The sequence below is a fragment of the Letharia lupina genome (genome assembly GCF_014066315.1).
Source record: "Letharia lupina isolate WasteWater1 chromosome Unknown contig_15, whole genome shotgun sequence".
NCBI lineage: Eukaryota > Fungi > Ascomycota > Lecanoromycetes > Lecanorales > Parmeliaceae > Letharia > Letharia lupina.
Window position 1 is genome coordinate 956,375 of NW_023502984.1, and position 101,341 is coordinate 1,057,715.

Below are 101,341 nucleotides of genomic sequence, written 5' to 3' on the forward strand. Positions count from 1 at the left end.
GCTTCGTCTATTCCTCCTCCGTCAAGCTCGTTCCTGCCAGATGCAGTTTGTTCGTATCCTTGTGGGGACCGTGCTTGCCTAGCCCTCGGCACCATCGCTATCTCGACCGTTCATCCCGGGCAAAAATCCTTTTCGCCAGGTCCGCGGACAGGCGGCTGATTGCTCACAGCTACGTCGCGTCGTTGGCCGCCGTCATAGTGCGAGGGTCAAACCAGATGAACGGAAGCTGTACGGAGAAGGGAAGTAATGCGTAAGAAGGATGGGCAGCATGTGGAAGGTCAGCACCGTGCTATACAAGCGCTGGCTCCATTTTTGGGAGCCCACAATTTGACCGCTGCAAGGGCACCAGGCTCACATCTCTTACGTTCATCCATAAATCAGCATCGTTCTCAAAGGCTACTTTACCATGCTCTTGCCTCTTGACTTCCAACTGCCATGGGGCCTCGAAAACCACTCGGCCTGCTCGGGAAGCAGCATCCCAAAGGACACTCCGACAGTTCCGTAGACCCAACCACCCATGTCCCTGAATACGACAGTCAACGGTTCGAGAAGGTCGACCAGCAGCGGAAGCCAACGAAACGATGCGCGAAGGACACCGAAGAGGCATTGCCCGTATGCAAGGCAAATGGAAAGAGTAAGCCTGGTCTACGACGATCCTATTCGATCTGCAAACAATATGCCGCATAGATACTGCAAGTATGTGGAGATACGCCCTAACCAGACTCTTAAAAAATGCTATAATGGGGCGATTCACCAACTTTCTCCATTAGATGTGCGAAAAGTCCACGGTCAAGAAGGTCAGCAGCGCCAAGCAAATTGGCCCAGAACTCTTCGACGTAATCGGGGTAGCGCAGGATTTCCTGCGGGCGGTCAGAGGAGAATGAGAATCGTCAGAGGAGGATTTGCCTCGTCACATCTGATGGCCAGCATTTTGAGCAGCGTACTGATCCTCATACCAACCCAAACCCCAGGTATCTTTAACAAAGCGTCGAACGCTGCGGTCAACAAATCGTTCCGTAGGAGCTGCTTGAGAGGTTTGGCTCCATGCGGAGTCAGCCACGTCCACCATCTCCGCTCGAGGGTGACGCTGCGCTCGAAGTGGTAGCGTCGTATCTTGCGGTAGATTTCGCCGTCTGTTGGTCTCTCTTCGTTGGCATACTCCTCCACCAAGGACGTCCTAAGATCCCGGCTAACATCCGCATTATATAAGCGCGCGTCTAGACTACGTGCTTCAAAGCTCGTGTCTACCTGAAAGCTAAAGGTCAACCGTCCACCATTTTTCAGTAAGAGGCAACACGTCTCTTGCGGCTTGTATCCGGTGACGTCCATGGAGGCTCTCAAGGTGGAAGTCGGCCGGAAATATTAGCTCCGGGCAATCATCTTGTAGCAACGCTTCCGTAGAAACACTCGAATCACGAAGCATAGCTTTGAGGACACGCTGATTGATGTCGGCCGGTACATGATTGAACGGGTCTAGCCGTCGATAGTGACCCTTGAGAAAACAATCTTTTAGCCTTTCTATGTTCTTTGAGTCGAGCTTACGCTCGTCAAATTGCAAGCATACCAACCTGATGCTTGCGGTGCCTTTGTATCGTATGCTCCTCTTCCCAGCGATTCTCTTTTCATTTTTGGAGTGTGCAGGCCAGATGTCTGATGCCTCTGGTTGGATTAGTGCCCCACGGCAGAAGCTCCTCGGAGCGTAGGGTATATGAGACTTATCTTTGGCGCATCCATTTTTGACGCCTGCCCTCCGTTTTGCGCCCCCCTGCTCACCCTTGCATAAGCCCCCTCCTCATTCCCATCTTCTCATTCCCTATCCTTTTTTCCAGTTTGCTTCCACTTAACTACGTGACTGTCGTTTACCACAAGCTTCTCTTGAGTCCACTACCTGAGGGAAGCCCGAAAAAGCAGCTTCAACCTACTCAATCAATATGAACAGTAAACATGTCACACAGTTCGACATGCGCACCCTCGCTGCTGGGCCCCTTCTCTACCGAGCCTTGGGGGCGTGCCTGGTAAAGTCGCTTCTGGAAGCACATCAGAGGAGCCTGCAAGATCGAAACGAAAGAGACCGGATTCCCCGACCAAGCCAGGTGCCTACAGTGTATACCCGGGCTTCGAGTACACAATTAGTCAAGAATGAAGCCGGGATCGCCCTGGGATCGATACAGGAAGATCTTCGAAGTCAAGCTCGAAATATACGTCACCGTTGCCACACGCAAGAACCGCCTTGTTTCGGTGAAGGCATTCGAAGGGTCGGATGGCCACAGCAAGCTACATATGCTGGAAAAGATCCACTACGACAGGTTTGTGACCTTGATATTTTTTAGCATCGAAAACACCGTGTAGGCAGGTTTCGAGTGAATGCGAATATCACTCGATCAGATCGTGGCCAAAATGAAGCAAGGGACTACTTTTCCAAGGGCAGTACACCAAGGGGAGTACACCCAGGGGAATATTACCAAAGATGGAGCACTCTTCGAGGGATCTGGCTGACCCGATACCGGCTCGTCCAATATTGTTACGAATCCACTTCTGGTACGAGTCCCCATGTCCAATGGTGGTATACGGGTCCAGTTCTGGCACAAGAATTTGCATCACATATTCTAATAGCTCGGGCACGTCTTCGCAGCATCCTACGTACTGTGTCCTCAGCCGCTGCCATGCTTTGATATGCTGGTATGCATTGGAGAAGATAGCTAGTGGCGATGTAAAAGTAAATGATATTTCCCAAGAAGCTGGGCCAGATTCAAGTGATTGTCTTAGAGGACTATGTCGTCCTTCGTAAGGCGTCGGAACGTCAGGCCTGATTGGCGAAGCACCTGTAGGATCATTGTCCAGCTGTGAGTTGGCAGATTTCGGCATAAGAGCTCGCTGTGCTCCATGCCTCGAACCTACCTAGCCCTCGAAAGCGGGCTAACCCCTTACAAAGGGCAGCAAGACTAACACTTCACCGTGCCACCTTTGCTTCAACCTCCTCAATCTCCAAATCGAAATCATTTTGCTGCTGATCTGGCAACATCCCTGCCAAGTTCGTCCACGAAATGAAACGGATCATCCATGAAAAAAGACGGACGATCGTCCGAAGCAGCCAAATGCCCCAAGTAGTCTGCGGGTTGAAAATGTATGGTGCATAGCCGCCAAGTGGTATGCTCTGAGCATTGTCCACATATGAGCGCAGTCTCTTCTCATACGTCTCAAATGCCACCGGATTTCGATTTCTTGACAATTCCTGAGCTAGTACCCAAGCACCTATAATCGCCAGCTGATTTCCTTCGCCAGTAAATGGAGTCGGAGCCCAAGCTGCATCACCAAGGAGCACGACCCGGTGCTGAGACCACTTCTGAAGTTTCACCTGCACAAGCTCGTCGGAATAAAAATTCTCGGCTCTCATCATCTGCTCGATGACCCGTGGTGTCTCCCAGCCTAGGCCACTGTACAATTCAGCGAAAGCTTCTTTTTGCTTCAGTCTGTCCCCAGCAGCATTTGCTCGACGTAGGGTGGGAACGTCGTCATGACCGTGAATGAGATGTACAGATGTCATCTTAGAATCCTTTCCTATTGGCCGCATCCATAGAATTCGCCGGTTTGTGAAATGGCATAGTCGGGAGTAGGGCCAGTCTTGATCTTCTTTGGGGATCGAGAAGTATGCAACAAACGCGCCGACAGACTTGAAACACTTGAGCTTCTCAGGCAAACCCATAACGAGTTGTCTCGTGCGGGATTTTACCCCGTCAGCGCCTACCACAAAATCGAATTCCTCTACCTTGATGGTTTTGTTGTTTCTGCTTTCTAGGTCGACGATGACTTTATCTTGTGTTTGTCTTAGGCTCTGAATTGTGGTCTCAAATTGGAAGGTGACATTGGCGGATTCGTCGGCAGTTTTGTAGAGAATTTCAGTCAGGTCACCTCGCATGAGTTCGAGGGTACCTGTAGGACTAATGCCACTAACCTCGAAAATGCCATATGAACGAGCTTGCTGGTCGACGAGATCGAATCCCATCTCACGAGTTTTCTTCTCATTGAGCTTATCCAGGATGCCCATCAACTTCACAACCTTCAATGCTGGTTCTTCAATTTCGAGTCCTTGTCCAGCTTTCTGTTCGGCTTTCGATCGTTCGACGACGACAACTTGGAAGTCATGTTTGGCGAGCCAAAAAGCTAATATCGAACCTGCTACTCCTGCACCACATATAAGAACTCTTTCAGACGGCATTGTGCGTGTTGGCGGCTGCGCTACAGGATTGCGAAACTTGTCCTTCGGTTGTGCGAAATTGTGTTGTGCTAAGTAAGAGGTTCGGATACCAGCTTTATGGGCACGTAGAGAAAACTGGCAAGAGCCATACGTACGTCATGACTAAACCCGGGTTACAGTTCGCCAGGGGTAAAAACAAGTTCGGCAGGGGTGAAGCTTCGATATACAGCATTTTATTTTTGTAGAACCCTTAGCGAGAGCTCCCGACTAGCAGTCTACCCCGTCAAATTTTATCTAAATCATCGTTAAAGATAAATAAAAGATAGAATTATTATATAGATATCGTAATAGCTATTTTATCTTTCTATTTAAATTAGAATTAAAATTATTTAATTAATAATTAGTATATTAGTATATATAACAGAATAAGATAGGGCTGAACTAGAAAACCTTGAATTTGTATATACAGCCAATTATTAATTCGTTAGGTCTACGCTTTTTGATTAGACACCACGGGTAAACAAATTAGCGTTCGCAATTATTATAAAAATAGGTATACATTATTAACATATAGAAAAACTTTTTTATTTTCTATTAACTTTTTAAGATTTTAAATTTTAAATTTTAGAGCGCAGTCTACGCTTTTCGAATTTTTAAGAATTCTAAAATTTGGTCTTATAATTATTAAAGCGTAAGGAATTCAAATATCGCTCACTAGAGTTCGCTCGACAGTCGGACAGCCCTGATTAAAAAAAAATAGGTACACATTATTTGATTTTAGAATAACTTTTTTATTTTCTATTAAAATCTTAAATTTTTTTATTTAAACGATAGAGTATAATATGGGCTTTCAAATAAAAAAAGAATTACTAAATTTAGTCTGATAGATATTTAAAGGTAAGGAATTCAGATATCGCTCACCAAAGATCGCTCACCAAAATTTACTCGACAGCCCCGATCAAAAAAAAAATTATAAATTTAATTCATAGGCCTTTACTCGTATAATAGAATAAGATAAAACTAAGCTTGAAAATTTTAAATTTATATATGCAGCCAATTATAAATTCGAAGTTATTACGTTTTTTAGCTAGACTATTTAAGTTAGCTCGCTAATTCTTTTACGTCTCTCTTATTAAAAAAATAGATATATATTATTTATAAATAAAATAACTTTTTTACTTTCTATTAAATTTTTAAGATTTTTTTTTAAATTATAGAGCGTAACTTACGCTTCTTATTATCGAAAAATTTCAAAATTTAATCTTATAAATATTTAAAGGCAAGGAATTTAAATTTTATCTATTAAAAGTTCGCTAATTAAATTTACTCGATAGTCGATAGCTCTAATTAAAAAATAGATATATATTATTTAATTTTAGAATAACTTTTTATTTTCTATTAAAATCTTAAGATTTTTTTTTTAAATTATAGAACGTAGATTAGACTTTTAAATAAAAAAGAAGTTTTAAATTTAATCTAATAATTATCAAAGCGTAAGAAATTCAAATATCGCTTATTAAAGTTCGCTTATTAAAGATCGCTTACTAAATTTACTCGATAGCTCTAATTAAAAAAAAAATTATGAATTTAATTTATAGATCTTTACTCGTATAATTATTATATTATATAAATAATAAGTAGACTATTACGTTCTTAGTATAGCGTGAGAAATCTAACTAGCGTAACTTGATATATTACTTTCTTTCTTCGATTTCGTTTATAGCTTTAGCTTAATCAATTAATTAATCACAATTAGAACTAAGAAATATCTTTTACTTCTTTATAAAACTTCTTTCTAGAAGTATATATATGCTTTTTATATAGTAACTCTAATAATTAATAATAATATAGACTTTTCTATATTCTTTAAATATTATTCTTATTATTTCCGTATTAGAAATACTATTCTTATATTAAGAAGTTTTTCTTCTATTATTTTCTTAAAGGAAGAATTTTTTTCTAAAAGAAAGGATCGCTATAAGAGCTACTTAATTTTCTTTATCTTTTTAAATAATTTTTCTTCTCTTAAAAAAAACTTATCTCTTATTTTTAACACTTTTCTTTCTTCTTAATAAATCTTTCTTTTTATTTTCTCTTTATATCTTTTTATAATAGAGTATAATTATTTATAATTAATAAAGTTAGAAAATCTATTCTATTAGACTTAACGATTTCACTTATTTTTTAATTTTAAGCTTTTTTAATAAAAAATCCTAAACTTTATAAGTAAATTCTTAATAAAAACTATTATTAGATTATTAAATCGATTATATAGACTTATAATTTATCTATTAACGTTCTATATAGTTAAAATTTATATATCTAACGAAGTTAATTTTAGAGTATTAATTTAATCTCTTTTTCGAAAATTATTTAATCGAAGAAACCTCTTATCTATTCTCTTTTTTAAAATTATAATTTTAAATTTATAAGTACTCTAATAAAAGTAGTTATTATTTTTATATAAGAAGTTTATTATTATATAAATAATAATTATTTTTTTATCTAATAAGCTAGAATAACTCGTCTTAAATCTAAGAATATCTCTATTTTTAAGAATTTAAACTTCGACTTAAGAGATTATATAAATATCTTTCTAAAGTTATTATCTTCTTCTTTTCTTAAAATAACTTAATCTTCTTATTTTAATAATAGAATTCTTTTTTTTAAGTTTAATAAAGATAAAGAAAGAAGATTTATTAGTCTTTTCTTATTATTACTTATAATATTTACGCGAAAAACTCGATCTCTTTATTAATCTTAATCTCTATCTTTCTTTTTATTATTTTTAAATTCTATATTAAAAATAAACTCTATTTTAAGAAAACTAAGTATATTAAATTCTTAAAATCTTTATATAACTATAAACTTAATAAATAGAATTCTCTTTTTATTAGATTAAGCTATATTTAATAAAATATTAAGAAATAATAATAAAGAATATTAAAACTTTATAAGTATAGGATTTTCTAATAATAAATTTAATAAATAAATTTTTAATTAGCTAGAAGCTTTTAATTTAGAAAATATCGCTTTAAAATTTAATTCTAGCGAAAATTAGCTTTTATAAAATTAAGAAAGCTTTTAATAAATATTATTTTTATCTATAAAAGTAAATTTAATAATATAATAGATTATATTATAAGCTATATAAGTAATTATAAGAAATTTATAATTTATATCTAATATTATAGATTTAATAAACTTATAGAGTCTTTTAAAATCTTTTAAATAAGTTACTTCGAAGAGATTTAATAGTAATTTTTATATCTTTAATCTAGAATTCTTTTATTTAAATCTTAAAGAATTATATAATATTAATAATATTATTTTTAATAGTAAAGAAATTATATATTAAGAAGTATATTCTTTTTATTAATATATAAAAGATTACGTTATAATTAAAGAAGAGGATATTATATATATAAATCTTTTAATTTATTTTCGAGAAGCTATCTTATTCTAATAATTAAATACTCTATTCTAAAATAAGAAAAATATAATAATATAACTTTAAATAGAATTAAGAAGAACGCTTATATTAGACCTAATGCTATTATAGGCCTTAACGCTACTTATATTAAGACGTCGATATCGCATATATTATATTAGAGTCCCTTTTAGAATTCAATTTTAATAATATATCTTATATACTTAGAGGCTTAACGAATATAAGTCTATTTTATATACTTTAAAGTTTTAATATTTCTTAAAAATTAGTTCTATTATTAAATATATTATTAAACTTTATAACGACTCTATATCTTTTATAGTCTATATTCGCTAGCTAATTACTAATAGACTACGCTTTTATAATTCTAATCTCTCTATCTTTTAAAGAAAAAGATTTATTATTATTACGATATCGGGTTTATCTTTAGATTATGTAATAAATAACGAAAATAATATTAATAGTCGCTATAATATCGATAATTAGTTTAAAAGTTTTTTATTAATAAAAAAACTTATTATAGAATAACGTTTTACGATTATTAGAGTCGAAAACTATTATTTAAAATAAGAATAAGAGTTAGTTATATTAAAGGCTTATAATCGCGAGCTTTATAACGCTAGCTTATCGTTTATAATTAGCGAGAATCTATTTATATTAATTACTATCGCGTTTTTAGCGAATATATTAATTAAAATAAAAATACTTCGCTTTAAAAAAATATATTTTTATAAAAGTATTAATAAGAGAGAGTATCTACGCTAATTCCGCGAAGTCGAAATTAAATTCCTTATAAGTTTTAAATATTTTATTATCGATTAAGCTAGAATTATTTATTATATATAATTTTTAAAAAGCGACTTTAATATTTAATAATATAAGTACTATTAAACTTATAGTCTAAGAGATATAATCTTTAAATTCTTTAAATAGTTTTTATTTAATTTAATTATAAATCTAATAAATCGCTATCTTCTCGTTTACGAAAAATAAGAGAAGGCTAAATATCGCTTTAATTAGAAGATATCTATTTTTAAGATTTATCTAAAGAAGCTAAAGATCTATTTATCTCTATTTTCTAAGAAATATTAAATTAATTTCTTCTTAATTAAGCTTAGATTAGAGCTTAAAAATAAGATTTTAAGTACTAATAATATATTAAGATAATAAAAAAAAATTCTTATCTAGACTGTTATATAAAAAAAGATTTTAAAATGTATACGCTTTAGCGGCGGTTCTTATTTGAAGTCTTTAAGAGAGTTTATTAAGAATAAGTTTTTAAAAAAATAAATTTTAAAGTCTAAATTAATTTCGAACGGCGATATTAAAGTAATGCGTATTTAAGAGAATAATATAAAATATAAAGTTGAATTTTTTAACTCTAACTATAAGAAGAATAATTATTTCTATTATAATAAATAGAATTATTAAATACTTAAATATTTAAATCTCGATAAATTATCTATTATTAATATCGACGCTATATTAATAAAAAAAGATTAAATCTTATAATCGTCTTAGAAGCGAGATAAGAATAACGATTAATAGAGATAATTTCTTCTATTCTTATAAAGAAGTAAATAAAGCTTTAAGACGAATAGAGATAACTCGTTACTCTACTCGATATTAAAATATATATTAATTTAATTTTATAAAAGTTTATAATTTAATAAGATTTAAAATTTTATAACGCTATTTTATTATAATTAAAAGCGTTAAGCGATTAAAGTATATATTACTATAGCGCGTATTAGCTAAACTACTAATTAGTAAATAGTTAAAATTAAAATAAAAAGTATAATATACTCTTTTATATTATTAATTAAAAAGACTTTAATATTATATTAAGTATATTCGAGTTAAATTAATTATAAGTATTATTAAATTTAGCGACGAAGTAATAATAATTTAAAGTTAATATTAATAAATTATAGATTAAAGAATTAGCTAAATTTATTCGAACTATTAAATAAAAGTTAAATATATTTATAATTATATATATTATGATAGCGTAAAGCGAATCGAAAATAAATATAATTTAAGTAGTATATATATTATATTATTATGTGCGTAAAGCGAATCGAAAAATAAATATAATTTAAAGCTTTTTTAGAAGTTATTAGAGTTTAATAATATTTTTTCTAATAAAAAAGTAGAGATCTTATTTACGCTTAAATAGAGGGATTATATTATTAAGATTAAGAGCGATAAAAAGTCGCTATATAGTCTTTTATATAATTTATCTTAAACGAAATTAGCGAAATTATAACGCTATTTAAAGAATTTTCTTTAGAAAGATTAAATTCGCTATTCGACTTCTTTAGCTAAAATATTAATTCTTTTTATTTCTAAAAAGAATAGAAAGCTCTATTTTTATATTAATTATCGAAGTTTAAATATAATAACTATTAAAAATCGATACTCGCTATTTTTAATTATTAAGACTCTAAATCGCTTATATGAGTTTAAGATCTTTACGAAGCTAAATCTTAAGAATATCTATTATTAAATTCGAATTAAAGAAGATAATAAGTAAAAAATAGCGTTTCGTAGTTACTACGATTACTTTTAATATTTAATTATATCTTTTAGATTTATTAATATATCGATAACTTTTTAAATATATATTAATAGAGTTTTTATAAATCTAGTAAATATAACGTATATAATATATTTAAATAATATTTTAATTTATAATGCTAATCTAGCGAAGTATTAATAATATATTAAATAAGTATTTAAGCGTTTACGCTAGTTCTAATTATACGTTAATCTTAAAAAATATTAATTCTATATCGAATAAGTTAAGTTCTTAAGATTTATTATATTTATCGAAGATATCGCGATAAATTAAAAATATATTACTACTATTAAAAAGTAATTAAAATTAAAAAATTATTAAGATATATAAGTCTTTTTAGGCTTTACTAATTTCTATTAATAATTTATTTATAATTATTCTAGTATAATAGTATTACTTATTAACTTATTTAAAGAAAATAAAAATAGTAAAAAATTTAAATTGCTAGAGTAAATAGATAGCGTTGAGTTAATATTTTAATAGCTCCGAAGTACTTTTATAATCGCGTTATTTCTACATTATTATAATTTAAATTTAAAGTTATATTTTAAGATTAATACTTTTAACTTCGATATAAAGACTATACTTTTATAATTAAATAAGAATAATTACTAGCGATTAATAATATTCTAATTTAAAAAAAAATTCTATAAAGTAAAATTATAAAATCTATAATTAAAAGTTATTTATTATTATAGCGTTTATAAAGTAATAACGTTATTATTTAGAAGATAGTATATTTTATATTAAAATTCTAACGAATTATAATAATTTTAAAGATTTTATAAAGTAGAAGAAATTAAATTCTAGATAAACCCGTTAAGCGTTAAAGTTAGTTACTTATAACTTTAAGATTTTTTATTAAATAGATAAATTAAATTCTATCGATCTATCGTTACGATACTTTAATTATAAGAGAACTTCGCTATTAAATATTAAACTACTATTAATATTATAGAATAAATTTATATTTTAAATTAATAACGAGTAGTTATAAAGAGATAAGAAGATTATAGCGACGATAGCGCTTATATTTTATATTATTAATATTTAGATAATTATTTCTAGAAAAGAGCTTAAGATTATATAAGAGATTATTTATAATATACTCTAAAGATTAATAAAAATATTAATTTAAGATTTATAAGTCTATAATAATTAAATAAACTTTTTTTAAATTAATATTAATAAGTTAGCGATTAAGCGTCGCGTATATAATTAAATATAAATCTTAGACTCTAAGAGATTATTAAGATATAATAATCGTCTTTATATCTCTAAAGATAAAGTCTTAAAAAAAGAGCTTATTAATAAATATTATAATAATTTATTATTTAAATACTTTAGCGCTATAAAGATATATAAATTATTTATTCGTAAATACTATTAAAATAAAAGCTTAAAGTAAATTATCGACTATATTAAGATATATAACGTTTATTAGCAAATTAAGACTTTACATTATCGCCTCTATAGCGAATTAAATTCGTTTTTTATCGCTATTAAGTTATAAAAGGAAATTTCTATAAATTTTATTATCGACTTATTAACGAGTAAATATAAGAGTATTATTTACGATGCTATTCTAATTATAATAAATCGATTTATAAAAATAATAAGATATATTTCTATATTTACTACGATTAATATTACTTAACTAGCGAAAGTATTTTATTTCGAAATAGTATATCGCTATAATATATTAAATAATATTATTAATAATAGAGGCTCTATATTTATTAATAGCTTCTAATCCGCTATTTACTTTTATTTTAAAATTAAGCGATATCTAAATATCGCCTTTTACTTATAAATCGATAAATAAATTAAGCGTTAAAATTAGATACTAAAATACTTCTTATATATATTCGCTAATAATAAGTAAAATATTTAAATAAAATAACTACTAATAGTAGAGTTCGCTTATATAAATAATTAGTATTTCTTTATCGAAATAATATTATTCTTTTTAATATATAAATATTATTCTAAAATTTATTAAGAGATTAAGAATAACTTTATCGAGGAGGAGATATTCGCTATAAATAATAGAATAAAGAAGTTATAAGTATTAAGAAATAAGATAGTAAAGCGTTTTTATAGCGCTATTACGACTTAGTCTAAATACTATAATAAAATATATTAATTTTAAAATTATAAAATAGACGATTTAATAATATTAGCGATTAAAAATTTAAAGTAAAAATATCTAAATAAGAAGTTATCTTATAAATTTATAAAATTATTTTAGATTATAAATAAGATAGAAGCGTAAGCGTACTATCTACTTTTATTCTCGATATATAAAATCTATAATATCTTTTATATATTATTATTTAAATCTTATTATAATCGCGATTATAATAATATAATAAATATCTTTATATAAACTTTTAAGTTTATTAATAATAATAAGCTTTAGAAGATTAAAGAAATTATTAATAAGATTAAATATAAGAAAGGCGTTTAATATAAAGTTAAATAAACTAATTAAGATAAAGAGTATAATTATTAATTATTAGATAATAAATTTATTAATATTAGTAAATTAATTTAAGTTTATAAATAGATAGATAATAAGTATAAGTATTAAGTAATAAATAATAATAAGTCTCTTATTATTAAAGAGCTTATTTAATTATATAAATTAATAATAAGTAAGCGAATATAATGAAATAAGATATAAATATTAATTAGATTAGATATATTTCTAGATAATACTTATACTACGCGCGTATTTCTTTATACTTATTACTATTAAAATATAGATTAATTAAATAATTATATCATTTAACTATCTACTAAACTCTATTATAAAAAAAGTATATCGCATTAGAATATATATTATTAATATAAATATATTTTTATCTAGAGTAGCTATTAAAGAACTATTTAAGGACTCTATACTAGCGCTACTACTAAAAAAAAATCGCTATTTAAATATTCTTTATTATCTTATTATTAGATTCTAAATCGAGTTTATTAATTTATTACTTTAATAAGAAAATAGTTAAAGTATAATTACCGAGTTAATATCTATTAATATTCGCTATATATCGATAAAGGCTCTTAAGCTTCTTCTTTAATAACTTATTTATTTTCTTTAACTTTACTATATGCTTATTTATTATTATAAATTAATCTTAAAAATCTATAATTATAATAGAGGTAACCGAAGCTATCGCTATTGTATACTTCTATAATTTATATTATTAAATAATCTTCTTATCGAGCTTAACTCGTTAATAAGATAGCTTTTAAAATTATTTAGCGTAGCGATAGTATTATATTAATTTTCTTATCTACGCTTAAAGATATAAAAGAATTTTAATATAGCGACTAATATCGCGCCTTTCGATCTTATAATTATTATAAAAAGAAGACTTATCTTAAATATATAATTATTACCTCGATAAAAGTAAGTTTTATATAATAAATTAGATATTAAAATTTATTAGTAGATATATATACGAAGCGATAATAATAAGAATAGTTAAGAGTTAGTAATCGCGTCTATAAGATAACTATATACTTATTATTAAAGTTATTATTATTATTAAAAAAGAATACTATAAAATTATTAGTCTACGTATTAACGCGATTAATAATAATAAGATATTTATAATAAAGAGAAGTAGACTACTAGTATAATAAGATATACTATACTTATATTAATATTAATATTAATATTATAATATTAAAATAAGTACTTATAAGAGAGATATTAGAAGTTATAAAGAATAAAAATAAATAATTCGAAAGGGGTTTTTATATTCTTTATTATAGCGCTATTATTAGCGAGTAATATTTAATAATATAAATAATAGCGATATAATAATATTTCGCTATTATCTATAGAGCCGCGTCGTCTAACTATTATTATTATTTCTACTATTATTATTAATTAATAATTAAGAGCGTTATCGCGAACGCGTCGCTCTATTAATTACTACTTTCGAATTCTTATAATAAAGATTATTATTATATTACTTTACTATAAATATAATACGCTATAAAAATAACATTACTTATTAAGAAACTCTTCTCTCTTCTTTTATCTACTAAATTTTTAAGATTTTATTATAAATTTTTAAATCTAATATTATTCGCTATAGAGGCTATTAACTAGCGCTATAAAAACGCTAATATTAAATATATCGATTTATTATAGATTACTATTAATTAATATTATAAAAGCGATATTATTCTTAAAGGTAGTATTAATATTAGTATATATAAAAGAATAAGGTAGGGCTGAGCTATAAAACCTTGAATTTGTATGTGCAGCCAATTATTAATTTAGGGTTACTACGCTCTTTAGTTAGACCGGCTAAGTTAGCCCGATAGCCCTCCCGCGTCTTCTCATCAAAAATTTGTATATAGAAGTCTTATACTTTGAGGTATTCAGCTTGCGATAGATATAGTTACTTTATAATTTCGTAAATTATAGAGCTTAGTTTGCGCTTTCTAACGATGTAAAAATTATGAAGTTTGGCCTACTTTTGGTGGATTAAATGGATATTCAAATATGGTAGTCATATCAAACGCGTCCGGGATTGGATAATAATCCTTCCACCTGTTTGTGTAACCATTATTCTTCCACCACTCTACTAATTCTATCAATTCTACCAATATGAACACAATCGTTCTCGGTACCCCTCGCGGAAACGTTACTAAACGCTTCAGGCACGTATACCCCTTTTGCCCGCCTCTTAGAGCCCCTACTAACGCCCTCAGCCAGGTTACCCCTCGGCGAATCCGCTACTACTGGTAATCGAGGCCGTAAGCGAGCCCAACAGCTACCTGCTACTGCTTATAAACGCGTTAAAAGGCTAAAAAAGCCCGAACGGATTCACAGCCATCGTCTTCCTCTACGTACTCTCAAGCCAGCGGTACTCGACTAGCCGCTCAGTCAACACTACCTACTCTATCAGCTTAGCAATCCACTCAGTCAAATCGTTAGCCAGTCACTCAGTCATCCACTCAGTTAGCTACTCAGCTAGCCACTCAGTCTAATACTCTATAAGAGGAGGAGTAAGAGGAGGAACTATAACAGGCAAATGCGGAGAACACTGCGGAGAAACCAAGCGGTAACAAGGCCACCATCGTCAAGAACACGGCTTAGCTCTCCAAGATCCCACGTTATATCAGTCATCCACTCAGTCAGCCACTCAGCTAGCCACTCAGTCTGATACTCTACAAGAGGAGGAGCAAGAGGAGAAACTACAACAGGCAAATGCGGAGAACACTGCGGAGAAACCAAGCGGCAACAAGGCCCCCAGCATCAAGAACACGGCTCAGCTCTCCAAGATCCCACGTTATATACTCTCCACGGTTTCACATCAAATTATTACTCAGCAAGCGGAGAACACCACTACAACTTAGCCTATCATCCCCACTACATTAAGGAGTAAGAGGAGGAACTACAATAGGCAAATGCGGAGAATACTGCGGAGAAACTAAGCGGCAACAAGGCCCCCAGCACTAAGAACACGGCTCAGCTCTCCAAGATCCCACGTTATATACTCTCCACGGTTCTATATCAAATTATCACTTAGTAAGCGGAGAATACCACTACAACTTGGCCTGTCATCCCTACTATATTAATATAGTATATCACTATAATAACGTTATAAGAGAAGGATCTACTGCGATGATTATAGTCAATTAGACCTCTATAGAAGAAACATCGAACGATATATATTTAAACGAATTGAAATCGTCTAATGTCTACAACTATTTTATTATTCGAAAAATTTCACTGCGGTAGAAGATATTATAGGATTCACACCACTAATTAATACATTATCTCTATTTCTTTTCGATATTTCGATACTTCTTATTATAAGAATATAGTCTTTCTCTATTTTTTATAAGTAATTATTACGAATTAATTCTTTACACTTGATATACCTTTCTAATTAGACCTTAGCGCGCCTCTCTTCGTATATATATATCTATATATTATATAGATTAAATTAATTTTATAGTAATAAAAGTAGATTAAAAACGTATAGCAAGCGATTAGAGTTCGATTTAACTTAGGGCTAGGGCTAAAATTCGATTTAACTTAGAAAAATTTAACTTTATAAATTTAATTTATAGGCCTTTACTTATTATTATATAATATATTAATAACGCGCCTACGGCGCGTAATAGTTAATTCTATCGCTTTATTAAAATAATATTATAATAGATTAACTCTTTTCTCTTATTTCCCTATTAGGATTTAAAGATTTTTTAATAAATATTCTATTTTTACTTAGACGCCTAGAAATTAAGACCTAGAAGAGAAGATAATTATTAAACTTAATACTATTATAGACCTTAACGCTACTTATACTAAGACGTCGATATCGTATATATTATATTAAAATTCCTTTTAGAGTTCAATTTTAATAATATATCTTATATATTTAGAGGCTTAGCGAATATAGATTTACTTCGTATATCTCGAAGTTTTAGTATTTCTTAGAGATTAATTCTACTATTAAATATACTATTAAATCTCATAATAATTCTACGTCTTTTATAGTCTATATCCGCTAGCTAACCGTTAGTAAACTACGCTCTCATAGCTTATCCGACTATAAAATCGTTTTAAGATATTTATATTTTTAATTTTAAATTAATTTATAAGATAAGTTTATACTCTTAATAATATTAGTAATAAATATAATCTTATAAACTATATATAGAGTATTTTTAAATATATTATATAAATAGAAATCTTTAAAAAGTATACTTAAGCTATTTAAATATAAAATTATTTAAAAGTTAAATTATAAGCTATTATATCTCTTTTAATTTTTTAAATTATACTTTATAAATTTATAAAGAAGCTTAATAATAGAAAAAAATTATAATATTATTTTAATTAGTAAAAGAAATTATAGTATAAAAATATATAAAAGAAAGTTTAAGATTAAGATTAAGAGAGAGACTAGAATTAAGATCGTAAATAACGATTTAATAAAGATTAATCTTTATTTAAAAAATAATAAGATAAATTTTAAAAAGCTTAGAAGCGATTATTTCTTTCTTCTCGCTCTTTTATAATAAATTCGCGAATATATAATACTTATTTTTATTAATTAAGACTGTTATACTTAAACTATAAATATTAATAATAATTAAATTTCTCTATATATCTCTCTTATATTTCTTAAGCTTATATATCTTATTAGTAGAATTAAGATAATTAAGTATTTTTTTATATATAGCCGCTTAAATAGCAATTTCTATAGACTTTATTCTAGACTTAAACTTAGATTTAGACTTTAACTACGACTTTAAGAAATTAAACTTTAAAAAACGTCTTATTAACTCTTAAGTAGTTACTTATAATTATAATTAAAAATATCTAATTAAATTAATTATAGTATTTAAATTAAATGAACTATTAGAATTATAGTAAATATTTATTTTATCTAATTAGATAATATAGCGATAATTAAAAATATAATAATTAAGAATTTACGAGAATATCTATATCTTAATCTTTATAGAAGATATACTTTTATAACCTTAAAAATAAGAGCTTTATTTTTAAGAGCTATTATAAAGACTATAATTTTATATACTTATTATTATAAACCAAGTTATAATATAAAAAGAAGATGAATTCTTACTATCTAGAAATCTACTTTAGTAGAGAATACTCGAAGACGCTAATATATATTTAATCTAGGCTTTTTAAGCCTCTTAGACCTAGTAGAAATAACTCTATTAAAGACTTTTATAGAAGACTTTTATAATATTATATTAGATATTAATAAAGAAAAAATAAATTAACGTTTTTATTAAGATAGTAATAGAAATAAATGCTTTATTAGTATAATAAATATATAAATTAGACGTATAATAAATAGTAAAAGTCTTTCGCTTTAGACTTTAAAAATTTCCTTTATTAATTCGAAAAATGATTTAATATAGATTATTATCTAATTAATAAAGTCTTATATAATCTTTCTTTTTCTCTTTTAAGCGTAGGCTATAGTACTTATATAAACTATAATACTTATATAGTTTTAACACTCTTATTTATCTTTTATCTAATAGATAAGATAAGTATTAACTTATATATATAATTATTTACTAGCTCTATTATATTAGATAAATTCTCGATTATATATTATATATTATATTTATAATCTTAATTCTTTTAATATAATAAGTACTTAAGCTTCTTATATATAATTCGTTTATTTATAATTATTTTAATTTTAAAGTTATCTCCTTTATTATAAATAAATAATAATTCTATATTAATTCTTCTCTTATATAAATTTAAAGCTTTAATTATAATAGTAATAGCTAACTCTAATTAAGCGATTAATATAATTAGATAAATTTATATAACTAATAATAGCTTTAATTAATATATTAAATAATTAATCTTTATTAGAATCTTAAAGAGATCGATACGTTATTATAAGAGTTTTCTATTTAAAAAATCTAAAATCGAGTATTTATAATATAGTTTAAGAAAGATATTATTTTCTTTCTTAAGATTTAATATTAAATACTTCGCATTATACTTTACTTTTATAATAATAAATAAAAATATTATAATATTATCCGCCTCTTTTCTTTTAATTAGATAAAGCTTATAAAAAACTTTTATAGATACTAAGAAATCTATAAGTAATATATCTATAGTATTATTAATCTTAAAATCGTAATATAATTTATTAGATATTAAGTCTATAATATTACTCGAAGAGTTATTAAGAATAGCTTAAATATATAATAAGATTTTATTTTATTTATATAAGGGTGAAAGTACTCGAAGCGAACTAATAAACTCGCTTACGTCGCTTATTAGACTATAAGCTACGCAGCTAGAGCGAGTATTTAATATACTTAATAAAGTCTTAAATATTTACGAGTTTTCTTTTCTCTTCTTTTTTTTTTAGTTATTAATTTATCTAATAATTAATCTATCTATTCTATTAACTATATATCTAGATCTTATAATTATATAATTACTACGTAGTTTTATTAAAAAAGATCTTATTATCTTATAATTCTAATAACTTTATTTATATAAAGCTACTTAGTTTAACTATAATAAGTAATTCGCGAGTTAATTCTATTAATTTATAAAGTAGAAACGTTTTATTATAACTAATTAACGACGTTTTTAATCTAATAAACGATTCTTATTAGAATACGTCTACTATATAACTAAGTAATTATAATACTAATTCTAATATCGATAAGAATTCTAATAATATTATTAACGAAAATAATAATTATCGAAATATTATATTTAATAACCTTCTATTTATAGATAAAGACTCTTATCTTATAAACTTAACTTAAATTTAATACTATTAACTTCTAAAGCTTAATATTAAAAAGTAATTAGTTATCGAAAAATTTAAGCTAATTAAAATATAAAATATATAAAAATATTATTATAAATATAGCGATAACTATTATTATAATTCGAGCTATAAGAAGATAAGCGTTATTAAAATATCTAATATATAATATCTTAATAACTATAGCTCGATAATTATATTTCTTTAAAACTATAACGATTTTATTATCTTAACGCCTTATATCGATTTCTATATAAATAAAGAAAAGACTTACTAATCTTTTATTCTATTAGTAAATATTAAGAAATAGATTTAAAAAAATATTAAAAATACGATATTACGCGATATCGAGAAATCTATCTAAAAGAAATATAAAGAGTAATACTTAAATTAAATTTATAATCTAATTATTAAGTCTTATAATATAAGATATTAATTAATTAAAGCGATTATAAGAGACGCGTAATCGATAATTAGCTTTAATAATTATCTTATTATACTTTAATTATAACGAGATCGCTATATAATTAATCTAGAATATATAAAAGCTTTATAAAATAGAGTAATAGAGAAAATTCCTCTAAAAACTATAAAGAAGACTATTTAATTTATTATCTATATTATACTACTATAATAATATTAGAATATAAAATAAAGATTATAAGTCTTTACTACTACTACTATTAAGAATATAAAGCTTATTATAAATAGTAACTAGTATACTTTTATTATTAATACTTTTACTTATTAAGCGATTTTAAGAATTAATTATAATTAATAATAGCGTCTAGCTCTAAAATATCTCGCTAAAATTTTATATTAAGTTTATTTTAGATAAGTAGTATATAATTCTTTATAACACTTATATTTATATTCTAAGCTACTCTTATAATCGTTTAAATATACTCTTATAGCTTTCGATAATAGACGATATCTTATATCGAATACTTTTCTTATAATAGAATTATTATATCTTAAGAATATAATAACTTTTAACGTGCTAGTAATAGACGATATTATTTATCTATATTATAAATAATTAAGTATTTATTATTCTTAGTTAGCTTAGTAGTAAATTAAGTAAATATAATTTCTCTTAGATAAATCTAGAGATTTTATTATAATAATACGTTACTCTTAGCTTATATTATATTCTTAACTTAATTAATAAAAACGTATATATCTTAAAAGAAGATACTCTTATTAATATATTCTATTACCGAGATAATATTAATAAACTTATTCTTATAGAATAAATTAAAAAAGTTAATATTATCTAAGTTAAATCGATTAACTCTATTACTATTATTATCGCTATTTTCAATTAATTCTAATTTATCTAATAACTCTAAATTTTCTAGAGATTCGAGTAGACTTAATATAATACGAAATTCTATTATTATAGCTCGTAGCTTAACGAGCTATACTTTCGTAAATTCTTATATTATAATAGTAAATAGTTAAAATTCGATTAATTAATTATAGATAGCTTTATCTACTAGTATAATAGCGAACTTTACTCGCGTAATTAACTCGATAAATAAGAAGATAAATTATAATAGTATAGATATATTATCTATTAAGAGAGGCTTATAATATTTAAAGAAGTATTAAATAGCTAGCGTAACTCTAAGATCTATTATATAATCGTTAAAGACTTTAATAAAATATCGAAGTAATAAAAAATCGATATTTTAATATATAGAAAAGAGATCTTCTAATATTTACTTAGATCTTATAATTATTAACTTCGAATATATATAGATAATTATAATATAATAGATAGTAATTACTATCTTATAAGAGATCTCTTAAGCTTAATTAATATCTTTTATAAATATTTAAATTTAATATATAATATATATAAGATTACTAATAGAATAAAGAGTAGTTAAGATATTTTCGAAAGCTAAAGTAGTAGTAACTATAATATCTAAGAAGATAATAGAAGCTAGCTTAACGTTAGCTACTAATAATAATATAATCTAAACTAATCTAAAGAAAGCCTTATTTAGAGAAAGAGATTTAAGTTAATATTAGTATTAGTATTAATATTAATAGAATATTAAATCTACTTATAAGTATAAACTATTAATACTTATAAGTAATTAGAGTATTATTATTATATTATTATAAATTAAGTTATAATATAAAAAGAAGATAAATTCTTACTATCTAGAAATTTGCTTTAGTAGAGAATACTTAAAGACGCTAATATATATTTAATCTAAGCTCTTTAAGTCTCTTAGATCTAATAGAAATAACTCTACTAGAGACTTCTATAGAAGGCTTTCATAATATCATATCACTTATAGAATTATTCGATATATTATATAAGTAATAATAATTATTTTTATAATATATATAAAAATAAGACTTTAGAAGATAAGAAATTCGATTATAAGAATAAGAAAATCGATATTAAATTTATTTTAATTATTTATTATATTATTATAAGTAAGATAAGAGATTTATTAATTTATCGAAAATATTAAAAGAAGTTTTTATTTAATAATTAGTTATATACTTATTTTAAAAAGAAATCTTATTATTAAATAGCCCCTTTAAAGAATATTAGAAAGATTTCTAGAGAGAAGAATTCTATATTTAATTTATTATTAGAAAAGTTAATATAAATCTCTAAGAAAATATTATTAGAAAAGATATTTATTTTTAAGAAACTCGAGTTAATCGAGTTCGTAGTATCCGCGAATCCGAATAATGAAATAATCTTTTAATTATAATATTATCTTATTAAGCTATTTAGTCTTTCTTTAAAAGCTCTATTAAAATTAGAATATTTAAATATTAAATACTTAATAAGTATAGAGAATCGAGTTTTCTTAAAGAGATTAATACTCTCTTTCTCTATTAAAAAGTATATAGTTTTAATTACCTTATATAAAATTAGCTTAAATTAATATTTTATTAATAAATAAATTATTCTTTTTTTTTTATAAAAAGTAAAATTTTAAAAGAAAAGTCTATTATAATTAAGTTTATCTAAAATATATATATTATAAATAATTTTAAAGTAAATTTTTTAATAAAGATAAATATATTTAATTTAGAAGAAGTAATAATTAATCTTTTATAGAAGAAAGTAATTCTTATTAAGTGTAGAAATATCGCTATATTAATATAAATTACTATTAAAAATAATATAAGAATCTAATAAATTATAAGATCGAAATAATATTAAGTTATTTCTTTAAAATCTATTAAATTTATTACTATATCTTTATAAGATAAGAACTTACTTTCTAATTAAGATTTTCTTTTCAAATCGAAAATAAACGAAGTTTATATATATTTTATAGACGTAAATTTTAATTTTATTTCTATTTAAAATAATAGCGTTACTTTACTTATAATATCTCGCTATTATAAAATTAATTTTATAATTGAATATAAAGCTAAAGAAGATTACTTAATTTAAGTAAAGAATTATTCTTTAGTAATTAAGATATTTAAAGATAAGAGATTTATACTCGAGAAATTTATTAATCTTATTATATTAAAGTTAATTATTAAGAAGATAATTATAGATCTTACTTTGAAAACGCGATTATTTAATAAAATTATTATCTATAAGAAATAGAAATATATTAATATAATATAAAGTATCTTAGAAAAAAACTCTTATATCTAAAAAGATTTTAATAATATTATTAATTTTTCTAAAGCGAAGTAATTATAAATATTAATTATTATAAACTAATAATCTTTCTTAATAAAGTTAAAGAATAAAATCTATTCTCTAATTTTAAAAGATTATAAGCTTATTAATAAAAAGTTTAATAAGATATATATATAAAATAAGATAAGCTAATCTAAGAAGTTAACTTTTTTTATTTTCTCTATTTTTATAATTTATAAAATAGTTTATATTAGATTTAAGAAAATATTTAAATAAAAGAAAAGAGTTATTATTAATATTAGAGATTTTAATAAAATTATAATTTTTAATAATTATTCTCTTTCTTTATAGAATAATATAATTATAATAATTTAAGAATATACTTTTATTAATATAATTAATTATAATAAATAGTTTTATCTTTTCTTAATAAAAAAAGATTATTAATAACGATTTATTATAATATCTTATTAAAAATTAGAGTATTTTAACGTAGTAGTAATAAATTTTAAGAACTTAATATCTTATATTTAGAGGAAAATAAATAACTTTCTTTATTTATATTATTATTTTATTAGATATTATATAAATAATATTATTATCTTTTTTTAAAATGTGAAAAATTATTTTAAGCACTTAAGAACGATCTTTTATCTCTTCGCGAAACTTAAGATTACTCTTAAATTTAAAAAATTCTATTTTAAATATTTATTAATTATACTTCTAAAATAGAAGATAAATAAATTTAATCTTATTATTATTAAGAAAAGAATTATAATAATTAAAAAAATATAATTTCTTATTACTTTAAAGATACTCGAAATCTATATAAAAATAACGAATTAATTATAAAGAATTATTAAATACTTTATATAGATTTCTAAGTTACTATAACGTTTAAAAATAAAATTTTTAAAGTAATCTTTAATTTTAGATAATTATCTTTATAGAAATTTCTCGAAAATTATAAAGATTATCTCTATTAAAGAAGAAGTAAAGACTTTTTATATTTTATAATAGATATTAATTATAAAAATTTATCTATATTATTATAATATTAATTATTAACTTTATATTAATCTCGATAAATTTAAAAAATATAATTTTAAAGTTATAATATATTACGTAATAAATAATTTTTAAGAAAATTCTTTTTTTAAGATAAATATTTAATTTATTATATTTTTATTTAAGCTTTTAAATATTATAGAATTATATTATTAGCTAATAAAATTAAAAGTAACTATCTTAATTTAAATTTTAAAGAAATTTTTTTATATACTAAGCTAAAGAATAAAAAAGAAGATTATTATTTTTATTAATTACTTTACTATTATTAATATTACTTATTAAATTATACTTTCTTCTTTATTCTCTAATTAAATAAATTTATAATTTATATATACTTTATAATATATCTTTTAATTTAATTTAGATATTTAGTAGAGACTCGATAAATAAAATATAGTCTTTAACGCTTTATCTAGATTACTTTATAAATAGAAAAAAAAATTCGATATTTAAAATTTAGAAATTCTTAATAAGATTCTTATATATAACTTAATACTTATAAAAATATTTAAGAAATTTTATATAAAATTTATACTTAACTATTAAGAGAATAAGAAATAATTAAAGATTCTCGATACTTTTATTATTTGAAAGATATAGCTTCTTAAAAAATAAGAATTTATAAAATATATTAAATTTTTAAATATATAATTTCTACTTTAAGATAAAATTATTTATTATTAAGATAAATTTAATAAGTAAGAATAATTTTATATTTTAAAGAAGACGAAGTAGAAGATTTTTAAGCTTATTTATAATAATTATAATTATACTAATTTTTATAGATTATATAAGAGAATTATAAAGATTTACTATATAAAATATTTAATTTAATATTTAAAGCGCTATATTATTTATTATTCGAAATATTAGTTAAATTAGATTATAAAATACGTTTTATATAAGAGTTTTAAGCTTATTATAACTTCTTCTTTAATTTTTTATATAATTATTATCGATTTTATTCTAATATTATTACTTTTAGAAAATAAATTTAATATAATAATAATTATTATTAATAAGTTTTCTAAAAGAAATATATCTATATCGAGAAAAGATATATAAAATATTATTAAATAAGTAGAAGTCTTATTTTTTACTTTCGTTAATTAGAAAATTTCTAAAGCTATTATTTTAAATAGAGATTTAAAATTTCTTTTAAATCTTTAAAAAGCTATCTTTAAAACCTTAGAAATAAAGCTTTTTATTTTTATTATTTATTATTTATAAATTAATAATTAATTTAAGCGAACTAATTAGATAATAGAGATTACTTTAAAATTTTATATTTCTTATATTCTTAATAATTCTTAAAATAAATTCTTTATATATCTAAGAGATAATTTTAATAACTCTATAAATATATCGATAGAAAAAACTCTTAATAAGATTATTTATAATATAAAACTTAATAATAAATCTAATATAATAGATATCTTAGTAAAAAATTAGATAGATATTATAAATAATTATATTTAATATTAATAAAAAGCTTTAAATATCTTAATTTTTATAATAGTTAATATAAAATTTAGATATAATTTAAAGTATAAAGCTTTAATTATAAAAAAAGAGAATAAAGCTTTTATTAAGCTTTATAAGAGATATTATTTTCTTAAACTTAAAAATATAAAACTTTCGAATTAGAGAATTAAATCTTTTATTATTTTTAAGCGAGTCGAAAATTTAGTCTATAAACTTAATTTCTTAATTATTTAAAAGATTTATTTCTTTATTTTAATTATAATATTTAAGTCTACGTTTAAAAGAAAAGATTCTTATTATTAATTTTATAAGAAAGAATAAGCTTTTATATTCGATTAGAAGAAGTTAATAATTAAGAATTATTACGAGATTTAGAAATTAACGAATTAATATATTAATTTATTTTTAAATCGAGAAAATAAAGATAAGAAAGATATTATAGAGTATTTAATAAAATAAAAAAATTAGAAAAAAATCTATAATATATAATATAAGATAAAAAATTTAGAGAATATAAAGAATTTAATTTACGATTACGATTTAAAATATAAGAAATACTTATAAAAAAAGTATTAAAAGAGGAAATCTTAGAATTCTACGTAAGTTTATAGCGTGAAAATTATTTTTTATACTATTAATATATTATTAAGCTAAATATTAAATAGAGTATAATTCTTAAACTTTATTAAGTCGCTAAATTATAAATATAATTTACTTTATTAATTTATATTTTCTAATATATTATTATATAGAAGCTTAAATTTAGAAATTTCGAGAATCTTAGAAATTTCGGAAATTTTAAAAGATTTTATAACTTATAATTGCGAAGTAAAGTAACTTAACTAGCCTCTTATTTCTTTTCTTTATTTTATTATATTTTCTTTTAATACTTTATAATTAAATATAACTTTATTTTTTAAAAAAAGATTTTTTATAATTTTAATAATTTAAAAGTTATTATTAAGAAAGTAAAGCGCTAATAATTTTATTCGAGATTTAAAAAAATAGAAATAGCGAATCTTAAGATTTTAAAGTTAACTCTCTAAGATTAAATTAAATATGCGTTTAAATAATTTAAATTCTTTTAATTAAGTATTATAGATTTTAATAAAATAATTAATTATATTTAACTTAAAATAAAAAAAGATTTACTCTTAAAATAATAAGATTATAATACTTTACTATAATATATTTTTAATTATTCTTCTTAAATTTATCTAGATTACTTTTATAAATTTAAAAATTCTTAAATAAATATATTTAATTAGAATTCTTATTATCTTTATATATAGCGAAGTCTTTTAATATATCTATTAAGTTTTTACTATTAAAATTTAAATAATTTTCTTAATTCTATATATTATTATTTAAAAATATTTTTCGTTTTAAGATCTAAGTTAATCTTATATTAAATAAATAAAAATTCTAAAAATAAAGATTATTACTAGAATAAAATTATTTCTATTAAAAAAGTAAGTAAGAATATTAACTCTTCTCTTCGTTATATAAATCTTTTAAATATTTAAATTATTAAGATAATAGAAATATAAAGCTTTATTAAAATTTAGCGATATTAATATTAACTCTAAATCTTCGCGAGTAAATATCTATATTAAAATTATATTATAAAAGATTAATTAGCGAAGATAAATATAAAAGATAATAATAAAATTAAGTAATATTATAAGATTATATTTAAGATTTAATAGTTATATAAAGATAAAAAAAAAGAATATAATTATTTTCGAGATATTAGCGTTTATACTAACGTTATAAAATATAATAATTATAATCTTTATTAAAAATATCTCTATTTTATTTAGAATTTTAAATATAATTTTAAGAAGATAAAGAAAGTTATTATAAAGAAGATAGATTTTTTAAAAAAGATTAAAAACACTTTAATAGAGATTAAGAAATAAATAATATCGCTATTAAATATTAATATAAAACGACTTAAGAAGAATAAAGTCTTAATCTATAAGACGAGATCTAGAATAGAAAATATTATAATTAAAGCTAAATTCTTAAGAAAGATCGTTAAAAAGCTAAAAATTAAGAATTTAAGTAATAAAATAATAATTAAGAAGAAATTAATTTACTAATTATTTATCTTTAAGAATTTAAATTTAGAGTTAAAAGTTAAAGAAGTAGATATTTATAATAATTATATATATATAAAGAAGAAGATTAATTTATTAAAAAATACTCTTTTAAGAATATAAGAAAAGCTAATAACACTTTTAACGGCGATAAAAAGAATTTATAAAATAATTATTTTACTTTTAACTTAGTATAAGAGCGTAATAAAACTTATTAAAGATATTATAAAACTTTTATCTTTTCTAAATTAAGATAATAAATAAATTAAAAATAAAAAGATTAATATTAAGAGTATTAAAAAATATTAAAATATTAATAAGTTATTATTAAATAAGATTCTCGATATCTTAAATAATATATAAGAAATCTTCGCTAAAGAATATCTAGATCTAATAATCTTTATATTCATTTATAATAATAATAGAAAACTTTCTATAGAATTCGAAGAGTAGAAGAAAGAATTTTTTATTTCTAAGGCTATAACTAAGAAGAGCGTTTAAATACGAGATTCGATAATTCGACTAGGCCTTATCGCGATACTTTTACGTCTCTTAAGAAAAGTATATACCTTTCTTTCTAGTTCGGTTTCTTTTACGTCTAAATCTTTATATCTACTCTTTTCTCTTATTTTATAAAGAGTAAAACTCGTATATCTTTTTTTCTATACTTTCACATCTAAATCTTTATAAGATATCTTAATTTCGTTTAAGAAGAAACACCTTCTTTTCTATCTTATATATCTTTATATCTAAATCTTTATAATATAAAAAAAAGCCCGAGAATAATATAGCTTTTTACGAGAAAGGGTAATTATTATATTTTTAGTATAGCGTAAGAAATCTAACTAGCGTGACTTAGCGTATCGCTTTCTTTTTTTAATTTCGTTTATAGCTTTAGCTTAATCAATTAATCAATCACAATTAAAATTAAGAAATATCTTTCGCTTCTTCGTGAAACTCCTTTCTAGAAGTATATATATACTTCTTATATAGTAACCCTAATATAGACTTTATAAATTAAATTCATAATATATTTTTTTTAATTAGAGCTATCGAGTAAGCTTTAAAAAGCGATATTTAAATTCTTTATCTTTAAATATTAATAAGACTAAATTTAAATATTCTTTTTTATTTAAAAGTCTAATTTACGTTCTATAATTAAAAAAAAATCTAAAATTTTAATAGAAAATAAAAAAGTTATTCTAAAATTAAATAATATATATCTATTTTTTACTTAGATCTATCGACTGTCGAGTAAATTTAGCGAGCGAACTTTAATAAGCGATATTTGAATTCTATGCCTTTGAAAAATTATAAGATTAAATTTTATAATTTTTTTATTATTAAAAAGCGTAAGTTACGAACTATAATTTAAAAAAAAGATTTAAAATTTTAATAGCAAATTATAAAGTTATTAAAGAATTAAAAGTAGAGTAAAAGATTTTAATAATTATAAACGCTAATTTATTTATTTATAATAACTTAGTCGATTTAATTAAAAAGCGTAATAACTTTAAATTTATAATTAACTATATATATGAATTTAAGATTTTATAATTTAATTCTATCTTATTCTATTATATATATTAATACTTTAATTCTAAAAAGCTTTTTATAAGAAAGAGATATATAAATCTTCTACTAGCTATTAATAATAAATAATCTTTAATCTCTTAAAATTGATATATATAAAAGAATAAGATAGAGCTAAGCTATAAAATCTTAAATTTATATATATAGTTAATTATAAATTCGTTAGATCTACGCTCTTTAATTAAACGAATTAAATTATCGCGAATAATTAAATTAATATCTATAATTATTAAAAAATCTCTTACTCTACTTTTAATTCCTTAATAACTTTACTATTTTCTATTAAAATCTTTATATTCTTTTTTAAATTATAGCCCGAAGCTTACGCTTTTTAATACTAAAAAAATTATAAAATTTAGTTTTATAATTTTTTAAAGATATAAGATTTAAATATCGCTTATTAAAGTTTACTCGATAGCTTTAATTAAAAAATAGATATATATTAATATATATAATAGAATAAGATAGAGCTAAATTATAAAATCTTAAATTTATATATATAATTAATTATAAATTTAAAGTTACTACGCTCTTTAATTAGATTAACTAAGTTATTATAAATAAATAAATTAGCGTTTATAATTATTAAAATCTCTTATTCTACTTTTAATTATTTAATAACTTTATTATTTTCTATTAAAATTTTAAGATTTTTTTTTAAATTATAAAGCGTAGATTACGCTTTTAAATGCTTTAAAAAATCTAAAATTTAATCTTATAATTATTAAAAGGCAAGGCACTCAAATATCGTTTATCAAAAATCGCTTATTAAAGATCGCTTATTAAAGATCGCTTATTAAATTTACTCGATAGCCCTAATTAAAAAAATGATTATAAATTTAATTTATATATCTTTACTCGCTATTTAATTAATATATATAAAAGAATAAGATAGAGTTAAGCTTAAAAATCTTAAATATATATATATAGCTAATTATAAATTTAAGATTATTACGTCTTTTAACTAGATCGACTAAATTATTATAAGTAAATAAATTAGCGTTCGTAATTATTAAAATCTCTTACTCTATTTTTAACTCTTTAATAATTTTACTATCTTCTATTAAAATTTTAAGATTATTATTTTATATTATAGAGCGAAGATTACGCTTTTTAATAACGTAAAAACTTTAAAATTTAATCTTATAATTATTAAAGAATAAGGATCTTAAATATCGCTTATTAAAGTTCGCTCGATAGCTCTAATTAAAAAATAGATATATATTATTTAATTTTAGAATAATATTTTTATTTTCTATTAGAATTTTTTAATTCTTTTTTTAAATTATAGAATATAATATAGGCTTTTAAATAAAAAAAGAATTATTAAATTTAAATCTATAAATATTTAAAGATAAAGAATTTAAATATCGCTTATTAAAGTTCGTTTATTAAATTTACTCGATAGTCTTAATTAAAAAAAATAGATTATAAATTTAATTTATAAATCTAAACTCGTTTTAGAATAATATTTTTATTTTCTATTAAATATTTTTAACTCTTTTTTTAAATTATAGAATATAATATAAATTTTTAAATAAAAAAAGAATATTTAAGTTTAGTTTTATAAATATTTAAAGATAAAGAATTTAAATATCGCTATTTAAAGTTCGCTCGATAGTCTTAATTAAAAAATAGATATATATTATTTAATTAATATATATAAAAGAATAAGATAGAGCTAAGCTTAAAAATTTTAAAATATATATATATAGTTAATTATAAATTTAAGATTATTACGTCTTTTAACTAGATCGACTAAATTATCGTAAATAAATAAATTAGCGTTTATAACTATTAAAATCTCTTACTCTACTTTTAATCCTTTAATAACTTTAGTCTTTACTATTTTCTATTAATTTTTTTTTTTTTTTAAATTATAGAGCGAAGATTACGCTTTTTAGTAAGATAAAAACTTTAAAATTTAATCTTATAATTATTAAAGGATAAGAATCTCAAATATCGTTTATTAAGGTTCGCTTATTAAAGTTCGCTCGATAGCTCTAATTAAAAAATAGATATATATTATTTAATTTTAGAATAAGTTTTTTATTTTCTATTAAATTTTTTAAATTTTTTATTAAAATTATAGAATATAATATGAGCTTTTAGATAAAAAAATAATTACTAAATTTAGTATTATAGATATTTAAAGATAAGGAATTCAGATATCGCTTACTAAAGATCGCTTACTAAAAATTTACTCAACAGCCCTAATTAAAAAAATTGGTTATGAATTTAATTCATAGACCTTTACTCGTTTTAGAATAATATTTTAATTTTCTATTAGTATTAGTATATATAAAAGAATAAGATAGAGCTAAGCTTAAAAACCTTGAATTTGTATATGCAGCCAATTATTAATTCGAATTCGCTACGCTCTTTGATTAGACCGGCTAACTTATCGCGAGTAAATAAATTAGCGTCCGCAATTATCAAAATCTCGCCCTCCTACGCCTCCCTTATCAAAAAAATAGGTGCATATTATTAACATATAGAATTACTTTTTTGTTTTCTATTAAAATTTTGAGATTTTTTTTTTAAATTTTGATACGTTATTTATGCTTTCCGAATTTTTAAGAACTTTGAAATTTAGTTTTATAATTGTTAAAGCGCAAGGAATTCAAATATTGCTCACCAAAGTTCGCTCGACAGTCAGACAGCCCTAATTAGATACACATTATTTGATTTTAGAATAACTTTTTTATTTTCTATTAAAATTTTAAAATTTCTTTATTTAAATTATAGAACGAAATATGGGCTTTTAGATAAAAAAAGAATTGTTAGATTTAGTTCTATAATTATTAAAGTGTAAGGAATTCAAATATCGCTCACCAAAGTTCGCTCATCAAAGATCGCTTACCTACTTACTCGATAGCCCTAATCAAAAAAAAAATTATGAATTTAATTCATAGGCCTTTACTCGTTAAAATATAATAAAATAGATTTAATATGGCAATAAAAAAAAAAAAGTAAAAAACGGTTGGTCATTATCGAACACCGTACCGGAGCTGTTTTGGCCCCCGTGCCCCCACGGCAGCCTCAACTGCCAAAAACCCCGCTAAATTCAGCCCTGAATATCTGCCCCGCCTGCCAATGAGCATCCCTGGAGAAAGATCTTACTCGTTCCTTCAATTCCTGTTACGCACTGCTATCAATACACATGAAATAAATCTCGTACCTCAGATCGATTACATTGCCTTACATTCTCATCAGATCAGCTAGTTCTAAAGTCCCTGCTCAACACCAGGTAATAACATGCCTGACGCATGGGACGATGACTGGATAGCCAAAGGCGATTCGTCACCTTCTAAGACTGAGCCTGCCCCAATTAGCACAAAGACATCCAAAGCAGAACGACGGGCGAAGCAGGCCGAATTCAACCGTCAGCTATGGGAAGATGCTGAAGACCCGCAAGACAACTTCTTCCTCAAGTCTCGGGACATCGTACCACTCAAATCGGAGTTCAGACCTGCTATGAAGGTGCTGAGCAGGAAGCCGGAGAAGAGCTCAGCAACTAATGTGGAGGGAATTGGTCAGCTGAATATCGATGACGACGATGAGAGCGAAGATGAAAATAAGAAGCATCATTTGACTGCTGAGGAACGGCGGGAGAAAGCTCAAAGGGAGAGGGAAGAGAAGCAGAAGAAGTATGAAGAAGTGAGGCAGAAGCTGTTTGGCAACGATCAGTCCTCGTGTGCCACTGCTGCATCTGGTCCAAGGAATAACACCTCGAAAAACAGCTCCCCCTCCCGGAACCAAAGCAGGAATAAGACTAGCAGAGACAGTCGACCTTCGTCATCTGCGAGCAACCAGACTGGGCGGTTGTATGATCCTAATGATACAGGCAAACCAGGGGTGTCCTCAGTTCTACGGAAAGAGACGAAAGCAGAGCCAAATGAGTTACAGCCTATCAGATCTCCACGAGCCCCTGATAATAGTGGCAGAGGGGGTTTTGGATTCGCTCCTCGAGGCGGCAAGCCTGCTTGAATGGCTTCTATATACGATTGGCATGTTTTGGCCGCCTTTAGATTGCCGCATACCGGCAATCCTAGGATCTACAAACACAATAACAAGGAAAATGGTCCATACGGGGGCTAATTCTTAAGAGCGAGGGAAGAAGAAGCAAGCTTCGGAACAGGTGTGGCCACTGCTGAGTAACTCGAAAATAATACAAAGTGCCTCCCAAGCAGGCCCAATGCTTGGCTCTTGCACAATTCGGTACGATGAAGTCAACCGAGACAGGTGTCACGAATCAATTATGCAAGCCATGTGTGTCAAATTTTTGGCAGGTATGCAATGCTCTTCGGGATGCACGGTCACTCGTTTCGTTCCTAGCGAAGTCATCTCACGTCAAATTAGCTGGAATGGAGGGGGCCATCACAAGCGCGACTGAGAACTTATAAAGAGCCAGATCCAATTCTGTGTGTGACCCACAGGCGAACATTCCATTTTTTCCTTTACTCTCATTGAAGGCTGCACATCGACAGACTGACATTCAGCCTACATACACAAGTGTCACCGCTATATCAATATCAAAAGCCACAATGATGCGTCTATTCACCCTCGTCTCCCTCGCTGCAACTGCTCTCACCGCCTCCGCCAACCCTGCTCTCTTCCCACCACTACTCCCTTCGTTCTTTCCTGCCGGACCTACAGTGGGCTCCATCATCTCCACTGCCCTTGCCGCGGCTCCGATCCCCTCAGCAGTCGCCCCCGTCGTCGCTTCCGCCGTTGCAGCTGTCCCAGCTACCCCCAACAATGCCAGTGCTGACTCGATCCCCGGCCTCGACATCCCGCCCACTGAGCTCTTTGACAACATCTTGGCCGCCATCGCCATCCTCGATGTTGTCTTGACTCTGCTCAACTCGTCCGGATTGGCGGATACCCAAAGTGTAAAGATTCGCGATCTTGACCTTCCGACTTCGGGATTGACGGATTTGTTGGAGGTTCAGGGGAGTCTTGGGTATACCATCACGACTGTGACGGATTTGGCCGTTCCTCTTCTTAGCACTAGCGTTGACTAGGATTGCATCTTTTCACGGAGTGGATCGGGGGAAGCATGTTCTCTGATTTGCGGGGGTCCACTCCATCTTATGGCTTTCAAAAGTTCTCCTTGTTCGCTTCTCCAGACAGAGCATATGATGGATTGCCAGGTCTGGCCGAGTCGAGGGTGGTCCTGGCGGCTGGCCTAAGTTTAGTACTGATTTGGGAGAAGGGGCAAGGGATATGTGTGGCTTATTCCATGTTTTTGTGCTGCTTGTCGACCTGTTGGTAGCCGAAACAATCATACCACTCGTTGAGTCCCACAAGTCTCCGTCTTAGTAGATTCCTTGTAGTCAATTCCTCTTCCAATGTCAGTAATTTCTCTGCAGGAACGATCCTGCAATATGCTGGCTATCTTGCGGACGTGACATCCAACCTGAGCTCCGCGCCGAAGCTACCGATGTAATTGCAGAAATGCCTCCGGAATCAGCACCGTTGTTTGACCAACTTGTAGCTGTACGAGAACAATAGTTGGTGGTAATTCTACGGATTTGGACCCGGATGTGGTGACCCAGCCCATTCACTCTCCGTAAAGACGAGGCCAAACACCGGTAATGCACGCTTGCTGAATCTCAGAGTCCTCGTGTCCAACGGTGTCATCGTCGTGCTACCAGCCTCCTCCAATCTTCCCCGCCAGTTCCACCACTCTCTCATTCTCCGCTCCTCCAACCTTCCCGACGTCACTCTCCACCTTCCGATAGCTTGTCGTAACCAGCTTCCGCAGATCAATACCGGTCGTCTGCGCCCAGTGCTCCAGCACCTCCCTGACACGCGTCGTGTCGATACCATTGATCCTGTTTTTTCCCTCCACTTTCCCCGCTTCTTCGTTGTCGTTGTCGTTGTCGTCAGTATTCATAGCGTCGTCAATCTCATTCTCGGATTCACTCTCAGACATCGAGTAGTATGCTTCGTCGACTCTAGCCAACCACTCCTTCTGGCTCATGGCTGTTTCGGGCTTGATAGGCACATCATCAACTTTGATCTGCCCGCCTCCGTTCGTGCAACCACCTGGACACGCCATCACCTCCACATATGCATAATCCATTCCTGCTCCTCCGGCAGCAGATGCAGCTCTTGCACTAACCCGTCCGCCTGGTAGTCTGCTTTTCTTCTGAGGCTTGAGCTTCCGTACCAGATTTTGTATGTTTCGGAAGCCATAGTAGCGCGCTGCCTTGAAGATGGGCTGTTCTTGATTGGGAGAGGTAATGGCGTACTCGACGACGTCGGCATTACGGCCGCGGGTGGTTTTCAGGGAGCTAGAAGGATTGAGACTGAGTTGGGCTTGGAGGATATGATGGAGATAGCCTCCTGAGGTGCCGGCTTCGGAAGCCTGCTTTCGGTGGTATTTCGGGAAGAGGAAGGACGAGAGCATGGGATCGGGGAAGGCGGGTCGGGAGATGGGGGTGCGAGGTAAAGCAGGGAAACTGATCCCACGAGTATCGGCCAGCATCAAGACTTCGCGAGCCGTAATAACGCAGTCGACGTCGCGGACTGGTTGGGCCAAAGCAGTGGTGGATGGAGGCCGCCAATAGATGTCGGTGAGCTCTTCACGAGAAGCTTCGAGCTTTTTGTCAAAACACGGCATTATTGAGACGTGCCATATCTGGTCGGGGCGTATATTGAGACATTGTGAAAGGACGGTCTTGAGGAGGGTGCCGGTGAGAGCTTGAGGGGATCTTAAACATGATAGGTGTGGGAGGACGTGTGGGTGGGTCTTTTCCGCGTAGCATATCCAGCCTGGACAGGCCGAGCTGAGTATAGGCTTCTTAGGTGTTGCCGTTGAGGCGCTGTCGTCGTTGGAAGCCGCTTGTAGGCCAGGTGTTTGCAGGGACTCCATCACCTCGTCTGCTCCCAAGACCAAACTTGCTTCTCGCATAGCATTCGTGTCAACAATCCAGGTGAAGCCATTGCCATATTTCCCCCCTGCCGCTAGTCCTTGTGGGCCACCCAACAGCTGATCGATCATCCATCCAGCTTCTGCCTCCGAGACACCGTAAGTAGCGGCCACACTCGCTCGCACCTGTGGGCTAACGCTGGCAACAAAGAGTCTCCCTTCCTGTTGATTTGGTCCATATTCACTGCCAGTTGTAGAAAAATCGATGGAGTGTTGTGAATCTAGTGCGTTGAGTACTTCTGAATGAGATTGGAGCGATACCAGCACAGCTTCTGCAGAGGTAACGCATCCCGAGCAGGCTAGACAGTCTGTTAAGGAGATTTGAGCAGGCGGAGCACTTTGCTTTTGGAGCTTGTCTTCCGTTGTTACTTCGTAAGCCTATGACCCACTCATTAACAGGAGACAATGGAAATACTGAAGGTGGGCGGGCATACATTGATCTCTTCAGGTGCTTGTTTCGGTAGTGTCTCAACAGGTTTGATACATGCTACACCTGGTGAGATGAAATCATTAAGATCGTCAGCAGACAGGATTGCAGACATGTTGCTGTCGCTTTGACAGAGAAAGAGACGATGTTAATGCAGACTTTGAGGAGCAAATATATTTGCAATCACGCGCATGATCCACACCGAAGTTCAACCGGGGGGGTGGCAAAAATTTCGTCACAGTTTTACCCGCTGTCAGAAACCCTAAGCCCTTACTCCACACAATCGTACATTCCCAGTTGCTATTCCAAGGGCAACACCCACAAATTCTGTATCTATGCTTGATTTGAAAAGCTGCGAGGTAGAAGATGTTAAGATATAGCTCCCAAAGATGGAGTTGAAAAATCGTCCCCGAGAATGCAATGCAATTTTGCGAACACACCCACCGGTAGCTGGAAATTGGAAAATGACATTACACAACCTCTAATAGCTTTCGAAGCGTGGATACAATGGTCTCCTGAACATCGAGTGAATCGTCGAACTCCTCATCTGCTGAGCTGCTGGGATTGGGCTCTGCATTTAAGCAATCCATCACGAGCTTGCTGTAAACCTTACCCATTTGGAATTCAAGATCAGCCCTAATGCTGCAGCTTCCTCGCTCTTCCAACAGTCTCTGTTTCTCTTTGACCATTGAGTAATACTCCGTGGCATCCTTAGCCGCCAGTATGGCTAAAGAAGACGCCGCAGGTGAGGTAGTGTCTTTCTCATCCGATTGACTTCTTAATTGTTGCAGCAAGATCGTCGGCAAAGGCAACCAGAATGCCAATTCAAGCAGGACGCAGCCAAGGCTGTACAAGTCGAACTTCTTGTTAAAGGAAGCCCTCCCGTGGCCCAGCGATCTAGGATGCCGATACAACTCCGAATGCGGCTGTGACGAGGGGGCCTCCATAGTTTCGAGTGGATTGTCTGCTCTTGCGTACTCGTAGCCGCCAAGATAAGCTGATGACAGGTCGTCCTTACTGTTCCATTGCTCCGTGCCAGATTTAAAGATCAGGATATTGTCTGCTCGTATGCCTTTGTGCAGCCAGCCGGCTGTGTGGAGCTGAAGGACCGTTTCCGCCAACACAATGGCAATGCCTAAGCGGCTGTTGAGGCTCGGACGTTGAGAGGCTAGGTACAGGAGTTCCTTTAACGACCACATGGAAAAGGCGGTACCCAAAGCTTTTGGAGGACTAAACAAATAAGCGTACCGGCCTGACTTGGGTGCTTTGAGGAAGCCAAAACACGTCAGAGAGTGGAAGGCGGGGTTTGTCATTTCTGTTAGAAACGCTGCGACTTTCTTGATGCGATATTTCAGTTTGGACTCGACAGCACTTGCCACATCCTTCCATTCGACGATGACGGTATTCCCATCATATTGTGCAACTTCTCGAGACACTGTCGCGGAGACGTGGCCCTGACAGAGCAGAAGCAGATCGGAGCTATGCTGCAAGTCCTTAGCCCCTTTCAGCAGCGAGCTTCTATGATGTGTGGTGGACATCATCGTTGTCGATCTAGCACGTTGAGAAATACCAGATGGCCCACAGCTCGGCAATCCAATCAACTCCAGTAGGAGTCCTTTGTGTCTTAGTCTGGCAGCCGCAGCAACAGCCCCATCAACCATGTCCAGGGGTCCGCTCATGGCATCCAGCAATGCTCTGTCTGGGCTCTGAGCCACAATCGATCGCAGCACTGTATTTCCATCATTATAATTTGATTCCTGGTCTAATGGGTGGAGCACACTTAGAAGCTGTTCGTTGAAGTAGCGAATGTCCTTCAGGAGTACCCTGAGTCTGTCCGAGTCGATCGCGCCCCACTTGACCTTTTTCCAAGCATTGTTCCGTCTTGCGTACACTTTCGCGGTGTCATTGATGAATTGGGGTTTTGTCTTCTTTAAGAAAAATCCAAAGCGACGGTTCGGAGTTTGTAACTCTCTGATCTCTTCCTCTGTGACGGTGATATCCAGCCCATAGTTCTCCTTGAGTTCCGCTGCGTTGGTCAGGAGCTGTTCAAGATTCGCAAGGGTTTTGTGAACGAGCATGGGATTGGAGACATTCAATTCCGGTGGATCTTTAAATAAACCCACGGTTCTCGCCCATTTGTGGAGGCAGTAGTGCTCCCATTCTAGCTGACATGCAAGCACATCGCCTCTACTTCCAAGCTCCTGAGCAGTAGAAAGTAGCACAAATCCTTTGATGCACCCATCGAACAATTGGAAGCTCAAGGATATGAAGCTGGCGATAGAAGCAGCTTCTCCAATGCCGGCCATATGAGTCCCGGTGTCCTAGCGCCACTAAGATCTTGTTTAGGATTCGCGTATTTCTGTCCTACTCGAGTATCTTCGTAGGCTGTTTATTAGCTTTGCAAACCATCATCAAACCGACTGGAGGTAGTCATACCACTGTATCGGCATGGGGCAGTGGAAGTCGTCAAAAGCAGACCTCGAGTTTTACTCCGCCTTGTTAAGTATCATGAGGCTGTGGGGGTTCTCCGCCCCTCTTTTCGCATGTTAATCAGGCGGCTGTCATCCACTCACATTGCACTAGTATGCAGCCCGCTATGCTCGCACATCCCGGCTCAGAAGGAATACGCGGGTGCGCTAGGCTGACAGTTGCATTTTTTCTCGCTACCCACCTCTTCATGAATTGGTCATCCTCTGCAGCTCTTTCAAAACTTTTCCCATCGTCTCATGGATTCTGCACACGCCTCGCCTATCGAGCGGGCGAAGCGCCATCAAGACCCGCAAATTTTGATTATACGTATCAGCCGAACGAGGCTACAGACGCTTCCGTCAAACCCCTACCGCAGTCAGTTTTCAACGAGATCTCAACGAGATTAGAGGCGGAAGTGCAGAAGAGAGAATGGACCAATCGGCCAAGAACCTGGTTCATTCTGAACCAAATCAAACGCCTTGATGCTATGGAAGCGTTCATCAATCAAGGTCTCAATGATACCTCTCTACCATACAAGGGTCGAAACTCACTGCCGGAAACTCTCAATTTCTTTGAAGCCAATGACTTCTTGAAATGGCAAGATTTAGTAATCAGCGACGTACTGTCTTTGGAACAAGGCAAGCACGTTTGGATTCCGAATGGAGATGTGCTTTTCGAAAGCAGCCGGCCGAGGTTAGGTGTTGGTAGCCAAGGGTGAGAGAACCTTTCCAAGACTGTCCTACTTTTGGGTTGCACCTTCCAGATTTTCATGCTTCTTGCACAGAGTGATCTGGGCAATGCTTTCCGATTTCCTCTGCTGGGTTCGATATTTTCCCTATTTTGTGGACGGCACTAACCACGGCAACAGTTCCTCAGTCGTGGACCAAGTGGTCAGCAAAGCGACCGGAAAAGTGTACGCTCGAAAACGCATCAATCGTGCGAAGCTTTTTGGTCACGACACACAAGCGCAGAAGACATATGAAAATGAAATCAAAGTTCTCTCCAAAGTTGCTGAGAATGATCATCTCATTAAAGTGAGGGGGACATATACCGACAAGAAGTATCTAGTCATGCTCTTGGAGCCTGTGGCCGATGGAAACCTAAAACAGTACATGAATAAAGGACCGTTGACTTCCACGGTAGAGCAGAGCAGGTTCCGGACGTATTTTGGTTGTCTGGCTCACACGATTCTGTTCCTGCATGATTCATCCATCCAAACACTGCACAAAGACATCAAACCGGAGAACATATTGATTAAGGATGGTCATCTCATCTTGACAGACTTTGGGACAGCTTTTGATTGGTCGAAGACAGGTCAAAGTATGACCCGGAGCAATTTGGGGATCACCGAACACCGCGATATCAGAGTCCGGAAGTTGCTACTTCAAGCGAATTTCACCGCTCATCAGACATTTGGTCATTGGGTGTCGTCTTCCTTGAGATGGTTACCGTACTTCGAGGGAAATGCATCCTTGAAATGGATACCTTCCTACAAAACAACGGACATCGGCACACCGAGATTCATCTAAATCTGGAGGCTGCAATGAGTTGGTTTGAACAACTCCAAGCATATGGAAGAGGCTCACTGATCGACAACGAACCTTTGTCATGGACCAAACGTATGCTCAACCGAACACAGTCCAGCAGGCCCACTGCTGCAGCAGTATACCAGGAAATCGCCGCGTTCCATGACGGTATGTACTGCGGACGCTGTTGTTTGGATGACGAGTCAAGTTCAAGTGCGGATGAAGACTCTTATACTGACGTCGACATGCTCTCTGATATTATGGAGCATGATGAACCCGCTTTCAGTCATCCTTGGATGGAAGGACAGGACACACCAGAAAGCCGGAACCTGCCAATGGTCAGGGACACCTCAAGTTCTCAGGCTGCTCAAGGAGATAGCTCAACAATTCCTTCCATTGGAAATGACAATGTTCATCTCATCACTGGCTCAGGAGTAGATGTGGTAGCTCCACTACCTTCCGAGAAAAAGCTTCATTCTCAAGGTAAACCTCGATCTCATTCCACTCGCCTGTTGCCTCGAAGAAAAGGATCAGAAAGCCAAGACGTCACGGGGACTTCCAATTCGACGTTGGGAGTGCCTAGCACCGCAAAGGTCACGGCAAAGACAGGATCGAAACCTTTTTTTGAAAAAGAGACTTTCGTGAGATGGCTGGCTTCGCTACCAGATAAATTTAAAGCTCCTTTGCCAGAGGATCGTCGGGCAAAGCATGCAAACCTATCTAGTCGACCTAAAACACGCCATCCAACCGTGGAATCACAACGAATTGGACATTTTTTGTCGTCTCTGCCACCAGAACTTTCAGGGTACGAAAGTGCTTCTGAAGCACATTCGGAGCGGATTATCGAGAGTTTAGATCGCTCAAAACGAAGCCAAAATTTCCCGACAATTGACCAGCAATACATTAAGCGCTCATACAGCCAAGAAGAGCTTCCCACTCCCTCCCGTCTTCTCGCGGAGGAGACTGACAACGACCAATTCTCAGGTGTCAACAGGTCAAGACTCGTCCATTATGCTAGCGACGGAGCTTTGAACATTGCTCTGGCAATGTCTGAACAAACTTTGGGAGAAGCTACTAAGGATTTGAAGGCATTCGCTGCTACGACTTCAATTCCGAAGTCCAATGGCCCCGCAAAAACCACTCTAAAGAAACCCAAAAAGTGCCCGAAAACGGATTCGAAAGGCTCCGTTGTTGACCTCAAGACCGTGCATGACCTAGGTCCTGAGCACCTCAATCGAAAAGCTGAAGCCCAAGATCTAGTTGTCGTGTCAATTGGGTCCAACTCTTCGAAACCGCCTGAGCCTCCACGTCTCGGGGCTTATCTAAAAAGTGTTCCCAAGAAACGTAGACAACATTGGGAATCTGTGACAGTCAGGATGGAGAGAATACTTGACGACAAGATCTCCGAAGCACCAACCTCGGTCATGTCAGTCAACACTCGTGCCAAAATCTCGCAAGGTCGACCTGTCCTGCGCTGGAACGATAGATACTACGGGTGGCTTCCTTCTCTCGTTGCAACCGGGAAGGTTGGTGCAGTCAAGGAGATGTTGAGCGCTGGCTGTAATCCCGGAACAGCAGAGAAGCCACGCTGGGCACCAATATACAACGCGATTAGAGGAGCAACTGATAGGCATACTAAGTGTCTTCGAGCACTTGTTTCGTACGGCGTCAATGTCAATGCTGTCAGAACAACGAATGGTAGAAGACCCCTCCACTACGCAATCGAAAAAGTGCCGTGGTCAGGCTACTCCTCCGTAATTTACATCCTGCTTGTTGCAAAGGCAGACCCAAATGCGAGGGATAATGCTAATGACGTGCCTCTCCTCATGCTACTTGCAGGCGATGGCCCACTACCACAAGAAAAGCGTGATGCGCTTTATCTCTTGCTGGCGCCAAACTTCGCCACCAATCTGAATGTGTCTATCCCTGGGACTTTAGACAATCCATTGCACTTAGCCATACGCCGCAAAGATGCCTATACCGTGGATGTGATACTAGAGAAGATGAAGCAGGTCCGTGGAGACGCTTTAAGCCTAATGCACAAGCATAACGGTAGTGGTTTCACGCCTCTCCTGTTGGCCTTCACCACCTTCACCTTGCTAGGAGAAGAAGCAGATGAGGAGTTGCAGATAGTCAGATTGCTCTTAGAGCACGGCGCCAACCCCGACGATCGGGATGTTGCTCACGGTGAGACGCCACTACATCTCATTGTCGGTGCCAGCAAGAATTCCATCGCTCTTGAAGTGCTCTGCAAACATTCTGCGAATGCTACACTGCCCAACAATGCCGGTCAGTCGGCGATAGATGTGGCTCGCAAGCTTCGAATGGAGCATCGAAATGATAAATGGTATTTATTTGCGACGCGTCGGATGGGCAACAACCTGAAGGACGAACACTATCGGCCACCAGAACTCGTGGCTTTCCTGGACGAGGAGGCGGGCCTCGATGCAAAAGACAAGGATGACAACCATAGGGTTGATGGTAAAAAGGTCGATGATAGTTTCGGTCCAAAAGGATCATCACCGAAGAGGACAACAGGCAAGAAGGCAGATGAAGTTCCGGCTCAAAAGGAGAGTGGTGCTAGAGATCTGCCAAGTATTCCCCTTCAGGGTAGATAATGGGGCGGTCTCTCGACAGAGTCCGCGTCAAGCGATAGAACGATCAAGTCCTCTTTGAATATAAGATGCCCTTAGGATCGTTTGACTTGTACTGTTGAGCCGCTGCTTGTTGGTTCTTTTCTGCTCCTCTGCGTTCATTGTATTTACCGTCCTGGCCAGACTCCCAATAGTCCGCCCCCAATTTCCGGACTACTAGTTGAACTAGTTCAGGCCTAAACCGTCTGATATTTAGACGGACTATTAAGGGACTGGTCCAGATATCTAGACGGACTAGTTCAACTATTAATCTAATTTACTTTTTTGAAGTAAAACTTTTTCTCTCTAGGCCGACGGTCTCGCGTAATTATACTTTTATATTAAAAAAATTAGATTATATCGAGTATTACGTTATACGTATACGTCGCGATATAATCGCGATATAGTTAAGTTATAATAAATCTATTCTACTATTAATAAATATTATAAAAGAATAAAATATCTATATAAAATAGAAGAGAATTTTATTAATATAAGTTAAATAATAGTATTAATAATTACCTTCGTTTTTTATATTAATAAAAATTTAAAATATAATATAAAGAAAAGAGTTATTTACGTAGCGCGAAAAAAATAAATCTTTTTTATCTATAAAAGAAATTCGCTTTTTATACTTTACGAGTAAAGGCCTATAAATTAAATTTATAATTATTTTTTTAATTAAGGCTATCGAGTAAATAGATAAGCGATCTTTAGTAAGCGAACTTTAATAAGCGATATTTGAATTCCTTACGCTTTAATGATTATAAGACTAAATTTAAGAATTCTTTTTTTATCTAAAAGCCTATATTTTATTCTATAATTTAAAAAAGAAAACTCAAAATTTTAATAGAAAATAAAAAAGTTATTCTAAAATCAAATAATGTATACCTGTGAGCGAACTTTAATAAGCGATATTTTGAATTCCTTACGCTTTAATAATTATAAGACTTAATATAAGAATTCTTTTTTTTTCTAAAAGCCCACATTTCGTTCTATAATTTAAAAAAAAATCTTAAAATTTTAATAGAAAATAAAAAAGTTATTCTGAAATTAAATAATATGTATCTATTTTTTAATTAGGGCTATTCGGCTATTCTATTTTTTTAATAATTGCGAACGCTAATTTATTTATTCGCGATAATTTAATTAGTTTAATTAAAGAGCGTAGTAACTCTAAATTTATAATTAACTATATATATAAATTTAAGATTTTTAAGCTTAGCTCTATCTTATTCTTTTATATATATTAATATAGAAAATAAAAGTTATTTATTAAGATTATCGATTTAAATCTAAGAAGAAATTATTCTTACTTAATAAATTTAGATATAAAAATATTTAAAGAATCTTCTTAATTATAGATCTATTATAAGCGTATTCTTAATATATTACTTAGCTCTATAATCTAGTATCTTAACGAAGATATCTTATATAATATTATATTTTCTTTCTATATATATAATTCGATAGTCTTATTATTCTTATTCTATCTTACTTATATTAATATTATATCTATACTAGTTTTAATATTATAATAAAACTTCTTTATATACTCGACGAAGAGAAATATAATTAAATATACTTTATTCGAATTAGCGAACGAATTTAAAGAAATACGTTAATATAGACTTTATTAAGACGTCTTAAATAGATAAGATATCGTATCTCTAGATAAGCTTATTATACGAGTAACTCGATTTTAAAGAGCTTAATAAGATAGCGAAATAATCTCGCTAAAATAGTAGATAAGAAATAAATAAGATATTAAGATTATTTATACGACTAGCGAATTAATAGTAGAAAGAAATCGTTATAAATCTTATATATTATAATAAGTCTACTATAATAGCGACGAAAATAGATTTAATAATACGATTACGATTTAATCTCTTTATTAAATATATCGATAATATATATAATAAGTTTACTATAATAATAGTAAACGTATAATCTCTTTATTAAGTATATCGATAATATATATAAAATAGTTAAAGTAGTTTTTAAATATCGAATAAGATATATAAATTTAACTTAGAGATTTCTTATAAAGATATTTTAAAATCGTAATATTAATATATTTTACTTCTTTTACTTTAATATCTTAATAGAGATCTTACTTAATAGTATATATATTCTTTTTTTATTCGAGTCTTATACTTTTTAATAGCTATCTTTAACGTATTATTTTTCTTTAAAATTAATTTAAGCTTTAATTCTTTAAATATAATAATCTCGAAGATTAGATTAGCTTTTACTAGATCGAATTAATTATATAAACTAATTATTTTATAATTTATCTATCGCTCGAAAATTAAACTCTTCTTTATCTAAGTATAAATAAAGAATTTATCTATAAGAGACTTTTTTATATAGTTATACTTCTTCTACTTATACTATAGTAACTATCGCTATAATTATAGCTCTTTATAAGCTCGACGAAGTATTAAATCTAATTAAGCGAGGTTTTTTTTAAGTTAAGTAACCTAAACGATTAATTGCTATATCGTGCGATCATCACTTTATAGCCTTCTATTAAGATGCTGATGCTGATCCTATAGATAGCTAATACCGCGCACTAGTGCCGACAAGGACTGTCTCTCCTGCTCAAACAAGCTTGACTGTCTGCGGCGTCAATTGCTCAAGCTGACTATCGTCAAACTCCCAACAATGGTCATAAAGCGGCCCTTCACCCCTGCGCTTCCTCACACTTGGGTTGTTGTGTTCAGATTGGCCGTCCATCTCGTCAGCGAGCCCGTGATCCCATCCCTGCTCATCAGATTGTGGTCCCAGAGCGTCCTTAAAAGATTTCCATACTTCTTGCTGGTTCGAGACATCCGGTTTGACCTTGTACCTCAAAGCAATCGCAGCATATCCCGAGACGGAGATGGTTCCCTTTCGTCGGAACGTGTTGGGCTCAGTGCTTCGCTTTTCTAGTAGTAAGCCGTCGATTTCTGCCCGCTTCTCTCCATGATAAGCGCCAATGAATAAGATGTAACCGTCTATGGTCTCACAAATTTCTCCCGTGTCGAGATCGCTTTCAACGTCAGCAGCCTCGTGCTCGTATTGCTGGTTACCGTCGTGTAAGAATAGGTTCGTTTTTTTGTCATTCATCATGGGTATCAACTTGTTTTTGTTCCAATATTTCAGCATCTTGAGGGTGCCAGAGATGACAAGCGTTATTCTTCTGAGGAAGCCGGAGATGACGAGCTCGTTGGTCTGTTTACCATCGAGTAGTTCCCCAGAGAGGGGACCATTTTGTATGTTGATGACTCCACGATAATATTGATGTCGTTCCAAGTTTGATGGTGGAGAACTTGAGCTCTCTGGAAAAACCCTTGTATTTAGTTTGACCTCGCCGTCAATCGAGGCCCAGGACCATGAAGGGGCCTCTAAGAGCTCTTCCTGAATAGGACGACCTCGGGATTTCCAGCGAAGACACAGAGGGAAAGTAGACCACCACATGCCTGAAAAGTAGATGTCATCAGGTAGGAGCTTTTGGAACTCCTTTGCTAGTCCTGAAATAGCTACCAACTTATCAGTCGGGTTGCTTAGCTTCTTTTCCGAGTACATTTCGCAAAGGTCACCCCAAAGTTCATGTATTTCGATTGCCGGTCGCAGTGGTGTGATCGTGGAATCCTTTAACAGCATGTTACGCTTGTTATAGAAGCGTGGTGCGCCATTTGGGAATGTTTCACTTGCAAAGTATGGTGCTTTGGAGCAGCACTCCCAAAACATCTCCCGCTCGGTAAAGTGAAAAATCCGTCGTGCGAGATGTCTTTCTTGGAACACCCAAGCTCTCTGGGATAAGGGGGCAGTGTTGACCCAGTCAAACATATCACGCTCATCAACGGTCAATTGGATAGTCTGTCCTATCTCCGGCAATTCTATTGTTAGAGGCTGAACCCTCATCGGGGAGCGGGGGTTGAAGAGTCCATCCCGAGCATCAGCATTCCAGTCTGCGGAAATGTTGAAGTACCCTTGCTTATAGACTCGATCCATCAGCGAAGCCTCGCGTCGCCAATCGGCATCGCTGTCCTGGATGATACACAGAGAGTCTATCCAAAGCCATCGAACTACATGAAAGCATGAATGAGTTTGAAGACTGCTTGGGTATTGGGAAGTTACCTTGAAACCATTGGGCGACTGTGATAGCATCTCGGAATGTCTGCGGTATTTTCTCGATACTGATGCCTATCTCATGTCTATCCCGCTCGTTCGCAGATGTCAGGACGGGCATCTCTTTTGAGCCCCACTTCCCCCAACAATGACTCAGTGTAATATACCTCTTTTCCTTGGGCAAAGCATCGGAAACCTCCCTTGATGATCCCAGCCGCAATACTGAGGTCTTTGATGCATGTCTAACATCTAGGAGCCGAGTTGGAAGCCATGTGCCCTCTGACGAATCGCAATCCACATGTTGTCCATCTTCATTCTTCTGACAGCGATCAAGCCATTCTTTTGCCAGTCTTTGGGATGAAATAGACCCTGTACTATCTTCTTCTGGAATGGCCGAAATACTTTCATCGCTGTCACTATCGCGTGAACATGGACGGGGACGATATCGACCATTATTTTCAAGGATATCAGCTGAGCTACTTCGACTCAGCGGACCTCCGTGACGTTTCGTGGATGGCGCGGACTCATCACTACCGCTGTCTGTGCCTCCCGAAATCAGAGACCGGGGCAAAGCGTCTTCCACGATGTCTATTATCTGATCATAATCGCTAAAGTTGCTGCTTGAGCTATGTGACCTGGCTTGAGAAACATCTAAATCTGAGGCTGCGTCAGAAAGGTGGGCAAAGTCCTCGGTGGGCCAAATTTGCAATCTGAGAAAATTCCAGTAGTTATCTTCGTTTCTGTCCCGCTTTGGATTGGTCGTTGAGAAGTGAAGACGACAGTATTTCAGAGTCTCATGCCCTGTGAAGTCGACATGAAAAGACATTTCGACCTGGGTGTCCCGCGCAACATGTCTCCACATCCCAGCTTCACCCTCCGGGCCTCTCATATACGAGGCAAGAAATATACAAAGATGACAAGAGTAGGAAAAGGCCTCATCGAACAGTGAGTACAGCTCACGATGATGGGAGACAACTTCAGAGAGTTCGAGATCTTTGGCGGAAGTCCGCCACGCTTTACATGCTCCCACAACGTACGCAAAGTATTCCAACGCGCTTCTGCATACGTCGCAAAGAGGGGAGTGTGTGCGAATGGGCCTGCGTTCGGCCTTGGGACGGGTCGGTGGAGGAACCTCAGAGTGGTATGACCAGTCATTGCTACGATATCTGCTTTCCTCGAATAGTTGCTTGAATGGTAGTTCGGCGTAAACGGCAACCTTGTCCCAGGAACTCATACTTCAGCGGCGTGATAGTGTGTTGACTATATTCCTACTTTCTTCCAAGTTGTGGCGGTGAGACAAGATATTATTCGTGCAAACACAAAGGATTTGAATAAGTTGCTGACTAAGAAGTTTAAGCCAATCACCAGCGAGTGCATTAATTCGTGAAGGCGGGGTTTGCTTCGAGGGGTCAAACCCCGCCCCGAACCCCACCCCGTTACGCAGCGTATTCGTAACGATTAACATTTAGTCGAATACTATAAAATTTATTTATTTAATACTATTTACTATTATTACTATTATTACTATTATTCTCCAACTAGGCAATCTACTACGTGAAAAACGTGGCAAGTGCTACGACGATACAGCATCCCAAGGTGTTAACGAACGGCGTCAATGATGCTTCCCAGCAATTCGTGACCGGAATCTTTCCCATCATAGGTCGTGGCATGAAAGATGGATTCTCATTCGGCGGAACGGACCTCCTGCTCCTGTGAATCGAATGCCCAGCCCTAGTACGAGCAAGAGATAAGGTTCCGGCTCGTCCTTGAATTTCCCCCAAGCAAATGATCCTGATGCACATCCTGGAGCGATGGTGCGGATGGCTTCGAGATATTCGAATTCACCTTTGATTACGAGTCGACCAGTCTCGCCGAGCGAGGTATTAGTAAAGGTACAAGTCAGAGGCTAATACTTCGGATGGCAAGGGCTGAATGAAGCAGAGACACGTTGAGAAAGAAGTTCTTGGATTGTTCAGCGAGCAAGCGGGTAAGAAGCTTTGCAGTCCTGTCTCACCCAAGAAATAAGGTACCCCAGACTGAGAGCGGCAGTGACCGTAGTTCCCGAATGGGGAAAAGCTAGAGAAGTATGAAGCCTGAAGACCTAGATTAATTCCCACTACCTCTTGGACCGTGACTGCGTGCCTCCCTCTCTTTCAAGACGTTTTCTACCTCTTTATTCCAACCATTCACCTCGGCCAGCATGCAGAGAGGTATGGAGGTGGCACGGACATCAATGGCAAAAGGGTGCGGCAGAAGTCTGACCACCTTCGCCATTCAGAATCTCACCCAACACAGTTCTAACAATAATGATAAGCTACAGTTGATGCACGCGGCCTTCTGACATTCGAGAATCTCAAGCCCCACCACTTCACAGGTTTCACCATGCGGAGAGACTTAGGGGTAAGGTAGATCCTACAGAGTACTACATATGAAAAGTGGTGGTCCATCAATTACTTCACACACCATTGGTCGAAATCCCTGATAAGTCGAAACTGCTTTCCGATGCATGTAAGATTTCCGCTACCCATTGCCTGCCGAAAAAAAAAAAAAAAAAAGAACCCCCCCGGAAAACTGGGCCACTTATCCTGATGAGGAAACCCTTGCGCAATGCGGCGGAGCGGCCTGGAATAGTATCGAGAGTCGAATCGCGAAAGATTTCTCGATCGTGTGCCGCTCTCAAAGGACCAAGCACTCGTTCCTGCTGCGCCAATACCTACTTGCCCATCGTTCCAATCAAATGTTTTAGACCGTCATTGCAAGTACCCTCTACACGGAAACTACGCTTAAAACGCACACCACCCATTGGTCTTTGCGTGCTCGGAACGCGAACAACCACCACCATGATGAAATTCGATAGGCAGGGGAAGCGACTTTTTTGGCAGGGCCTGCATTGCATGTGTTTGGGGCTGGATGTTACTTAGTATAGCACCAGCTGCTTCTCTTTGGTCCATCCATGATAAAAACCCAGCCTGCTGAGGCCTCTTCTTCCGCGGTCCTCGTTTCTCTATCTTCTCTGCTCGACTCTACTGCTCATTACGGCTTTGACGTTCCGAACGTCCAAGCAGCTATCGGACAGCATACGTGCTGCCGTCAAAAGGCGCTGACTGGCGGCCAACAATGTCGAGGCATCAGAACGGCGTGGGTGCCGGTTACCCAGTCGTGCCGACTTCTTACGAAGTCGCTCACGTCGTCACTCTTTTGGTGTTCACATTTCTTGCAACCGTTGCAGTCGCCCTCAGGTTTTGGGCTCGACGTATACAGAAGCAAGCTCTCGCACTCAATGATTATTTGATAGTTCTGGGTCTGGTGAGCAGCCGGCAACGAAAGCCAAGTCCATTCCACCGTTTGACTGTCGCAGATCTTTGCGTTTGGTGAGACTGGCGTCAATGCCTACGGTGACTCTCCTTTGCCACTATGAAATATGTCTTGAGGAAGTATCCTTGCTTACATTTGCTAGGCTGTTGCTTTCCTCCTCAATGGAAGAGTTCCACTCAATCTGCAGACAGAACACTGGCTCTTCAGGTATGAAATACTTGCTTCCAAGGAGAGTCAGTCTAAAAGCAGCGTGCCCAGCTCATATTCTTATCGCCGATTATCTGGGTGGTCGCTGTCACAATCATTCGTGCTTCGATAATTTTCCTATACATTCATGTCTTCCCAACCCGCCCCTTTCGCATCGCTTGCTATGGGGCATTACTTCTCAACATGACTTTCCTGACGGCCACGGTTCTTGCGGACTGCTTAATCTGTCGACCTATAAGGTACAGGTGGGATTTCGCTATCAAGGGAGCCTCATGCGGAGACGAAACAAAGCTCGGTCTCTTCATCGCGATTGTCAACTTCCTACAAGACGTCATTGTCGTGGTATTGCCTATGCCTATACTTTGGAACCTGCAAATGGCCGTGAGCAGGAAAGCGGCGCTGACCGGCATGTTCGGGATGGGTATTCTGTAGGGCTCCCGGCTCCCGTGGTTGCCACTGCTTGCTTCGCAGAGACATGTAACTTACTTGCTGATACCTATGCGATGCAGAATCTGTGCTGTGACTGTCTACCGCATCCAGGTAACCGCCACCAATGACAATCCGAGCAACCCAGCTTCGCAAGAGAAATACGCTCTCATCGCGCTCCTGACCTCTCTCGAGACGCTCCTGGGTATCATAAGTGCCTGCTTGCCAATCCTGAAACCGATAACCAAGAGACTTCGGGTCTCACTCCCCAAGCGCGGGTCAGACACAAACAAACCCTCCACATCTGGCAGCATCCCTATCATTATGCGTATAAGTCACATGTTTACAGCATCGTCCCAGAAGTATTCGTCAGGAGAGCATATTCCATCGCCGGATCGGTCATGGTATGAGATGCAGGTGGGTAAGGATGGGACAACGCACGTTTCGGTGAGACCGAAAGCAGACCAAAGGACGGAGGACGAGCTAGCGGGGAAACCCGCCGGAAGGGATGAAGATATGGAGAGCATGTACAACGCTATGTGAACGCCGGTTGGGCCGAGTCAGCAATCGCTTCATGGAAGATCGATACTTTGGAACGTGGTATAATGGTATAGATCATGTTGGGCTAGCACAAAGAACCTGGCCGAGGGGGGTTTTTTGCCCACAGGTCTATAATAACATCAACGTTCCCTGTCCTTTATTCAGACCATCACAATCACCAGTCCCTCCCCCCCCCGCTCTCTCTCAGCAGGAGCAGGAAGCACCTCCTCCACCTCACCAAAGACCCAACAAGAATCTACACATACGCGCACCTTCCCCACCGCTCCTTCCACCCCAACACACACCCTCGCACGCTACGATTTAAGAAGCTCAAAGCCGCATCTTCCCACACGGAAGCGAGGTTCGAGAAAGCTCCCGCGGCGCTTTGGGGCCGGGGCCGCTGTTTCGCTGGCGGCAGGTAAATAGGTTGAGTGAATTTTGCGAATGTGGACGATGGAGTGTGAAGACTGAATGGGGGATGGGACGGTGGCGTACGGGCCGATTTGCCGGGCTGGTGTGATTGTTGCGGCCGTGAGGGAGGGAGTTGGTTGGGAAGATGACGGGGACAGATGACTCGAGTGGAGCATATCGATTGGGCCGATTGGAAGGTTATGAGTGCATTGCGTGACGTCTACAACTCCAAAAGATAGTCCGAGGTGCTTCACACTTCGTACATGTACGTGTCCCATTCCTTCACCTTCTCTTTACGCATGAGCCCAGCCTTGATAACGCCGATCACGCACCTCTCGATCAGCACCGTTGACAGATCGTCTGGATGCGTGTGCGCGCGAGGAGGTTGGTACGTTGACCGAACCAACGTGGATCGTTACGACGGAGAGGCTCGTGCCGTACAGCTACAAGCCAAACTGGGCTGAGGAACCTGGCGTGACCGTCGTCGAAGCCCTGGCCGAGTTGCGGAAAGCATGGGTATCAGAGTCGATGTATTGTGTTATTAGAAAAGGGAAGATTAATACATAGGTTGCAAAAACACGGTTACACACCCCGGGAAGAAGGTAGTCACAATCTAAGCCTCACCCCGACCCAGCGTCATCCGCCCCCTCCTTCCTCAACCCCTCACACAGCTTCGACCGCGCCACGATCATCTCCGCCAACCCCTTGATGCTCGAGCTAGTCATCAACTCCAACGTGCTCATCGTCGCCTCCATCTCCCGGGTGATCCAGCTCCTCACCTCGATCGCGATCAGCGAGTCCAGCCCCAAGGCGACGACGGGTTTCTGGGTGCTGATCTCGTCGGCGGGGATGATGAGCACGCCGGAGAGCTTGCCGATCAGGCCGTCCGAGGCGGCGCGCGTGGCGTCTTCCAGGCTGCGGGCCTGCTTCAAAGCCTTCCTCGGCGTCATGCCGGATCCCTCGCCGTCCGATCCCCCGGCGGTACCGGCCGCGCGGCGAAGGTGCGAGAAGCGGGCGTCGGTGGCCCAGAAGAACGCGGCGTGCTTCGGGTTGTAGTTGTCAAAGTCGAGGCCGATCGTGCATTGGTGGTCGGCATGTTTGTCGATCTGACCGGTCACGGCCAACTTGATCAGTGCAAGGACGTCCGCCTCGTTGAGGGTGGCGTCGCCGCTGAGAGATTCGAGGCCGGCTTGGAGCTCGGGCCTCTCGGCCACGAAGCCGATTTCTTTGACCACGCCCAGATCGATGGCTGTAGCTGGGAGGCCTTGGGACACCCTGTAGTGGGCGAACTCGTCGAGGAAACTGTTGGCGGCCGCGTACGCTGCTTGGCCGCGGTTACCAATAACACCACTGATGGAGGAGAGCATGATGAAGAAGTCGAGTTTGTGGTCGAGCAGCGTTTCGTGGAGGTTCCTGGCGCCGTCGACTTTCGGCCGGACCACGTCGGTCCAGTCGCTGAATACTGCTTGTTCGAAAAGGACATCCTATATAATCCGATCAGTATCTTGACCTAATGTTCCAAAAGCCTTCGTGAAAACAGACCTTGTTGACATATGCGCCATGGATAACACCCCCAATGGGTGGCATTATCTTTGCGCATTCTGAGATGAGAAGACGCATGTCGGCCTCGATACTGGCATCACACTTGCAAATTTCGACTTTGATGCCGATCGAGCTTAGTTCGTCCACCAAATTCTGTGCCACGGTTTGAGTCTTGCCGCTTCGAGAAGCTAGGATGATGTTCTTCGCTCCACGTTGCGCCATCCACCGGCATATGGCACGTCCTATTCCGCCGGTGCCGCCAGTGATCAAATACGAGACATCAGCGCGAAGTATATCTGGTTCTAATAAAGACCGGGTTGCCTAGAATGTTTGTCAGCTTTGACTTTTACTCAGCGATCTGGGTAAAACCACTGGGGCGCAAAATGTCACATGGTATCAGGACGATATCTGCTCTCAATGTATCGACTTACCATCACTGTGTCATTTGCCTTGGGCACTATGACCAATTTTCCCATCAGCTTGCCGCTTTGCAACGACCGAAAGGCCGTCTCGGCCTCCGACACGGCAAACTCGTGAATTGGACTGACAGGCGCGACGATGTCTTGACGGAACAAGTCCATGACCTCTTTGAAGACCTCTTGCAGCACTCTAGGCTTGTACTGCACCAATGCCGTCAAATCCACAGCTGTGAAGCTGACGTTCTGTTCGAATCGGGCCATCTCCAAGTTCGTATTGCCGGTGATGTCTCGCTTGCCAATTTCAACGAATCTTCCGAACGGAGCCATACACTCCCACGTAGCGCTTAATTGCTCCCCGGCAAGAGAGTTCAGAGCGACATCGACGCCCCTACCGCACGTAGCCTCCATGACTCCTTTCGCAAAGGAAGTGTTGCGACTGTAGAAAATGCATTCCTCAGGGACATTGTATTTTTGCATCAAGAATTCTTTCTTCTCTGGGCTCCCAACAGTCGCAAGGACTCGAGCCTTTGTCGCTTGAGCTAGCATTATGGCGGCTTGACCGACACCGCCCGCGGCTGCATGGATTAGAACAGTCTCATTGGGGCGAAGACGAGCCACGTGGGCTAGGCAGTACTGGGCGGTACAATAAATGATTGGAATCGAAGCCCCTTGCGGATACGATATAGAATCTGGTAGCAACACGGCACAATCGGCTTTACATCGGGCGAGATTGGCAATAGTACTTCCTGATACGGCACAGACTCGATCACCTCGTCTGATTGCACGAACGTCGAGTCCGACTCTAGTGACCACGCCAGAGCATTCTTGTCCGAGATGATTGCCGGCCAGTTGTCCGAGAGCCAGAATGACATCTTTGAAGTTCAAGCCCGCAGATTTGACGTCGATCTCGATCTCGTCGTCGAGCAGAGGTTTCGTTGCCTGCTTGTCTTCCACAAAGCATAGAGTATCGAGAAATCCAGGACTGGCAACGGTCAGTTTCAGTGGTCGCCCTTCTTGTACAAAAGGCTGAAGGTCCCTGAAGCCTTTATGAGTCTCTCGGTTCAGGTGTTGGTCCAGGGCATTGTCATGAACGAGTCGAGGAATGTAAACAACACCATCTCTCACAGCAAGTTCGGTGTCGTACTCAGTCTGCGCGAAGGAGCAGAAGAATGAGCGCTCAAAGATTTGACCAACGAGGTCAACAATATTGCTGGACGGGAACCCCCAGTCGTCGATCGCCAGGGTCACGAGGTTGGTGATCTGTGATTCTGAGCGGAGGGTCCTCGTCAATCCTCTCACAGTTCCGGCATCCGGAGACGTCACGCCGCCTGTAATCCAAAGGACCCCAGCCGCTTGAGACAAGGCCTTCAATCCTCTAAAAGAGTCAGCAGTCATAGTGGTCAAGTGCGGGCATCTTGGGTCATCAATGACAATACAATGCTTTCCACTGAGGTTTGTAACCGCCAGTTCAGCAAATTGCACCCATACCACAGTCCTTGGACCCCAGACGTTCAGAACGTTCTCAAAGTCAGCTTTAGAAGCCCCTTCGGGGAGCCCTTGTGCGACGACGATTAAATCAACTACAGTCTCATCAGGCGTAGTGCCTATCGGAGCGGCGGTAGCGAGTGCGACACTGACAGCATGTTGTGCATCCTCGGAGTAGTGTTGCGGAATAAAATCAAGCCCAGAGAACCCGTTTGCTTCGAAAAGAGCTTTTGTTCGGGCTTGACTGATCGTGGTGCAGTCTTTGTGGGGTGTGTTGCCTGTTTTGCGATTGTCAATTAGCCACGACCTCACCATGTGAGGGAGGGAAAAGGTCTGCGCATACCATTCACATAATGATTGTTACCATTCACACGATGATTGTTACCATTCACACGATGACTGTTACCATTCAGAAGATGATTACCACCGTTCATAAGATGGCTATCAGTGCTTTGTTGGCCGTCGAGCGACCAGCTCGGGGACGAGCTTAAAGGTTTCTCGAGGTTCGTGTCCTCGACAATGATTAATGTGCCTCCAGGTTGCAGCAGGGAACGGATGTGTGTTATTGCTTTTTGCGTAAAGGCCGTATCGAGAAGATGGTTGGATGCAGTAACAACAACAGCATCGTAAGACTCGGATTCAAAACCTTGGTCCTGAGGTAGAAGCTCAATGTCTAACGTTTTGCAGTTGACAAGCTTCCCCCAAGGAGCCAGCTTTGCCCTTACAGTCTCCAGGGTGTCCGGAGACGTATCTGTGAAGTCGTACTGCACAAACCTGGCGGGCTCCTCAGCAGCACCTCCCAGTAATTCTAGTATTGGGACTGTCGCACTGGTGGTGCCTGCGGAAATCTCTAGAATCCGAAGTCCTGGGTTCTGATGAGCCAACTTTCCAACGAGCTTCGCCGCAAACCCATAGCATTGCTGGTAGTTGTTACCATCAATTGACCCAAGCGCGCTCACGGGGAGACCTTTGCTGCCCTGTGATTGCGGCAGGTAAGTCATGCAAGGTTCCCATTGCGTTCGCAGACATCGAGCTCTTCCGACATCTTGGTTGGTCTGGGACTGTTGCACCGGAACTTCAGTAAAACCTCTGATCGAAACCCCGCATCCATACGATGGATTCCGCACGTCCTTGACATCCATATCGAATATCTGTCTCCTAGAGAATGTGTCAGGCTCTTGGGTCCGCGTATAAACTTCGAACACCGCTCCAGGCTGCCTTGACAACTCAAGTGACACTGTCATCTCTCGAATTGCAACGGGCATGTAGGGCGCCTTGGAGAATAGACCGCTTTTTACCAACAACGCTGCAGCTCCGTGGAAGATAACGTCCAGGGTTATTGGGTGTATTGTGTAGTCTGACTCGTAGTTGACCGGCATGCAAGCAGGAGTGTCCGGGACGATGGCGTTGTGCATCGCACACGATGGCCCGCTCATTACCTGCTCCATCTGCCGAAACATGGGCCCATAATCGAAGCCTGCGTCGGCTACCGCCTGATAAACCCCTTTAGCCTCGACTGGGCGAGTGCAGAGGCTTGTTCCTCGCGAAAGGTCTTCTGCGTAGCTCTGGAGACGGCTTCGTATTGCCACTTCGTTCTCGATTGGATTCGTCGCGTCCGCACTTCTAGGCTCTACAAGGCCACGGCAGTGCTCCAACCAGCCTCTCTCCAAACTCCAGGAAAATACTCTGAATTGGCTCCAACGATCTGAGGATGACCGAGGGCCTTCATGGAACGGCGTCAGAGACAGCCTGAGCTCAACGGACGTCGAGTCTGGAATGGCTAGAGCTTGATGGACGGAGACCTCCCGAAACCCAATAGAATTGAACTTGATCCCCTTCCAGCTTGCTTTTTGCCGGCAAGCTTCCATCGCCATGCAGAGATATGCTGCAAGAGGAAAGACAGTAAGGCCTTGGACCTTGTGGTCACGGAGCCAGGGAACGTCATCTGCCATGATTACGTTTCTCCATTGCGGCTCTAAAACACTGCAATCTGGCACACGGTTCCCCAAGAGGTCATGCCGTTGCGAAGAATATGTCTGCATTTCTTGGCTGGTTCTGCTCACGTGCCAGTACTCTTTCCCATGGTTCCACTGGTAAGGGGGTAGATCTGTCAAGATTTCCGGTAACTCCCCTTTGGGAAAGTTTATATTTCCCAGCTGCATCCGACACCCACTCATGAAAAGACGGGCCGACAATAGCAGCATAGCTGAGACACTGTCTTCGTTACGAATAAGAGAGGGCATGTATTGGATTTTACGGAAGCTGCCTTCGACTGATTGCAAGATCTGGCGCACGGGACCTTGCAATGCCGAGTGAGGGCCGATCTCCACGAGGATATCGACATTCCTTTCAGTCAAGTCCCCGCTTATCCCACACAGGCTTCGAGTTGCCTGTGAGAAAAGCACCGGCGAAGTGAGGTTTTCCACCCAATAAGTAGCTGTCAGCGTTGATGGCGCAACTCGGGCTCCCTTCAGTGATGAATGGAATTCGACCGTGGTTTGAGAACTGGGTTCCACCTTTCCTAGAAGTGATTTGTACTTGTCGGCAACGTATCTCATGTGATGAGAGTGGTATGCGACGTCGACTCTCAGTCTTCTGTTCCAGATCGATCGCGTATCAGCCAATCTTCCTGTCTGTGATATCTGGTCGGCGTCACCAGACACTGTCATACTATTGGGGCTGTTGACGCAGGCGATGATCGCTTGACCGTGCGCGCTATCATCTATCAGAGCCTGAGTATCCTTTTCACTGGCTCCGACAGCCAACATGCCTCCGGAGATATCCTTGAAGTCCTCCGTCAGCGTTCTCGCGACAAGTCCCCTGTAGTAAGCGATCGCCATACATGCTTCGAGGCGAAGTATACCTGCAGCATATGCTGCAGCAATCTCTCCGCTAGAGTGCCCAGTGACACTATGGGGAACAACAGCCCAAGACGAAAGCAAATCCACCAAGGCGATCTGCAGGGCTGTACATGCAGGCTGGCTGATGTGAGCGCTGTTGATAATTGAGGTTTCTTGAGGCTTCTCCAACTCGTCAATGAGGGACCATGAAGCTCCGAGTTCGGTCAAAATTCGATCAGCCTCGCGCACTGTGAGCGCGTAAGCAGGATATGTATGGTACAGGGATTTCCCCATTGTAGGCCATTGCGAGCCTTGACCAGTGAAGATGAACCCAATATTGGGATGCTCTCCTGACCTGACGGGAGCGAGTGCTGTATCTTTTAGGTCGTAAACCAATTGGTCAGGATTTGGAGCCAGGACGGCGAACTTCCACGCAAGGATTGATCTTCTCTGGCCGAGTGTGAAAGCTAAGGACCTCATAAGCTCCGGGTACATGGTGACCGGGCGTTCTTTCGCGTACTCCGCGACCAGAGAGATCTGACGCTCAAGCGATTCTCGGTCATTGGCAGAGAAGACGTAAAGGTGTTGTTTCGTACTCGATTTGGTGGAGGGATCCCGATCATTAGATCTATTCCGAGTGTCTAGCGGGGTAGCAACGTAAGATTTTGTCTTGCCCGGGAAGGAGGATTCTTCCAACACAGCGTGCTATTTCATCAAAAGTCAATGCGGTTTCTGCTTCTCAGATCGGTTCATGCCTACCGCGTTCGCACCTCCGAAGCCAAAATTGTTTACAGATACCCGCCGAATACTTGAACTATCCCATGGTACGTACTTGTTAGAGACCTGCAAAGACTATCAGTGAACCTAACCCAACCACCCATTGACCTACGAACGCGATACGCTAATATCCCCTGCGTTCAATGAATGGAATTCTCAGGGAGTTTGCTTACCTTCATGTTGCTTTTCTCGAAAGGTATCTTGCGATTTGGCGTCTGCAGATCGCAATTGGGCAGCAGAAACTTGCGTTCCAGCATCAGAGCAGCCTTGATTACCGAGCAGATCCCACTAGCCCCTTCCAAGTGACCAATGTTCGACTTCAGTGAACCAATAAGAACTTTGCGCGACTCGGATGCACGTCCGAAAACTTCCGAAAGTGCCGCGGCTTCGATAGGATCACCGGCGGCGGTGCCGGTCCCATGGGCTTCAATAAAGTCTGTCTCCAGGGGATCCAAACCTGCTGAGCTGTACACCTCTCGAATGAGCGCCGTCTGCGCTTTGTTGTTGGGCAATGTGATACCAGCTGTTCTGCCGTCTTGATTCGTTCCTATGTTTCGAACGATTGCTCGTATTGAGTCACCGGCCTTTAATGCAGCTTTCAAAGGCTTGAGGATGATGCACCCCGTACCCTCGCCACGTCCATATCCACTGATGGCCCGATCATCAAAAGCATAGCATCTTCCATCAGAAGAGAGTAGCCTTTTCATGTTAGCTTTGGCTTTCGTACTTGATAAGCGCTCTACCTTGTAGTCGATAACGACACCGACGATTCTGCCAGAACATTCAGGTGCGAACCGCCAACGATGGCCGCGGATGATTCCCCGGCCTGCAGACTCTTAAATGCGGCATTTAAGGCAACAAGGCTCGAGGAACAAGCTGTATCAATAGTCATACTCGGACCCCGAAGGTCAAATCCGTAGGAGATCCGATTGGACAAGAGCGATTCCGCATTGCCGGTCACCTCAAACATTGGGAGATTGTCGAGGTCTTTCCACATGTGAGTGCGATATTCAGAATAGGAACTGCCGATGAATACCCCCATGTTAGTGCCTGCGACACTGGACAGTGTGATGCCGGCATTTTCGAGCGCTTCATAGCTGACTTCCAGCAAATGACGCTGTTGAGGATCCATTACCTGTTGCAAGTGCTCGGTCAGCTGACACTATACCCTCAAAAGCGGACCATAAAGCCATGAAAACTCACCGTTGCCTCGGCTGGTGTCAAACTGAAGAATTGCGCGTCGAATCGAGCAATGTTTTCCTCTACATAGTGTCCTCCCTTGGTATTGTAGCATCCTCTCTTGTCGGGATTAGGGTGATAGTGGAAGTTGGGCGTGTGTCGATTTTCTGGATGAAGAGTCCAACCACTTTGGCCACTTGCAAGCGAGTTCCAGAGGTTCTCTACATTGGTCGCTCCAGCAGGAAGTCGACACGCCATACCAATTATCGCCACTGGTTCGTGTTCTCCATATAACTTCGAGAACAACGCTTCCTGGCTGTCCGGGCCCAGTGTGGGCTCCATATCGGTAGCGTTGAAGTCAGAGAAGAACAGCTGTAGACTCCAGGGCAAACGTGAAAAAATAACCTAGAATTTCCCATAAAGAACCCCGAGAGTCTGTCCAAAATATATGCTGATGCGATGCCTGAAAATAAAGAGATCCTTCTGTTTTAGCATGTGCATGATATATTCCTTTGAGTCTGGCCAAGCGGTAGAGCTTCCACACCTTCCGTGAAGCCGAGAAGACCGCACTTCTTGCCAAGGTTTTTTATGCAAAATCTTCGTCGTCAGCGAACAAAGCAATGTTGCCAAGACAGTTGGTGAATAATGCATATCATAGTGGCGTTCGCGTATCATAGCGGAGTCGGACCGATGATGGCCACCGAATTGGACGCGTGGTACTGGCATAGGTTGATAAGACGGACTTGTACTGCATCTGGCAACCAGCATATAGATGCAGCCAATCAGTTAGTGTCCGAGAGAAGGCGTCGCAGCTCTCTCAACCGGGCTTTATTACCTAGGCTTTGTAGTCGTGATATCATGGCTATAATTAGGACAGACTGCAGGATATCAAGCACGAGAGACGCTAGTCGACTGTAATGGACATTTACCGTATCGGGTATCGTTGCTGTCCGTCGCTCCATTGTCCAGAAAAACGCTTCCTAATCACTTGACCTACTTCCAGTTTCTCATTAATTGTTCATTCCTCTTAACTACACAAGACTACAGAGACGGGTGAAACGGTGGAAAGGATGAGATTTTTATGTCTAGCAGGCGCTGGCACGAACGCAGAGGTGAGACACGGGAATGCTCTGTGACACCTCGTCCGACTGGCGCTGACACGATGAACAGACCTTTCGAGTGCAGATCTGTACGTACAACCTTATCTCTCATCGGTACCCTGCTGACAGGACACAGTGCCAATCGTCCAAGACCTGGAGCAGGACGGCACCGCGTCTTTCCACTTCATTCATGGCGACATCGAATCACCTCCTCCCAACGAATTCAAGGAGTTTTACGGCTCACCTCCTCACCGTCGCTTCCTCAAACAATACTGTAGCGGTAGAGCAGATTATGAGTTTTTTAATGCACTCTGGAGTGCGCCGCATCGGTTGACGCCAGAGCAAAAGTACCGTGAAATGGTGCAGTCTCTACGTCCCGAGAGTACCAACGACGTTCAAACGATCCTCGACCGCCTCTATCGCGTTCTCGACCACGACGGGCCTTTCGACGGAATCATCGGAAACTCGGAAGGCGCATCCGTGGCTGCTATATTCGTTGTCAACTACTTGACAAGGTGTGCACGGAAGGAAATTCAGCACTCATTGAAATGTGCGGTGTTCATGAGTGGCGGTCCACCCTCTTTCCCGGATGGCACGGGGGTTTTCCTCGCTGACGAGCACGGTCAAATCATTACCATGCCGACATGCCATATCATTGCGTACAACGATTCGTTGATAGATAGTGCAGTTGCTCTCTACCATCTTTGCGATCAAGCGTCTGCAACTATTGTAGACCACGGTAAAGGGCACTTGGTGCCCCGGGATCCGAAGTCTTCTAAACTCATGGTCAAGGGAATCCGCGACTTGATCGTACGGGCAACAACCTCTTCTCCAGGTTGACTGCTATACCATGGCGTTCGCTGTGGGCCTGGACTTGGCCTTCGCACCGCATCACAAGGCTAACGTGGGGGTCATTGAGATCGAGTTCGCCAATGTTTTTGAAGTGTACGTAGTCCGAGACCATCATACTAGTATCGAGTCGTATTGATCTTGTGGGTCAAAGGGCTCGGGTTCCAGAATAGAACAATCTAATGAATGAAGTCAAAGCGAAGCTCGGACACATGGCCAAACAGAACAGCCAATGGGTTTCCCTCAGGCATGGGTGTATTACAACAGAAGTGAAGCGGTATCCACATCTAGCAAGAGTAGACTAGAACTTTGCGCCTCGCTGGGGGACCTGAGGAGGTGACGTTACGTAGAGGTAAACACATGCTACAGGCGACTCGCCACTATCAGAGGCTGTCATTGTCACAACTCTAGGCCAGGCGAAAACGGGTCTTACGGTTTGCCAACATCAGGAAAGGTGGTGTGTTAGAAGCAAGGACGAACGATGATGGCGGGAAGGGGTTGATGTGCGAATTCAAATTTGCACCGCTTAGCTCGATCAGGAAGGAAGGCTCGGCGCGCTCGACCGAAGATACGGTAGCCGCCATAGATGCAGGGCTGAGAAGACGAAAAGTTACATTATGCGGCTAAAGTATATGAGCAACTAGTTCGACCAGGGTCAGCCCGTCGGGCCTTCGGCTCTTCGAGCGCGCCTGATTTATTTACCGGAAAGTTTTGACGATCTATTGTCTGCTCTCGTGTCGTTACGGTATCTTTACGACGGTATATGAATTTCTTAATAATTCGATGATGATGTGGATTTCATCGGTATCCAAGGTGGCTTGCAATGATAGTGAACTGAGCCGCGGCTATTACTTTTCTCAATCATCTTGCCTCGTCATCGACGGGGCCCCCCTACCCGTGCAATGCTCTTTTTGCAAAGACCATGCGGGATACCACTGGCAGCGAAGAAGACAAACTGAGTCCTTGCCGTTTGGACTTGTCCTCAGTCCTTGTCTTTCTCCAATCTCTCGCTCATCGCTGGCCACCTCACTGGACTGCACAAGTCAACATGGCTTCATCATCGCCAGAGTCTGCCCCTTTCTGTTTGACTCCCCTCGATAACGTCATCGGTGCCCCCTACGTTCACAAGGCTATGTTCTTTCCCGATTCCGGCTCAGATGTCTCGTTACTGGTGCAGAATATGACATCTGCCCTCGCTCAGACGTTCAACGCGATCCCACTTCTGGCGGGCACGGTCACGCGTCTTCCAGATGCTCCACAGAGAGGGAGACTGGCAGTCACAGCTCCCTGGAGGACCGCTGAAGATGCACTCATAGTGAAAGACCTGAGAAGGACGGACTATCCTAGTTATGAGGCCTTGCGCTCCAAACAATTCCCTATGGTCGACATCAACTACAGTATACTGGTGCCAACACGACAACAGATGCTTATACCGAAGGTCGAACGGCTGGAGGTAGGCGAGAGACCGGTCCTGCTAGCACAGATAAATTTGATCAAAGGTGGCATGGTCTTGGGATTCATCCTCGACCACGCTTTCACCGACGGCGCCGGGTCCTTTACTGTCGCCAGAGTGTGGGCTGCTTACTGTCGGGGTGAAGATGGATCGCAGCTTGTCAGCCCTGATTGCGTTGATAGAACCCGGCTCATAGAGGGTGATGAGAGCGCAAGACTCGAAGACATCAGAGAATATAAATACCACCCTGAACCAAAAAGTCCGGCTCGGACGCAAGGCTTTCTCTCTCGAATGTTCAAAAATCTGCGCTTGTGGATCGTTCTTTTTTCTCGTTCACTTCTCGACTTCAGATTGAATGCAATGGACAATTTACGAGCGGTCCTTCGTGTCGGACCAGCGAACGAGACGTCACGGTCTGAGTCCAACCCATTGGCAGGAGAAATGTTCTTTTTCTCCAAAGCAAAGCTTCGAGAATTGAAGGAAATGGCATCAAGACTAGAAGGTGACGAGACGAGTTGGATCTCTACCAATGATGCCCTCGCTTCTTTGATGTGGTGTTGTGTCACCGCCGCCCACAAGACCAAGATTCAAAATCATTCCGAATCGATCAAAGACGAAACCGGGCTCTGCTTCGTCATCGATGCAAGACGGTTCGCAAGACCGCCCTTGCCTGCACGCTTCATCGGCAATGTTCTCATCTGGGGAAACATCATCAAACCCTTCAGCACTGTCATTCCTACGGCCAAAGGCGTGACCGAGTGCGCTCACACTCTGCGGCGTAAGATCAACCAATACGACGACACCTATCTCCCACACTTGATTGGAGCCATTAAATCTGTCCCTGACGTCAGCAGAGTGAGACTCGACAGTATGGGATTTGAGGGGCGATACCTTGTGGTCAATTCCTGGGCGACTCAGGAGTTGTACGATCTTGACTGGGGCACACTGGTGGGTGGAAGGTGCGAGCGAGTCAGGATACATAAGCCACAGTTTGAGGATTTCTGTCTCGTACTGCCTGAACTGAAGGGTTGCAAAGGAAACGAGGAAGCTGCTGGTTTGGAGGTCATTATCAGCATTAGAAGCAACTACATGAAGATGCTGAGGGAGAATGAGCTTTTCAATCGCTTCGCGGAGTGGAGATGCAGTTGAGAGAGAGCATCGCACGCTTGGGACAGCCCAAGATCTATTATGGCGATACTAGACTTCGCCAGCGGTATTTTTCTTGCATAGTCCTTCGGACTATAGAAGTCTTATTGCTAGCAGTCCTCTCGAACCCATCAGGCTGGCTCCTTTCACAGCAACGTGGCAATTCGAAGCAGTAAAGATAGAAAGAACTACTGCAACATCAACCACTGACCTTTCTCACACGAAAAACAAGTAACAGACATATGCATCCTCAGGTGACACAACAATGACGGATCTTCTCAACATTCTCACACCATGCATTACCTGCGGGCACAATGCCACCGTCCAGGATCCAATGCTACCAGTAACATGTGTCAATCCTGGACCCTTCGAAAAAATCGCCACATTTGCGACCTCCGTCGGCTACGCAATTCTTGCAATCAGCCTCCCTCTTCACATTCGTACCCAACCCGGATCCCCCTCCCCCCAAAGAAAATCTCCTCCGATCATCGCGCAGTAGTCTGCTACAACCGTGCATCTGTCGACATGCAGTGTGAGCAAGCTGCGATCTGGGCCCTAATTTCAAGTGGGCCCATTGATTGCCTTTCCGCAGCTTGGGATTTCCCATGCAGACCATCTTTCCATATGGATCTTCACAATATTGGCGGCTTTAAGCCCAATTCTTCCTCAAGGGCTTCTCGCTAAGGCGGCTGAGTAGATAGGGACTCCTCCGCCCCTATTGTGGGATGATAAATACACTTGCGACACCATGGAAATCTTCTGGCCTGGCCATCAAAGCACATTAATGATGCACTCTTTATCGTACATGTAACCAGGTATGTGATTGGCGGTTGCCCGTGAAGGTGCATTAAAGCTTAAAATGAGGCTTCAGAGAACGAGACTCCTTAGCCAGTAAAGCAAATTGACCATCCGCGCTTTGACGTAAGATACGCGTCTTTTTGTTTTGCCCGTCTCGCTAAAAGCCTAAAAGTTTGGAAATGGATTAAACACGATATTGCCGGCGTGCCGGTGATATGTTTCTCGGCAATGACGGCACACCCCGTCCGACTAGGGTAGCCAACATTTGCCGCGCTGAAGAATATATACTTTACTCCAGTGATCGTAAAAGCTTCTATGATCTTCTGACGGGTCTCTTGATCCTCCGGCTTCTGGTCTTTGACGGAGCAGTACCGAGCTCTTCAACTGCCGGCATGGTGTCAGGCTTCCTTTAGAGAAGAGTTCCCGTACGTTCTCTGGCAGATCTCCTACGCTTTGATCCACTCGTGCAGACACAGGATCAGTGCATGCATGAAAGACTGATGACCCACTTTTACATTAATCAATCTCCACAGGGAGATGTGGTCGTCAGCATCCATGCAGGGTCCCATCTAAGTAAGCCGACATGCTCGCCCAGGTGAACTTAGCTACTGTACCATGGCTTGATATCGATGATCAGGCACTACAAAATCAAGCTTTACATTTAGAATGTCATCTCGGGCGCTAACAGAGACCGAAAAAGCTTAAATATAAGCCTCCAAATCCAATGTCGGGAGAGTCTTACGGAGGTCGGCACCAAAAGTCCTGGGCAAACGTCGTACTTCCTCGAAGTATTGGGATGGTCGCCAGGGAGGTGATGTACATCCGACTCGACTGAGCGGGCCAATGAGTATGTTCGTAGCTACATGAAGAATCATCATTAGGAATTTTGCAATATTTGCCGAGAGTGCCAGGAGGCAGGACTTCCCTACGGAGGTCGACAACCAAAAGTCCTGGACAACACTAGGCCAGCCCTAACCCTATCTTCGGAAGGCAGCCCCGTAGCGAGAGATCCCAGGAAAGATACTTTACCTTGGAGCGCACACTTTACTTTAGCCTCAGGCCAGGTATAGGTACATTTCCGAAGCATCTTTTAAGCGCACAGCAGTGTCTGGGCAACCCTTTCAGGCCGAGCGGTATCCGTCCGAGATCTTGGCACAGAAAACCTCGGCGCCCAGGGCTCTCGGTGTCAACCTCCGTACAGAGGTCTGCACCGAAAGTCCTGCACCCGCACTAGTGCAGCCCTAACCCTACTTTCGGAAAGCGGCCCTGTAGAGGGGAAGCCTAAAAATATCTTCTCACAGCGCATGATGGGACTTAAGGTACCTACTTCTTTTAGCCTTGATAGAGGCAGTAAGCCCCGAAACCTGGCTAGGGCTAGGTGCGATTCCGAAGAACTCCAGACGCATTGTCCAGGTAACCCTTTAGGTGGGGCGTTATCCGAAGTCTGAGCGCAAGAGTCTTGGCGGGTGCAGGACTTTCGGTGCAGACCTCTGTAGCCTCGTCCAACACCAAGGCACGTCTGCAACAGCCCCGGACGGAACGCAAAGTACGTCTCGACCAACCCTACGCGATGTTAGCTGCGCAGCAGAAGGGTAGGTTTCCCGACTTTCTATCCACCCAGTAAGCCATCCGGCCGCGAACATTTTTCGCTGGTCAGGGGACAGGAAAGCGGCGCGAAAGCGTCACTTGCTGCGGTCGAAGCGACATGGAAAGAGATACGGAAGGACGTCTTCGTGCACAGTCGTTTTTCTTTTCATTACTCATATACCCTGACGGTTCTGCGCTGCTGTGCGTTCAAGAAGAGAATGATGCAGCAGATGACAGGAACGATCGGCGCCGTGGGAGCACCGTATCTGTTGATTCTCACTCGCCTCCCGTTTGCGAACCCTCTCGAGTTCTTGTGCCTCTTGCTCCCCATGTTGCATTTGCCTCTGTTGACTGTGATTGACATTCTTCCTTGTGAGACGCCGTTCCGTGCGATTCCGTAAGGGCTATGATGCCTTACTTCCCGGCGTTGGGCGGCGGCTGACGGATCTTGCGTCCTTGAACATGTCTACGATCGCCTGGAAATCTCTCTTCTTTTCAGTGGAATTGGCGAATCCTGAGACTGTACGACTCATCTTCCGTGCAGGAAATGGCCGTTTGCAGAGCTACTGCTGACTGTAGCCTTCGCGCTCTTCGATTGGACTGTAGCTTTTGAAAAGTGGATCTTTTTGCTGACCACTATCTATCTCCCTGCTATTTGATTGAAACTCCCGGACATCTGTATCTTTCATAACGTCTTCAATCCATTTCCCAACAATGACCCTCTTGGCAGACCATCTGAACCACCATCACATTTACCACGTCGAGTTGTTCCCTGAGGCGGAGTGTAGTTCTCGTAGTAAGCCGTACATTCCGTCGCCCACTTATTTGACTTATCCGAGTTCCTGCACATTCGGTCTCGGCCCACCAAATCAAATAGCAGAGAACTAGAGTCTACATACAAGGCAACGTGTTGTTTGGTAAGCTTCGACGGCGTAGATGATTTTTCTGGAGAGACGAGCGACTCGATTATCCTTCGCTACTGTGATGAGACTAGGACGCTGGAAGTCGCCTTGGGCATCACAATTATTACTGATGGGATGGTCCTTATCGTCGCTCTACCAACATTTAACAAGTTCCATATGTCCGCTTCACAGGAAGCGGCTTTATCCGGTTTCTTTCTCCTTGACTGATTGTAGGAACCTTAGACTTCTTAATACAATCTCTAGCCGCTATCCTAGTAAATCTTGGCCGCGTTTCATTTCTCAGTCTTGCCAGACGAACGAAATTCAGAAGGTACCGACACATCCTCTAGGTCCTTGGCGGCCGGCATTACGAGAATGGTAAACGTTGTGACCCACATGTATGGTAAGTCGTCACCGTACTGGATCTATCCACAAGAGCAGGCACTGCCGATATCTAGACTAGACACGACAACCGGCTACCGCAACGTGAAAGGTACATGTTCGCCTTTTGTTCTGGCGCATGCCGTGCTAACGATGAAAAGCCTCCTCAACAAATGTCGCCGTCTGGAGTCAGGTAGAAGCAAGTGCATTTGTGGCGGCCTATTTACCCACCATATGATCATTGTATGCATATTGACTCGATTCAACCGTCTGTTGAAACACACGTCACTGGAGCATGTGTGAGTTAACAAGGGTGGAGACTCATGCTCGGGAGGAGATATGGTAGATTCATCACTAGACCTGTGAAGAAGGTCAGGTTCAGCTAGCGATGGGATCAGGATTCCGAGACTACATGTCAGCATGATGGGCTCCAGCATAAGAATACCCTCTTCACTTCCCCCCCACATTCCTCCTTGTGAGACTTCAGTCATCGTCCCAAAGCCCATCTTAAGCACTGGTTCTACAAAAGGCTCCAATCTCTGTTATATCATCGGACTCTAATCAGGAAGAGATCTCAGAACCGAATTGGTCAACACCGTAACAAGGCAGCCAAGATGTGGCCTGGTGTGATCATGACATAGGTCCTAAGGTCACTAGTGACGTGAGTCCGCTGTGCCGTTGACGTCTTTTTTATAGTCTTTGAATAATAGCTCATGGCCATGTAGATTTCGGGACTTGCTCGAGAAGTAAAGCAAGGTAGATCACAACAATGTCTTGCAACACGCGAGAACCACAATACGTCCTTCGCAGAGTTGAGATATTCCCAGGTGCCACCAATAACCAAGACTAGCGTGATAAAGCCTGGGCTATCCCCTTTTACCGGTGCACCGGCCTAGGCTTTTTCCAGAATCCTATGATAACGAAGGTCCAGCTTACGAAAGCATGATCTGACAACTTCAACATGGCGAGTCTTTTCTCGACGTAGGGTACCCTTTAGGACAAGGCCTTTGGCGGATAGTGGTAGACAGATCTAGGGTAGGAGATGTTCCGCGACCGCGACAGGGTTTCAGCACATTTTATGGAGACTGACATAATTCGTCCCAATGCAGCACTACAGGCTCTAGAGGGCACTATTGATGTCATCCCCGTCATGGGGTTCTTCATCAGTGGGATCGGGACACGCAGGTGAGTGCAATGTAGCAGCTAATCAAGCTATCGAGGCCGGGCGCCGGCGCCATGATTGTTAGGTTTTAGCTCGGGATTGCAGGAGGTAGAGAGAGACCTCCAACAGATCTGTGAAAACCGCCACAATACTGGCATAGCCCGAGGTCGTACAACAAGATTTGGAATCAAGTTGGCAAGGGGACCGGGACAGAGTGGTCGAGCAAGGCGCAGCTGAAGGCTTGCGAGGAGGTAACGCGGAGTCCAAAGGATACTGCATTTTTGGAAGATGATGCAAAGGTCGTCCAATGAGTAGTCCGTCGAATCGATTGATATTGGAGGAACCGAATATTGGATCTCGTGCTTTAACTCACGGTACTGCTTCATGATCATGGTCGCTTCAAATGGCGCGTTCAGGTTCAGAGCAAAACAAAAAACTTTTCAGAAAATCTCAATGTTCTTTCTTACTTTCTGCTCACCTTTGCTTCATGGGAGATAATTAGGGCCAATCGATGGCGAGGAGGAAAAGCCGGCCTATCACACTGCCATGAGCCTGAGAGGTATCTGGTACTAGACTCCTGCGTGGAAAAGCCTTGTCCGGTCCGGTCTTGGCCTCCACGCTCCGAGACTCCCCGATTTTCGCTCCTTCAGAGGCATCAGTCGAAGATCCCGAAGGGAGCTGTGAACACAATGCGTAACTTCCTCCAGCATCCCTCACTTCTAATCTGGCTGTTGGCTAGAGGCTCCGTTGGTCAAGGCTCCCGAGGATAAATCTGGGTTGTGATAGGTTGATCCTCCTCCGCCCATGCGTTAGAACACATAGTATCCGCAAAGTAGGGCGTAGGAGCTGGAAGCATGCATGAGTGTGTAAAATTTGCACTATTCAAGCACAAAAACTCTTTCGCAAGGTCGATGGCTATGGAGGGCGCTGTACTGATGATGTGAGGATCGGAACTGCGCTGCGAAATGATTGATGAATTAGCCGAGAACGCAGCAGACCGTATCTGCACCATGCAGGTGGGAAGGTGATAGGTTTCCAGCGGCCAGACTTAGGGTTTGGTCTTGTCGTCACCAGACATATCACTATTCAGAAAGGAGTCCGTGGTTTCTGTAAATGTATATAACTTGTCATCCTGGTGGTCAGGAATGAATACAAATGGTGGGTGTTGATTGCCTGAGGTATTTGAAAGCGTATTTGGGTGAAAGGCAGCCTTTCGCGCCTCTTTACTTTCATACGTGTATAAAAGTGCAACAGTCTTGCATAAAAGATTCATCTCATCAGTTGATGTTCTCGGAGGGGGCTGTGCCTATTGATGCCTTTCGTTGCGAACTGGGGATAGTCGCGTGTAGCTGGAAGGAAGGGATCGATGCCATCCAACCATAAAAACTTTATTACCCTTGTTTTAGCTACGGCCCGAGACGCCCGTTGCATCTGCATAATGATTGGTCTGATAGGTTCATGATCGAAGATGGCCCTAGGGTACGAGTTGGCATCCCGAAGACAAGATAGGTCTGCTGAGAAAGCGATCCGGAAACCCCTATGCGTAGTCGACTTGGAGACGCCAAGTCCCGCAGAGCAAGCACAGAGCAAGCAAATGATGGACACATGCTAGAAGCGGCTAAAATCGATATGGTAGAGGTTTCGTCACAGACACGAGCAAGACCAGAATTCTCCGACGTTTTCGGAAAATCAAAGCAGAATGTAGACGTCTAGGCTAAGTATCACGTTTCGAACTGGGCATTTGGGGCACCAGGGGTCCTGCGCCGCTGGTAAGAATGAAAATATAAGAATGCCCAAATACTCAAGGGAAACGGCCGCCGAAGAAGAGTTGAAAGAGTATTATCATTACAAGATCAGTAAAGGAATCCCAAGAGGCCTCAGATCGTAAGATTTAGTGCATGGTGTTAACCACCTCTCCTCTTCCTTCGAGCGGTCTCTTCGGCGCTGGCGAACTTAGCGAATGCCTCCATGTGTATTGCTGAGAAGATGGAGGGCGTAAGAGCCTTCTCTAAGCCTAGCTGCCTAGACCAAACCCGCTTGATGATATCGAATCTCCGAGAAGTCCAGCGAACTACATCTTCTGGACAGGAAGCAAGGTGCCTACATCGTGCGCAAGTCCGCTGTTCAGTTCCTACAGACCAGAGACGCCACAGGGCCTTGTTGGTGGCGAATTTGCAAGAAGAGATGATATCCTCTGCATTGCTGAGGCTTTCTGATGGGCCCTAATTCTGCGCTTTCTGCGCCTTCAGGCTCTGCACCGACGCCCAAGCCTGCACAATCCCCGCCACCGACTGCACTACGCCAAAGAAGACGGTCATAATGAAGACCAACACGGCAACCCAAAAGGTGAACCACTGCGTCTTCTTCCGATCATCCCACCACAGCTGCGAAATGTTCCTAGGCTCCGCGTCATCAAACGTCCGCTTCAGCAGTACTAGACGCTCTCTCCAATACACAAACTTCTCGATCTGCCGCTCAGAGCTATTGAGTCGATGACACACGCCAGCTTGTGCATCGATCAGCCATTTCTTCCGCTGCTGCTGGAACCATGGGTTTGGTTTCCCCAGTACTGGTGGTATGAGAAGGGATATGGACCGGATTGTCTCGTCCACAAGAACCTTGGGCAAGAGAGTGGTTGGAGACTTCTTGTGAAGTTGCAAAATAGAGACTTGATGGAATAGCATAAGCTTAGTATCGTCGTCCTTGAGTAGAAGGTGGTCTGCGAGATTGCTTGTCCATTCCACTTTGATCCCACCAATTTGTTCCAAATGGGCGGCGGTGAAAGCCTGCGGTAATTTGACCAGATCAGTCGAATTGTAGCGATAAGAGAAGTTTTTGTTGATCAATCCTTCGTTCAGCTCGTGTTGTTCCTCCCCTAGTTTCTCGTTGTCCCCCCAAATTATTGGCTCGTCATACGAGATATCGCCTGGATACTTGCTAATCAAAAGCATCAGCCATAGACCAGCAGCTAAGTCGACCAAAGTCCTAGCTAGACTCTCGGAATGTGCAATGACTGGGTTCTGCATGACGGCGATTTCCTCTCGGGTCGAGCCGTGGTCCTTCAACAGCGCGATGATTTCAACCAAGTGCCAGTGCGTCACCCTCTCAATCTCCCTGTCCTTGTTGGCAGCTAGTTTGCACAGATAAGCATATCGAGTAAAGAAAGACTCATATGCATTATCTGTAGCTTGAATGGTCGACATGTGAAGTTCAAAAGGCTGGAGGTCAAACACATTGGAGAGAAAGTAGTACCGCGAGGACAGCGACTGAAGAGGTTGGGACAACAGACAGCATTGCAGAGCTGACTTGGCTTCGTCATATGCTTCCTTCTCTATGGTGTCTGCCATCACACGTTCGAGGAAACACTTGGTACTGTTCTTGAAGCCCTACCCCCTCGATGATTCAGTATTCTTCACGGCTGAGACGCATAATACAATCTGCCCTGTTAGGCTAGCTCATCTATCGCAGCTAAACGATGTGAGGGAGTCCTATTAGGAGTTGGTGAGACAGACTTTATTGCTGGGATTGACTAATAATAATTGCGGCGCGGAGCAAAACACAGCCCTGACCCCTCGGACAACCTCAGCGCACCACCCCAACTTAGAAACACCTCCCGTCGACGAGCTTGTACATAAGGTAGTGGAGATGTGAGCATCGTCCTATCCACATCCTCCTTAACCACCCCATCACCATGAAGCTCTTCATCTTCCTCCTCCTCCTCCTCGAGGCCCTCCCACTCGCGACAACCGCCCGTCCCGTCTTCCCTCCACAGAACCAACAAGCCGTCGCAATCTCACCGCCCCTGACCCCCCCATCCTCAGTAAACAGCTTCGACTCATCCAGCGACCTCGGATCCGGATCCGGATCCGACCGCGGCTCCAACAAGTTCTCCCTCTCCAACGCGCTCAAGAAAATAAGGCCGTCGTCGTCGTCCTCCTCCTCCTCCTCCGAATTCCGCTGCCACCGCTACCCGCAGAACAGCATCCTCGCCGAGCTCGCCGCCTACGTTACGGATCTCCTGCGCAGCTACCGCGAGAAGGTGGCTGGAGGAAAAGGGGACCACGAGCGTCCGCTGTTCGAGACGTGCTATGCGGGATACGAGAGTTCGGATGTGTCTCCTTCGATATACTTTGGGAATATGAAGGCGAAGCAGATGGGGGTGGTGGAGAAGTTGTTCAACAGTCAGCTCAAGTTGAAGTTTCCGGAGGTGAGGATAGTGAAGACGTCGAATGCCATTGCTGTTGTGATGGAGGATGGGCAGAAGATTAAGCGGAGGAATACTGTGTGAGCAGTGTTTGGTTGGGATATGTATGACGGTGATAACGGCGGCGGGCTTTGACTATTACAAAAACGCCTTCGGGGTTTCTTCTCCAGGAGATGGCTTCGGTCTACTTGTGTCGGACTCGTTCTTTGGACGAGATAGAGTGGTGAGCGTGCGTGAACTTTGATAGATGAGGCCTATACGCTGGGGAAAAGGGTTTTCGGAGCATCACTAAGCTCCATGTTTGTATATATTCGAGCTTCAAGCCGAATCATCTGCCGGTAGACAGGGGAGCTATAATACTGACAGAAAATAATATCCTTCAAAAGCTTTCCCTTCAAAGCTCATCATGACCATGCTCCTGCCTTACGGGTTGCCCTTTGGCTTCGAATCTGGCATTCATGCCCACGATGCACCTCACAATATCCCAATTTCCATCCTGTCCAACCCAGTCGCATACTACAATGCCAGTACTTCCATCTCCAACAGGCTTCTCCCCCGAGCCGTCCGATACATTGTGTTTCGTACACAGATAATCGACAATCGCAGGATTCAACTTTGCCGCAATCCTATCAGGCCAGCAGCCGACTTTCCAGAAATTACTTGCTGTGAGAAAGTTGATGTAAAACGGCAGCTTAGCGTCTGAGCCTGGTGAAGGGCAGACGCATTCTGATGCCCTTATCAGATGGTCAATGGAGTATTGAATCTTCTTTCCGATGTTCTCGCTCTCCAGAACCTCATAGAAATCTTGAATGCAGAGATCGCCACTGGGGCAGAGGGAATTCGGAGTGTTGTCTGCCCATGTATCGCCGTTGATGCACCAGCCAGCCCCACCCCATTCATTCTTCAGCCTCTCTTCGAGCGTGAATCGGCGAATCAGCACGATCTTGCCTCTTGCTTCGCCCAGAGTGGGAACGCGAGGAGCCGTGAACCAGCGGTTGACGTCTCCTGCGTAGTGGTCTCGCAAGATACGACTGAGCTGAGAATCGGTGGCGTTACCAGGACCTTCACGCTTGACGGACATTATGACCGTCTCGCTCGGATTTTGGGCTAAGAAAGCAAGGACTTCGTTCAACATAGTCCGAAAGTGCTTTGGGCCACTCAAGGAGATGGGGAAAACGCCATGAACCAGGTTGAGTTTATCATTGCTTGGGTCAAGAGGACCTTCAGGCTGAACGCGGATATCAAGAAAGCGCACTCCTTGTTGTAACTGTTCGCGGACTGGCGCTACTTGGCAGCGAACAGATGGCAGAGCGCGATGGTACGTAGGAGAGTTATGGGTGCCTGGGATAGAAAGAGCGGAAAGCGGCGTTTCACTCTCAAGGGTCTTCATCCAAGTGGGAAGATTGCTGCGATAAAAAATCGCGAGGTGATGATATTCGGGATGGTAGACAGTGGTATGGCTGAAGTGCGGATTGGTAGTTATTGGCATCAAGAGCTGGGAATGACATGTCGGATGGATTATGTTGGTCTGGTACATTTCTCCTTCGATCTCGAAAAACAAGCACAAGGTTTCATGAGGGATATTAGCAGGTCTGATATCCGCTTTGCGTAATGTGGAAGGCTCGAGGAGCAATGAGACATCCTGCAAATTGGTGACCGGTTGCTTAGCATTTACAGGTGTGCTCCACACGCTGGTGATCTTTGAAATGTACCCTCCACCGCCTAGCGTGTGTTTCAAGTCCTGTATCTCGTAGTGCTTGAGATTTATCGGGGTTGACGTGAGATTGCGAACCGTTAGGAGCGGGGATGCCATAGTTGAGAAGTATAGACGGAGACTTTGTAGGGCGATTTTTCAATTCAAAAATAGAGAGTCAATCCTGTCTTCTAAATTCTGGCTCTTCTTAATCACAAGGAAACACACGCAATCAAGGTAAGAGAACCGCGTTGAATAGACTGCTATTGAGAAAAAATTCTGCTGGAAATCGCCATAACAGATGCCGTGTGGTCAGAGTAGCTGGCAGAAACGAGACTTAATGATTTCGCTTCTCAAAGTATTGACGATACTGTTATTACAACTTTATGAGACAGACCAGAGCATGAACTCCTCAGGGGTAAGTATTTATTCATACCAAGCATTGCGTTAAGGACTAATCTAGCGCCAAACGGAAAGATTCCGCACCGACTTCGACTTGGACCACTCTTTCTCCAGCTCCATCCCCAGCGCCCACCTCTGGAAAAACTATTCGCAAACCTTTGAGCAAGACCCAGTACCCCAAACAATCCGTCACCATGTCTCGCGAAGCCTACGCTCCTCCTACCCTCCAGCCCGCAAGCTCCAACTTCAATACCACCAGCACAGACATCTTAGGATCCTCAACACAGTACCTCTGCGGCGAGTGCAACGCCAAAGTGCAGCTGAAGAAAGGAGACGCGATACGATGCAAGGAATGTGGACACAGGGTGCTGTACAAGGAGAGGACGAAAAGGTACGTTTGGCTCCTGCTCTGTTGATGGGCATGGAGCTTATGGTGGGCTGACGGGCTACGGTTTTCAGGATGGTGCAATTTGAGGCAAGGTGACACAGGGTCGCGAGGTAGGGAATGAGACACGACTTTGCTCGGCCAAGGGTTGAGGGATTCTTCACGGAATGCGGAATGATCTGGGGGATTGTCAAGACTGGGGCTCCTGACACGGCTCAGCGGAAAGAGCAAGGTGCTATTCGAGATATCAGATGGTGACATGATACCCTTCATATGCGTTCTGTCGAACAAGTTCCAGGATCGCTACATCAATACTGTCGGAAAAGAGACAGTTGAATGAATCTTCTTCCTGCCCACCTCGTGGGACTGGGAGCATTTCGCAGACTATCCACACTGAAGCCCGAAGAAGCCAAACTCGCTCACAAAATCCACTACCTGTTTTTTTCATTCTTCATGTCTACCTTACACTCAATAGAGCGCAGGTGCCCCCTTCACTAACTTATGCCTCGGCTCCCCTGTTCAGAACGACGATTGGATTAAAAAATGCGTCAGCAAAACAGAAGTCAAACCGAAGATATTCCCGTCCTTTTTATGATCAATCTCTGCTCTTCAAGTGCATTTTAATCCCGTCCACTAACACCACAGACACAAGTCCCATTTTCTGGGCTTGTGTTTCCATCCGGTTTCACGCAGCAAGGCTCATAAAACCAGCTGCTTGAGCAGCTAAATTTACGAGCATTGATATGTTATCAATGCAACAGAAAAGCGGCAAGAGAGGGCTTGTCAAGCTGTTTCTCAAGTTCTGGACGCGGTGGACGTACTAAACGCAGGTGTCGCAAAGATTGCTTGTAGAAACACCATTGCGTGAAGCTTCTAACATTCAAGAACCCGCTTTCGCTGCTGCCTTCCTTATCAGTGTCACCAATATCACCTTTCCCTGCCATTTCTGCCCTCACCTCCGCCTTGATCCTCATCTCCACCTTTTTCTCCACCTTCCTCTCCACCTTTCTCTCCGCCTTCAACCCCGTCTCCATCCCCATCTTCATCCCAATCTCCATCCACACCGTCATCTTCACCGTCATCATCTGCGCCTCCTCCACAGCGGCTTCCGATCTCTGCAGAGAAAATCGAGTCTAAAGAGCGTTTGAATTCCTTGCAAGCTAGATCCTCGTCACCGCGGTCTGGACTCCAAGCCAAGACTCCTTCCAAATTACGAGTCCGAACTACCCGCTTGGGTGTCAGTCTCGCGGGACCATTAGCATTGACACGTGCAGGTGCCGGTACGGATGCCAGTCGCGGTGTAATAGGAGCCGGTATTGGAGTGACGCGAGGCGCAGGAGTTGATGTTGGAGGTGTATCTGGAAGAGACGTGCAGAGGCCAAGATTTGGCATTGGGACAATTCCATCTGCGTTTAGATGCAGTCTTGTCGTAGGGAGTTGGAAGCAATTTGGGTACCGTCAGCATCTCCGTCATCGTTGTCATTGCCGCTGGTGCCGTCATCGCCGCCATCTCCGCTGCCTTCTTCGTCAGCTCCATTCTCCTCTTCACCCTCGCCATCTCCGCCGTAACGGCGGTAGAGAACTTCGTCGAAGATAGATGCAGCACCGAGGGCCCTTTTGCAGTGTCCGATAGCCACTACGTCATTCGGGGACCATGCAGAGATGCGTTCAAGATCATGTTGATTCGGATGCGTGATGATCTCAAAGTCAATCGATCCTGGTCCGAACTCAGCTTCTTGCGATTCGAAAGACACGTGTAGGTGAATGAAATTGAGGCTTGACTTACCAGCAATCGGTAGTGCAACGATGCTCACGATATGGAGTATGATGCCGACGGTATAAGACAAAATTTTCAACTGCATTCCGAGTTCATTCATTCAAAGGTTGTCAAATCTGGTTGAATGTCAAACTCGAGATACATGCTGCGAAGGTGGAAGCGTCTTTCATATGTCTTTTGTACCTGAAGTCTAGAATATTCCATTATCACTGTGCATGAGCACTCGTTCGAGAAATGCGTGCGAGGTCCTAATGTCACCGTCGGCAAGTCATGGCGCTGCGCGAGAGTCACATCGGATCGAGGAGAAGCCGCATTTGCTTCGACGGCGTATCTAGGAATAACCTCTCATCTACTGGAGCAATGTGGCGCCTCTGGGCAGATCTTTAGAGAAAGGTTCTGGTTAAGACGTGATCTTTGGTGTATTTCTGAGTTGTGCCCTTCCAGGGTTTAATGCTTTAAATTCACCATTGAATTCGCAGACTTGATGGCGATAGTCCTGACGTCGACGTTCCAGAATGTCGGACTTACAGGGTCTCAAAGCATTCAAGGAGAGTTCTGGACGGTGTAAAGGCGTAAGGAATTGGATCCTTACTTTTCACAGCTTACAGATATGGGATGTGCTTGACCAGGCCATTCTCCGACGCCACGCCAAGCATTCTTTCTGATGTACGAGAAGCATCACGTTCGTAGCTAAGTCTCGAACGGAGATGACCGAGGACGTAAGCGCAGCTTGAAATCGCACATGAGGAAAGCTTGATATGGCTAACTCGAGAAGAGTAACTGAGACTGAGCGTAGCTGAGATATTCTGTTCCGCATCTCTCACACACTTCGATATGAGAAGGGATACTCGCATATGAGGTGTGCTTCCTCGTGCACTCGTTGCTCATGAATCTCTGGCCACAAGAGTAAGATGAAGGCGGTCCACATAGCCTATGGCTCTAGGTCTCAAGCAGGACCAAAAATTTGAATCAATGATAAAATCTGTTCTATCGTGATCGAAACGTACTCCTCGTCACCAATCGAAAGAATGCCACTGAAGCATCGAAGGAACTGTTTTTGTACATTAGCTATTATGCGAAAGACAATCGTAAATTACTTGGCTTGTCTCCAACCCAGCTTGTTCGTGGCGTAGGTCCAGTTTCTGGGCGTTATCGGCGTTCTCCTGGCTCCGGAGAAGAGACATGTAAGATGATTCCTCTTCCTATCCACGTCGCGGAACCGGCAACATCTCGCAAAATCCGTCAGTGTTGAAACCCTAAGAAGCTAAACCCGCTCACGAAATCCACTGTCCAATTGACTGCCTCCACTCCATAGAACGCAGATCACCTCTGCACTACTCTGTTGCTCAACTCCCCAAACCTTCCTGCGGTGCCCATATATCATGCGAAAAGCAGCCTTCCTGGCCTCCTTGTCCTTTCTTTCTTCCTGCCTCTTGATCTCTTTGCCTTTGAATGTTCTGCAACGAGCTTTCTCCTCTAGGATCAAGCAGCTCAGACCGCAGCTTATCTGCGACCTGTAGCGTTTTGATGACAGTCCATCTCCCTGTAACAGATCCATCGTGGTAGTAATCAACGTATGGGCATCTGCATGGGTGACAAGGGCTCCATAGCATGATGTGTAGAACTGGCCTCTTTGAATTCCAGCATGTGGTATGATAGCAGATGGACAGTGACATGGGATGCCCGCACTCAAAATAGCATTGCAATCACCTTTGGACGCACACGTGGACAACATTTCTTGCGCAAAACTGATGGTAACGACATGGCTTCGCATGAGATCGATGTCTACCGTATTGCAGAATGATTGGCCATTTTTGTCATCTTTCCGTTGGCATGTTTGGCAAGATTAGTGCCAAAAGCGGTGTTCAGTTGTTTAGAATGCGAACGTTCATGAGCCAAGTCCCTGATTACACATCGGTAAGGACGTCCAATGAACCATAGTGGCCTGTCAAATGATGAGGCTTTAAAAGGACCTGCGAAGCGCCCTTTGATTAAATATTTCGTAAGGCTGAGACATCAGACTAAATTCCCCAGAGTACACCAAAAGCTCTTCATGCGTGATGCGATTCCCATTAAAGGCACAATACTTGACATTTTTCCCGCCAGGTCAGTCTCCATGGATCTCCGATGACTTAAAGCTTACGCTCAATAAAGGCCACAACCAAACCCGTCCACAATGCCCCCCCGACTCCGCATCTGCCCCCAGTGTTACCACCTCCTCAAACACCAACCCACATCATACAGATATCTCGCCACCGCCTCCGCCATAACCCCCGCAGCGCCACCTTTCCAAACAATCTCCTCCCCTCCACCAATCGCCCGCTTCCCCCGGACCCAACCACCGTCTCACAAGCCGCCCGAATTCCGCAAATCGCAACTCCACCGGCAATACACCTCCCTGCTACGCTCCACGCCCTTGCTCCTTTTGTTCCAACACAACAACCTCAAGGCTACAGAATGGATGTCCATACGCCGAGAGCTGCAATTTGCCCTCGAAAAAGTTGACAATGACCTCTCCACGAATCTCGCGCCCGCTATAAAAATCCAAACGATTCAAGTGGGTATTTTCGAATCAGCGTTGCTGGTTGCCGAGTATTTCGACCCAAAACAGCACCGTACCGCCTCGAAACCGCACCCAACGGACCCCTCGACCCAATCGTCCGTCAGCTTGGCGAATCATACACCGACTCCAGCAGACCCGACTTTTAGGCACTACCTCTCCCGCACCGCCCACGCCGCCGCCTCCCCCTACAAAGAATCCCACCCCCTCCGCCCTCTCCTCTCCGGTCCTCTCGCGGCCATGTCCTTCCCTACCGTAACGCCACAACACATGCGCGCGGCCCTCAGCATCCTTGCTCCAAAAGCGCCAACCTTCCCAGCACCCACACGGCGGGCGAATCCGGGCTATCATGACGCTACCGTGCAGCAAGGTCTGCAGAAGTTGATGCTGCTGGGGGCGAGGGTGGAGGGGAAGGTGTTTGATAATGAGGGGGCGAGGTGGGTGGGGGGGATTCAAGGGGGGATGGAGGGGTTGAGGGGGCAGTTGGTGAGGATATTGGGGGAGGTAGGGGCTGGGGTGACAGGTGCGTTGGAGGGGATGGGCAGGAGTTTGTGGGTGACTGTCGAGGCGAGGAGAAGCATGTTGGAGGAGGAGGAGAAGGGAACCTCAGGGGGGAGTAATGAGGGGTGAGTCTCAGAACATTCCCTACCATCTACTTATGTATAGCATCAGCATTGTATAAAATATCGCAGTTCACATGAGCAGAGAAGGAATTCGGAGAGTACGTTCCATTGCTCTAGTCTAGCGAACAAGGGAAAGGAGCATAGCATTGGGCTGTGGTCTGTCATTTGGGGTCGCAATCCAAACCGGTAGTCTACAGAGACATTCTGATCTCCCGAAGCGAAGGGAACACTGTCTGAGATATTGTCGGTCGTTCCACTCCTCATTCCTGTTCTTGCACAATCTGTGCCAAATCGTCCTTCAAAAGCTGCCGTACCATTCGCCCCGCAAGAAGCAGGAGAGCTACAACTGCCGTGTCTTGTGTTTGGACGAGATAGGAGAGGGTGATGGTGTTGGCGACGTTTATGAGATTTGTCATCTGTGGTTGGTGGTGCTCACTTTCGATTAGATCAGCGATGTCTCTCTCCTGATACCTTGACTCCCATCTCTAGACACTTGATGAGACGGACATGGACTGATCGAATGAGGACTATGACTTGCAATATGATTTGTCAGCAGCAAGAAGCACCTGAAAGTTGGATCAATTACGGCCCTGTCATCTAGATATATTGGGCTGGGAATATTTTGAGGAGTACGTATATACAAAGACAAGCCATGTAGTTACATACAGATGCAATCATGTTCTTGTAAGATCTCTTGTCCGAGACTCCGAGGCTCTTTTCTCAAGTCGCAGCGACCTCCTATTCGAGTCAATCCATTAGCTCGAAAACATGAAACTGCAACGCCTAACAATGCAATGCCTCCAACTCGGAAGGCGAGAGACCTTGACCCTGCTTTCAATCGTACGGTAATGGCCACATCCAGGACAAACTCCAGCGAACCCATAAATCGACATTTGGGTATCCTTCGTTCAAAATAAGTCCACCTAGTTCATACGTAAACCACACTAGGCATCCACCAACAAAGCTAAGCAAGTCCGAGTCCCATCAAAAATGTAGTAGCTGAGCCATTCCGGACGGTACGCTTCCCGTGGGTGAGATTCTCTCCTCGCTCATTCGCTTGAGTTTACGAGGGTCCTGGATCTCGTCGACCGTGGGAGGTATCTCGAGCTTTATCGGTATTTCGACTTTCTCAAGCTTGACGCTCTCAAGCGGTGAATCAGAAGGGCTCACAGGACCGTTATTGCGCGCTGATTGGGGTGATATGGGCATCATTGGAATCGCCGAATCATCGAAGGGCTCGTTGATGCTGGCAAGCAATCTTCTCGCTTTTTCTTGGTTCGTAGGTGATGGGCGAGGTTTCATTAACTTCGTCGTTTTCTCCTTACTAGGCGAACGAGGGGCATTTGAAGGCGGGGCTGGCTTTGCTGAATCGGCAAGAGGTTTGTGGGGTTTGGTGACTTTGAAGTTGATTTTCAAATTATCCGATGTCTTTGAGATCTTTGAGCTCGTGGTCTTGCCTATCGACGTGTTCTTGACACCGTTCTTCTTTCCTGCTCCTTTCGGACGACTCTCTGACTTTGAATTCTCTTTCGTATCCGAAAGCTTTAACGGGGGAATGGTGAAGGCTTTTGGAAGCTTTGTCGCTTTGGACATAGGACTTTCTCCTGGGGTCATCATGGCAGGTGTGGCCCCATCTTTGGGCGACACATCCCTCTTTGGAGTAACACTCCTCCTCTTTGCTGGTTTGACGAGCACTTTAATACCAGGATCCTTCTCCTTTGCCCTTTCTGCCTCGGATTCGGTACAGTCCTTGTAGTCGTTGCCTTCATCGTTCCACCGCCGCATGTTCACCCGTTGGGCAACCTTGTCGCAATCTCCCGCGACCACGAGATCCCAACAATCCTCAAACTCCTTGCCTATCGGTGGTGGACCGCGATTGATCCATATTGCAACTCCGTCTCTTCTATCCCTTACTATCCCACACATCTCCCGAACCATTCTCTTGACACCTGGAATCTCCATACTTGTGCCCACTACAATGACTGCATCAGGCCGCTTCAGAAGATCCGCCTTCACTACTGCTCCAATCGCCTCGTCGTCCGGGTTTGACTCATTGTATAAGACCATCCTCGGACGAAGTCTGCCAATGCCATGACTTCGTTTCCCGGCAACATCGGTGCGGATCTGATCGTTTTCTACACACTGAGTGCACAGTGGTGGTACTGGACCGCTGAATAAGGCGGCTTCGAAAGGGGAGAGCTTGTTGCATTTGGTGCACACCATCTTCTCCAAGCTTCCGTGCAACTGGATTGTCTGGGGCCATGGTCCTTTGTTTTCCAATGGAACCTTTGTGATCAGGGGTGGGAGCGAAGTGTCTATGCCATCGACGTTCTGCGTGTACAGGCGCATGAGCCGGCCTTCGCTTGCGAGGGTTGCGAGCATCTCATGAAATATGGTAGGCTTTGCGTCGCTGACGAGTTGCGACAGTGTGCGAACCATGTCATGGAAAGAGGATGTGGAGTCGTCCGTTTGATAGACTGAAGCGTCGAACAGATGCTTGCCGGAAGCTTTTAGCTTATTATCGCTCCTGAGAGTGTTGAAGAGGCCATTTGACGATCGAAAGTCGGGGACTGTAGTTTCGTTAGCAACCCGACATGCAGCTAGGAGTGGAGCGCAACACTCACCTCCAGCAGCAGTAGAAATTCCAGCCCCAGCAATCACGACGATTTTTCTCCTCTTCCGCAAAACCTTCAGTAATAGACCCAATTGAGAGCTCTGATCAGCCGCAGGTGATGGCGATTTCAGATCTAGATGAACGGTGGTCCTTGGCTTCGCCTCCACTGACTTTCTCTTCTTCGCCGGAGGTAGATTGTCTGATTCTCGAGGGCGCTTTCGCAATTCATCCTGACCACTGGAGATATTTTCGCCATTCTCTTGAGTTGACTGTGGAGATGGGTAATCGAGAGGTGGAGGCGACACAGATCTGACGGAGCTGAGCTCTGAGGACAGGTCGCTCAAGCCGCTGTCGCTGTCCATGATGTGAGATTGCGGTCGGTTGGTCGTTGCGATCAGGGTCTTTTCGTTTGGAACATGATCGAAAGAAAATGATAGGTTAGAAGGTGGGCTAAGGAAGAAGACGTATAATGTCCTAGGAACCGTCTGGAAGTATCTGCGCAGGGAAGTCAAGAAGAATCAGAGCGATGTTGTGAATGGTGTGAAGGATCCCCAGCGATGATCGCGCCGCTTACTCAATTTTAGCCGCAAATGCCCCTCCCACAATAGCCTTTTGTTTACACCTTTGTTTACCTCAATCATTCACCCTCAAAAAAGATTGTCATCTTTAAAAGAAGTCTCACAGGAGACAATGATAGACGATTTAGCTTCAATAATTCCTCAATGAAGAATAGTTGGGGCACATATTGGACTTCAACGAATACCCTCTGCCCGCATGCTTTTATCTGTCCTATTCATAATTCATATAGCAGGCGCAGTCAATAGGCTGGATACACGGTGAATCCGTGCGCAATCTCCAAGTTCTACCACGGCGCGGTCAACAGGTAACTGGGTTAGTCCTAAATAATCTTTCCTTGCTGGCGGGGATTGCGGCAATTTTGATCCATCAATGGAGCTTGTACTACGCTTTTCATCCAAGTCATCCAATCCAATTGTACCTTGGACTTTGATGATCACGTCTCAGCAATTTGGTTATGGAGGATGATCTTGATGATCTCTTTGGAGACGTTGGAGATGTGGGAGATGTGGGAGATGTGGGAGACGTGGGAGATGGTCACTCATTGCACCTTCCTGAACCTCTCCCCAAGAGCTTGCTTCAGCGAGTGGATGAATTAGCTCTCAGCGGATGCTGCCAGTACGTCGCGAACCTCCAGCGCTTTGCTTCAACATCTCTAAAAATTAGCTAGAAAATTGGTTTGGTCTAGAAATGGCTGCATTGCATACATCACTCACGACGGGTGCAATGTGGTTGTTCGTAACCTGATGTGTGATTCTTCTGATGGCCAATGGAGGATGAGCAAAGAACATCTGGTAGACGGTGTCGCTACTGCACACCAACTAGTCCATCTGTCCTGGAGTCATCATGGTAACGAGTTAGCAATTGTTGACGCTTTCGGCCAGATATCGATCTACAGCGTGTTCATTGCTATCAATCGCCTTAGTCTCTGGAGGCGCAGTGTCCTCGACCCAGAAGACCATCTAAGTGCTGTGGTTGGATTGACATGGCTACACCTAGACAGACCAGTATGCTTGCCGTCTGATTGCAATGTTAATGCTATGAGCCCGGTTGACAGCGGTGCAGTCATATTTCCCTAAGCCCATGCTCAAAGCCAAAGACCAGTGGAACTTCACGGTATCTCAACAAAGATTGCTGGGACCCCGGAACCCTTACCAACAAACTAATAGCCCACAGAAGGCTGCTTTGCTCGCAGTCACAAGGGGTGGATTGATCAGAGTGTTGTATCAAGGTCAGGATAATCGATGGCAAGACTTCAAAGGCGAGTCAGAGAACATTGCTAGTCCATCCGAGCTTCTGACCCACGCCACAATGTGTCCGGAAAAGATTGCAGATAACAAGAGCCCAGATAAAGGTGACGGTTGCCTCCCAAGCTGTGAGACAGTCGCTGACCGACATAACAAGAAAGTCCCCTGCTTCTGGCAACGTACAATAGCGAAAAGGAACTCCGGTTATATCGACTCAGCCTGGATTTTGAGCACCAAAGCATAGGCCTACAGCATCTCAAAGTCTTGAACCACTGTGCTCCACTTGATGAGAATCTGGACGGTGCCTCAGCACAGTATGATGGTGTGCAATCACGCAGTCAACTGTCGCTCCTTGAATTTCTACCTCCGGGGCCGAGATCTGCCAGTAAAGAACCAACGCATCCGGTCCTCCTGGCTTCGTTTTCTTACGTCTCTGATCATTTCCAACACACTCGAACTCATGCGGTACAGGCTACAATACTTTGCAAGTGGGAGTTGCAAATTGCAACGCCAAAGTTACATACCAGCTTCAATTCATTGTCTTCGAAGAAGACCAGCGCGTCATCGGTTGCGGAGCTTCCTGTAAGTCGTATCGCTCAAGGCTTGGTTTTGGACTGTACCTAATGAGTCAATTCAAGTCTGAGATACTCATGAAGAGATCGAATGACATCTTACTCCCTAGAGCCCTACTCTCCATCCAGCATATGACGTTGAGGCCCGTTCTGGCCATGATGTATTGTGAGGGTTTAGTCGAATATCGAGAGACTACAAACATGAACGTGATCCCTCGAGATGGAAAAGACCAAATCTCGAGTATGGCCCAGATTGGTCTCTATTTGCCAGGGAGTAGATTCTGTAAGTTGCGCATTGAAACAATTCACACCCCGGACGCTGGGTGACCCAATCATGGGGACGACTTCTCATGATATATAGGCTTGCACACTGCCTTATCTCCTAACGCTTGTGCTGCTATTTCTCTCGACGAGCTGCACTTGGCATCTTTGAGCTCTATGCAGTTCGAGGACGAGCATACAAGCGACCAAATAGATGAAGGTTTGTATGCACCGCAACGACCTCTTGTGCCTGCTGACATACACAGCGCGACTCGAATTGATCGTCGAAGCCTTCGTAATGCAGTCATCGGTTGCTTCTCTCAATAACTTGAACAACGAGGACATTGTCGCGGCACTGCAAGCTTTTTCGAACCAATACTTGCACGACCAGGCACAAGCACAGGCAGGGCATCCTCCGACACTATTCAATCCCAATACATTCAAGTTGCACTTCTTGAGCGAGCTATATCGGACGATCGGTGTCCAGGTCGACTATTCCATCGATCCGCAGATGCAACAATTGCTCCAGTCAAATCAAGGCTTAACCCTTCAGCGATGTCTGAGTGTCCAAGCGGCACTTGGTTATGCTGGAGGGAGTCATCGGCCATCACCCTCGGCCATTTTGGCTTGGACATTTTTGAATATAAGATCCGTTGTTATGGTGTTCATGGGGACCATTAGTAGAAAGCAGGGTGTAGAGAACGAACTTGGCAAGCCAGGTACGCCGAAGAATCCCAAAGAAATTGCAGAGAGAAGACTAACTCCGGATCAGAGACTGTCCATGTACTGATCGGCTTAGTATCATGGTCAATGACCCTGATCAGCTACATCGTCGACGATATCTTCGTACTCGGAGACTTCCTTGAAGACCACAACGATGGAGCAGAAAACATGAGTCTTGATGTCCTCAACGCAAGGAGTGAGCTACCCCCAAAAGCATCAGTATGTTCAAGACCCAACTGAATACCGTCTAGTCCGTGAAACCAACAGCCCAGCCCTGCTGCTCCTCCTTGTCTCCTCATGCCGCAGCTTCCTCAAATACAACTGCAACCCCTTGAAAGCCTTCATGCAAGCCTGCAAAACGCAGCAATCGCAGACACCCTTGAGACTAGCCTATCAGGAGCTCGGAACCGTATTCCAGAGATCTCTGGTGTCGGTATCGCAATTCGAGCGTATTCTATCACAATTAGAAAATAGCATCAGGAGTGCCTATCAGGCATCCGGGATGAACGAGAATGAACGGAGTAACATCGAGAAGAACATGCTTATCAAAGCTGAAGTCCCCGAAGTACTACTGGGACCTGTGAAAGATCTTCTAACCAACACAGCAGCTTCACTGAAAGAGGAAGTGAACGTCGCGGAACTCTACTTCGCCAACGTCGCCTCTTTGGGGCTCACGAACGACAACACAAGTAAGAGATGGAGGAAGGAGCATCCGCTGGATGCTTTGCGTAAGATTGAGTTGAGGAATGTGAGCACGAGAAGATGCACTAGGTGTGCTGCTGTAATGGAAGATTTGCTGCCGACCAGGACGGCGAGTGTGATGGTCTCGCAAATGAAGCATTGCTATTGCGGGAGCTGGTGGATGGTTGGGGGAGAGGAGGAGGGGAATGGGGAGGGATACTGAGAGTGGCTGGGAGGGGTTTGTGGTGCTTTGACGTTCAGGTGGGTTTGGGTTCACGGGTTTGAGGATGTTTGGGGATACAGTCTGGATTTTTTGCACTGCTCGCTTTGGATATCTTGCGTTTTGTGTCATTCTCTGCCTGAAGGCCCCTATCGTTGTTGGATCTATCCAGATATCTGGCCCATAATGTTACATTTCATTCAATTACGGAAGCTTTGCAAAGACTTGAGTGAAGAGCGAAGACCACAATGTAGCAGGGATATCAATGGCCTGAGTCCAAGGAAACGTGCATGGTCGAGATACTTTATACATTTGAACCTCCGATTTCTACGTCATGTGCCCTTCTTGATTCTCTCCACTGTGTCACTGCCTATCTCTATGCCCAGTTGACAAAAATCACCTGTATCCCTCCCCTCATTCATCAAAACTGTACCTCATCCACTCCCCCACAGCCCTCAAACTCTCCCACCGAACAGTCTCGTCCTTGTCCGTCATCAATTCCATCACCCGGCCCTTGATGCCCAACTTCTCCAACCCCTGCCTCTTTTCCGGGGCTTCTTTTACCAGCCAGCCCACATCGTTGCACGCAATAGCCAGAACCTGCTTCTCATCGTCCCAACTCTTCCCCATGATCTCCGCTAGCACCTTCGGCAGCGCGCCTCCATCATCGTCCAAGATCTTTCTCGCATTCTCATGCCAGAAATTGGCGTCTCGATGGGGTGGGCTCCAGCGTAGTTTCCTTGTAGATAGTTCCGCGGCGTATTCGTCGAAGGTGGTTTGAGAACTTGTGTATTCCTCCAGCATTTCTGTGAGGGCTTTCAGGTCGTCGAGGAGGTCAGGGTCGGTCAGATGGCGACCTTTGAGGTTGGAGAGGAGGGCAGGAAGGCGGGCGGTTGTGGCGATGGGAAGGAGGGTGGACTTATTGGTGGGAGCGGAGAATAGGTTGAACAGGGTGGAGAGGAGGATGCGTGTGGTTTTCTCTTTGGGTGAGAGGCGGAGGAGTTGGGTGTAGAGGGGTATAAGCTCTTGTTCCTTTTCGAGGCCTTTACCTACTAAGGAGGCTTCGAAGCTTAGCTGCCAGATTGTGAGGAGGATGTGGTAGAGGAGTTGGAGGCCGACGCCACTACTGATACCGGCTTCCGTGGCACTGCGGATGCTGCTGCCTCCGCTGAGTAGTGTGGAGTCACTGTCTTTGCTTGCGCCAGCTGCTGCTCGCAAGATGTCGAGGAGAGGGGTGACGGTCTCTTCACGTTGACTCCAGAATATCTCGCGTGCTTTCTTCGATCTTAGGAGAGAGGAGTATTCCTGTACGGCAATGTCTTGTAAGCCACTGTCCTGGCTTATCGTCAAGGTGGAAAGGTATTTGTAAAGCTTTGTGAGCGCTTCGTCTGTCTTCGGATTGGACTTTGGCAATTGTGTCTGAGCTGTCGAGAGAATACTGGTCAGGACAGATGAAGCTAGTAATGGAATTGGGTCTTCTGGATTGGTGGAGTGAGAGAGATAAGGCACAATGGGTTTGTATGGTTCTGGGTGCTCGAGGAGCTTGGAGGCAAGACTGGGGGCATCTGAAGGTCAACTGTCAGCACCCAGGAACAGATTTCGTATATGTGGATCTAGAAGCCATACCATTAATGAGATCCCCTGTCAATACTAACATATACTGGATAACATCTGCTCGTTTTGAGGCAGATTCCAGTACACTTGTGCCTTTGTCTCCACCCAGTATGAGAGATTGGTAGGAATCCATATCATTCTCGACCGTCTGTTTTCTCTGCTCCTTGCGCACCTTGTCTACAGCTTTGATTATCTTGAGGTCATTGTCGGTAATGGTGCCTGCTCGTACGGCTCCCTCCCATGGTATTGGTCTTGCACGGATGTTGTTTTGTAAGGAGCTTAAATAAGTCGGGGGATCGAGTGACATGGTGCGCCAAGCTTCCGTAGATGGTACCAGAGATGGTGGTTAGACGAATAAAAAAATTTAATCAACTGACGAGTGACTTCAGCTTGGAGAGGTGTTATTGATCCCAGGCACAAGTGCACGGTGGCACCTTATCAATAATCCCTGCACTCTAGGGTTCTAGGGCTGGCTTGCAGCTTCTTCGGCGGCGCTTGCCTTTTCTGTCCGCCGCGGAAACTCCAGCACCATCAACATCTGAGAATTAGCCATGCAAGAGAGACTGGAAGACTTTATGACTTGAATGACAGTGGCCATTCGAGAGACTGTTTAGAGAAATCTTGTGCACGATTCTAGAAGGTAAACATATCAGAAAGTCGAATCGCAGCTATGACGAGTCTCAAACGGTCACTGGCTGATCCATATGCCTCGAACATCTCAAGCAAAGTATTTGTGAGATCAACTAAGAGTGGAAAGGTGCAGAAGATAGTCAGAGAGTTGTATCTCAGACGAGACATTCCATGTTCGTCGAGACTCTGCTCGGCGTGCTTGGCAAATGCCCCAGCGGACGCAAATGGAGTCGGTATGTCGAATGCATAGGGCACGCCTTTCAATAAATTGAGTCGTTTACTGACATTACAACAGTTGCCCCGTTTGTTCTGTCGGAGAAGCCAGCAGGTACAAAGAATTTTTCCGCTGGTCACTACCTAGTACCGGATACAAATGCATTACTCAATGGCATGGACTTGTTCGAAGAGACTTCCGGTTTTCACGATGTCATCATCCTTCAGACAGTGCTGGAGGAGCTGAGAAATCGCTCTCTCCCACTGTACAACCGTATCATTGGCTTGACTAAAAGTGAAGATAAACATTTCTACGTCTTTTTCAACGACTTCCGGCAGGAGACCTATGTTGTCAGAGAGCAGGGTGAGACCATCAATGACCGTAATGACAGGGCTGTCCGACGAGCAGTCAGTTGGTATGGACAACATTTGCATCAGTCTGTCAGATCCAGCAAGCGGCCCATCCAGTGCCCAGCTATCGTTATGCTCAGTGATGATAAAGAGAATATTCGAAAGGCTAAAGCAGAGAAGCTTAGCGCCTGCTCTTTGGCCGAGTACGTATCTGGTCTTGACGATGCTGAACGTCTTCTTGACATGATGAATGCTTCTCGCCAAGGCCAAGAGTCAAGAAGCACAGCAGCTGAACAGCTTTATCCTGACTACTTCTCGTTATCTAAAATGATGACTGGTGTCCGAGCCAGCACATTGCATCAGGGCATCTTCAATGTCTCTCCATACAATTATCTCGAGGGTTCTGTACACGTCCCGGCCTTTGACAAGTCTCTGCTTATACTAGGTCGAGAAAACAGCAACAGAGCTGTGTCAGGGGATGTTGTTGTGGTAGAGGTTTTGCCAAAGTCCCAATGGAAAGCACCATCCACCAAGATCATCGAGGAAGACACTTTAAACAAGAACGAAAATGCGGATGTCGATGAAGCTGAAGGAGAGGCTGTTGTGACTGAGCAAGAACGCAAGGCGTTGCAAGAAGAAGTCAAAAAGACACAGGGAAAGAGCATCGAAGGTCGACCACAGCCTACAGCTAGAGTGGTTGGCGTGATCAAACGAAATTGGCGCCAATATGTGGGACATGTTGACAGCAGCTCAAGTTCGGCCGCAAAGCAAGGCCGAAAGCAGCAGACCGTGTTCTTGATACCGATGGACAAACGGATACCTAAGATTAGACTACGTACCCGTCAAGCAGACGAACTGTTAGGCAAGCGAGTTCTAGTGACTATCGATGCATGGGACCAGAGCTCACGATATCCTGAGGGCCATTTTGTAAGGTCACTTGGTGACCTTGAAACCAAAGGAGCAGAGACCGAGGCATTGTTGCTAGAGTATGACGTGCAATACAGGCCTTTTCCGAAAGGAGTCTTAGATTGTTTACCTTCCGAAGGTCACGAATGGAAGGTGCCGGCAAGCACGGAGGATCCAGGTTGGCAGGGCAGAAAAGATCTACGTGATCTTTTGGTTTGCAGTATCGACCCCGTGGGTTGTCAAGATATCGATGATGCGCTCCACGCGAGGCCGCTGCCGAATGGCAATTACGAAGTTGGAGTTCATATCGCAGATGTGTCGCATTTTGTCAAGCCAAACAACGCAATGGATGCAGAGGCCAGCATACGAGGAACAACAGTGTATCTAGTTGACAAACGCATTGACATGTTACCCATGCTCCTAGGTACCGATCTGTGCTCCCTGAAACCATACATCGAGCGTTATGCGTTCTCCGTTATCTGGGAAATCACAAAGAATGCAGAGATCGTCAGCTCTTCCTTCACCAAATCCGTCATTAGGTCCAGGGAGGCTTTCAGCTACGAGCAAGCGCAAATGCGAATCGACGACAAGGCGCAGAAAGATGAACTAACCCAGGGTATGAGGACCCTTCTCAAGCTTTCGAAGAAGCTACGTCAGAAGCGCATGGATGCAGGAGCCTTGAATCTTGCGAGTCCAGAAGTGCGTGTGCAAACGGAATCTGAGACATCGGATCCGGTAGATGTGAAGACTAAGGAGTTGCTAGACACGACTTCGCTCGTGGAAGAGTTCATGCTCCTCGCTAACATCAGCGTGGCCGGGAAGATATACGAAGCATTCCCACAAACTGCCTTGCTTCGAAGGCATGCTGCTCCGCCCAAAAGCAACTTTGAGGAGCTCGCGAACCAGCTGAAAGTCAAGCGTGGATTCAACCTTCGCACAGAAAGCTCCAAAGCAGTTGCGGATTCATTGGACTCCTGCGTCGACGCGAAGGAGCCTTTCTTCAACACGCTAGTTCGCATCCTGGCCACACGGTGCATGATGTCTGCGGAATACTTCTGCTCAGGGAGCCAGTCGTACCTCGACTTCCGCCATTACGGCTTAGCAAGCGAGATCTATACTCACTTCACCAGTCCCATCAGACGATACGCTGATCTCGAAGCCCACAGGCAATTGGCTGCGGCTATCGAATACGAGACCCTGGACATCAGCCTGCACAGCAAACCAAAGCTGGAAGAAGTGTGCAAAAACATTAACGTGAGAAATCGAAACGCCCAGATGGCCGGCAGAGCGAGCATAGAGTACTACGTCGGGCAGGCGCTCAAGGGACGAGTGGTGGAAGAAGAGGGATTTGTAATGAAGGTATTCTCGAATGGATTCGTGGTATTTGTGCCGCGATTCGGCATTGAAGGTCTGATACGGCTGCGAGACCTAGCCACGCCAGAGCCTGAAGGCGTATTCGATGAGGAAGAGTATATCCTTCGGGTTACTGGAACGGGGGTACATTTGCAGGTGGAGCTATTCCAGAAGGTTGTTGTGAGAATCAGTGACGTGAAGGAAGAATCGACGGGGAAAAGGAAGATCAGACTTGAGTTGATGAAGGCTAGCTGAAGGTAAAAATGCCGTTGAAAGATGATATCTGGAAAGGTAAAGAGTACGAGCGGATGCATCTATTCACCGCCTCGTTGATGAGATTACACAAGTCATTAGTTCATATTATTATGATCCTCGGACACGTCTCAACTGTCCGCTTCATGTTTTCTCGGAGATTGAGATTTTTCGCTTTGACTCTTCTGCATGGAACCATACGAGTAGAGCTTAAGCGATAATGCTGCGTACAGCGTAAGACGAGTAGCCTTTTTACCCACCGGTGCGTAGATGATCAATGCGCTTCTAGGCCTCAAGTCACCAAATTCCAACCCTCTTACTGCTGGTGCTGGTGCTGGTGCTGGTGCTGTTACTTTCCCCCTGACCCCTATCGCACAAAGGCTGTTGGCGACGATCCCTCTTCACTCCGGGGCGGGACCTTGCATCATTTGCATGGTGCGGTTGGACTTTTGGAGGGGTTGCTCGCTAAGCACTCGGATGACAGCCGCGATGCAACCTCCAAATTTCCTTCCCTTGGATTTGATTACTACTGAGTCTACTGTACTCTACTCGTACTCTACTCGTACTCTACTCGTACTCTACACTACCTTACTTTACTTAATTCATTCTCCTGTCTCTAATCACTCCTCTATCTATCTTTCCAGTTTCACCACATTTTTTTGTACATACATCCATTTATTTCATACATACATAGTACATACATTTATTTTCATCATAAGAGCTCTGTCACTTCATTGTCGGTCATTGTCGGACATATGATTTTCGTCGCTCTTACCCTCGACCTTGCCTAAAGTGGCCGTGCCCTTCCCCCTTGGTGCCCTCAATCTCAAATTACGGAGGCACCAGAGGGGTGGACATCTCCAAAGAGTCTCCTTTCTGATCCCAGCCGAGTCGGGAGAGAGGATTGCGCAAGTTTTGGCTTACATCTCTGCCTATCTGGGCTTCCAAATCCTTCACTCAAATAACGACAATGGAGCCTCAACCTAAACCTTGACGTATAATGCAACATGATGGACCGCGGTCGTCCCAGACTCGACACCTCTCCCTCCCATCCCTCCACATCTAACTCCCCATCATCCCGCCAACAGGTCGTTGCTTCCAAGATTGAGCCAGTCAAACGGAAACCTGTCCCCTCTTCTGCCTTGCCGCTCATAGGCAGAGTCCAATCCCTTTCCTCCGGAGGCGTCGTCGTTGCTGTGGGCGAAGACGACGCTGGCGGCTACAATCCTGGTGATCCTAATCGACAATCATTTCTCCAAGACCCACCATCGCTGCCTCCTCCTAACATCATTGCTCCGCCGCTCCAAGTCCGTGATCTTGACCAGTGAGCTCATACATTCCTCGCAGCCTCACCAATGTTGATCCGTGTTTATCCTAGGTTTCCCCGAGGCTATTCTCCACGTGGCCCTCAACCTCCACAAAGCGAATACTTCCCTCCTGTCAATACGGAAAATCGACAACCCTCTCCCCGGCCACAACGGGCGCGACAAGCTAGCGAATCCAGACTCCATGAAGCTCTCCGGACCAAACCGGTCCCCAACAACCTGGGATTGCAACGAGCAATGTCCTTGCACCCTTCCAATCGACCCACGAATAACGATTACGAATCCTCTGATCCTATGATAATAACAAAAACTCCGAGATCACCAGGGCCCAACAAGCTCACATCTTTCTTCGGGTGGAAGACCTCGTCCCCCATTGCCGAAGTCTCACCCACGACATACTCAGATGGTAGCCATTCCCCAGCTCTTCCTTCGCCACTGTCCCCGTCACCTCACAGTATCACTTCATCCAACAAGTCGACATCTCGTATGACAGACATCCCCAAAGCAAACGGAAACATGGGCACCCAATACTTTGCCGGCACGGGGTTCCCAGTGCCGCCAGGCGCAGATGGAACAGGGCAATTCAATGACCTGGATGAAGAATTGCGTGAAGTCAGCACAGAGCTAGCCGGATCGATACGAAGAGAATTGGAATTGGAAGATCTGGTGGACCAACTACGACTGGAAGCATCGCAAGGACCGGAATTAGGACGGCGGACTAGTGACTATTTCTCGGACTCCGGCAGTGGCTCATACAGATATCCCTTGAGCGACGCTGGTGCAGGCAAGGGGGACGATCTGGCCAAACTGAGAAGGATATCAGAGCAGGAAAAGGCACAGTTCAAGCTCAACCTGACGCAGAAGCTTCAAGATGAGCGAGACAAACGGAAGGGGCTTGAAAATTACGTTCAACAGCTTGGCAAGCAGCTGGCAAACGTAAGTACGATGCGCGTAACAGTATGCTCCATCTCGCTGATCACTTGACAGATGGATGAAGAGCGTGCCTTATACTCTGCCGGAATCACTCAAGTTCATGAGCTCGAGAGCTCCTTAGAAGACCATCGACGGCGGCTCCAAGAAGAAAGACAAGCTAAAACAAATTTCGAGGACTTGCTGACCGCGCTTCGAAGTGAGATTTCACAACATCGAGACGAACGAGACAACCTTCGGGACGAGGTGGTGCCCCAGCTGGAGTCGCGTCTGGAAGGTCTAAAGGGGGGAGGTGCAGAATACCAAAAGTTGACCTACGACAACGCACGGATGCAGCAAGAGCTCCAATCCCTCAAAAATGAGAATTCTACGTTGATGAATGCTAGAAGGCTACAGCTGGAGATGCAAAATCATGGTTCACAGTTTGATTCTATTGCTGAAGAGAACGGACACCCGGAAACGCAAGGATCCGGAACGGGCCTGACTAGATCGAGTTCCGTCGCCGGGCAAAGGGGTGGATTGTCAAGAGCTGGTACTTTGAAGAGGTCAAATTCCGTATCAAACAAGGAACGAGAATCCAGGGATTCCCTTGCGGATAGGGTCAAAGATATTGAAATGCAGCGTGACGCTCTACACCGGGCTTTAAAAAGCTTGCTTGATCGACAGAGTTACCAAAAAAATGAACATGAAAAGGGAATCCGAAACCTGGAGATCGAGAGGGATCGAGCTCTGCAGAACCAATCTCCTCGAAGGGTAGGTTATGAGAAAGAAGTCGCAGGCTTACGAATTGAGATCAATCAGCTTCGGCGGCGAGCCGAGGATGCGTCCATGCAAAAGTACCATATTGAGAAAGGACTTGGTGGACTGAAGAAAGATCTTGATAGAGCTGAGCAGGAGACGGGCTCTCTAAGAAAGGTCCTGCAAGAGCATGACATCCTAATCCCCGAGATCTCTGGTCAATCATCATCAGAGACCGCAACTGGAGCGCATGCCACGTCTGCCTCGCTTGAGAGGGCCTATAGAGATCTACAAGTCACGCAAGCTATGTCCATCACCAAACTTCGGGAGCTGCATGGAGGCGCACCTTCAAGTGTTGAAGATGCTGACACGGCTGCTACAATGGATAAGCTACTGAAAAGCATGAACGATGCTGAGGCCGAGCGAGACTATGCGAAGAAGCAAGCAGCAACATTTCGAGCACAAGCAGAATCCCTTATGGAAGCAGAGTCCTTTCACACCGGAGAGAATGCAGGCTTGGTAGACCAGCTCCGCGCATCGGCAGACCGTGTGGAGGCCTTATCTTCCCAAGTGCGCCTCCAACTAGAATCGAATGCCAGTTTACGGCAAAGGCTCGCCGAAGCCGTTGGTAGAGGCGAAGAAGCACAGAAGAACTCGACGACGCGGATCAACAGCATGCAAGGCAAACTCAAGAATTTGGAGGACAAGCTCATGAACGCCCAGCAACACTCCGAGGAAGCCTTTGCGCAGCACGAAGAGGAAGTTCGTGAGATCAGGGAAAGCCACAATCAGCAACTGCAGCGGCTCAAGACTGGTCTTAAGACGCCCACGGTGTTTTCTCCCGTCGCAAATTCTCCTTTGTCCCCCAGAACAATGTTCGGCGGTCGCTCCCCGAAGCTGGACAGGACGACGACCGGGTTGGGTATGTCGCTTGATGAGGCTCTCAAGACTGAATCCTTAGAGAAGAGGGTTGCAGAATTGGAGAGGGCGCTGGGTGAAGCGGATCTGGAGATGGAGGAGGTAGTCGGGAGGATGAACCAGGCGCAGATCGAGGTCATGGAGTTGCAGTCTGCTCGGTACGTTTAGAAGAGTCTTTGAGAATGCATGGTGATGACAACTGACCATTTCCCTAGGGACGAGGCAATGCGCCAGACCCGGAAATTGCAAGCTGCCATCAACGCCGAGAGGGAGACGGTCGACAAGCTGATGAAGTGACCTCGACTAGACCCCACCGGATTTGACCGACTCGCTAGGATTTTTTGGATTCGAACGGCGTTTGCCTTTTTTTTTTGCACTTCGCCAAGTCACAGATCATTGCGCCGGCGTTCTGGGAACCAAAAACCAACTCTTGCGCTTTTGCTCTTACATGCGAGCTGGCATTTCTTGGATGCATGGATCGGCGCTGGGTGGCGTTCAGATACCCTCACTTTTGTGCCTGAAGCACCTAGATTCCATGTATGTACACGGAGGTATCCGTATATGTGTGTAAGATGATTACGAATCTATTTTTGGAAAGGCCGTGCACGCATCAGACAGGGTGGAGATGTCGATTGACGAGTGTATTGTTTTCGCTTGAGTGCGCGACGGAGACCTGAATGAAGAGCGAAGAGTAATTGAGTTTTTGATCACCCACAAAGCATGCTGTCGTGAGAGATGGAATGGGTCCTGATTTGCGACACTGCGAGTGCTGCATGAATTCAACGGTCCCTATAGAAATTACCCACCCTTGCCCTGTCCGCAACGTCAAAGTCGGACGGCCCCGGGGGTCAAGGAACTAAGCATTCGAGCCTCACAAACTGCCCTTACACCCTCAAAGCCTCCAGTTTCAACTCTGCTCGGTTGCAACTTCGGCTGGCAGCTTGACCCGTGAAGAAAGAGAAAAAAAACGGAAGAACTGAACGAACGGCTTGGGGTCGCGAATCCGCCCCACCTTCAACTTCTTTCTAGCGCGCCAAAAAAGCAACCTGCATACCCTTTCATGCAGCCCTCGAGCAAGGAAAAAAAACGACCCGCAACACGGCTTTAATTCAGAATGACATCTGGCAGGATGACACCAAGACAGAAGCTTCGACCATGATCATGGTAGATGGAGATGGAGGATCAGATACTCTGCGTACTGCCATCTGGCTGCGAGAAAACACGGAGCTGAAAAAGATAATCCAGGATGAGGCTGTAAAATCCCCCAAATCCCAAATCCCAAGTTTTGCAAAATCGTGCAGAAAGCCGCATGCCTCGTAATCAAACCACAGCAAATGAATTTGCAGTATAGTCACCTGCATCACGAGGCCGCGAATGAGGAAGCCGCGCTCCCCGACGTTGCCACACCCACAGCCATGCAAGATGCTGCAGAAGCGAAATCTAGAAGTCTTTGACAGAGAGCTCCGTGCCACATCCCCCAGCATTCAGGTAAGTCAATCACCTGCATGCATACCCACCCTGTACATGCAGCTCTGACAGCCTACCAAAACCAATGCACTCCCACGACATCCCTAATTCGCCGAAAATGTTCCATCCACACAAAGGTGCCACAACAGGCTGCAAGATGAAGCAGAAGCGCCCGAATCTTGCAGGAAGTCAACAAGGTACAACGCTCGCACACACGGATAGAGTAGCCTGTCAGCAGCCGCATAATCATCAATCCCGTGCAGGCAAAGACAGGAAAAAGATGGAGAAAATAAAAAAAAGAACCAATGGCAGGGGTTGATGGAATCCCCATACCAACTGTGCCAAGTTTTGACGGATTCCCCGATCATTCTCCTCCCTTACCAAAAGTCCACAGACGAAAAAAACGCTGGGGCCCTCAACTCGCCATCACCATCGGCATCGGCTCATAGCCTCAAACAGAAATCCAATTGCGTGCATCGTGCATTGTGCATGCAGCTGTCGCCGGGGGGGGCAAAGGGAGGGAACAAAGAAATTCCCCTCCCACAAATAAAGCCATCCAACTTCTTTTCGGCGGATGGTCTTTGGTGGTGAGGTCTCGAATGGGATGTCGTAAGCGATTAAATCTGCATGTAGCTGGTTAAGGTGCTCTGGATTAGGCTCATGCAGGAAGGGCTGGCTTGGGGGAAGGGGGGCGTTTTTGCTTTGGGTTGGGCGTGGGCGTGGGGTGGCCGTTGCCAACTTTTTTTTTTTTTCCCTTCTTCTCTCGTTCTCAATGCTAAGTCTGGAAGAAGGAAAGAAAGAGAAGCCGAGGGAGGGGATGGTGATGATGGATTGTATTTTATTTTAGTGGCAACAGTAGTAGAAGTAGTAGCTCCGGTACTTGAGCCAGAGGTAGGGGTAAGGGTAGGAGTATGAGTAGTAGGGGTATTTATTCAAGTTCTGGTTGTTGATGGTGATGGTGATGGTGATGGTGATGGCGATGGTGATGGTGATGGTGATGGTGCTGGTGATGCTCATGATGATGATGATGATGATGATGATGATATGGTGATGATGATGATGATGATGGAGAGGGTGTGGGGATGATGATGATGGTGAGGGTGATGGGGATGGATCATCATTCATCATATGATGGTGGGGAAAGAGAAGGGAGGGAGACGTTGCCAATCGCCAATCGGAGGGAAACCCGGATATTTGGTTCGGTAGACTTTCATCTACGATGTACCTGAATGCGGAAAGAGGCGACCACTGTGGGCAAAGTTTGTTAAGTGGATAGTGGGTTAGTGTGTATGTTCTGTGTGCGTGTGTGTGTGTGTGTGTTTGTGTAGGTATATGTGTGCATCTTTAAAGTATCCTGAGAATTTGGAGAAGTCGGAGAAGTTGGAGAAAATCATACAGCGGATGATTGGCGTCTAAGCCGGATCAGCATCGGTCTCAGGGTCCAATGGAAGTCTAATGAAGAGGGAAAGAGGGATAAAGAGAAAAAGGAAAAAAAGGGAAAGAGAACCATAACGCGTATTCTACTGCTATCAAATACAAGGCGAAAAAAAAAGGGTCCATACGCCTGGCAAATCACATGTGCTATGTATGGCATGGCTACCCGGGGGTTAGAATGTGTCTCATGGATTTGTAACGAATGAGCAGCTCTCTTGATGATAGAATTTGGTTTGGAATTTTGGCCTTGGCCCATTGCGAGATGTCCATGATCCCCAGCGTGTATTCCACCTATCGCGTCTCGTATGTTCCTCCTTCATTGCCACCATCAAACAGACAAAGTTCCGCCCGACATTTCCAAGCAACAAAGAACGCTCAACACGCCTGCTATCTCATACAATCACATGCGCCAAATGCAAATGCTCCTGTTCGCCCGATTTAGGGGTATCCCCCTCCCATTCGCTCCCCGTGGCCCCGCAAGCGTGTCATGTTCCAGTCATGGAGAAATGGCAGGATATAGCAGAACAATCACTCTTGTTGCCCGTGCATAGAAATCTATATGCTTGACCATCGACAAATTCGTTATGTAGAT

At 41.0% G+C, this 101,341-nt stretch overlaps 22 protein-coding genes across 22 annotated transcripts; 12 read left to right on the forward strand and 10 right to left on the reverse strand.

The window, feature by feature from the left end:
* Window positions 1-2,950: 2,950 nt before the first annotated feature.
* Window positions 2,951-4,216, reverse strand: HO133_002667 (uncharacterized protein; the record flags this gene model as incomplete). Its single annotated transcript, XM_037293592.1, has 1 exon — window positions 2,951-4,216. One exon carries the CDS (start codon window positions 4,214-4,216, stop codon window positions 2,951-2,953), a length of 1,266 nt encoding a protein of 421 aa, XP_037150421.1.
* Window positions 4,217-32,705: 28,489 nt separating this feature from the next.
* Window positions 32,706-33,437, forward strand: HO133_002668 (uncharacterized protein; the record flags this gene model as incomplete). Its single annotated transcript, XM_037293593.1, has 1 exon — window positions 32,706-33,437. The coding sequence occupies one exon, from the start codon at window positions 32,706-32,708 to the stop codon at window positions 33,435-33,437; it is 732 nt and encodes a 243-aa protein (XP_037150422.1).
* Window positions 33,438-33,994: 557 nt separating this feature from the next.
* HO133_002669 (uncharacterized protein) lies at window positions 33,995-34,474 on the forward strand (the record flags this gene model as incomplete). The annotated part of the gene is made up of 1 exon (XM_037293594.1): window positions 33,995-34,474. One exon carries the CDS (start codon window positions 33,995-33,997, stop codon window positions 34,472-34,474), a length of 480 nt encoding a protein of 159 aa, XP_037150423.1.
* A 626-nt stretch (window positions 34,475-35,100) lies between these two features.
* HO133_002670 (uncharacterized protein) lies at window positions 35,101-36,929 on the reverse strand (the record flags this gene model as incomplete). The annotated part of the gene is made up of 2 exons (XM_037293595.1): window positions 35,101-36,765; window positions 36,822-36,929. The coding sequence occupies 2 exons, from the start codon at window positions 36,927-36,929 to the stop codon at window positions 35,101-35,103; spliced, it is 1,773 nt and encodes a 590-aa protein (XP_037150424.1).
* Window positions 36,930-37,284: 355 nt separating this feature from the next.
* HO133_002671 (uncharacterized protein) lies at window positions 37,285-39,120 on the reverse strand (the record flags this gene model as incomplete). Its single annotated transcript, XM_037293596.1, has 1 exon — window positions 37,285-39,120. The coding sequence occupies one exon, from the start codon at window positions 39,118-39,120 to the stop codon at window positions 37,285-37,287; it is 1,836 nt and encodes a 611-aa protein (XP_037150425.1).
* A 371-nt stretch (window positions 39,121-39,491) lies between these two features.
* On the forward strand, window positions 39,492-43,427 carry HO133_002672 (uncharacterized protein; the record flags this gene model as incomplete). Its single annotated transcript, XM_037293597.1, has 3 exons — window positions 39,492-39,997; window positions 40,152-40,445; window positions 40,598-43,427. 3 exons carry the CDS (start codon window positions 39,492-39,494, stop codon window positions 43,425-43,427), a joined length of 3,630 nt encoding a protein of 1,209 aa, XP_037150426.1.
* A 2,622-nt stretch (window positions 43,428-46,049) lies between these two features.
* On the reverse strand, window positions 46,050-48,387 carry HO133_002673 (uncharacterized protein; the record flags this gene model as incomplete). The annotated part of the gene is made up of 2 exons (XM_037293598.1): window positions 46,050-47,518; window positions 47,571-48,387. The coding sequence occupies 2 exons, from the start codon at window positions 48,385-48,387 to the stop codon at window positions 46,050-46,052; spliced, it is 2,286 nt and encodes a 761-aa protein (XP_037150427.1).
* Window positions 48,388-51,266: 2,879 nt separating this feature from the next.
* Window positions 51,267-52,052, forward strand: HO133_002674 (uncharacterized protein; the record flags this gene model as incomplete). The annotated part of the gene is made up of 2 exons (XM_037293599.1): window positions 51,267-51,511; window positions 51,593-52,052. The coding sequence occupies 2 exons, from the start codon at window positions 51,267-51,269 to the stop codon at window positions 52,050-52,052; spliced, it is 705 nt and encodes a 234-aa protein (XP_037150428.1).
* A 1,028-nt stretch (window positions 52,053-53,080) lies between these two features.
* On the reverse strand, window positions 53,081-61,044 carry HO133_002675 (uncharacterized protein; the record flags this gene model as incomplete). The annotated part of the gene is made up of 8 exons (XM_037293600.1): window positions 53,081-53,944; window positions 54,003-54,323; window positions 54,434-56,184; window positions 56,250-59,451; window positions 59,506-59,589; window positions 59,697-60,222; window positions 60,267-60,658; window positions 60,727-61,044. The coding sequence occupies 8 exons, from the start codon at window positions 61,042-61,044 to the stop codon at window positions 53,081-53,083; spliced, it is 7,458 nt and encodes a 2,485-aa protein (XP_037150429.1).
* An 820-nt stretch (window positions 61,045-61,864) lies between these two features.
* HO133_002676 (uncharacterized protein) lies at window positions 61,865-62,991 on the forward strand (the record flags this gene model as incomplete). The annotated part of the gene is made up of 4 exons (XM_037293601.1): window positions 61,865-61,891; window positions 61,932-62,612; window positions 62,638-62,747; window positions 62,850-62,991. The coding sequence occupies 4 exons, from the start codon at window positions 61,865-61,867 to the stop codon at window positions 62,989-62,991; spliced, it is 960 nt and encodes a 319-aa protein (XP_037150430.1).
* A 708-nt stretch (window positions 62,992-63,699) lies between these two features.
* HO133_002677 (uncharacterized protein) lies at window positions 63,700-65,253 on the forward strand (the record flags this gene model as incomplete). Its single annotated transcript, XM_037293602.1, has 1 exon — window positions 63,700-65,253. One exon carries the CDS (start codon window positions 63,700-63,702, stop codon window positions 65,251-65,253), a length of 1,554 nt encoding a protein of 517 aa, XP_037150431.1.
* Window positions 65,254-72,302: 7,049 nt separating this feature from the next.
* Window positions 72,303-73,283, reverse strand: HO133_002678 (uncharacterized protein; the record flags this gene model as incomplete). Its single annotated transcript, XM_037293603.1, has 1 exon — window positions 72,303-73,283. One exon carries the CDS (start codon window positions 73,281-73,283, stop codon window positions 72,303-72,305), a length of 981 nt encoding a protein of 326 aa, XP_037150432.1.
* A 488-nt stretch (window positions 73,284-73,771) lies between these two features.
* Window positions 73,772-74,368, forward strand: HO133_002679 (uncharacterized protein; the record flags this gene model as incomplete). The annotated part of the gene is made up of 1 exon (XM_037293604.1): window positions 73,772-74,368. The coding sequence occupies one exon, from the start codon at window positions 73,772-73,774 to the stop codon at window positions 74,366-74,368; it is 597 nt and encodes a 198-aa protein (XP_037150433.1).
* A 310-nt stretch (window positions 74,369-74,678) lies between these two features.
* On the reverse strand, window positions 74,679-76,097 carry HO133_002680 (uncharacterized protein; the record flags this gene model as incomplete). Its single annotated transcript, XM_037293605.1, has 1 exon — window positions 74,679-76,097. One exon carries the CDS (start codon window positions 76,095-76,097, stop codon window positions 74,679-74,681), a length of 1,419 nt encoding a protein of 472 aa, XP_037150434.1.
* A 476-nt stretch (window positions 76,098-76,573) lies between these two features.
* On the forward strand, window positions 76,574-77,104 carry HO133_002681 (uncharacterized protein; the record flags this gene model as incomplete). The annotated part of the gene is made up of 2 exons (XM_037293606.1): window positions 76,574-76,770; window positions 76,984-77,104. The coding sequence occupies 2 exons, from the start codon at window positions 76,574-76,576 to the stop codon at window positions 77,102-77,104; spliced, it is 318 nt and encodes a 105-aa protein (XP_037150435.1).
* Window positions 77,105-77,691: 587 nt separating this feature from the next.
* Window positions 77,692-78,626, reverse strand: HO133_002682 (uncharacterized protein; the record flags this gene model as incomplete). The annotated part of the gene is made up of 2 exons (XM_037293607.1): window positions 77,692-78,170; window positions 78,221-78,626. 2 exons carry the CDS (start codon window positions 78,624-78,626, stop codon window positions 77,692-77,694), a joined length of 885 nt encoding a protein of 294 aa, XP_037150436.1.
* A 2,091-nt stretch (window positions 78,627-80,717) lies between these two features.
* HO133_002683 (uncharacterized protein) lies at window positions 80,718-81,914 on the forward strand (the record flags this gene model as incomplete). Its single annotated transcript, XM_037293608.1, has 2 exons — window positions 80,718-81,727; window positions 81,842-81,914. 2 exons carry the CDS (start codon window positions 80,718-80,720, stop codon window positions 81,912-81,914), a joined length of 1,083 nt encoding a protein of 360 aa, XP_037150437.1.
* Window positions 81,915-82,708: 794 nt separating this feature from the next.
* Window positions 82,709-84,700, reverse strand: HO133_002684 (uncharacterized protein; the record flags this gene model as incomplete). The annotated part of the gene is made up of 2 exons (XM_037293609.1): window positions 82,709-84,294; window positions 84,349-84,700. 2 exons carry the CDS (start codon window positions 84,698-84,700, stop codon window positions 82,709-82,711), a joined length of 1,938 nt encoding a protein of 645 aa, XP_037150438.1.
* A 990-nt stretch (window positions 84,701-85,690) lies between these two features.
* Window positions 85,691-88,621, forward strand: HO133_002685 (uncharacterized protein; the record flags this gene model as incomplete). The annotated part of the gene is made up of 8 exons (XM_037293610.1): window positions 85,691-85,921; window positions 85,980-86,268; window positions 86,319-86,743; window positions 86,800-87,016; window positions 87,095-87,214; window positions 87,261-87,713; window positions 87,767-87,913; window positions 87,969-88,621. 8 exons carry the CDS (start codon window positions 85,691-85,693, stop codon window positions 88,619-88,621), a joined length of 2,535 nt encoding a protein of 844 aa, XP_037150439.1.
* A 411-nt stretch (window positions 88,622-89,032) lies between these two features.
* Window positions 89,033-90,539, reverse strand: HO133_002686 (uncharacterized protein; the record flags this gene model as incomplete). Its single annotated transcript, XM_037293611.1, has 2 exons — window positions 89,033-90,183; window positions 90,245-90,539. 2 exons carry the CDS (start codon window positions 90,537-90,539, stop codon window positions 89,033-89,035), a joined length of 1,446 nt encoding a protein of 481 aa, XP_037150440.1.
* Window positions 90,540-90,902: 363 nt separating this feature from the next.
* Window positions 90,903-93,940, forward strand: HO133_002687 (uncharacterized protein; the record flags this gene model as incomplete). The annotated part of the gene is made up of 2 exons (XM_037293612.1): window positions 90,903-91,095; window positions 91,158-93,940. The coding sequence occupies 2 exons, from the start codon at window positions 90,903-90,905 to the stop codon at window positions 93,938-93,940; spliced, it is 2,976 nt and encodes a 991-aa protein (XP_037150441.1).
* A 1,004-nt stretch (window positions 93,941-94,944) lies between these two features.
* HO133_002688 (uncharacterized protein) lies at window positions 94,945-98,145 on the forward strand (the record flags this gene model as incomplete). Its single annotated transcript, XM_037293613.1, has 4 exons — window positions 94,945-95,261; window positions 95,316-96,198; window positions 96,250-98,006; window positions 98,064-98,145. The coding sequence occupies 4 exons, from the start codon at window positions 94,945-94,947 to the stop codon at window positions 98,143-98,145; spliced, it is 3,039 nt and encodes a 1,012-aa protein (XP_037150442.1).
* Window positions 98,146-101,341: the final 3,196 nt, after the last annotated feature.